Source organism: Apostichopus japonicus, chromosome 17 (genome assembly GCF_037975245.1).
Source record: "Apostichopus japonicus isolate 1M-3 chromosome 17, ASM3797524v1, whole genome shotgun sequence".
NCBI lineage: Eukaryota > Metazoa > Echinodermata > Holothuroidea > Aspidochirotida > Stichopodidae > Apostichopus > Apostichopus japonicus.
This window is the reverse complement of record NC_092577.1, coordinates 18,920,298-19,064,476: the sequence shown is the minus strand read 5'-3', so window position 1 is coordinate 19,064,476 and position 144,179 is coordinate 18,920,298. Positions and strand designations below refer to the sequence as shown.

Genomic DNA, 144,179 nt, shown 5'->3' with positions numbered 1-144,179 from the left:
TAATTCTTAAAAGTTTACAGGAGCTACCCGAAATCATAACAGAAAACGAAACACCCTATAACGCACGCCCCTTGAAAATCTAATGCAGTTGGACAATAAAATACATAGCGACAGCATTGGACGGCCCTTCACCCAGTTACTGACCTATTTAAAAATACGAGACAGTGCTGAACTAAAAGGATAGCATTGTTTCTAAATCAGCCGAATCAAATTAGGACTGGGCGATGGGAAACTTATAAAAAATGTCATAATAGAGAGACTTTGCAGGTGGACGGTCTCAAGTGTACAGTCTCAAGTGTACAGATACCGTTTTATATCGACAAAGAAAATGTAGGCCAAACAAACCCCCTCTGACCCACGAACAGGGTGACTAATAGCGTGTCATAAAGCAGCTGACTGCTGTGATGATTTGTTCAACTATCACCATTTATTAGTGTTCTTCGTCGTTGAAGATGTCAGCAAATTCAACCCTCCATGAAAAATGCCACCAGTGTATAAGGTTGCAAACGTTAACAAATGTTCTGCTTTCCACTTTTTTCGAATCTAATTGTAAAAAATCTGTCCAACAACGTCACTGATCTCCATTGACAACATCAAACGCAGGAATTAAAAAACAAGAGTTGTAACTCACCTAAATCACCCTCTTCTTTATTAACTCTTCATCAAGAAACGTATAAGAACATGTGAAGTCAATTTGCAGACATGAGTTACAGACATAAGTCAGTATTTGGGTTAACTTTTTTAACCAAAACGTACATCGGTACATCAATGTTGAGAGTGAGAAGCTTCAAAGAGAGCTTCTCCAGTATAAATGGATGGTCAGCACCTAAGGAAAGCTGGCATCCTCCTTAAAATTCCTCTTTCAAACTCGGCAAGGTAAATTTTAGACGCCTCTATGTTCCGACGTCTCTATGTTCCGACGTCTCTATGTTCCGACGTCTCTATGTTCCGACGTCTCTATGTATCTATAGAGACGTCGGAACATAGGGATGTCACCATCAAAATATAGGAGGCACAAATTATTTACCAGCTTATGCCGAAACTATTTACAAAATTGACTTTTTATGAATCATACCTGATATAACAATGAGTTTGCAAATATTTGTAGCCAAAAAACCATTTACTATTTGACGCGCGCGCTTAAAACAACAAAGCTCCAAAAGAATTTCAACATTCACGCGATGTTTTGTCTATCGTTTACCATTCGTAAATATTTATGGCAACAAACTGTTTTCAAAGTAACATAGCCTCACACTATCGATATACTTGTGGTTAAGTGTCATTATTTGCAAATTCTTTGGTTATTTAACGTCGTGTTCAGCGCTAACTTTTATCTTTTCATTCTAGTATGGAGAGTACTGTTGGAGCTGTAACACACTGGAGTGGTGCATACTGCCGCTTAAGAAGTCGTAGCCCAAAAAACAAGCTCACCAAAAAACAAGCTCACATCCATCTTGACAAATTATACAGCCCTACATTAAATGAATCATACACTAACCAAAACTGACATTTTAACAACAACAAAGAAACAGCTACACTAAAAAACTAAGATGCTAATTTCAGCACTTTGCAGATGCGCCAAGACGGATAGCTGAATTGCTAGCACGAGGCTGGTGCAATATAAGCACTGTATAGGTGCTGAGTTGTCAAATTTATTGACCTACCCCAGCAGGTGTAATACTAAGACCTTCATAGTAACGAGCACGCAAGCCACAATGTGCATCAGAAAGATGTATATCCAAATAGGTATATGTCTGTCAGTCGCACATAATTAACGTTTATAACTTTACAACTACATATCTGATTTGTAATTACATTAATATTTACAATATATTGAATTACGTAATTACTATGTTAATTGTCGTAAACTTTCTGTTAATATGAACTATCCAACACTAACCAACACTTACAGTGCTGTTTGAGCACTTGTGGTTTTTTAGTGTACACCAAATATCGCACTTTGCATTACCCCCCCCCCCCACCATCAACACTTCAATTGATGGTTGTACTGAATATTGTATTGACCTCATAGATGAACCCCCAAAGGGCCCATGGTTTCAAGGATCATGCGTGTATACAGTGTTATGAAATAGTAATACTGCCTCTTTGACGTTCCAGAAAAACTCCATCGAGAGACCGTACATATTTACATATTTATCTAGGTGAAGGATTCAGTTTTCCCACGAGAAGCTTTAACTATCTTATTGAATCATGTTACAGGGCCTTTTCACAAAATAGATCAGATGTGATGTAGAACATTCGAGAAGGCTCTTCTCACGTGGTATCGAAGTTTCCATAAAAAAAGGGGTGGACTTCCAAACTCCCAGCCAATCAGGGTAGATCAGTGCCAACACACTGAATTTTATATCGTTAAGTTAATGCAGGATGAGCAGGTTATTGGCTGCCTTCTGACTATGCGCAGTGGGATTTTCGGTACAGTAATCTATTAAAGGCGGCATATACCGCAAGTCAATCACTTCTTGGAGTTGCGTAATTGACGGAGTCAGATCATTGTACTTTTATTTAATTAGAGAAGAGAATCGACAGAACAGACATTATAACGAATCACTAATCAAGTGATCTTGTCAACTTGTTTTTCTGAGAAATTGTTTTCTTCCGTTCTTCCGTTCGAGACGTCCCCTGAAGAAGCATAAAATACGGCATGAAGATAACTCCAGTACATTTCTCTCGCGAGTCCCGACATGATATTACATGGTGGAGATCGATTGCTTTCTGCAGGAACAAAACGGTAACGTAACTTTTAACAACTTTCGTTCGTTACGCTCAGTAACGAACAGGAGATCTTTTGGCCCGAAGTCCTAACGAGGAACACATCGTATGTTCACGATATAGCCTAACGGACACACTCTACGAAGGAAGTCAGCCTACACTAGCCTAAGTTTGTACAACCGATGCCGGAACCCATGGAATCAACCCAGCTTGCAGTTCGCGTTGATGATTCGCGCAACTAGTGCGTAGTATATATACTACAGCTCTAAACATCAGAAATGAACATTTTCGCAATCTAAGCTTAGGCTCTACCCGATGTTAACGGCGAACGAATCTGCAGTTATTACGAGATGTAGGCCTACCTGCTACTACTACTAGCCCAGGGACTTCAATCATCGTTTGCAGTACCAGTTCTTAGTTTAAGGGTGAGCCAATTTATATCCCAACACCCCCTATTTTGAGATAAGAGTGTACCGATAAATTATTTTAATCTTGTCCATGTATTGCATATTTTTACTGCGGTCGATAGTGTGTTCAAATAAGCCTGGGCTCATGTTGTAAACTAGCCTAATTGTGTTCGGCATAATGTCCGTCAGTGAACAGGAAACTTCGACCTCTGTTATTGCAGAAACATCCCAGTTGGGGCCCAATTGGGTTTCACTAACCTGAATTGGGCCTGGTTGGGCCAGGGCCAGACCACTCAGGGCCAGACAATACAGTTGAGAAATAGAGAAATTGAATTAGCCCATACTCCATAGTGTTACTGTTAGTGTTACTCGATTGTGTAGGCCTAGCGTTATGAAAACGAAAGTCGCTCGATCATTAACATTGGTAACTCGCCAAAAAATAAATGGGAAGAATCTCGCCTAGTCCCTGACATATATGCTAGGCGGCCAGGGCGTACAGTTTTGTGGTATAGGTAACACTACGAATTAATTGTATTACTATACTAAGGTAGGCGTAGGCCCTACTTAGCGTTAGGCTGCGGAAAAACCTCAAATTAAGTCGATTTTGGCTTCTTTTCTAAAGACTGTCACACTACTGGTAATTCCTTTTAAAGATATACCGTGGAAAAAATATTCAAAACCATAAATCTGTCTAGGCCTAAGCAACAGAGGAAAATCGGGAGACACTTCCTGATGCTTAATCGCAGCATGAAATAGAAAATTTAGAGTTGCACAACTTGCAAATACATTATAGGAAAGCATTGTAAATCATTATTATGTATTGCTTGTACTAGACATAATAACCTGTGAAAGAATGAAGTACCATGTACCAATGGTTTAGGAGCAATTCATCACTCAAAATAGCACATTTTTGAGCGATAAGTGCAAAAATGTAATATTTTTAGACTTTTCACTTGACCTAACTCCACAAGACAATATTTTTGTAGCCTTATTTATTATATTCCTGTTCTATGGGATAGAACTATATATGCATTTGTACAAAGGCTTGCAGTTGGCTTTCGTGGAGTGCGGACGTGTTTTCGCTCTCGCTCTTCATCTGTTACAGCTGTTATTGTACTGTGCTGTGCTATACTTCCCGCCAGGCGGGTGTGATAGCTTGTGTTCGTGTGTTTTCCTCAGTTCGTATATCGTTTGTTGTTTCACTATCCTGTCTTTTGTTTGTTTTGTGTTACTCCCCTGTGGCCTAGCCACCTTCGGTATCATGGCATCGCGCCGTGATTCTCGGATAGTTAAGTTGTCGTTCACCGGTGAACAAGCTGTTCCACCGGTGCAAGTTTTTAGTATTTTGAAGAGCAAGGGTGTTGTTGTGCCTGGAGAGGTTGATGCTTTGCAAGCTCTCCAGGGTCGTAATACGTACGATTTACGTTTTACCAGTGACGTGGCCCGTCAGAAAGGTGTCACGTTGCTGAGTAACGTCGAGGGGATGACAGTTACTCCATACGAGCGATCCGTATGGGTAACTGTCATCCACGTAGGACTAGAGGTGCGGCAGGAACTTGTAACGGTTTTGGGTCGGTTCGGGGCTGTCAAGGCTGCCAAAATGTGCTCCTATGCACAAGCCCCTGGGGTGTTGAACGGGCACCGACAGGTTCGGATCGACCTGAAACAGGACATTCCCTCCTTCCTGTTTATAGCAGGGCATAAAGCCCACGTGCGGTATCCCGGTCAGCCCCGTACCTGCTTCAGGTGTGGGGAGACCGGGCACGAAGCCAAGGGCTGCCCAAACAAGAAATGTGGGCGCTGCCTTCGTCTTGGGCATGATAGCACCGCTTGCCCAAACGAGGTTGTGTGCTCACTATGTGGGAAGGAGGGACATGTCTTTCGAGCTTGTCCCTCCTGTTATGTCTCTAGGACTAAGAGTGGGGGTAAGTCAAGTTCCGACGCACCTACTACTTCACGAGAGGAGGGGGAATCTGGTGGGATTTTACCCTCCCCTGCACCTGGTTCACCCTCCCCCGTCGTTGCAGACCCCAACCCCGTGCCCGCACCGAGAAAGTCTCCACCAGCTTCCCCCATCAACTCGTCCAGTTCCGTCCCCAGTCCGCCGCCGGTATCGCCAGATCCGGAGGCTTTGTCTGACGGAGAATCGGTGGTCATCGATTCTCCGGAGGTTCTGTCTGACAGCGACTCCGGTGAATCGGTGATCAGCGAGCCGAAACGTGCCACTGGGACGAGCTGGTACGACGAAATGGGGGAACCCTCTCTTAAAAGGTCGGCTTCAAGTGACGACTCGGACGACGATATGTCGTCAAGGGCGCGCTTGAAGCTTACGGAATCGTCGTCTTCGTAGTTTTGCCCCACTGCCCTCTCATGGCCCATACACTTTCAATTGCCACTTTGAACGTGAATGGCATGAGGGATCATCGCAAGCGCAGTCGCATTTTCCAATATTGTAAATCAATGGAGGTCGACTGCGTTTGCCTGCAAGAAACACATATTTTGGAAGAAGATGTCCCTCTATGGGCTTATGAGTGGGGTGGTGAGCTGCATGCTTCGTTTGGTTCGTCTTCATCCTGTGGCACTGTCATCCTTCTGTCAGCTCGTCAGGCGGGTTGTGCCACTAGGGTGGAGACGGATCACGAGGGCCGATTGGTTTGCATTCTATTCAAGTATCCACAGGGTAACATCGCCGTTTGCAATGTGTATGCTCCCAATCGGCTTTTGCTAGACGAGATTTTTTTAACACGCTGCCTTCCTTTGTTCCTGGTAGTGCGCCGTGTGTCATGGTCGGAGACTTTAACTGTGTCCCAGACTCGGGTCTTGACAGACTCGGAACTTCTGTGTCTGCAAGTCCCGACGCTGGGATCACAGAATTGGACAGATTCACTTCGGCACACCTTTTAGCCGATGTCTGGAGGCATATGCACCCGTGTAGTACGGTGTATACGTGGGTGAGGCCTAACGGAGAAGATGCCTCCAGGATAGATCGAGTGTATGCGCCCGTAAGTTTGAAATTTTCGGGTTGCGAGACGCTCAGCTGTCCGCTCTCTGACCATGACACAGTAGTAGCACGTTTTGTTTTGCCTTCCATTTTCCCCATCGGGCGGGGCCTATGGAAGCTTAACTGTCGCATTCTTGGCGAGGCAGAGTTCCGCCAGGGTTTCGAGACCAGGTACAAAGGATGGCAAACATTGAAGCCGGCCTTTGCTTCTACATCCCAATGGTGGGATGAGGTCAAGTTGCGCATCAAACGCTACGCAATTCAGTATTGCGTGACCCGCGCACGGCGTCGAAGAGAAAAATTCTCCAAGCTGTGCGCGGAGGTGAAGTTTGGCGACCCTTCGGCAGTCATCGCTTTGCAGACTTATCTCGATGAAAAGTACCACGGTGCCCGCGTCAGGGCCCGTGTCGAAGCGGTGGAAGCCGAGGAGCGCCCTTCACTGAGGTTTTACCAGTCCGTTAGTTCATCGGCAGGTGACAGACGCGTCCCGTCTGTACGCGCTACTGATGGGACCGTGGTTAGTGACCCTCACGGCATTGTCCGCGTATATAAAGAGTACTATTCGAGTTTGTTTACGCGTGGCAATGTCGACTTGTCGGCACAGGCTGATTTATTGAGGGGAATCTCAAAAACCGTTCCCCACGATGTCAATGATATTTTGGGGGGCGAAATAACCACTGTTGAGCTTTGGAAGGCGCTTTCGAAGATGAAGAATGGCAAGTCCCCGGGTTCGGACGGGCTTCCGAGGGAGTTCTACCGAACCTTCTGGGCAATAATAGGACCCGACATCAGAGCCGTCTTCGAGGACGCCTTCCAAAACGGACTGTTAAACCAAAGTCAACGTCTGGGCATGATTACTTTGCTGCCCAAGTCTGGGGACCCCTTGGATCCCCGTAACAAGCGTCCGATCACCTTGTTAAATGTGGACTACAAGTTGCTGGCTAAGGCTTTGTGCAACCGCCTTGCACTGGCTATGCCGCATCTTGTGGGTGATCTCCAGACTTGTGCAGTGAAGGGTCATTGCATCCAGGAGAACTTGTGGTTGATGCGCGACTTGACCGACTTTGTTATTGAGCGTGATCTGCCATGTGCATTGGTGTCTCTGGACCAGCAGAAGGCCTTTGACATGGTGGATCGCGGTTTTTTAATGAATGTATTGGAGACGTTTCAGTTGCACCCAAATTTTCGTAAATGGATTTCTGTTTTGTATCAGGAAAGTTTCAGTTCTGTTATCGTAAATGGGTTTTGTTCGGAGGTTTTTAACGTAGAGAGGGGGGTGCGCCAGGGGTGCCCTCTGTCTCCATTACTTTGTTTTGTTTAGCGAGTCCCTCTCTCGTCTTTTGGAAAGGGACTCCAGACTTGTTCCATTCGTTGTGCCAGGGGGTGCCAAAGTGAAATGCGCTCAATATGCAGATGACGTGACATGTGTTGTTTCGAGTCTGGGCTCCTTTCGCGCACTCTCGCAGGATTTATCTATTTTTGAGAGAGCTACCGGGGCGAAGTTGAATCCAGAAAAGACAAAGGGCCTTCGTCTTGGTAGCTGGAGATACAGAGACTTACCATTCGGTGCGTCGTGGTCGGATCAGAATATCAAAATTAATGGTATATGGTTCGGCTACGATGCACCTGGTGATGTCACCTGGAGCGAGAGGGCTGAGGTATTTGAGAGCAGGCTCGAAACCTTTGGCACCCGCTGGCTTTCGATCCTAGGGAAAGTCACCGTAGTTAATCGTTTTGTTTCGCCCATCTTGTGGTACCCGGGCGCGGTGTATCCAATTCCGCGTCGCGTCCTAGTGCGGTTGGAGAGAGCGATATTTTCATTTATTTGGTCGGGTGGTACAGAGCTTGTCAAAAGGGCGGTAATGTACCAAAAACTGGAGAAGGGTGGGTTAGGGGTGGTTCATCTGGGAAGTAAGTTAACTTGTTTGTTATTTAAGCAGTTGTTTGTAGCGGTAACTGACCCAGGGTTGCCTTGTTCATATTTTGTGCGTTTTTGGGGAGGTTTGCACCTGCGTCGATGGGTCCCGGCGCTGTTTAGCAACAGAGAACCGCATAGTAGTACTCCAAACAGGGTGGTGCGTGTCATTTGCTCCGCTCTGATTGAGTTGCCCCCTGTTGACCTGTCACGGCCGGCCCTCGTTCACAGTTCGTTGCGGGATAGGGCCTTGGGTGCAATTTTTGTACAGGGACGTCATCCTGTCGAAGTATGGCGTTCGGTGCATTCAAGGCTGAATGGTTGCAGGCTCCGTGACCTTGCATGGAGAATTGCACACGGTGCCTTGGTGACCAATCTGAAAAGGTATCACTGGCGATTGGGTGATGGACTGTGCCCGAGGACCGGCTGTGACAGCTTAGAGAGTACTGCCCATGTTTTTTGGCATTGCCCCTTTGTTTTGAACTTGTGGGAGTGGTTTCAGTCCTGGACCGACCGTTTAACGGGAGACCGTTCCTGGTCGGTAGGACAGGGTTTTGTCTTGTATGGATTACATCCTCCAGTTTGTTCCGTTGCTGTGTTGCAGCGTATTATTTATGTTTGTTCTGTTGTAAAAAAAAACTTATTTGGAGGAATAGATGTGATGTTGTTTTTAGGGGGAAATTTGCCAGTTGGCAGGCAGTCCTGGAGGCGGTGAAGTCTGACATTCGCCTTCAGGTTGAAGGCGATTTTCGCCGTTTATCTAGGGCTGCCTTTTTTGGACGGTGGTGTGCTGGGGAAGGGTGTTTTGTTTCGCTGCGTGCTGGTCGTCCTTTTGTAGTTTTTTAATATTTCAGTGGGGGGTTGGGCGTTTTGTCTCTGCAGGTCGGTGAGCGTATGTACTTTTTTTTTTTGGCTCGCTTGACCTGAGGTTCGTTTGTAAGAATGGGATGGTTTGGTAGTGCCGTTTGGCCGTGACGTTTTGTATCCCGTATGACGGGTCACGTAAAAAGCACAAAGCTTACGTCCCTTTTGTGTCGTCATCACGTACTGAGGCTCATTTCGGTTTTTTCGTCGAGGTCACCGAAAACTCGATCTTTTTTAACGATTTCTCGCAAACGGTTGCGTTATATACGTGCAAAGTGATATTTTTGGAAATGAAATATGCCACATAATATATCTTCAAAAGTTTCCACTATAATATGAATTCTCACCTGTGACAGAATTGTGTGTCTGGACACTTTGCACGGTAAGCAGCTTCATACACATAATCTTGGTCATACTGTAGTTGCAGATCCAGTTTGTGTGTGTTCAAAGCTGATGCAGGTGAATGGCCTTTAGAGAACAAGTCTTTGACTTTCTCAACCGTCTCCCTGCTGACATCTCTGTGCTTCTGTGAATCGGCACTATTATTCATGTGGTTATGGGTGTGAGAGATCTTCACAACAGTTTGATAGGCTGGCAAGTGAAGATCCTTACTTTTGGCTCAGAAATTGACAATGAAAGATATAAATTGCATTCTTGAAAAACGGAAGTAACTGATGACTTTAAACCCCTGGCAATTTTATTCAATACAAACTGAACCAAACAATTGCATACTGGAATACAGACAAGCAAGGAGTCAACATGTCATTTTATTTTCTCTGAGGACCACGCCTAGATATACATATATCTTGCTCCATTGGCCACCCTACACAATCATAATTTCAATTTCAAAGATGATAGACAATCAAGCATCAGATCTCAAATATGTTGTACCAACTTTGGAAAATGCTAAATAGTAGAGCCTACTAAGAAAGCCTCTTTCTCTAACTTTTTTAAAGTGGTGGGCACTTCATAAAAATTTGTTTTAATTTTTCAACCACATCTCCGGCCATATGAAATTGCATTTTGACAGTGTATCTCAGGTTTTAAGTATGTAGATGGTTTAAATTTGGGGAATTTAAACTTTTGATTTATTTGCCAAAATGGTTGCCATAATGGTTGCCATAAATGTACATGTATCGATGTTTTATACACATTGAGTAGTGAGATTACAAGTTATGTAGTCCAATGCAGTTGAACAATGGGACTAGATTGGCATACACATGTATGCCTATCATATCAATCAGTAACTTAATTTTGAGTTTTCACATGACTTCCAATGCAAAACATTTTCAATTTCCTATTAATTTTAGAACATAATACACAAAAGTCCATCTTAATTTTTCCATAATACACAAGTCTATGGAAGCGATTAAAATCAGCGATTTCCCAAAAAGTATAGCTGATTTCAATCGCGCTTTAAATCACATCAACCCTGGTAATGATTAGCTAAAGTTAAAACATCTTTTATTGAGGAACGGCATCACCTACTGCACTGGAAATGGTATAATTTTATTCAGTATATTTATCTTTTACTGGCCATATTCCATGTGTGATTGCTAGCATTAAGGATAAAGATAAACTGCTAAAGTCTTCTTATAACGGAGATCTGTCCTTCTATGGGTTAACCCAACAAAATAAAAAAAGCTTTCTTTGTGTAATTTCACATCCCAACCAGGTTTACCAAGGTAAAAAAGGCCCAACTCAATGAAACTGGGCCCTCCAGAACCGAAATCACACATCTGGCTCTATATCTGGTTTAATCTGGCCAGATCAAGTTTTATCTGGCCATATAAAGCCAGATATAACTGGATATAGAGTCAATCCAAATATGCAGATAAAGTTTTAGCTGTCAATTTAAAGTCAGGTATAACTGGATTTACATGTAAGACTGTATGCTCTTACATAGTGTATTTTCATAGAGATTTACATTGCACTATATTGTGGTACTGCACTATGCATATATTTCAATGGTAAATCACTTACAGTGCACACTAAGTCAAAGGGGGGGGGGTAACTATCTCTATCTGGGTTGCTACGCAACCACAGGGTCTTAGCTACAAACAGGATGACTCAGAGGTTTATTAAGTGTGAAGCCCGCTTTTCAACAATGGACATATGTGTATTGATACTCTAGGATCGAGTGAGATAGGAAAGGGAGTGTACACATGGTAGGAGTACAGAGCAGAAGGAAGTTTAATAGAAAGGATCGGTACATTAAGAAAAGGTGATGGAGATTTGGCAAAGGATTCTATAGTGAACTGAACACTCAGAAGTAAGGAAGAATTTTTTGGAACGGATGGCAACAAGGAATATATTTTGGGACTGAACTTCGATACTAAATGGAACATATATTACCCTCCTTGAACTTATTTATAAAAGCAAATATATCATATAAAAGAATAGCACAACGCAATTTAGTATTAACATCTACAGGACCACAGAGTGTACTAGTGGTACCGCGCGATGCCAGTTTATTTTAGTAAGTAATATGATTAACATGGGCCGAAAATTTGAATGTACATGTATTCAATATCAGTTTCCAAAGGTTTGTTAAGGTATAGTAAAAGTGTGTAATGTGCATGCACATTACATAGTTCTGCGTATATATTTTGCGTGTGTCTTACTCTCTGTATGGGTCTCCGTACCAGAACAGAAATAACTGATCACACTGGAAAGTTACTATCAATGCTAGTCCAGTTTTGGACACTTATTTTCTTTTTGATCGACATTTTAGCCAGATTTTCTTTGATCCAGGGCTGCTGTTAGCGAGGATCTCCAGGAAGACTTGTTGTCTGGTATAGACAAGCCCCCCCCCCCCCTCATAGTAAAATCGATAGCTTGGGTTCGAATCTTTCCGTTGGTGAGCTCTGGACAGCGGTAGCAGCGATGAAGAAGGGAAAGTCCCCCGGTCCCGATGGCCTACCTGCTGAGTTCTATAGGACCTTCTGGGAGGCCCTCTCTGGGGACTTGATACGTGTTCACTACCTCTTTCCAGTTGAATAACATAAGGCCAAACACAGCGGGTTGGAAATATTATATATATCCTCCCAAAGTCGTGAGACCCTTTGGACCCGAATAGGCGTCCAATAACGCTGTCAACTGTGGACTACAAAATCCTGGCCAAAGCATTAGGAAATCGCTTAGCGCATGTGATGCCGGACATTGTAGGTCCTCTCCAGACTTCAGCTGTGCGAGGCAAGTGTATTCAACAAAACTTCTGGTCGATGATAGACTTGATCGAGTTTGTTAAAGTTCGTGATTTGCCATGTGCACTGGTCTCCTTGGACCAGGAGAAGGCCTTTGACATGGTAGATCACGACTTTCTGTTCAGAACCTTAGAGTCCTTCGGGTTGAACTCAGTGTTTATTCGTTGGGTCTCGTTACTATATAAGGACGTCTCGAGCATGGTCACTGTTAACGGATTTACTTCTGGTCCCTTCCCGGTTCGAAGGGGAGTCCGTCAGGGTTGTCTCATCTCCCCGTTGTTGTATGTTCTCTTCAGCGAAACGCTCAGTACCTGGCTGGACAGATGCTTGGGTTTTGAACCCCTTCAGTGTACCGGGTGGTGCTAGAGTTACAAGCGTGCAATATGCCGATGACGTCACTTGTATTGTGTAGGACCTCGCCTCCTTCAATTCTTTATCGAAGGTTTTGGCCACCTTCCAAGAAGCTACTGGTGCCAGACTGGAGTCCAAGACCAAAAGGTTGCGTTAAGGAGGTTGGCGCGGCCAATCCCTCCCATTCGATGCTACTTGGTCAGATGTCATTATGAGGGTAAATGGCATCTGGCTAGGTTATGGTGCCCCGGAGGCCACCACATGGGCCGAGAAGGCTGATCAGGTGGAGGCAAAGCTCGACACATTCAGTCGGAGGTGGCTGTGCCTCCCTGGGAAGGTTACAGTTAATAATCGTTTTACTGTTCCTCTCCTTTGGTATCCTGGTACGGTGAAGATGCCTTAATGAGATTGGAGAGAATCTTTTTTTATTTCATTTGGCGAAAGCGAAAACCAAACCTTGTGAAAAGGACCGTTCTGTAAAAGATACCCTTGAGCGGTAGGCTTCGTTTGGTCCACCTTCCATCTAAACTGCGCTTTCTCCTTTGAAAGGTGTTTCCGTTGGGTTTGAGAATCCTTCGTTTCCCTTTGCCTTTTTTGTTACGTTCTGGGTCGGTTTCTTTTTCGCCACCACTGGCCCGGATGCTCTTCCAATAACCGGCAAAAGGTGACACGCCCTTTGGGGGTGTATACTCAGATTGGTGACTCACTTCGTAGAATCAAAGAGGAGGTTGGGCCAGATGTCTTGCTTATCTCTTTATTGATACACATGTTCGTCCAAATAGTGTACATCGACTGTGAACTATCTGGTAAAGAAACATCGTATCGAAGCATTGTAGACAGAATTCCCGAATACTTCCAGTATGTACTTAAAGGTCAGTGGAAGTGTAAACTTACATTTTTGAAGGTCACTTTAAGTGCAGCTTATTGATTTGAAACTCATTTCGTTTTTGTGTTACCTAAATTAAATGTCCGGGTCCGTTGACGTCAAGAGGGGAACGAAATGAATGTCGCTTTTGATTTTACACAGTAATTGCTGATTTTTCTTACTCCATAGGTGAAAAGTTCAAGTTAATGTTTTCTTCAAAGTCAATGAATGCTTGCATAGTACATATTCTTAAAAATTCTGTAACTTTTCATTGAAATCAGATTCGCCGTTATTAAGTGGCAGAGTTTTGAAAATGGATATTTTGCATTATCCTTTGCTTCCCCCCCTCGACGTCGCAAAAGCATTACGTAATAGTAAATTTGTCTAATTTTCACACTGCATCGACTAAAAGTCAGTCTGGTGGTTTGATTTTCAATACTAGTCAGAATCTTTAAAGTCAAGTCTACACTTCCACTGACCTTTAACAGTGACAACAAGTGCATTTTGTGTAATATTGGCCGCCATCTTGGAAATGGGTGACCCAAGCAACGTGTACTGACCATTATCTGTTTCAGTGACTCCGGAAACACATGCATTGACCCCTCATTTGTCCATTTCTGATTGTCACAGCCAGATATGTGGCATTTCCTTTTTTCTAGCGGCCATGTTGGTTTTTCGCCGCCATCTTTCAAAATCGGAGCCGATTAAATGGGTTCGACGGATAAAATCAATAGATAGGTCAAAAAGAAACTCCATACCAAATTTGGTACTTTTGTCCGGCCGGTAACGTTAAAGTTCCTAAGCCACCTGACTACTGAGCTGGCTCCTTCTCCCCAGGACTTGATTGCAATTCATAACAATATAACTATTATAAACCTTGTCTGATATAACCTGTACAAAATGACAGCAAAACTGTCTTCCTTCATTGATCAGGATTCCTTTTTACTACTGACCCGGGAAGCAGCACACAAGCAATCATAAACGTGTGTCATAAACATGGCAGACAAAATGTCTGCTTCAATTATTTAGGATCCACTATTTGATGCTTGCTTTCGTGCTAATTAAATCATCTGAGTCAAATTGTATGGTACTGTTGAAAACAAGTACTAGTTATACTGAAAAAAATGGCACCCGATAATACAGTGTTTTCACAGAAATACTTCGGTTCCCAAAAAAAGATAAATAAGCAACATACTTCAGTTACTTATATGATATAGGCTATGTGTAACACATGTAAGCCTGATATCACCAGTATTGCGACTGATGGTACTTCAGTCCTTTCATTTTGGTGGTATCGTACCTTGCTTGAACTGGTAATTACGAATATGTTTTTTAAATACTGGTATACCGTGCAACATTACATGAAAGGTTAAGTCAGTCCTCTAATTCCATGTTACCTGAATCTGAAACCATTCCCAACTTGGGCTCTATTAAATCAAAGAGATAAATCATTCAGCACTTCCTCACTGAATATTAGTAAATAACCAAATAATGGAATGTACCTTTCTTACTCATCTCGTTGATGATGGGGCAAGTACCTGAAACATTCCAAATGCAGTAAGACACAACCCAACCAATGAATGAAGTACAATTTAGAACGATACTTAAGTGGAATATTTCCAATGCTTTAATTAACACATGCATCTACTATATGAACTTGATTTACTTGAACTCTTTGAAATGACAACTGTATTATCAATTAATATTTCAAGGTATGGTACAGTAACTCATGCAGGATTATATTCCACTCTCCAGGATATGAAATCCAAGCCAAATTAATACAATGCAGCAACATCACTGCTTTGTATGCCATAGAATACAGAAGTGACAAACTTATTTCCTGCACCCAACTTTGAGTCAAAAGTAAGGAAAAAACAATGAGTTTCATAATCTAATAAACAAGGCCCCAATTGACTTTTTGTATCAACTCTACAATGACTGTCCGTGACAAAGGAAAAATGAAACCATGAAGCCTGCAACTGGATCCTAATTGAGCAGGAACATTGCAAATGCTGTTGTTAGCTGAAAAAAGAGGAATAGACATATAGAAAATGTACCGTCTCTGCAGATTAATCCAGTAAGTGAGTGAGTACAAAATAAAGTATCCACTTGGCCCTAAAAAAGTATCAATTATCTTACTGATCTTCCTTTTTCTGTTCTAACATTTATCTACTCATAATGAGTAAATGAATGCCATTAATTATGGTTGATATACTTTTTAAGAAAAAGTCACCCAGGAAAGAACCTGGGCACGAAAACCAAACTACCAAACGACTGATCCGCTCTCAGCCCCAGTCCCCTTGCATCGGGACTGTGACTGTGTGATCATCGTCAGGTGTGTATCACCATTCCCGAAAAGAACAGATACTACACATGATCTTAGCCAAAAGGCCGAGAAGCGATGATATAGTTGATATTGGTTGATATTGTAACACTGGCCGACCGTGTCGTGCGGGAGCGTGTGAGCGTTTGGTAACGATGGGGCTTTGTTTTGAGACACCCGAGCCGGCTGTGCGCACGTGGATCACTATGTTAGGCTTTGTCACAATGGGAAGGAACTTCCGCCAGGTGTAGCCGAGTGTTGCATTCGTGGCGGCGGTTGTTTTCTCTCTTATCCTTATGTATCTGAATTGGAGCCGTGGGATAATCTCTTTTGAATGGTAACGGTTTGACATGTATACCCTATCAATAGGGTTTAGCGGTTTACATGAATGCCTCATGCATTCCAATCTATTGCTCGGGCATAGTTTAAAGGAGGAACGATGTGCACGTCGGACAGTAGAGAGTTGTAGTTTGAGTAGTGAGGTTCTGTTGTTTTAGGGGTAGGTTGTTTCGTTGGTTAGAAGTTAATTTGGAGTTGTGTTGGTTCGAGGTTTTTTTAGGTCGTTTGCGTTTGCTTCCAAAACAGAATTACAGTCGACTAACAAGAGATATCCAGAACGTTACGTGTTGTGTCTTCTGTCGTGTCGCTCGTCTTCTCCATTAACTGTGTTATTCGTCCTGGCCTATCAAAATATAACATCTATGGCCAAGGATCCTGCCGGCCCACGCTACCTTGGAAAGAATAATCGTTACAGTGGTGGTAGCGATGGGATAAATAAACACGAAGAGGGTGAGCGTCATGGCGGAAGCTGGAGCTACGAATTTACCGATTGGTGGAGATGGAATTGCACGACAGATAGAATACTTGGAGTGTCAGAAACTTCGGCCAGGTATTCGAGAGCGCCTTACGGAAACAGGGGTACGTGTCTATGATTCTGAGGAATCAAGTTATTTGAACTTTCCATTACCCCCTGGGATACCGAAGGAAGACAGGAATTTTTTTTTGGGGGGGGGGAGTACACAGCCTCCACGCGGTTTCCACTCCGATGAAGATCAGGGGTTTCGTCGGGATCCCTATATGTTTATCAGGATAGAGTCTCATTCCGGTTCGGAACCCATGCTCGGTAATAACTCAGAGGTGACGGGTCATCACAGAGATAACAAGGGGACAGATACTATGCTAGCGGGGAGTGCTGAAAACGGACGGCAGTTTCTGGAGGACACATATGATGTGGGGTGACAGCCCGTGTTGAATACCCAACGATTACACCAAACAACTCCGCGATATAGACGGTTCTCCAAGGAGAACTCGAATGTTGGTGATACACATCCTATGCCAGGTTCCGGGCATCGTGACCGAGACCGACCGGCTCTCGGTCATATGTTGCCGGAACGGACAACATCTAACGAAGCTCAGCAACCTTGTTCACATATGGGGCATATGTTCGTTCCGAGGATGGCGAGACAGGCAAGAACTTACCGTTTGAGTCTACACCGAAGTTCCACGGGGAGTACCAGTTTGGTGTCGGTTCTGAGCCACCAACCGGATCTGAGCCACCCTGCTCATGCTGGGAGATTTCGCTGTAAAAAACAGAAGACACGAGGAGAAGCGGGACCCAGCCATCACTCGACCGAGGGCAGCGCAGACAAAATAACCCGGGTCCTGAACGTACAAGGTCCGAACGAATTCTTCCAAACTCTGATGGATATCCCCCACACTCCGGGGTAGAGCATCGTACACAGAAACCATTGATGCTCCCGGAGAAATGTAATGGCATCCAGGTAGGGGAGGACTATTTGTCTTATTTCGAGAGTGTAGCTGAAATCAACGATTGGTCACATGCGGCCAAGGCCTCTTTTTATGAGCGAGTCTCAAGGGAGACGCTGTCGAAATTTCGACCGAGATTCCAGCGGAGAGGAAGTCCGATTTTTCCCAAATTGTTTCGACCCTGCAACGCCGGTTTGGACATTCACACCAGAGCCCCCTTTATCGAGCCCAACTGACGATGAGGACCACACAGAAAAACCAATCTTTGCAGCAGCTAGCCCAAGCCATGAGACGATTGGTGCCTGGCCAAAGCAGTTTCTGTGGCTGCGGAAACTGAATCATTCCAGCTTGCTCAAATGCACAACCGAAGGCAGGGCTGTAATCTTCGCCAAGTTCAGGATGCAATCGAGAGTCCCACTGTGAACGAAACACCAAGTGACATGCAACAGCTCAGTCAGGCACTAAAGGACATTCAGGAACACATACAGGAGCTCCAAATATGGACAAGTACGGACTCGAGAGGGAGGAACGCCAGAGTCAGCGGAGGTCGAGACGGGGATAGACAGGGGTGCTGGAATTGTGGGGGGATCGGCCATTTTCGTGACCGATGTCCGTACCCGCAAAGAGGTAATACTGCAAATCAGGGAAACGAAAGCGAGTGAAAAGTTAGGCCCCCACTCGGCTCATGAGGTGCATCCACCTGGGTCTACTAGCTTGGAGCAAACATCCAACAGTTATCAGTCGGGCCTTCAATATGGATCCGTCTGGCATGTATGTACCAATTCAAGCCCGTTCCTGTTCTGCTCAATTTTTTGTGGGCATAGGGGCTACTATTACGGTCCTTTCGAAAACATTTTTCGATACACTTCCACACGAGTAACGCAGCAAGCTGAGGAGAGAAAATAAATACGTCTGGCTTGCCGACAATTGCACGAAAATAGAGGATAGATGAACAATCATTGTCGGGTTGAAAATTGGTGACAAGGTGATTGACCATAAAGTGCATATTGTGGATTGGAGGTGATGCCATCCTTGGAATAGATTTTTTAATAGGATACGGATGTAAATTAGATTGGGAACATGGGATTTTCTCCATTGACCAGACCGAGGTCCAGATGGTTCCAAGGAAGGAAGAGGCGGCTATCTACAGGTTAGTGGTCACGGAAACGACCATTGTGCCATCTGGAAACGAAGCACTGGCCCAAACGAAGCTAGTGCGGAGAGGGAGAGGACTACATATGGATGAAGGAGAGATGCTCCAAACAGGCTTGGTGGAACCTTTGCCAAGGTTTGTCGATTCGCACGACAGTTGTGGCCCATGCATTGATCGATGCCTCGAAAGGTTGTGTACCATTACGCGTATTCAACCCGATGGAGAGCGATGTTACTTTGTATAAAGACTCCCAACGGACCACTGTCGAGTTTCTCATCGAGGGATAATGTAGCGCAACCATTTATTACGGGGGATAATGATTTTGGTTCGATTACAGTGCTACGAGAGAAGAGAGACTCGTCTAAGGGTCCTGTCAACAAAGGAGAACGGGTGTTACCGGAAGCGATCAGAGAACTCTCCAAGGAAATAAGCGGAAGTCTTTCTGATGCCCAACGGAGCCAGGCAGAGGACTAACGTTGTTAGGCACACGATCGACACGGGAAATCATCCTCCTATTAAACAACGCCCAAGGAGAGTAACTATCCATAAGATGTCTGAAACGAATCAGGAAGTTCAAGAGTGGTGTGATTACACCTTCGCAAAGTCCATGGGCCTCACCCATCGTGCTGGTAACTAAGGAGGACGGTAGTACTAGGATGTGTGGACTACCGGAAACTCAACGAAGTCACTGTTAAAGACGCGTACCCCATCCCTCGGATTGAGGACAGTCTCGAATCTCTTGGAGGTTCTTGGAGGGACCTAACTAGCGGATATTGGGAGGTGGAAGTTGAGGAGAAAGATCAAGAAAAGACGGCTTTCGTAACTCGAACTGGGATATATGAATTTTAATGTGATGCCGTTCGGGTTGTGTAGCGCACCCGCTACATTGCAACGGTTTATGGAAAAGCGGTATCAGCGGTTATCGCGTCGTGTGATGTGCTTCATCCCCCAATCGAGATGGACGGGCTAGACATCGATAACATCAGAGATGAAAGATGAAGAATTACGCCATTTTATAGACTTTCTGGAGAAAAGTGATGCTCCTTTATCATGGGATGACATTGCATGTTAAAGTGCTGACCTGTTGGCTCGAATTCAGCAATTACGCGTCCGACGAGGGGCGTTATATCTAAGGTGGGAAGATGTTAAAGGGGAGACCGCGAGCTTCAAATTGTTGATTCCACGGAGTCTGCGGAAACAGGTCATGATGCACCTCCACGATGCAAGGACTACAGGTCACCTGGGATTTGCAAAAACATGGAGTAGAGCCAAACAACGCCCTGTATATTGGCGGGGGATGAAGGAAGACATTCGTAACCACTGCATTACATGCGAGAAGTGTGGCTCACGTAAGAAACCCAACAGAAAAGAGCGTGAACCGATGTAGCGATACCAAATTGGGTTGCCATCAGAGAGAATCGCCATAGACATAGCGGGGCCATTTCCAGTAACACATCGGGGTAACCGATTCATCATGGTTGTGGGAGACTATTTTAGTAAATGGACTGAGGCATACGCTTTACCAAATCATACCGCAGAAGTCGTTTCGGACACCTTGGTGGAGGAGTTTATTTGCCAATTTGGTACCCCCCCCCGAGAGATCATGACTGATCAGGGTCGGGATTTTGAGTCGCGACTTTTCCAGTGTCCCTGTAAGGAGCTGAGTATTCGCAAGACTCGTACGACGCCATTCCATCCTCAGGCAGATGGGATGATAGAACGGTTCAACCGTACCATGAAATGCATGTTGACTTAACTATGTTGCTGATAACCAGAAGGATTGGGATTGCCATCTTCCTTGCTAATGTTGGGCAGAGAACCTACAATGCCTTTGGATATAATCGTTGGTTTACCACCCACTGAGGAATCTGTCGAAATATTCGACGGAAGACAGAACAGGCAACTAGAGTATGCTGCTCAGTTGAGAGAGAAGATGACTCTCTTATGAAGCAGTCCGTGCACACCTTGGTAAAGCGAGCGAGCGGCAAGAGCAACACTACGACAGAGCTAGTAAACATGGAGCTCCTTTGCGGAAGGGGATTCCCTTTGGTTACATGCACCCGTGAGGAAACTTGCACTCAACCCCAAATTGCAGCCTATTTGGGATGGCCCATATGTAGTTACCAAGAAAATGACAGAAGTGACTTACCGCATTCAGAAATCACCAAAGACGACACCCAAAATAGTTCATTCTGATCGACTGAAGCCGTTCTTGGCGACTCACGATAAGTCCTGGTGGGAGTTGAAGGAATCAACAGAACCGCGAGATGTGACGGAAACAGAAATCCGTACTCCAATTATCCCGGAGAACATAACGAGGGATAACAGACGGCTGCAACCCTAACCAGGACCGGGGGAACACCCCGTTCAAGAAGTCCCGGGAGGATTGTGTACAGACTTGCGTTGACAAGGAACGTGTTGGGAAATATAATCTGCGTCCGGGGGATCAACGAGCGGGAACATGTTAACAAGCAGCAAAACGGTTTCACGTCTCCGAGCTGTGTTAATTAGTGGCAATCAACATTCCGAAGGAGATTATGTCAAAGAGTTTTATTGGGGTTTCACGTTGCATTGTGGAAGCAGCGGATTAGAATATTCCGGTCCCGTGTCCCTCCTTCAAGCGGATTATACTGAGACAATGCCCGCTTAAGCTATGGAGTGTATGGCCCGTATGAGTGAGAGGAGACTACGGATGCCGGTTGTTCTGAATTGCGGAAACTTTGAAAGGAAAATTTCAGATTGAATTGGTGTGCAAAATTCGTCAATGACTTGAAAACCGTATAAATATTTGGGAGACCAGCACATCTCACACATAGTTTCAAACTAGCCTGCAAGTAAAGATGTTCAAGTGTAATCCGTGTGGGAAGACCTTCGTGCGGGAGCGGTTTTTGAAGAGGCATCTAGCGACGAGTTGCCCTTCGACGGGCCGAGAGAAGACGGATAAGTGCTCCAATTGCGGCACCGGATTATTCCGGGAAGATGTACGCCGACGTCACGAGGTTGCGTGCAGAGAAGCTGCTAGGGAGAATGTCCAATCGACACATTGCTCCCGAAGGGTACACCGACCGGATCTACCCTGCAGCAGTCGACACCCAACGGTTGTCGACATCTTGGACATCGACGTGGACTTGTAGGACGACCTAGCCTTGGAGTTGACTGTGAGAACGAATCGCGAAGTCCAAACTAAGGGGCAGATCCAAGGCAACCTCCAGCTGGACAGAAGGGAAGTTGTCCCGGTACGAGGACAGCTATATCGACTGCGAAGAGCTGCGACACTGTTCGCGAAGAGGGCCCTACCTCTACCCCCACGCAGACCGAGGAGACCACCGGCTTGGACTTCCGTGAACGGTGGTCACTAAGGAATGTTTCCGTTGGTGTCGACAGTGAGGGAAATGCTCTCTCGCGGACCGAGGTTACTCATACCTACAGCTGCCCGGTGCGGGAGTTGCAGACACACGGGGGTCCTTATCGGTAGTTTTATGTGCCGCCTGTCTATGCCCCTACCCGGCGTATGGTACCTCCTGGAGCGGCACACCCCCAGAGGGAGACGCAGCGACATACTGAAGGCCTGTAGAGGACACAGTGACAGTGACGCCAGTGGCATGCCGAGAGAGAACTATATTGGAATTTGTGTTTTAACTGTGACACGAACATAGTCATTATTTTCGGAAGAAAGCACTGATCCGATTTACGTTTAGTTTTCAGGTGTGTAATCAATGTATGGCTGGTTCGATATGTGCATATAGTTGTTAGGAATGGTGATCCATTTGTGCACAGCTGTTTTTTTTATCATTGCTGGTGTCTGCGACCATATGGGGTCGTATGGTGGAAGCAAGTTGAGGAGAGTTTTGGAGTTGTGTTGGTTGGATTTTTTGTTTATGTCGTTTGTATTTGAGATAGTCGACTGTAATTCTGTTTTGGAAGGCTAACAAGAGATTTCCGGAACGTTACGTGTTGTGTCTTCTGTCGTGTCGCTCGTCTTTTCCATTAACTGTGTTATTCGTCCTGGCCTATCAAAATATAACATCTATGACCAAGGATCCTGCCGGCCCACGCTACCTTGGAAAGAACAATCGTTACAATATGAAAGGTCAATTGGTAATGAGACTAACCCAATGAGAGAAACTTGGATAAAACTATACTTAGTATGTAGGTTACTCATATTGAGTAGATGAACCCTACACGTTTAACCAAAGGTCAGGTACAGATGAAATACTGAAAACCATGTAATCAGACTAATTCAATGGAAAAAATGTGAATGCACCCATACTTGGTACATAAAAAAATGTTCAGTCCACTGACATATTCAAGTTAGAATCGACTTTCATATATATATTCCTAACTCCCTGGCTCTGTGTATTAACTACATCTAGTATCATATTTTGTAGTAAATGTTAATATTACATCGACAAGGAATCACAAAATGTCTTAATTTTGTCGTTCCTATTAGTGGTACTTTTTAAGAAAAAGTCACCCAGGAAAGAACCTGGGCACGAAAACCAAACTACCAAACGACTGATCCGCTCTCAGCCCCAGTCCCCTTGCATCGGGACTGTGACTGTGTGATCATCGTCAGGTGTGTATCACCATTCCCTAAGGGAACAGATACTACACATGATCTTAGCCAAAAGGCCGAGAAGCGATCCTATTAGTGGTATGTTTATTTTTGCACCTTGAATATGTTCCCACCTTTGTTTGAATCTTACTGGCATAGTTGCAGTTAACTGCAACAAACAAATAAGCTTTTCAATCATGTGTTCATACCTTTTATTTGTTTTTGGTTTTATTTTAAACATTGTTTGGGCTATGGCCAAAATGCCATTAATGGCTATATGTAAATACCAGAATACTAAAGTGTTAAAATAAATGTTTATTTCTTCTTCACTCAGGTGCAATCAGGAAAAATCCTATGATGCAAAAGGTAACCACATCTGTTGTCGAAGAAGTGCAGAAGTCCTGGCTGCGGTTTGCTGGAGACTGGCAGCCTGTATGTTCTTCCTTTTACCATCCCTATCAGTGAACCCAACATTGTTATTGTATCCCTAACACTCATCCAGTATGGCCAAAACCTATTTCCTTTCCTTTCTTTTTTAAAGTAGAAATTTAACAGAATTTACACAAAGGATTCGAGTTGGAATCTGTTTAACTGTTTGTACAGGTTTTTGGACAAGTGGCAACAACATCATCATGTAAAATGGTTATGATTTTGGTTAATTCCATTGTGACAGACAGGATAGGATTACACTACTTCTTTGCCTGCCGGAACATTCTGCAAGCTAGATCGAACCTTCTAAGTTGTATAGTCAATGAAACGGTCGGTAAACTAAGGGCATTCACTGAATTGAAATCAGTGTTACAGTGTTGTGATATACAGGACATTTGACAGATTTTTTAAGGACCTAGTCATAATTAATTCAGCTGTGGTCATTTAGTGACATCACACAAAGTTGCTTCAACTCTAAAAGCTTGGAACATTCATTGAGCATAAAAACCAAGCCTACTACATTTCCAATGTGCTTGCAATAGCAGCATTTTGATAAAGTTTTCAGCGATATCAGTACCTCATGTTTTCTTCAATTACTTACCTTGGCTGTATTTTCTCTTTATGAACATCAAATTATTTTGTATTAGGACTGAAATGATACAAGATTATCATTATTAATTCAACTTGCCATTGCTGATTTGAAGGATTTGCTGAACGGTGACCATATATAAACTTTTCTGTTGACCGGTTGATGTGCTATCATGTATTCTATCTTTTGAACATCCCTAATCTTTCAAGAAGAGTGTTGGCAGGAAATTACTGTAACAAGTTCTTCACTTTCATAATCGTTACCTTATTGTTTCTTGCCAGGAAAAATAAAGCAGAATGATAGATTATTAGGCACTAAAGATACCTTGATTTTCCTCCCCTGCTTCATGTTGTCTTTACAAATTAATCGCAAGTATTATATCATCATTTGTGACCAATAAGGAATAATATTTGTGATCCCATTCACATTTTCATTCACATTCCCAGTGGTACCTAGTGTGTCAGGGGAGGTACAGAATAGAAGTTTGAAATGTTAAAAATGACACGAAAGTGTTGGGTGGTAATGTTTGGCAAAAAACACTTGTAATATCTGGATAAAGCCCCATGCTGTGCTACTTGACCTAACAACAACACTTGTATAAAGTAAGAGTTGTAACAAGAGTTGTAACAAAGTAAACGTTCAGTAAATATTCTTGTATGTCCTTTTGTATTTTCAAGTTGTTGTGAATTAAAAGAAGTTTGTTTATGTTAATTCTGCTTGTTTGACTTCATCTTTGTAAATGTAAGAACAGAGCTTTTGTTTGGCGTTAAGCCACAGATCAGAATTGTCTTTAGCTTCACAATATTTTTCACATATTTACGGGTTCAGAAAACCACTAGTCTCATGTTGGGACAAAATAATATGTGCTTTGGTGAAATGTTCACATTGTATCAGCATGTCGGGTAAACGTTGTTGGTCCATTGTTGGATTTACATTAGTGTAAATTAACGAATTACAAAAGCATGTTGGTTTAACATTTGTTGGCCCATTGTTACAACATGTTGAGTAAACGCTGGTGTCATGTTAGTCCAATGTTACAATAATGTGTTGTTGTAACAATGGCCAATGCTACACGTTCGTTTAATGTTGGCCTATTGTTACAACAATGTGTTGGGTTAACATTAGTGCAACGTTGACCCATTGTTACAACAATGTGTTTGGTTATCATTGGCCCATTGTTACAACAATGTCTTATGCCAACCGTAAAACTATGATGAGCCAACCTTGAAATTACATTTTGCCAATGAAGTTCCAATGTAAAATACAACCATTTGCCAAGGTTGCCCCATTGTTATAATAACATGTTGGGTTAATGTTATGAAATAGTAATACTGCCTCTTTGATGTTACCGAAACACTCCATCGAGACACCTTACAGGCCCCTTATATATTTATCTAGGTCGAAGATTTAGTTTTCCCACGAGAAGTTTGAACTATCTAATTGAATCATGTCACAGGGCCTTTTCCCAAAATAGATCCCATTGTGTCTGTACAACATTCGAGAAAGTTCTTCTCACGTGGTATGGAAGTTTCCATAGAAAGGGGTGGACTTCCATACTCCCAACCAATCAGGGCAGATCAGTGCTGTCTAGATTGATATTTAGAACGTTAGCTAATACAGGATTAGCAGGTTATTGGCTGCCTTCTGATTGTGCGCAGTGGGATTTTTATAGAAGTAAGGTACAAAAGGCGGCATGGTCTCGCATGTTCTGCACTCCGTCGTGGCTTCGTCACCATTTCATCACTCCTTCTAATTGCGTAATTGACGGAGTCAAATCATTGTAATTTCATTTGTAAGAGAATCGACAGAGAAGAAATTATACCGAATCAATAATCAAATCTTATCTCGTCAACTTGTTTTTCTGAGAACTCATTCTTTTCTTCTATCTTCCGTTCGAGACGTCTCCTGAAGAAGCATAAAATACGGCATCAAGATAACCCCAGTACCTTTCTATCGCGAGTTCCGATATAGTATTACTATCGGAGGAGCCGGGCTCGTCACAATATTACGTTAATGTTGATGCAATGTTGGCCAGTTATTACAACAGTGTGTTGGTTTAACGTTGACCCATTGTTAATAAGGACGTGTTGGATTAACATTGGCCCATTGTTACAAAAACTTGTTGGGATTATGGTCGGTGTAGCATTGACCGATTGTTACACCAATGTGTTGGGTTAACATTGGCTCGCTTGACTTGAGTTTCGTTTGTCAGAATGGGATGGTTTGGCCGTGACGTTTTGTATTCCGCATGGCGGGTCACGTAAAAACCACATTGGTTCAATGATGGCCCATTGGTACGACAGCACGTTGGCCCAACCGTAAAACTACGAGCAACCAACCTTAAAATTACCTTTAACCTATAAAGTTCCAATATAAAATACAAGCTTTTGCCAATGTTGTCCTAACGTGTTGGCCCATTGTTACAACAACAAATTGGACTAACATTGAATTAACGTTGGCCCATTGTTATGACAACGCGTTGGGCCACCCGTAAGAAGTTCCAACCTAAAATACCAATGTTGGCCCAACATAATTGTGTTATCTGGGAGGTAGGTCTAACTTACGTTAAAGGATAACATAACCCAGGCCTGCATATCCTACACTACAGTACTCTCCATTGCATGCCACGAAAGTTACCATTAGCTATAGGTTGCTTTTCAAAACCCGCCGTTTGCGCCAAAGGACGGGTTTTCCACTTGGTTAAATTGAGGGATGACTCACCTCCCATCGCGCTTCAGATGAGCTGCATGTCCGTTTATTACATAACTATTCACGCAGCTGACCACGTTTGTCTCAGTTTAAGTGTTCAGCCACCTTGCTATGCAAGTATTCTTCCGCATGCGATACGGTTCTAATAAAAAAAGTAATAATAAAGTTGATAACCAAAGTCGACATTCTATAAATTTGTACAGAATCTTTTCTTTCTTTCTTTGAAAAAAGTAGGAAAACGGTGAAAGCTATTTTCGTTGAATTCATGGGCGATTTGAATAAAACTTTGCACTAATTGTTTCGCGTATGAATAAAACTGTTAGTAGTCTCGAATACAAGTCTGTTTACATCACTAGTTGACATTGATACAAAAGCACGGTTCAGTGCCTAGCAGCCCAACTAACGCACTTGTTCAAGTTCAACTACGTACGCCAGAATCTTGACAGGAGCTCGAGCGAATACAGTGTCGTATTACGTTATAGCCAAGTTATGCTACGCCTTGGCCCAAGCTAGGCTGTTGACTTTCTCATCCTGCTGGATTTTACCAGCATAATGTTTTGGTTTACTCAGAATATTACAAATAGCCAACATCATGGAATTTACGACCGGACAGAAAGTGCAGGCTGTGGATGAGTTAGGGAGATGGGAAAACGGAGTGATAAAGAGCGACGACTCGAGCAGTTACTATGTAACTTTCGATGGATGGTCCGCCGAATTCGATCGTTGCGTACCACCGAACTTGGTTCGAATTCCGATCGACCCGGCAAAAGATGAATATGGTAAGCATGCACCTACAGTTTGACGGTTCTCTTCAATTTTATTCGGGTGGATGAAAAAGATGTATTAAGTTGCGCAACGATAGGCTAAGCAGGTTACTTACGCTGTTAGGTTATTTCACTAGTTATACAGTATGTTAGGCCAAAGTACCTTAGAACGTTAGTCTAGCCTTACATCATTATGGGCCTTGGTCGGTTACGATTGTTTCTCTCAGTTGCCAGTTCTTGAATTGCGTCTTTATATTTCACGGTTCGCTGGATAGACTGAATTGTAGTTGAGACGGATTGGGGAATTCATAAATAGTCTTTAATGTACAGGTTCAGTGAATCGTTTCAATTGTAAGTTTGTAAGAGTTGATACACTTTTCAGATACATATAATAGTTGGTTGAATATAAATTGTTTCAATTAGGCTGATTGTTGATTAAAAAGTCTGATTGTCGATTTATATGATTTTTTTTTTACACGGAAGCGAAGCTTTAATTTCTGCAAATACAATGCACCCACAATAATGTGCACCGTCTTGGCAGGAACCTGGTACTTTTTCTATGACGGAAACAGCAGATGTTAACAAGTGCAGATCAATTCAGTACATTTAGCACTAGAAATAGTCAATGGCATTTTATTCTTTGTCTTGTTTAAGTATGAATGGTGTATAAAGTAGCTGTTTACTTACTCCCTGAATTTGTAAAAAAGTGGGATCAAGATCAAAGAATACATGTCCCTGTAGGTTACATCAGATTATTCCCTTCATGTTTGTTATTAAATAATAAGGGCACCTGTTTGGCTGTCACCGACAGCTCATGAATTATATAACAAGAATGTCACACAAACAGTGTGGTTTTGAAAATTTTTCTATTAGATAACAAAAATGCTTAGCTCCAGTTACTGTAAGTTATTAGCTTGATTTCATAAATAAGGCAAGTGGCGGGATGAATCCCATGGAAGTGTTTTTAAAGATCAATCCATGAAGAAGTATAGGTGGATCTCCATCTGGAGAGGAAAGCATTTTTTGGACAAACCCAGAATATCGCTTAAGGTGCCTAAGGGTATGGTGACACCCATTCTTGCTTCAAGTTACTTGCTGACTCCTTCATTATTATTGAAAGAAAGGAATGAAATTGTACAGGGCTGTTCCTACCTCCCCCACAATAATGTACTTATTTTGGTACCTAGGTGACCTAGTCATTATGCACATACTTATCACAACATGAAGGTAGATATATTGTCAGTTAAAATTTAAAAGAAAAGATGTATTGCCAGTGGTGACCACAAAGAGACAGTGTGCTTAAGACTTAGCCAGGAGATGGACAAAGAGGATTAAGTGAAGAGGTTTGGGAAAGAATTAGAGAAGGAAAAAGACAGTAAGGTGTGAAGAAAAAAAATATTGTCTCAACTTCCTGTATATCTTGCTGACTGAACAGAAAGCTTTATTCCTTCAGTAAACAAACTCATTATCTTAACAAACCTGAGAAAACTGTACCTCAGTTTAGAGCAACTCAGTTCAGTTCTATTTGCATATTCTGTTTGAATAAAGAACCCAGCTAGTGTTAAGGTTGGAGGTTCAGGTAGTATTGTCTTCATTAAATCTCTTTGTACCAGCTGTTAATAAACTTGGGGGTTATCTTCTTCACTATCTATCTTATCTTCTGATTGTGGTGAATTGTTTGTAGGTGCAGGAACTTCCTGGTAAGATTAAGATATACCTTTTTCTTTTCAGCTTAAAGCAGCATTTTGCGTCATTTTTATAGGATTTTCTCAACCTCGTTGACCCCACCATACCATAACGACATACATAACAAGCTTATCTATGCAACTCTTACTTCAAATCGTCGAATAAAAGTCGCAAATTTTGGAACTTTTAGCGCTGTTTTTCCCGAAGGTCTTTTCCGTTAGGATCTCAGTACACCCCGCCTTTATATGAATATTTAAACTCTATGAACGTTATTGCATAACGTGGTAAATAATAAACAATGATCAGCTCAATGCAAGGCATCGCGAAGCGACAGATAGTGTAGGCAGGCTACATAACGTTACTTCAGTCTATACATCTACATCGGTACTCTGCCTGTCCATCTCGCAAAGACAGTGTGCTGATATTCGTTACTGCAAAAGAAGAATTTCACAAGAAGATATTCGCTCGCCCTTAGCATGGAAACCAGAAATACCGATGTAAGTTCCTATCATTTACCAACACTGTCGAAACATTCTTCATCTTTGCAGATGTACTCTCCGTTTTCCGCGATCGCTAGATCGCGGGGTATACACTAGACTATGCCTAAACACATGTGTGACCAAACTACTGTACCGATGTTAGGGTAACTTAAGGCCTAACAACAAACCCATATTACGACAAACTTTACATAGTGTAGTGATGTTTGTGAATTGTGGCTTAGTTAAAATGAATGTCGTCTTGTACAGTGAGTAGTTACATTTATTGGTATAGAAGCCTAGCTAACATTATAATGTTAGCTAGGCTTCAGGAATGTTAGTTTGACCCATGAATTATGATTGATCAGAAGCAAATATGCTCCAAAGGTTATCTCTAAAAGGAAAACAAACATTATCTGTTGGAAAGGTCGTAACTGTCTTATTTCCTTCTTTCATAATGTAGATTGCTGGAATGTTTTCATTTATCTTTGTTAGCTATTCTTGCCGGTATTCCATTTTTCTTCACATTTTTCTATTTACTTATATATTGTTTTTATACTTGCCATTAATCAGACTATTTTTTCACTTCTTTGTCGTTCATTTGTTATGCCATCAAAAACTGTCATTCGAAAATGATCTTTATTTTGATATCACATATTTTTGATATACTGAAAAGACTTTTATCCAAAACAGTCATTCACTGCTTCACTCACCCCCCCCCCCCCACTTCTTTCAAACAGTAGTATATTTTTCTAAGATGACCATCTCCCTAGCTTAATTAACAAAAATGATATAAATGTCTAAAAAAAAAATAAGAACTTTTATCAGTGCTTAGTAGCTTACACAGCTGAAGAATTCACCTTGACTCTACGAAGATACATTCCATGGAAACGTCTGCTTCTTTTTAAACATACTTTACCATTTGTTACATTGCTCTTTTGAATTGCTTGTTTCTTTCTCTTTTTATAACAGTTCTTATCAATTTCTTCTTGGAAGTTGCATTGGCCTTGCATTACATGTAGTACTGCAATATAGTATTGTTGGTGTTTCAGAATTTGTTCTCACACATGCATGCCCAGCCTTTCTATGTATGTGAAATATATGAACTGCATTGAGTTTTTGGCTTTGTGTGCTATTTTGTTACAAAATTTACCATTGGAGAGGAAAAGTCTACATCGCTGATAAAGATATCTACTGTTTATGGAATGGGTCAAAGTTCATTTGGGGTTAAAATTGTGAAAGTTGTAAACATATTATCTCAAGGAGAGAAGTCAGGACAGATGACATATGTGGTAGTAAGGTGTAAAAACATAAGGCCAAGACGCTTATTGTTTTTGCTGGAGATCAAAGTTGAGTTCAGGTCATGAAGGTTACACAATGAAAATCCTTTGAAGATTCTTAATTAAGGGGAGCTCTGCTGTCATACAGTTGTAACACACTGCATGCACAGGAAAGTGATTTTTCTTGAGGGAGGTAAAATGGTTCAAATGAGGGCATATGCGCAATATCTGCATAAAGCAGGAGAAGGGGGGTGGGAGCTAAACGATTTAACATGGTGATATATCACTTTAACTTTAGGCCAAGAACTGTCAACGAGAATGCAATGCTGGTCACATCTCATTATTCTCATACTTTTTCCTGTACATATATTACATACTCTTGATACAAATAATGACAGATTCGTAACAAACTATGGTACAATAGAACCACAATGCATTTATTTCCCATAACATTTGAGAATAAGCTTTGGGAACCATATTCATCCATTAAAACAACATGTAACAATTCCCCCGCCAGCCCCCCCCCCAACCTAAAAAAAATTTAAACATTTCAGTGATGGCTAAGATTAAAGAGATCAACTTGCTTCCATCCTGCACTTGTGTTTTTCAAGAAGTTGTTGGACAGATGGTGGTTGGTTTGGGCGTATAGTCCCGGAGATGCGCCTGGGGTCATCTTCTGCCAAAACCGCATGACTTCGTTGGGACTTACTATCAATAAGCCTCCTTCTAAATAGATATTTCATTAGTACTGGAATGTACTTGAAGGTTTTTTTTGGCATGACTGGGACACAGGTCCAAAACATATCAGTTTATATTTCTGTACTTGCAGGCCTTAATAAAGGAAAGTGATGTGATGATAGTACAGTATGTAACTTACACAGGTTCCCCGTCTCTTTCTGCTTGTCGTCTTCCTTTGTGGTGTTGGTAGTCGATACCAGGTAACAAATTTCTAGCCTTATACGAAGGAGGGCTGAAAAAATGTATGATTTCAAACATTACATGATTTCATACTTGATCATTACATGATTTCAATGAGATTTCATTATAAATTAGCAGAAATGAAAATCTTGGACAACATACTTACCCATAGGCAAACCGCTTGGCAGCATAAAGTAGCACATCGCTATGGAAATTATGTAGTGCTGATGTGTGTCTGAAAGTGATATGAAGGAATATTCCATAATTTAAGGATCAATTTCCACTGCAACTAGCCTGAAAGTATTTTCATACTTCTAGCTACTCATCATTGATTACTTCACCACGTGGCAGGGCATGTGCAAGATATATACCAATATCCTAATAAAAGGGTAACATATATTCAAGATTTGTGCACCAAAACCAGTGCCTGAACTTCGTGTAGTATGTTTCTTATAAGATTCATGTCAAGCACAATCTCTCTCAGTGCTGCATGTGCAGGAGGGTCTGGTTCAAGGTCCTTCTGACTAGCTGGTAAAGGTCCATGCTGGCAACATGCTGGACTAACTCACCTAGAGCCCATTCATGACCTCCAACGACGTGGTGAAGAATTCCTCTCCAGTTTGCCTTAAAATGAAAGAAGAGATAATGACATGACAAGCATAAAAGTGAAATAGAAAGTATAGCAGAATTCCATCACAAGAAGAGGAAGTATTTATACTGGCTGCCTAACGTAGTTAAAATGATTATTACACTGAAGTGCATGTTTTGAATGTAATATTATTAAGTCAGAAGAACATATTTAAGTGACAAAAAATTTGTGTGCACTTCCATCTGCATGCTGTGAGCAGTACCAAAAGTGCCTTGTTATGTCACTTATCCATGGCATGAGTGGCCTGTCCCTTGCCGTTTTTGCTGCCTGAAGAGAAAACAGGTAAGAACAGGATGTGTTTAAGGTACATTATTTTTAGAAAGAAAAAATAATCATGTTAAGATATGAAACACAAGGCAATCGGACTTACCTCACTCAATTTCTTGCCAATATTTTTGGCCCCATGCCAAACGAATGAGCGGTTCCTTCAAGACCCTCTGTACAGTAGACAGAAAAGAAAAACTTGAAATATACTATGTGGGTGACAATGGAATCCGTGTCTTGGTAACTCAGTAAGAAAAAGAATTTAAAAATCCGCAAATGAACATTATTCTAAATGAAAGCTTACAAAGGAATATAATTTTTCCTTGAGTTTAGTTCAACCAGTCATAACACAAGTATATGTGAACATACACAGAAATGAAAAATATTGTCCCATAAACAAGCGTACAAAAGTACATCAAATTAGAATTGCTCACTTAGGTAAGATTTAATTTGTGGGTGAGCATCTGTGACTACTTCTTCAACCTTTACATCGCTCTTCTCTAGCGTCTCCAGTGCTCATCAGAAAGCAATTTTTCCATGTTGGTCGACTTTAAGTCAGCTTCCCTCTTGTCAACAACCTCAATGTCCAGTATATCGCAAGTTTCGTAATCCATTACACTGTAGGTGCAATATTGTGCACAGTGCCCAGGACTGTCGTTCCTTCCGTCACCTTTTGAAGAAGTACCACATAATCATGAAGACATATCTAAACAGTGAAATTATGTACATCATGAAAAAATTGCCATTATATATGCCCCTGACATGCAGGGCTGTAAAATAGTAATTACATGACTTACCAGCGATAACTACTGTTTTCCCTAAACATCATTTTGATTTTGGCGTAGTTATTTCCAGACAGAATAACTGCAGCTGAGACTGTTATGTCTCCCGCGTTATTCCCTTTAAGCTTTGGCTGAGAATGCCATATCTTGCTCACGTGTCCATGAGCACAAATCTGGAAAACAGACAAAAGAAGTAGTAATCACAAGCAAATAAGCCTCTAACTACCGTGGGCTACATTAGCATCAAGTTTTTTTGGGAAGGACAAGCAACTTTACCTGCTTAAGATATCATGTTCACAAAGTTTAGGGACTCTGACCTCCGTTGCCCTTTCATCTCCATGAAAACCAAAAGGGATCTACTGACCAGGCACTAAAAGACGTACCAAGTGAAGTTTAAGTTTTATGATACAGTATTTACAGAGTTGTCTAATTTGGACCTTCGACATCCATGAAACTTATTAAGGACCACCTACTCACCAAGGGCTACACATATACCAAGTTCAAGTAATGTTCACTTTTTTTTAGTTATCTTGTCTATAAGCAAGTGTCACCTCCAAGGCAAATATGCTATTTGCCTTTGGTGAGAAATAATTGAAATTAGGGGATAATTTAAATATAGTAGCCAAATCTGGACTGACAAAATGCGAAATAGAAACTGAAACGAACCCATTTCACACCAACAGCAGTTCCGACGAATTTTGTGACCTCTTGCGGAGGAGACTGGCAAGATTCTCTAGCGCAAGACTTATGTGTACAATCCTTTAGTACTTGCAAAAGGGACTCCTTGTAAGTAATGAATACAGTATCTTCTGCACATGCCTCAGAACCTGTTCCATCATCTACATCCTCATCTTCAGACTGATCAGTCTCTGTAAAGGAAAGAATGTTGTCCAAATCTGCTGGTTGTTCTGGATGACTGTAAGAGAAAAATTAAATTTACATGTGCATTTAATAAAGGCATTAATTTAGCTCTGATTCTCTTTTATTCCAACAAAAATGAGCGGATATAACATTTGAGGCTGAAGTCAAGAAGCAGACATACATAACGTTGAGATCAACACTCATGTCAGAGGAGTCGGCATCTTCTTCACCAGAATCCCAGTCAGGGTCAGAGTCCCTGTCAAATGAGCCTTGGGTATCATGTGGAATGATGTAGTCCCCAACATTAGTGTAGTCAAAACTGAAACTGAAAAAAAAAGAATAATTTCAATTCTGACACATATTGGAATCATCTAAGGTAACATTTTTATATCCATATATTTTTTGGGTGTAAAAGTCAGTGTTACTGTGAAAAGCTTGACCCAGGGCTAAGACGTTTGCATATGAAAGCATTTGAAACTGTTTTGTTACACAAGCAAGATATGTAAAACCAATGAATGTTAATGTGAACATCTGTCGTAATAAGTGACACCAATGGAGTTGAAAATACAAAAGCAGGGGCAGCAGGTTATGGAAAAAAGATTACATGGACCCGAAAATGTTAAATGTGTGAGACTGAACCACACTGCCTTCGGGTATAACTTGACAAGGCTTAGGTACTTAATTGTAGCACCACATAAACTGCAAAATGTTGAAGAAAGGTTTCTGTTTTTTTTTCAGAACTATCCAAACGTTCATACTTAAGTTGGTCAGCGGATGATGTTTCTCCAGATAAAAATGGTGTTGTAGCTGGCAGTGCATCTTCACTTCTAGCAGACATACTTCACACAGGTGTTGATGTCATCAGGCCTATGTTTGGTGTTTTGCAAGGAGAGTATGCAGAGTGAACTCTGAAAGTAAAAATACATGTACAGATAAAACTGCGGCGAAAGCAATATGTTGCAGTATATGAATAATACATCAGGGAATTCAAAGAAAACTGGCAAAATCAAGCACCACAATGGAGTGTGTAATTTTGACATTAAATTTGGTCTCCTGGTTATTATTTATTCTTGGATTAATTCAGCTTTTGTGTGACATATTAGAACAATACAAGCAAGTGCACTTGTCTTAAATATATCACAGTATCTAAAACATAATGCAATGAGATGTATCTATGAAGAGATTTCTTCAGCAAGCTATTAATACAGATATAATAAAGATATTTGTGAGTAAGTGGCTTTGTTGTTTTGTCTTGCCGCTCCAATTGCTGATTAGTTTGTAGATATCACTGTTGAAGCCGCTGCAAGGGAGGATGTATTTATAACTGCAACAAAGATATTACGATATGGGATATGTTGAATAACTTGGGATATACAGTCAGCTTAATGGGACACTGCTTCGTTCTTCTATGGTAAATTCAGTCATGCTTTCTCCTAACTGAAAATAATAAATCTTAAACCACTATTACAACTTTCACAAGCTTGAAATTAACCAGGCTTATTAAAGAAATGGGGGAAAGGGTACAAAGCAACAATGAATGGCCACAACATCCTGTTTAGAGCTGACAATGATGACAAGACTGTAAACCTACTGTAGTGTACAATCTCAAACCACATAAAGAGAGACTCAATCTCTTGAATGATGTCCTTGACCACAAGAGTTACTGTGCATTCATTATGCAATGCTGCTTATCAACAGGGTGGTTTCATGAATAAAGACCGTTATTGTTACATTTCCCTTCTCTTTGTTCTTGCTATGATTCCCTATGTTGATACTCACGGTTTGGAGTCAATAAACAAACACTTTTACAAGCAAATACTATGGAGATCCTTCACTAATCTTGGGCACCGAAACACAATTTCTCATAGCATTTGAAATTGAATACCAATATTATAGGCCATTGCATTACATTGTTCTGTGGCTGCATTCAGGTAAAGTTAACTGAAGGTCTTCATGTGAGGATTATGAGTAAAAAATTCGTACTTGCTGGTGAGAGTGATATATCATTTTGGCTATAACATTCTCACCCCTAGCTTAGATCAATAAGATGTTCTTAATTTTGGGTAGAAATTCATTCCGTTAAAAAGTTCGAGCGAGCGTATAAACCTGCAAGCATAAACGGTCGTAACAGCAAATACTAAACCTAAACTGCTGTTGACGTTCTAAAGTCGGGTTAGGCAGGCGTTGCCTAGGCCAAAGGCTTAGGTCTAGTAACGAAGTCGTATGAATACACCGGCAGTTTGATATCCTATTCTTGTTTCAACAATCAAGAATTTGCAGCTATGCCTTAGATACAATGAATTCTAGAACTTTTATGTCGTAGCAAGGAAGAGATTACTCGCCTGTGTAGCAAATATCGAGCGACCTCCGTGTCGTTCTCCAGCCCCAACTTCTCCTTCAGTTCGCTCCATATTTCTACTTGATTCCCTAGGTGAATACGGGTGGCTTGATACCTTCGCTTCTGAGTCTTCCGCCACTTTCTTTTTTCCGGTGGAGTAAGGTTCTTGAAACTCTTGTATTTTCCTTTTGCGCGCTTCTCTAAGTTCGCTTCCATGATAGAATAAGTGTTCACTTTGCCGGAGTCGAAAGCAACCCAGCATATCGATACGTACTGTGCTTTTTACGTGCAAAGAAACGGACACGGACCAAAGGTCAACAAAACCAAAAACAATCCCAGTCTGTTTAACAACCACCAAAAACCCAACTGAGAACCCACAAACAGAAATCTCTCACTAACCCAAAAATTTATAAAATGTAGCGTTTAACGTGACGTGAAAAGGATACGGACCCAAAGGCTAACAGAACCAAACAATAAAGCTCCACAACCAGCCCCAAAAAGCCAATTCCAAACCACAACCCCCCCCCCCATCCATATTATGTAACGACCACACAAATCGATACGTACTACAATGCAATGCTTTAGTTTGTACAGTGTATGTCCAGGGAGTTGGTATGTCTGTGATACCCACGCACACGCAACTTTTTCGAGTTGTTGTGAATGAATCTATTTTAAGCAACGTCTCATGAATAAACATACTATTCATTGATTGGTGGAATTCAAACTAGTGGATTTGGATGAATGAACACTTTGTCGTGTACACTTACTCGTTATCGACATAATTCGTTTATTACTCGCTAATTAACGCTCTTGGCAGGGTGAAACTTGGATGGTATTTTGACTGTTTTATGATTGATACATGTAAAAAAAATCCATGCACATGTTAAAAAGCTGGAAAAAGCGAGCCAACGCAAAATCCTGCCTTAACAAGAATGAAAGCAGAATATGAAAGTAAAAGGAGAAAGAATTCCAAGTGCCCTGAGGGGAATACTATAGCTTTCTCAATCCTGTCTGAAAAATAGACTACTTGGTGTTCTAATTAGAAATTTTGCTGTCAGTTTCAACGATTTACAATTTTTGATTTTTTGCGTTTTGTAAAATGTGAAAACTGCTAGGGATGGTTTGCTGGGGATAAATCTAGCTGTATGCAATACCTTCACAAAATGTAACGATTTTCAGCATAAGGGTCAATTTCCTCTTCAAAGGCCCTTACAACATGTGTGTATAAAGCATGAAGAATGGATTAGCAGTGTGACAGTAAGTTTTCATGCTGAACCCCCCCACCTCTGCAAACCCCCCCTCTGAAGCATGTTAGAAAAACATTCTAGGGCAGTCAAAGCAGTTTCATAAAGTGGAAGGGAAGGGGAGGGGGCATGTGTTTAGAGTGTCAACATCAAATTGAAATCAGGGAGGGATAAATTTTTGGGGATGGGGTGGGGTTGCCTGTTAGCCCAGCAATATGCAAATATGTAGGTTAGTAACTTAGTACCATATTCTAAAGCAAATGTTATCGTGAGAAAACACTGCTCATAGTAACAAACATGTTTGGTTTGTCCCCAATTTGTGAATCTGGTGGTGCATATACCGTTGTTATTCATTTCATGTGAAACTCCTCCCCTGCAGGTACAGTATCATGTATTCATAATTGTTAAGGTTAACAAGCTAATATATTGTGCCATTGCATCCACAGCTCAACTTGGAAGGAAGCACAAAAGGCCAGTTAACAAAAATGTTGTTCTGAACAAGTTCAGTTCTCGTGGAGTGCGGACGTGTTTTCGGCTGCTCTCCACTTTTCGTTGACCACACCTTTTTGTGTTTTTACGTTGGCCTTTCATTAGTTTGCAGTTTGTGTTAGTGTAGTTTGTGTGTTTTGGGTTTGCTTCCTTTTGGTTTTTGTATAGGTGCGTGGCTTTGCCACACCCCTAGCTGTCATGGCGGCTCGCCGTGACAGCAAAATCGTATTGTTGAGTTTTTCGGGGGAGGCTAAGGTCGTCCCCGGACAAGTTTTTTCAGTTTTGCGTTCTGTTGGTTTAAAAGTACCTGGAGAGGTTGACGCGCTTCAGCGTAAACCTCTCCGGGGTATGAATTGTTCTGATGTTCGTTTTACCTCCATGTGTTGGAGGGAGTCGAGGGACTGAAGGTCACACCGTACGACAGTTCGGTGTGGGTCACAGTCCTCCATCTCCCTCTGGACATGTCTGAACAGGAGTCCTCCGATTGGTTTGATGAGACAAAACACGCCACTGATCTCACTGACTCGAGCGGCCCTTCCACCCTGCCCGCAGTCGCTTCCACTATACCGGACACGATGGTCGCTAGTGGACCTCCTGTTCCTTGTGACGAGGAGCTAAGAGGTCTGCTAGGTCGTAGGAAAAGGCGAAACACCGCTAAGGGCCTGAAAAGAGCCGTATTGGGAAAACATCACAGGTTATGACACCAGACACCTTATCCCTCGCCACCCTTAATGTGAATGGGATGAGGGGTACCCCAAAAAGGCGACGGATTTTACAGTTCTGCAAGTTGCTCCAAGTGGATGTGGTCCTTTTGCAAGAGACCCACATATCTTGTGAGAGTGATGTTCATCTTTGGTCCTTGGAGTGGGGAGGAGGCCTTTATGCCTCCTTTGGATCAGGGGCATCTTGCGGGACTGTAATTTTGGTGTCCCCAAAACTGTGTCATTGTGTGGGAAAAGTGGAGAAAGACCATGAAGGTCGGGTGGTGTGCATACACTTAAGGCTCACGCGGGGTGAGTTGGTGGTTTGCAATGTGTATGCCCCCAACCGGCCAGAATGTAGGAAAAATTTCTTCACGGTGTTGCCATCCTTTGTACCGGGTAAGGCAAATTGTATCCTTGGGGGGGGGGACTTTAACTGTGTCCCTCACTCTGCGTTAGATAGACGTTCGAGGAAAGAGTCCCCCAATTGTACCACCGGCATGATTGAGCTAGGCTTGTTTGTCAAGCACCGAGATCTTGTGGATGTTTGGAGGTCCCAAAATCCCCAGGTGGTTGCTTGTACGTGGCATAAACCAGATGGAACAGTTTCATCCAGACTCGACAGGTTTTATGCCCCGCGCAAGTTTCCTCGATCTCGGTGCTCGATTATTTCATGTCCTTTATCTGATCATGACGCTGTTGTTTTGCGCTTGCAGCTGCCGGAGTCCTTTCATGTTGAGAAGGGACTTTGGCGGCTGAACACGGAAATTGTTAAAGAGCAAAACTTCAAGGAGCAATTTGTCGAGAAGTACAGAGGATGGCAGTCCCTCAAGCCTGCTCTTCCCAATGCGTTAGTCTGGTGGGACGAGGTCAAGATCAGGTATTGTGTTGAGAGAGCTCACCAACGGAGATTCAAGTTCCATTCCTTGTGCAATAGAGCAAGGGATGGTTCTTCATCGTCTGATCTGCATGCACTTGGAGTGTTTCTCGATGAGAAACTGCACGGAGCCCGAGTGCGTGCCAGAATCCAGTTTGTTGAGGCGGACGAGAAGACCACTATTCGTTTTTACCGGGACGACACCAAGTCTGTGGTTGACCGCAGAATAAGGGCAGTGTGTCATCCTGGTGGGGTCGTCGTGGAGAGCCCGCAGGCAGTCCTAGGGGTATTTGGGTCGTTCTTTTCGAACCAGTACTCCAGGGCTGTCGTTAGCGAGGATCTCCAGGAGGACTTGTTGTCTGGTATAGACAAGGCCCCCTCTGAGAGTAAAAATGATAGCTTGGGCTCGAATCTCTCCGTTGGTGAGCTCTGGACAGCGGTAGAAGCGATGAAGAAGGAGGGAGGTCCTCGGTGGGGACTTGAGAGATGTCTTCGCTACCGCTTTCCAGTTGAATTACAGGAACCAAACACAGCGGCTTGGAAATATTGTTCTCCTCCCAAAGTCAGGAGACCCTTTGAACCCTACAAATAGGCGTCCAATAACGCTGTTAAATGTGGACTACAAAATCCTGGCCAAAGCATTAGGAAATCGCTTATCGGACGTGATGCCGGATATTGTAGGTCCTCTCCAGACTTGTGCTGTGCGAGGCAAGTGTATTCAACATAACCTCTGGTTGATGAGAGACTTGATCGAGTTGTTAAAGTTCGTGATTTGCCATGTGCACTGGTCTCACTGGACCAGGAAAAGGCCTTTGACATGGTAGATCACGACTTCCTGTTCAGAACCTTAGAGTCCTTCGGATTGAACTCCGTATATATTCGTTGGGTCTCGTTATTATACAAGGACGTCACGAGCATTGTCACTGTTAACGGATTAACTTCTGGTCCCTTCCCGGTTCGAAGAGGAGTCCGTCAGGGTTGTCCCCTCTCCCCGTTGTATGTTCTTTTCAGCGAAACGCTCAGTACCTCGCTGGACAGATGCTTTCGATTTCGACCCTTCAACGTACCGGGTGGGGCTAGAGTTAAATGCGTGCAGTATGCCGATGACGTCACCTGTATTGTGTCGGACCTCGCCTCCTTCAAGCCTTTATCGAAGGTTTTGACCACCTTCCAAGAGGCTACTGGTGCCAGACTGAACAAGTCCAAGACCAAAGGGCTGCGATTGGGAGGTTGGCGCGGCCAATCCCTCCCGTTCGATGCTACTTGGTCAGATGTCATGATCAAGGTAAATGGCATCTGGCTAGGTTATGGTGCCCCGGAGGCCACCACTTGGGCCGAGAAGGCTGATCAGGTGGAGGCAAGGCTCGACACATTCAGTCACAGGTGGCTCTCCCTCCCTGGGAAGGTTACAGTTGTAAATAGGTTTATTGTTCCTCTCCTTTGGTATCCTGGTACGGTGATCGCCGCACCGGATCATGCCTTGGTGCGACTGGAGAGGATCATTTTTGATTTCATTTGGGGAAAGCGCAAACCAAACCTTGTCAAAAGGACCGTTCTGTATAAGACCCCCTTGAGCGGTGATCTTGGTTTGGTCCACCTACCATGTAAACTGCGCTTTCTCCTCTTGAAAGGTGTTTTGTTGCTTTTGAAAATCCTTCGTTTCCCTTTGCTTTTTTTGTACTGGGGTGGGTTTCTTTTGCGACACCACTGGCCCGGATCCTTTTCCAATAACCGGCCAAAGGCGACACGCCCTTCTGGGGTCTATACTCAGATTGGTGACTCTCTTCGTAGAATCAAAGAAGAGGGTGGGCCACATGTTCTGCTGAACGTGGCCCCCTCTGTGTTATACCCACCATTGTTTCGTCCAATGCTCGCACCTGTGTGCCCGTCGGCTTGCCGGACCGCCATCTCTCCAGATGTGTGGCGGTCTGTGTGTTGCAAGTCACTAGATAGCCGTCTCAGGGACTTGGCGTGGAGGATTGCACATGGGGTCCTCATCACTAACCATTTTCGCCTAGTCAGGTGGCGATTAGGTGATGGGATTTGTCCCCGTGTGGGCTGTAAAGCCATCGAGACTATGCAACACCTTTTGCTGGAGTGTCCCTTTGTCCGGTTTGTGTGGGATTGGTTTCACGCCTTCGTTATTGGTGTTATTGGTTGCACACAGTGGGCCATTAGTAGTGATTTTGTTTTGTATGGTTTGTTGCCCCCTGTGTGCCCAACCTGGGTTAGGGATCTGCTGTTGTTGTTTGCCGCTGTCATCAGGAGACACATCTGGAACAGCAGATGCCGCCTAGTCTTCGATGGGGACGTCTGGAGGGCAGAGGATGTTGTCCCCCTCGTGCAAAGTGACATCAGGTTGCGCATGGAGGCGGACCATGCACGGCTTCCCGACACTGCATTCCGTAGACGCTAGCGCAAGCCTGTCGTCTACTATCGGGACGGCGTTCCCCGGATGAAATTTGGAGTGAGTTACTTGGTAGGTGTGGGGGCTGTGTGGTCGTTACATAGTATGGGTTGGTTTCATTTTTCTGTTTGTGGTTTGGGGTTGGCTTTTTGGGGCTTGTTTGTAGTGTTTTATTTCTTTTGCTTCGGTTGGCATTTGGGTCCGTGCCCTTTTCGCGTCACGTTAAACGCTGCGTTAGTGAGAGATTGATGGGTTTCAGTTGTTGCTTTACAGACTGGGTTTGTTTTTGGTTTTGTTGACCTTTGGTCCGTGTCCGTTTTTTCGTAGCACGTAAAAAGCACAACAACAATGTTAAGATCATTGTGTGCTAGAGATGTGGTACAGGTGAAGATAAATGACCATTTGGAGGAGGTGACTGTTTTTGAGGTGCAGATTGAAAGGAATGATGGAGAAACGGCTACTTTCCCAGCCTGTCTTCAGATGGAGCTTGAAGAGGATGGGGAGGAAGGTAAATTATCTCACCATAGAGGCAAATGGGCTGTTCTTTATAGAAACTTGCCTTCGGGTTTTTAAGTTTTGATTTCCTGCTACAAGCAAACAAGATCTAAGTTTGTACAGTCATGACCCCGTGTATGTTTGTATGTATTTGTCTGCTGTTGGTTTTTGATGCCCAAGGTAACAGTTATTCAACTCACAGTTTGTGTGTGTGAGTACCCACATACAGAAGGATACACAGGTTGGCACCATGCTAAGGGATGTTAGCCCTAGTCTTAAAGTTGTGCCCTGCTGTCACCACTAACATGAATAAAACATGTTATGAGAAGTTAACAACTTCTCAAGTGATGTTTATATTTGCTTAATTTCTGCATTTAGAGTGTTAGTAAGTGCAAGTACAGAATGTAATACCTCACCTTTCAAAACGTCTTCTATAGTGCATTCCAAGAGTTATAATTGAGCAAGTAATGTAAGGGAGTCAGTGAGAGTAATTGGGGTGAGGTGCCAGGCCTCCTTTGGAGTTGCAGTCAAACATGTATTGTTAAAGTATATTTCTCACCATGACTCAGACTTCACTGTACAAATAGCAACCTCTGGTGTACTTCAACTGATGTTCAAAGTAGGGCAGTTGCTTGTGATGTGTGGCCATCTTGATAACCATTTTATTCTGTCAATGTCCCGTACTACCCTAGGCATCTGAGTTGAGAAGTTGTTTTATACAGTTTTTTTAATTGTAGGAACAGAGAAGAGGAACAATAAGAGGAAGGTCACAACTCCAAAGGCTGTCAAGGCTACCACATCAGGTACAGTTCTAAGCAAACTGTCAGTTCCTTAATTATAATTAAAGAAATGGAAGTTCGTTTTTAATTAAGCTCATTTTCAGTTTGGATTGAAGGGGTCTTTTTGTCCTTGAGTTCATTTTCACAAGTTTGTTAAGAGCTTTTACTGAGTATTGCAAATTGCGAAAACAAAGCAGTGCCTCTGAAAAGAAATACTTTTTGTAGGATATCGCAGTAGTATTAAAGAGATTCTTCAAAATATGTATGTTACAAAATTGGAAAGGCGTATTAAACAGTAGTATCTGTAAAAGAGTGTGTAAATGTTGTTATACACTACACAGTATCTACACAACATTTATGGGAGCATAAGATTTGTTCACACCTTGCTGTTATAAGATGCATATGTAATAGGTGTATCGGATAGTTCAAATGGTTATAGTTTGCCACCATGTAGGGGAAGAAACTATTTTGGTACTTCAAAGTCATAAGAACGGTGTGCCCATTTTATTTAAAGTACAGGCACGAATTGATATCAAGAATGGGCACAGCTACTTAGTTTTTTAAATGTAGGCTTGCCCTCCACAAATCTCCCACCTGTCAGCCTGAGGCAAGTAAAAGTCAATCAGGCAAGTGCATTGCTCAATATTGTAATGGGGCAAGTAGCTCTGACCTTCGAAATAAATATTCAAAAAAACCAAAATTAACACATTTGCCACCACAACATGTACCATTAATGTGATCCTTGAACAGTTCCATAATCATCACAGCCCATGTATTTTGAAGTTCATGAGCAAAAATACTGTAAGTTTATAATGCTCGGAAATTCTTGCATTAGCATTGGCCCTAGTGTTATGTGTATACTATGTGCTTGTACAGAAGTATTCCATGTGGTAGTGTAGAATATATATAACTAGAGCACCAATGGTGCAGAAGCTCATACCTTTTCGAGCTTAAAAATGTAGGGCCCACAAAACCAATTTTGGGCCCGTGAGGGATACCCCCCCCCCCTCCATTAGCAGAATCCTGGCCACACCACTGGCTATAATTCCTATTTTCCCCTTTAAATCCTATTTTACCCACTCTCTCAAACAATACCACTGACCTACCCTATTAAACTTTCTCCCCTCTACCTTAGCAGACATAACAAGCACTCCCTACAACGCATAACTTCACAAGCTGCCTACATACCTCAGGCTCAAAGACTTCTAAGAATCGGCAAGTGCTGATTGGCTATAGGGCTCTCATGCTTACAGTTCAACAGTTAATAACAACTCCCAGTCCTGCACAAATGTAAACAAACACTGCAGACACTGGGAGACAAATTAAAGGAGCTTTGGCAAAAAGTGAAGGCTCAGATTTTTTTAAACAATGGGATTAATTGTAATTAATTAACTTTTGACCAAAAATTTTTAGGCATCACCTTATTCATACACAATCCAACAATCATCAGTTCAACTTTGAATATGATCCATCAAAATCTTGAGAAGATTGAGATATTTGAAAATATTACAAAGAATGACCCCCGATGACCCCCTAAATGACCTTTGACCTCAATTTTCCGAACACCCCTCGTAACTCTCATCCCGAGGAACATTGTGACCAAGTTTCATTATAATTGGCCATACACTGTACGAACAGGAGCAATTTGAAAATATAGGGCCGCGGCCCGGCCCACAAAAGACCCCTAGTTGATCTTTGATCTGAAATTCATGAACACCCTGAAGGTAAAACTACCATAGTACTATCGTGACAAACCCTCAACATTGTACCATGGAATCTGTAGGAGAAGAAGCATTTTTCGTATTTCCACAAAATGGCCCATTACGGCCCACAGGTGACCTTTGACCCCAAATTTTGGATCATCTCTGATGGCCCTATACCTAATGGTCCTTGTGTCCAAGTTTCATGAAATCCCATCAAACACTGTGCGAGTGGGAGCGGTTTTACCAATTGTTGACGGATAGAGTGATAGAATGATAGAGTGATAGACGCCGCACTGTAACAATAGCTCACACCAGCATGCTGGTATGAGCTAAAAATGACAGTACTTATTTGTATTGTAGTTGTATGCTACAAAGCAATTGTTAGTAACTCAAGATTTATAATGTAAACAAAAAAGGCAGTGTAAGTGATTCAAAAACACTATGTTTGAGCTGATAATGATGTAACTGGTATTGATTTAAAACAGAATTGATAGAACCATATTTTACACTTGGACATTCTTATGCACCAACTACTATAACACTTGCCTAAGCAACTAGGCATATGTGCAATACATACATCATGATGCATGGGCTACAGTGTGAAAGAATAATGTACCTTAAACTGCAATATGACGTTTGTAGACTTTATAATTTTTATGTAGGTTTGGATTCGACAAATCATAAGGGCAAGTATGTTTAGAAAACAGCTAGCACCATGGTCAAGTACTAAAAAGTGACATTGTTGAAGCCTCGTGTTTGGGCCTACTGTATATCATATCAAGGGTCTGCGCAATTACTATACGCGAATAAATTCAAGTAGAGGCATTCATTCATGCCTGGTGTCGGCTCGTTTTAGTGGTAAAAATTATGCTACCATTTCATATGTTAGCCATGACAAATGGTGCCAATTTAATTTTCAAACAAAAAAAATTTTCATGTAATCAAATACATAAACGTGAATAGAAGTTGAATATATGTGTTTCAACAGTTTTATGCATGAATTGGTACAAAGGCCTGTCCAGTTGATGTGAGCTATACTGTATTTAAAGCATGTCACTTTGAACAGGAAGAGATGTAACCTCTTTAACATTCAGCTTCCCCAGTCTGTAAGATATAATTTTCTGTTTACAATTTTGTCTTTGGTAATTTCAATTGTCACTTGTCAGCATTATCAAAATAGGTATATTATGATTATTACATGTCACAAAATTTCCTTTCAGATATCCCTGAAGGTTCCATGGGCGAAAGTTCAACTCCTTTGGAGAATAGTGCAGAATTACAAGATACAGTAATGTATATATTTGAATTGCCAATGAATTGTTATAAATATATGAAAAAATAAGAATTTATTGATTTTTGACATCAAATAGGTACATTTCTAGTAGTTTTCATGCCTAGATGTACTCGTCATGCTCGATATATCTTGCATACATAAATGCCCCCCCCCCCCCCCCGCTTGCTATGGCCCATGTAAGTCTAAGTTGAGATTGCCTGCCTTCATACAGTACACTTGATTGAACTTGAAGCTAATTGCCTTGCTTTCCTAAAGAACTGCAATTAATGACACTGCTGCAAACATACCATATGTGACCAATTGGATATATAGTTCCACACAGTGTTAATATTCCAAGTATTATTGTTATCTAGAGAGTGGTACAGGGACAATTGTTTTGTTAAGTGATATACTTACTGGTGCAGTTGGAGATCATGTATACATTCAACAATTAAAAAAACTTGAAATCTTCTATATTAGTTAAAATTACACATTTTTTAATTGACAAGAAATTACAGAAATAGCTGAAATAAATTTGAAATTAATAATAGTTCAATCTTATTAAACTTTCAATAGCATATGTGGCCTTGGAATATAATATGTTTGATTTGATTTTCTTTGCTTTTTTGGCATCCTTATTTGAACTCGGGATTTTTGAAAGCTCCTAGTTACACTTCACAACTATGAAGATGTTGCACTGTACATTCTTGTCATTTTCAGAAAAGATGCATTTTTCCCGTGCCCCGAAACTTTCCTGCAAGTTGGAGATGTTGTGCAAGCATCTGGGATAGGGGTGTCTGAAGGAGTACAGAACATATGGAAAGATGGTAGTTCTTACACATGTGAGGGATTTGTTATTGATAAGACTGACTTCTGCATCTCAGGACCAACAAAGAAGGTGGACAAAGCATCCGTGCATTTTTCAAGGTATGTGAAACAGACATTAAAGGGAGCCACTAAGAAGGCCTTTCATGCGTCTCAGGAAAAGTCCAAGCATGATTATGTTTACAGGAAAGCAGTGAGGACAGGTCATCTGCGACAGGCTTGCTCTGGAGGAAGTCGAAAGAGCTCTTAAAGCAAGGCTAGAACCAGAGCAGTTTCGTTTGCTTTAGCTTCTCCAGATGTAGACCTGGAACTTTTTGGACTTGATTTTATTGCAAAGAAGAGAAAGACATTCATTCTAAGGGATAAAAACTTAAACATGCTAGACAACATTTTTTGGTTTGGAGTGGGATATTATGAGAGGAGACAGTTGTTTCAATTTTGTAAGACAGTTTGTGGTGACATTGACCAACAGGAAACTATTGAAAGCTGTAGTATTGACGGCTTGTTGTCCTCCTCCAGCGAGCAATGTTGGACATTTGTATGGGATTTCATACAGCAAGTTAAACCTGAGTTTGAGTTAAGGTCAAAAACTCCTAAATTTCATGATGTAGTCTGCTATTTGTAATGTTTATTCTCTTACTGTGATGGAAATTCCTCATTTCATAAATGGTAAAAGTTGTTTGGACCATGATTATCATGGTTACTCTTGTGCAGTGAATGCACTTTTAGATTTTTTTTAATTTGGAATTTGTAAATACATACCAAAGTGTCAGTTTCACTCAATTTTGTATGAAACATGTGTAATCAGGGATAAGGTTGGAATGGCACCATGTGCCATGAAAGAACCTGTTTGGCACTGGCTCTGCAATAATCTAGTTTCTTCATATGCACTAAAGGGAAGGTATGATGCAGAAATTATGTCTAGTCTACAAGAAATGGCGAATAGTTGCACTTCATTTGGTTTTCAGTTTAAGTCATACATGTATTGAAAGAGCTAATGGCGAATTACCATTACCTGTTGAGTTACAAGTAAACTCCTTCTGTGCAATTCCGCCTGTCAGTTTTGCCATAAAAGGGTTCCCCGCAAGAAGGTGAACTTGAAATATCCGATTTTCATATGATAGAGTTAAGCATGGTTGATGCCAAGAATGTTGAGAATCCTGCAGTTAGAATTGAGGAAATTATATATATATCTTCAGGGAAGCATATTGTTACGAGGGCCCATTGCAGCCTAACGCTAGTCACTGCTAGTGAGAAACCTAATGTTATAATGTGGAGAGTAATTGAAATTGCCTACGTGATAAATCAGTATTTGAGAAATTAGGTCGGGTTACCGTGTCACAATGTTGTAATACACGATTGTTCTGGTATATTCCTTATGATGACGCGCTGGTCTCGGGTTAACGTCGGTTTACGTGAAGTCGTTTACGTCGGTTTACGTGAAGGACTTCCAAGAATAGAGAAACTGGGTCAAGTGTATCGAGAAAGATCTAGATGATTCTTGACATGGCGAATCGTATAAAAACCCGCCCAGATCGGAGAGTTTCTCAGTTTCTGAACGAATACAAGCGACGACACATATTATACCATTCTACTATATATCGTCAGTGCTCAACTGCCAGTAGTTTCTGAGGGATTGAGATATCGATAACAAGATTGATTCTACACTTCCATTCAGAAGTTTGAAGAGGACTTTGCTGTGAAAGTACAGTTTTCCAGTCTTTATTTCGGAGGTGAAGAATTTTTGTCTCCGTTGAGGAAGTTCGTTACGCCAGGAGTTAGTGGCTATTGTTACGCCCTGGGTTGTTCGGGATGCGTGTACCCCGTATTTCGAACACGCCCAGGGCTACTAAGAATATGTTTTCCCGTTTTGTTTGAATAATTTACCCTGCGATTTGTTGTCCATTCATTCACCATTCCATTTACTTTTGTTTTATTATGCAGGTCTCTTTCGCTCTCCCCGTCGTCTGCCATCACCAGCATTCCAGGCATTCGCTCTTTTATTACACGAGTTGTTCTGTTTAGCGTGTATCTATTTTACTATCACTTGCTCTCTTAACCTTGTTTAATGAAGACGTTGTTTTTCTTATGTATTTTGTATTGTGGAAACTGAATTTATTTCGTTGAAGTTCGGGCAGAGAACTGGAGACCAGCGGTGAGCAGCACGGCAATTACAGTAAAGTATTATTTTAAAGGCAAGGTTGATTTATTTTAGAGAGCGGGTCCGGGAGTGAAGGCTGACTACGGGCGCCATTCCTTTTGTATAGTATAACTAATAAGTTGCCGTCCTGGTTGGCTTCGTTGCATTTTTAGACTCCGGAGGTAGGGTCAAATTAGGGCTCTCCCCGGAGGTATTGCAGAAGTTAATCGGGGCGGGAGCACATTAGGCAGTATTATTAGTTCAGCCTGCCGTTGGCGCCCCGTGTCGGGTATTCACTCTCGTGATTCTTAAGGGCCGTGCTGCCCACGCCCTGGTATGTAGAGTATTTTTTATTTATTTAAACTGAATCTCTGCCCGTTGTTTGCTTTTATATTTGTATACGGCAGAAAGTCACTGCCTTATTTTTGTTAAGTGTATGTTTAAAGTTAATTAAGCTATTAAATTGTTGATTTCAGACCCAGTTCTCTTTAACTATATTCTTCTCTCTTTTTTTGTGTCTATTGGTTCAAGCCCTGCTAGCATAAGTCTTCGCCTCCCCCCCTTCCCCTGCCCTGACATCAGGTGGCCTCCAGCTGCCTGATTTCCCACGCTACCGCTCGGCCGGGGTACAGGGGTGTTACACTATAAAGCTGATTTTGGACTGACTCTGGTAATATTTAGTCGGCGAGAAGTTCGACTTGTGCTTCACTCTATTGTGGCTGGAAGTCCGTCTTCTATTTTGGAGCATCGCCGGAAAGAAGGTGACTGCTGTTTCTGGGATCGCGAGAAACTTCGTCGAGGACCAGTGAATTTCGCGGTACAACGGACCGAGAATCGTCGTCATCAAGGTCGTGGCCGCTGAGGGATATCGCCGTTGGAAGAGACCAGCGTGTTTTAAAGCGTATCCTATCTTGTTAAGTTTGTGAGTAATTTTCTATATATTTGTAATTATCACTTGTTGTTGTTGGTTCGAAATCCATTGTTCAATATAGTTTACGTTCTCATTTCAAATCTCTAGACTTGTCAATTTGTCTGTGTTCCTTACGGAAACGAACCCAGGCTTGTGTCTCGTTCAAAATTAGTTATCGAGACCTCTCGCATTCCAACGTAACAAAATGAACTAGTTGGAGCTGTAGTAATGCAGTTAAAATCATTTTGCCACTAAGCAAAGTGGGCACAAAGTTTGTGTTGTTTGATGGAATTCTTCAGGATTCAGTGCCTTATCCTTCTTTCGCCTCTGCAGTTGAGGGTAACACTTCTGAACGAGTCTCGGCTCCTTTCGCGCACTCTCGCAGGATCTATCTATTTTGGAGAGAGCTACCGGGGCGAAGTTGAATCCAGAAAAGACAAAGGGCCTTCGTCTTGGTAGCTGGAGATACAGAGACTTACCATTCGGTGCGTCGTGGTCGGATCAGAATATCAAAATTAATGGTATATGGTTCGGCTACGATGCACCTTGTGACGTCACCTGGAACGAGAGGGCTGAGGTATTTCAGAGCAGACTTGAAACCTTTGGCACCCGCTGGCTTTCGATCTTGGGGAAAGTCACCGTTATTAATCGTTTCGTTTCGCCCATCTTGTGGTACCCGGGCGCGGTGTACCCTATTCCGCGTCGCGTCCTGGTACGGTTGGAGAGGGCGATTTTTTCATTCATATGGTCTGGTGGTACAGAGCTTGTCAAGAGGGCGGTATTGTACCAAAAACTGGAGAAGGGTGGGTTACAGGTGGTTCATCTGGGAAGTAAATTTACCTTTTTGTTTTTAAGCAGTTGTTTGTAGCGGTAACTGACCCAGGGTTGCCTTGTTCATATTTTGTACGTTTTGGGGCGGTTTGCACCTGCGTCGATGGGTCCCGGCGCTGTTTAGCAACAGAGAACCGCATAGTAGTACTCCAAACAGGGTGGTGCGTGTCATCTGCTCCGCTCTGATTGAGTTGCCCCCTGTTGACCTGTCACAGACGGCCCTCGTTCACAGTTCGTTGAGGGATAAGGCCTTGAATGCAACTTTTGTCCAGGGACGTCATTCCGCCGAAGTATGGCGTTCGGTGCATTCAAGGCTGAATGGTTGCAGGCTCCGTGATCTTGCATGGAGAGTTGCACACGGTGCCTTGGTGACCAACCTAAAAAGATATCATTGGCGATTGGGTGATGGACTGTGCCCTAGGACCGGCTGTGACAGCTTAGACAGTACTGCTCATGTTTTTTGGCATTGTTACTTTGTAGTAAACTTATGGGAGTGGTTCCAGACCTGGACCGACCGTGTTACGGGAGACCGTTCATGGTCGGTAGGGCAAGGCTTTATTTTATATGGGGTAGACCCTCCAGTTTGTTCGGTAGCTGTGTTGCACCGCATCATTTTTGTTTGCTCTATTGTAAGAAAACATGTTTGGCGGAATAGATGTAATTTGGTTTTTAGGGGGAAGGTTGCCAGTTGGCAGGCAGTCCTAGAGGCGGTGAAGTCGGACATTCGCCTTCAAGTTGAAGGCGATTTTCGCCGTTTATCTGGGGCTGCATTTTTTGGACGTTGGTGTGCTGGGGAAGGGTTTTTCGTTTCGCTGCGTGCGGGTCGTCCTTTTGTAGTTTTTGGAATGTTTCTGCGGGGGGGGGGGGGGGTGTTGGGCGTCTATGTCGCTGGAGGTCGGCGGGCGTATTTTTTGGGCTCGCTTGACCTGAGTTTCGTTTTTCAGAATGGGATTGGCCGTGCCGTTTTGTATTCCACATGGCGGATCACGTAAAAAGCACGTAAGCCTTCTATGTAACGTGATTTCAGCAATGATATCATTGTAACATTCTCAGATATTTTGCTCTTTATCTTGTAATATGTACTTGCTTGGACATTACTACCTCAAGCGTCGTCTGCCCTGTGTTTATAGAACTTATTGTTTATTGAATGCTATCAAGCAGTCTCTCCTCATTATAGGTGTATTTGGTGCCATATATATTCATTGCAGTAAATCTTAGTCATTTATGTTTGTCTGTGATTCATTCTAACACTGCCTTCAGTAACATGAAATAATTAAGGTGCTTTGTAAAGTTATGTGTGACATGCAAGCCATTGATTTAATGTCTTTATAGCAATATCATGGTAACCTTCTCAAGCCTTTTCCAATTTACATTCTATATTATTTTCAACTTGCTTCCTGAATGCAATTATTCGGTCTTGCTATTGTTAAGGTAACCTTATGTTGTGCTTTATTTCTCTCTATCCTTTGAATAAAGTTGTAAATCTGTCATGTGAATAAAGTGTTTGTATTCGAAGAGATTCTCATTTCCTTTTTTTGTATTTGTTAACACAGAACTTGTTAGATAAGTAAGAAGGACAGTTGCCCATGCTTCTCCAAAATATTCAGTGGTAAAATGTACGATGTTTCATTATCTGACATTGTGTAGACATTCTTAATCATGAGCATTAATAGTCACAAAGGACACCTTCAACTTTTTAGGAAATTGAGGGGTATAGTATTTTACACCTGAACATAAGGACCCTGCCTATGTGCTCTCCTCTCCCCAACATGACTTAAAATGAAGTTTGCAACTTTGCACAGGCCTCTTGACTCCCATTTTTTCCCCTTTAATGACTATTAAATACTAACTATAACATGATGGCATATAGTAATGATTGATCAACAGGGCAGTGATATTAAAACATACAGTAACCTGGATCAGAGAGTGTGCATTTATAGACAAGTAATTTTTTTTTTAAATTTAAAGTTTTTTTCTTCATATAATTGCCAGGAAACCTCTTCCCTTATTTTGCCAATACATGTGTTTTCAGGTTATTGTTGTTTACTTGAAAAGATCAAGGCTTGGCTCCCTCTGTTTTAGAGTCTATATTGCATCAATTTGTCATTGGCATTTTAAAACAGAACCATGAAGTCTCAACAAGCATTGATTTTCAAGGAGAACAAAAATATCTACAACCTCTAGTCCATCCTCCAAAACATATGTGAAGCAAATTAAGAGCTGTAATGGAGATTCAATGCAGTGCACCCGTTGTGTGTAATACAGTGTATTGGCATGGGTCTACAATTTACAGCAGCTTTATCAGTATGCATGACGGAATCAACTGCTCCATTGCTAACTGCACTGCAACACAGTCCGAAAAAACAATAGCAATCTGTTACTCTGCAAGTAGTTCTGGCAACAGGATGGGCAGTTGAAGGTGGTCTTGCCAGGGTGTGAACAAATAAACTTTTCCAGCTCACTGAGCCCAGTATGGTTGCAGAAGAGATCAAGTTTCAGAGAGTGGAGGGTCTAAGAGAGCTGAAATTTGCAACGTATGGCTAATGGACAAATAACTGTCTTGGTAATATGTTAATGAATAGTACTAGTAGTATATTAATGATAATGTGCAAAGCACCTGCGGGCCCAACAATCAATCAAATTAGTGATCACTGTGCATTGGCATGCAGTAGTCCATATCTTACATAGCCCTAGCTGGGCCTATCATTTGGACAAATGGTGCAATAGGCAGAAAGAAAAAACTAACACTATCGAAAACGCTGTTATATATGGAAGCGCAGCACGGAAAGTGACAAAGAGAGAGGAGCAAAAGTAGGTTGCTTTTCAGTTGAAGTGCATACGAAGAATACTGAAAATACCTTGGACAGAACTAGTTAGCAATGACAGAATTGCAGCAAACAGTCATAAATAGAAAGAGTGTAGAGATACGGAGACGCAGATGGAATTGGATTGGTCGTATTATGAGGAAGGAGGCAGGAAATCATGCAAGAGTAGCAATAGAGGGCACCACAAGGAAGGAGGAAGGTTGCAGGCTACACGCTACGCAGGCTACAGGCTACGCAGGCTACACAGGATACACGAAACCACTAGGAGAGAGACAAGAATGGCTGGAGAAGCTGGTCCAATGTGACAAGAGCTGCAGAAGATCGACATGGGTGGAAAGACAGCATAATGACTTTATGTAACAGACGTTACGGAGAAGATTAAGAGTAACAGTAAGGTCTATCATTTATCAACCATTTACTTTCAAATTGCACCAAGCTTAAATGATTATAGACACCCTGCAAAAAAGAACTTCAGCCCGCTTGTAAACATATGAGGCTCTACATAACACCATCCTGAGCATGTATATCGGTTTTACTGTTAATGACATCAATAGCCTCCATCACAGAACAAGCCTTTATATTGAAAACTACTTACATGAAATAATAGTCTTAGTGCATTTTTCCTTTGTACATAATATTTAAAGTACTTCAGTTGAAGAGAGTTTGTGTTGAACTGTGTCTATGGCTAAGTTGTAATGCAGAGCAAAAGCTGAGATATATGCTAAGTGTCACGGCTGAAAAGAAACATAGTAGTAAACTATGACACAGAACTCAATGTAACCTTGAACATACCAGTTTGTTCTGTTGCTGTGTTGCAGCGTATTATTTGAGTTTGTTCTGTTGTAAACAAAAAATTGTTTGGAGGAATAGATGTGATGTTGTTTTTAGGGGGAAATTTGCCAGTTGGCAGGCAGTCCTGGAGGCGGTGAAGTCTGACATTCGCCTTCAGATTGAAGGTTGGTGGTTGTTAAACAGACTGGAATTGTTTTTGGTTTTGTTGACCTTTGGTCCGTGTCCGTTTTTTCTTTGCACGTAAAAAGCACAAGGCGATTTTCGCCGTTTATCTAGGGCTGCCTTTTTTGGACGGTGGTGTGCTGGGGAGGGGTGTTTTGTTTCGCTGCGTGCTGGTCGTCCTTTTGTAGTTTTTGGAATGATTCAGTGGGTGGTTGGTCTTTTTGTCCCTGCAAGTCGGTGGGCGTATGTACTTTTTTGCTCGCTTGACATGAGTTTCGTTTGAAAGAATGGGATGGTTCGGTAGTGCCGTTTGTATCCCGCGTCACGTAAAAAGCACAATGTGGCTGCGTGAAGTCGGTGTATGTATAAAGGGTGTTCGGGTGAGGCACAATAATGAAACCACTGTTCCTAAGATGGTGTTTGTCTCTGAATATATTGGTTCATAGCAGCTCTTCTTCTTCATACGTTGCAGAAACTTATAGGGCAAAAGCGCAACGGGGAGATAGACAGCACTAGCGGCACACCAGACGACACCTAAATGTGTCGATGCTCATCATTTAACTTATTCCAACCAGCAATGGCAGAGGGAGAAAAGAATGTTTATACTGGGGGGTCTTACAATGAATGTACTTAAGGACTTTACTATTATTGTTGACTTGGTTCCTAATTATGTTATTCGCAGCACAATATTTAACTGCGTGGGAAAGATCCGTCTCCTAGTGGGAAGGGCAGTGAGGTAATGATCCTGTTGAATAGCTGGGAATTGGTCATCCATAATCTTGTAGAGAGAGTACATAGTTTATCACTTTTTCTACGGTTTTCAAGTGTTGGGAGCTCTAGTTCTTCGAGCAGTCTAGTCATAAACTCTTCCTCCCGGGAACTATAGTTACCGCTAATCAAGCGAGCAGCTCTACGTTGGATTCTTTCCAAGCAATTAATGTTGGTAGGGATCGAAAATTATGGAAGCATATTACAAGCTACTTCTCACCAGAGATGTAAAGCCGAGTTTCTTACATTTCGTTTGAGGTTTCTCTTTAGCAAACCTAACATGGAGCTAGCTTTTGTACTAATATGGGTACTCCATTTGAAGTCATCAGAGATGATAAGTCCCAGGTAAGGATTATTATTGACTTCTTCAAGATTCTATCCTTTATTTCTACTACTCAACAAGTAACATTTCTCAGAGTTGAAACTCATTCCCCAGGCATCAGCCCAAGAGACTAAATTTTCCAAATGTTGTTGTAGCGCAATATGATGACTCTGTTTCCTTATAGGCCTATAGAGAAGGGAATCATCAGCAAACAATCTAGCTTGTGACGAAACACAATCAGGGAGGTTCTTTATATGACAAAGAAAAAGCAATATATTAATATATTCGATTTTGAAATCGCTTTCCTTGTCGCAAGACAGTGTTCTAATTAGGAAAAGGAAGGCCTACGGCACCCATTATTCCCAGGCGGTCACCCATCCAAGTACTGACTGCGCTCTACGTTGCTTGACTAAGGTGATCGGAGGAGAACCGGTATAGTCAACGTGATATGGCCGTAGACATAAGAGGTCAATGTAGGCCATTTCACTTTCTCATCGTCGTGGCAACATAGTGTTATCAATTAGGACAATAAAAGCCAAGTACTGACTGCGCTCTACGTTGCTTGACTTCGGTGATCGGACGAGAACCGGTATAGTCAACGTGATATGCCTGAACAGCCTGACACATTTTCCATACATAGCCCTCTAGCCTATTCAACAGCTTTTTATGTGGAACTGTATCGAAGGCCTTAGAGAAGTCCAATATGATAACATCACTTTGTGTATTTCTGTCATATTGTTTAAGTAAATCATCCATTGTTACAAGAAAATCCTTTACGGAAACCATGGTTCATGGATATCAGGATGTTATTCCGATCTAAGTGACCCAAGACATGTTTACAGAGGATGTGTTCAAGTAACTTGGAGATTACTGATGTCAGAGAGACAGGACGATAGTTTTCAGCCAGGTGGACATTCCCTTTTTGGAATATAGGTGCCAAAATTGCATTCCGTCAACCGACTTGTCAAATATCAGCAAAAGTCCTGGCGCTAGGCTGTTGTGCGCAAGTCTTCAGGTAGATATTTGGAAGGTTATCAGGACCACTAGCTTTTGAAGTATTGATGTTCTCCAACAATTTAGCAACCCCATTACTTTTGTCTGAGCAATCTTCCTAAGTCGCGGTTGAGCCAGGGCAATTAACCTTTTGGCTTACTGGTCTTTGAAGGGACATGTTTTGCAAAATTGGGAGACATTCTTTAAATGTCTCCCAGAGTTCCACAATGTCAGCACCATCATTATTAAGCTTAGTAATGTGAGTACTAATAGAATTAGCATATATTTTGATCTCAGCCCAGTTAGCTTTAGAATAAACAAAGACCTTCCTATGCTTCTGTTTGACTAAGTAGGCTTCAAGACAGAGTCTGTGACCAGGATGTCATGGTCAGATATACCTGGGTAATTCATAGAGGACTAGATCAGCGTAGGATTGTTGGTGAACACAAGATCTAGTCTACTTGCACCTCTAGTTGGCAGGTCGTGAACTTGGACCAGTTCATGATCACTAGCAAGATCTAAAAGAGCTTGCTGGACCTCGCTATCCTGGTCTGAGACAGTAAGGTCTGAGACAGTTGTTATGCCAATCAATATCAGGACAGTTGAAATCTCCCGAGAGAATAATGTTCTTGAAATGCCCATCAGAGAGTTTGGTAAGAGAGGAATTCAAACTTTGGATGTCACGAAGAGACCTACGGGGCATATAAAAAAGCCCCAACATAAAGAATTTTCTTTCCCTGAAGTGTTATCCTTGCCCATTCAACCTCACAGTCCGTGATTAGGTCTAATTGCTCACACGAAGGTATTTTCCCCTCTGCAGAATCAAAGAACACCTCCGCCCTTGGTAGAGCGGTCATTTCTGTATACACTGTAATTCGATGGGAAAATCTTACAAGATTTTATGCAATTTGGTGATGGTGTTGACCCTGGCTTGATCCCTCTGAGCCAAGACTCAGTGCCAACAACGACATCATTGCAGAACAGCTGCGAATTCAGAGGTTTTGTCAACGATGCTTCTGCAATTCAGTCATTATTCTGAGGTTGGAATTTTTTTTTTTTGGGGGGGGGGTAAACATCTCAGAATCGTGCTTTTTACGTGCAAAGAAACGGACACACGGACCAAAGGTCAACAAAACCAAAAACAATCCCAGTCTGTTTAACAAACCAGCAAAAACCCACAAACAGAAATCTCTCACTTACCCACAAATGTATAAAATATAGCGTTTAACGTGACGTGAAAAGGACACGGACCCAAAGGCTAACAGAACCAAAACAATAAAGCTCCACAAACCAGCCCCAAAAAGCCAACACCAAACCACAAACAGAAAACCCCCAACCCACATTATGTAGGGACCACACAAACCCCCCACCCCACACAAGAACTAACTAACTCCAAAATTCATCCGGGGTACGCCGTCCCGATAGCAGACGACAGGCTTGCGCATTACCTGCGAAATTTTCCCAATACGGGTCTTTTCAAGCCCCTAACAGTATTCCCCCTTTTCTTACTCCTCGTCAACCTTGGTCGAGTGGACCTCCCTGTCAGGAACAGGAGGTCCACTAGCGACCATCGTGTCCGGTATAGCGGAAGCGGCTGCGGGTAGGGTGGAAGGGCCACTCGAGTCAATGAGATCAGTGGCCTGTTTTGTCTCATCAAACCAATCGGAGGACTCCTTAGCCACAACTAATAAGGCTGTAGTGCAGTCCTCCATTGGCGAGTCAGAATCTGGGCCACTTAATGTCTCTTGGGCCGGTTGACTCGGGGCCCGACTAGTATCACAGATTGGTATCATCCAGGGGAAAGTGAAGGAGACTATAAGCACGTCTCTTTGGAAACCAACGTAAACACTATCGAAAATTCCTCTGAGAACGATCCAAGTTGGTCAACAATGTCCGTGAAGGAGGTAAGCGGAGATGTGTGCACTGTCATCCTTCTGTCACCTCGTTAGGCGGGTTGTGCCACTAGGGTGGAGACGGATCACGAGGGCCGATTGGTTTGCATTATATTCAAGTATCTTTTTTAACACGCTGCCTTCCTTTGTTCCTGGTAGTGTGTCATGGTCGGAGACTATAACTGTGTCCCAGACGCGGGCCTTGACAGACTCGGGGCTTCTTTGTCTGCTAGTCCTGACGTTGGGATCACAGAACTGGACAGACTCACTTCGGCGCACCTTTTAGCCGATGTCTGGAGGCATATGCACGTGGGTGAGGCCTAACAGGGAAGATGCCTGTAGGGTAGATCGGGTGTATGCGCCTGTTACTTTTAATTTTCGGGTTGCGCGACACTGAGCTGTCCACTCTCCGACCACGAAACCGTTGTAGCACGGTCTGTTTTGCCTTCTATTTTGCATTTTGCCGATCGGGCCTATGGAAGCTTAACTGTCAGATACTTGACGAGGAAGAGCTCCCGCCAAGGTTTCGAAACAAGGTACAAATGATGGCAAACATTGCAGCCGGCCCTTTCCTGTACATCCCAATGGTGGCATAATGTCAAGTTGCGCATCAAACGCTACGCAATTCAGTATTGCGTGACCCGCGCACGGCGTCGAAGAGAAAAATTCTCGAAGCTGTGCGCGGAGGTGAAGTTTGGCGACCCTTCGGCAGTCATCGCTTTGCAGACATATCTCGATGAAAAGTACCACGGTGCCCGCGTCAGGGCCCGTGTCGAAGCGGTGGAAGCCGAGGAGCGCCCTTCACTGAGGTTTTACCAGTCCGTTAGCTCATCGGCGGGTGAGAGACGCGTCCCGTCTGTGCGCGCTACCGATGGGACCGTGGTCAGTGACCCTCACGGCATTGTCCGCGTATATAAAGAGTATTATTCGAGTTTGTTTACGCGTGGCAATGTCGACTTGTCGGCACGGGCTGATTTATTGAGGGGAATCTCTAAAACCGTTCCCCACGATGTCAATGACATTTTAGGGGGCGGAATAACCACTGTTGAGCTTTGGAAGGCGCTTTCGAAGATGAAGAATGGCAAGTCCCCGGGTTCGGACGGGCTTCCGAGGGAGTTCTACCGAACCTTCTGGGCAATAATAGGACCCGACATCAGAGCCGTCTTCGAAGACGCCTTCCAAAACGGACTGTTAAACCAAAGTCAACGTCTGGGCATGATTACTTTGCTGCCAAAGTCTGGGGACCCCTTGGATCCCCAAAACAAGCGTCCGATCACCTTGTTAAATGTGGACTACAAGTTGCTGGCTAAGGCTTTGTGCAACCGCCTTGCACTGGCTATGCCGCATCTTGTTGGTGATCTCCAGGCTTGTGCAGTGAAGGGTCATTGCATCCAGCAGAACTTGTGGTTGATGCGCGACTTGACCGACTTTGTTATTGAGCGTGATCTGCCATGTGCATTGGTGTCTCTGGACCAGCAGAAGGCTTTTGACATGATGGATGGCGGTTTTTTAATGAATGTATTGGAGACGTTTCGGTTGCACCCGGTTTTTCGTAAATGGATTTCTGTTTTGTATCAAGAAAGTTTCAGTTCTGTTATTGTAAATGGGTTTTGTTCGGAGGTTTTTAACGTAGAGAGGGGGGTGCGCCAGGGATGCCCTCTGTCTCCATTACTTTATGTTTTGTTTAGCGAGTCCCTCTCTCGTCTTTTGGAAAGGGATTCCAAACTTGTTCCATTCGTTGTGCCAGGGGGTGCCAAAGTGAAATGCGGTCAATATGCAGATGACGTAACGTGTGTTGTTTCGAGTCTGGGCTCCTTTCGTGCCCTCTCGCAGGATTTATCTATCTTTGAGAGAGCTACCGGGGCGAAGTTGAATCCGGAAAACACAAAGGGCCTTCGCCTTGGTAGCTGGAGATACAGAGACTTACCATTCGGTGCGTCGGATGCACCTTGTGACGTCACCTGGAACGAGAGGGCTGAGGTATTTGAGAGCAGGCTCGAAGCCTTTGGCACCCGCTGGCTTTCGATCCTAGGGAAAGTCACCGTAATTTTGTAGGTTTTTGGGGCGGTTTGCACCTGCGTCGATGGGTCCCGGCGCTGTTTAGCAACAGAGAACCGCTTAGTAGTACTCCAAACAGGGTGGTGCGTGTCATCTGCTCCGCTCTGATTGAGTTGCCCCCTGTTGACCTGTCACAGCCGGCCCTCGTTCACACTTCTGTTATTTTATGCCTCTTATTTACGAAGAAGGACTCTACAAAGATGTATTTAACAAAATACCAGGTATATTTCTACTCCGGTTCTAATAATACATGTTTATAACAACGAGGTGTGATCAACAGATGATCCTAACAGATGGCGCTATTACAATATCGTAACATCTTTCCTTCTTTAGAGTTAGAAAAACAAAATATTAAAGTTACTTCACTTCATTGATGCTGCTTTACATCCTGTCTTTCTAACTGATACATAAAATGATACAGAAGATTTTTTTTTTTTTAAATATAAGAAAAGAAAAGACGTTAGTTTTAGACTTAGTTCAGCTACACACTGAAATTATTCTGTGGTATAAAATCAGGCCTTAGAACCAAACTACACAGCACTAACAACTGTAGTTATGTACAAAAGTTCAAAGGTTCAATTTTTGAGGTGCACGGATGTTTCTTTCGCTTCTCCGTAGATTTATCTCCGGTCCTGGAGTACTTGCTATTATCTGGCTTTGGTTTTCGCTCTGTCTGCTTCTGCTATGTCTGCTTTTGCTGTGATTGCTTTCGCTATGCTTGCTTCCGCTATGCTTGCTTCCGCTATGCTTGCTTTCCTTGTGCTTGCTTTCGCTCTGGTCGTTTTCGCTAAGCTTGCTTTCGCTTTGCTTCCTTTCATTATATTCGTTTTCGCTCTGATGATGATTTCCGCTATGCTTGTTTGCTATTTTGTTATATTGCGGCAGTTTTATCAGATCATGTTCAGAGATACAAGGTTCATTGGAGGGTCTTATGTGCCTGCGATTCCTCCGATATTCACGACCATCCTCTGTTCTAATTTTGTAAGATCTGATATCGACCTGTTCTTGAACTTGCGCTTTCATCAATGTTAATTTTGACACGGACTGTTTCTCCTTTATTCAGTTTGCGCAGCTCTTTTACTCCTCTGTTATAGAATTTTGCTTGTTTTGCTTTCGCTTTGTTTGTTTGATTTGACGTTGTTTGGCACTTTGGGTTTGAGAAGGGAATTTACGGTTGGAATCAACGTTTGTTCTTCGACTGTACAGTCTTTGAGCTGGGGAACTGTTCAAGCCTTCAGTGGGAGTGTTTCGCCAGTTGAGAAGATTAAGATAGAAATCTCCTTTACTTTCACTTGTTTTCTTGATCAGATTCTTTGCTATTTTCACCGCACTTTCTGGATATCTAGGTGAGCTTGTTGTGTGATCAAATTGGTACTTGTCTGAAAATTCACTAAATTCTGTTGAATTGAATGGTGGTCCATTGTCGGAGAACAGCTGATTGGATATGCCATGATTTGAAAAGTGTTTCTTCAACATTTTGATAACTGTTTGCGAGTCCTTTTTGTGTGATAGATGGTAGACTTCAAAAATATCTGAATAATAGTCGACAGTACACAAATAGTCCTTGGAGTCAACTGTGAAAAGATCACATCCGATTTTCTCCCATGGACGCTCAGGGGTATTGTGGGAAATAAGGGGTTCTTTCTGTGGCATTGTCTGGTATTTGTTGCAAACTGTGCAAAGTTTTATCATATCGCTCAGATCTTTGGCCATCCCCGGCCAGTACACACTGTCTCTTGCACGTCGAATTGTACTTTGTATTCCGGTATGAGCGCTGTGTAATTTCTTCCTGATTTCGTTTCTCATGCTTTCTGGGATGACACATTGTTGACCTTTAAACACAATCCCATCTTGTACGGATAGTTCTTCCCTCATTGAATAGTAAGGGTGTAAGTAGTAGGGTATAAAATGCTTGTGTTCTGGCCATCCTTGGACAATGTAGTCTTTGACTGTTTTGAGAGAAGGGTCTTTGTCTGTTGCTTCTTGCATGTTTCTTTGTGTCGCTTTTAAGATTGGGAGAAAGTCAATCATGTTTATGCTTTCTGTCTCCGCTTCTGTCACTGACCGTTCCTGTGTATTCAAAAATGCTCGTGATAGCGTGTCGGCTAAATACATTTCCTTTCCAGGTTTGTAGCGAATTTCTATGTCGTATTGAAACAGACGCAATAGGAGTCTTTGCAAACGTTTTGGTGCTGAGGCGAGTGGTTTGTTTGCGATTGCTACAAGTGGTTTGTGATCTGTCCAAAGAGTAATGCGACGGCCGTATGCATATTGGTGATTTCGCTCTAATCCAAATACTTGCGCTAGTAGTTCTTTCTCGATTTGAGAGTATCGCGTTTCAGCTGGCGTTAAAGCTCTGCTGCAGTATGTGATTGGCTGCCCATTTTGTATAAGGCAGAATCCGAGTCCCTTTTCGGAAGCGTCGCCTTGACCTTCTGTTTGGCTGTCTGGGTTGAAATACTTCAACACTGGAGCTGTTGTAACCAACTGTTTGATTTCTGCTAGGGCGCGATCTTGTTCTATGGACCATGTCCAGTCTACGTCCTTATGAGTAAGACGTCGAAGTGGTTCGCTTTTGTCCGAAAGTGCTGGAAGAAACTTGGAGAGGTATTTAACCATGCCCACAAATCGCTGTATGTCTGCAACATTTTCTGGTTTGGGCATTTTCAGGATTGCCTCAACTTTTCGTGGATCAGGTCTGAGGCCTTCCTTTGACAACACATGTCCGATAAAGGCAACTTCCTCACATTTGTATTCAAATTTGTCCTTGTTTAGTTTGATTGATCGTTCTCTGCACCGCTGTAGAAAGCGTTTGAGGTTTGTGACATGATCGGCATTTGCTTCTTCTACTGTGTTTCCTGTTCCGGTGATCAAAATGTCATCAGCTATTACGAACACCCCAGATAGACCTTCCAGGTTTTGATCTATCTTTTGCTGAAATAGCTCTGGAGCAGGACTGATGCCAAACGGCATTCGTTTGTACCTATACCTGCCCCATGGAGTTTGGAATGTTGTTAGATAAGACGACTCATTATCCAGTTCGCATTGAAGGAATCCTTCCTTGCAGTCTGCTTTACTGAAGACTTTGACTTTCGCTAATTGGGGCAGTATGTCCTCAATAACAGGTAGTGGATAGTGCCCTCTCTTCAGCGCTTTGTTGAGTGGCTGAGGGTCGATGCATACTCTCAGCTTACCACTGCTTTTAGTCACACTAACGAGGCTTGAGACCCAGTCCGTAGGTTTTGTTACTTTCTGGATCACGTTTAATTGCTCCAGGCGTTTTAATTCTGCTTTTAGCATTGGTTTAATAGCCACCGGAACTCTCCGAGGGGGGATGACAACAGGTGTAATTGCAGGATCAGTTTCTAAATGTACCTTACCTGGCATATGGCCAAAACCATCAAAAACATCCTTATAGTCCCCTAAGGATATCGGATTGACCCACCACACCTGAATTGACGGAATCTTGAATGTCAAATACCTCCCTCTTTATGTTACTTTCACAAGATACTTCATTAACAGTGGCAATATTTTCATACATAACTTGAATCAGCTGCATTTGCTGAGAAGCTCGTGAACCTAACAGTGGTACACATGAATCATTTCTAACAACAACAAAAGGTACCTTATAACGTCTTTTGTTCCTAGGGTTTCTAACATGTAGTTTACAATTGCCTACAACTGGCATTGTGTCCTTACTGTACATTGTAAGTTTCTGATTAGTTTGCTTAACAACTACTTCAGGTGGTAAGTGTTTATCCGCAATGACATTACACGTGGCTCCTGAATCAACTTGCATTTTTATGGGGTTTCCATTTACTTCCAATGTTGCAAATATTTTAGTCTCAAATGGACTATCTTTGTTAAAGTTGACACAGTTTACCTCACCTTCCAAGGTCACAGATAATACTGATTCTTCTGATGAGCTATAGAGTGAGTCAGATTCATTTTCATCACTTTCAACTTCTACTTGCCTCACAAACTTTGCTTTTTGTTTGAAGGAATCTTTCTTGGTACATTTGCTTGCAAAATGATTTTGCTTGCCACAGCTGGTACATGTTTTTCCATACGCTGGGCATTTGAGTTTCTGAAGCTCATGTTTCTTACCACAAAATTTACAATTATCTGTGAATCCAGCTTTTGACTTTCTGGAATATTTGGAACGAGTCTTATGTCCACTAGCACCACCCTCTTCACATGCCATGCCATTGAGTTGAGCTTGGGTGACCTCTGCTGCTTTACATTCATTTATGCACTTGGTGAGGTCTAAATTGGGGGTCTGCAGTAATCTCTTCCTAACATTTCTGCTTGTGATCCCACACACAATTCGATCTCTGATTAATTCATCCTTTAGAGCACCAAATTCACATGTTGATGCCAAAATTCGTAGACGTACAACATATTCATCAAAGGTCTCACTAGGTCCCTGATTGCAATTGTTGAATTGATAACGTTCAAAAATGACGTTGGTTTTTCCAATGCAATATTTCCCCCACAGATCCAAAATTTTGTCCATTTTTTGCTTATCAGAATTTTCCTCATAGGGGAGTGCATTGTGCACTTCAAGGGCCTCTAGACCAATACAGGTTATAAAGGTTGCGACTCTAACCTTGTCGTCTTTTGTCACTAAATTTGTGACAATTTCGTAGCTGTCCCATAACTGTTTAAATTGTTCCCAATTTTTCTTTAAATTACCCTGAAGGTTAAGTTTGGGAGGTAACGGTACTTGTACGCCACTCATTTTGAACTGTTTGGCTTACAAAGAGCCGTAAACTTTAAATGGTAGGCCTCTTACTACGTGTTTTCTTAATAGAAACAATACCGCATGACTGTGAATGAATTAGCGATAACAACTAACATTAACGTGCCTAGTATGCATTAGCCTAACGTTATAAAAATACGAAGAACTAGCCTAGGCTAAAATATTGACCTGCTTACCCGTTTTAAAACCCACTTGTTTTAATTTGCCTTACGAGAGATCCTACTTCTGACACCATGTTATTTTATGCCTCTTATTTACGAAGAAGGACTCTACAAAGATGTATTTAACAAAATACCAGGTATATTTCTACTCCGGTTCTAATAATACATGTTTATAACAACGAGGTGTGATCAACAGATGATCCTAACAGATGGCGCTATTACAATATCGTAACAACTTCGTTGCGGGATAAGGCCTATTTTCGCGTTGGGCGTTTTGTCTCTGCAGGTCGGTGAGCGTATGTACTTTTGTTGGCTCGCTTGACCTGAGGTTCGTTTGTAAGAATGGGATGGTTTGGTAGTGCCGTTTGGCCGTGACGTTTTGTATCCCGTATGACGGGTCACGTAAAAAGCGCATTGCGCCTGTGCACCGTAACCACCATAATACATACAACTCCCTGAGACAAGGTTACTATTGGATCGGGGTGAACGATATCGTTGCGAATCAAGGTATCATAGCTTTATTCTGTGGTTAACGTACTGTATTTGCAGTGAGTTTCCATAACATCTTCCTGGTATTTGCATATGTCGAGATTCTGTGTCAACAAAACACTTCAGCTTGGATGGTACGAAGGAGAATTTATGAGGTGCCGTTTACGAAATTTGACTGTCGCCTAAATTTTAACCAATGACCACTCATAATTCCAACAAAACTGGCAGGGCCTAGGCTATGGGCAATTTATGTAGTCTACGACACCCCTATGTTTTTAAGATAGTTTGTACCCAGACATTAATCAGGCGTTGCAGTAGGCCTAAGTTAGACCAACGGCAGTATGCTATAGTTTTTCAGCGACATTTGAAGGAAATACGGTGCAATAGGATAAGGCCTGCGAGTATTCATCTGCAGCTTGATAAAGTAACGAAGTTTATGTAATATGATCCAGATGCTTTTTTTGGGTTATTGGCTAATATTAGCAGCCAGGTGGATAGCAAATCAACTGCTCTTGGATAGAGCCATAATACTTTTGCAGGTCAGGTAAATTCAAGTTCACTTCATTGATTCTAGTCTAGGCCTGCAGATTAGCTATAATATGCCAGTGAGATATGAAGAAAATACCTTTTCATGAGTATGCCTAGGCGTATACATCTTCAAGGTAGGAAATTTATGTATTAGGCCTTTTATTTTGTTATTTGATTGATGTTAGCAGTCAGGTGGATGATAATTCAAATGAGCTTGGAAAATCAATAGTACTTTACTTAGCCTATGTCTTACTCTTCTTACTTTCAAATCAACTGCTCTTGGATAGAGCCATAATACTTTTCCAGGTCAGGTAAAATCAAGTTCACTTCATTGATTCTAGTCTAGGCCTGCAGATTAGCTATAATTTGCCAGTGAGATATGAAGAAAATACCTTTTCATGAGTATGCCTAGGTGTATACATCTTCAAGGTAGGAATTGTATGTATTAAGTGCCTAGGCCTTTTATTTATTTTTATTGATGTTAGCAGTCAGGTGGATGATAATTCAAATGACCTTGGAAAAGCAATAGTACTTTACTAGGTTTGTAAACATCAAGTTCATTTCAGTGACTTTAGGCTTAGCCTGTGTCTAACTCTTGTTAGTTTTAAGGTTTTAGTTGTGTTCCGGCCCTAGTACTTTCCAGCCATCAATTTCCGCACGTACAATCATTTACATGAATAAAAATACCCTGGAAATAGTCCAAGAATAGTGTTGTTTGTTTACAAGCTAAAAAATCGCCATTATCTAAGCTGTATGCGGAAAGTAAAGGTGGGAAAAAAAATAATTATAAGTTACCCCATGATGGTTGGCCCAAAGCCAGACTCAGCCATATTTCTTCTGAGATAATGTCCATTTTCCTTTATTTGTATTTTGCAGGTGAGCTTTATCAGTTCAACACCAACAGACCAACAGATGACAGAAGTTCTAGTATTGGAGTTAACGACATTGATTAAAATCAAGGTATATCTTCCTTCCGTTGTTTAAGGTTTCCTTGGTATTTTGCAATTGTCAAGATACGGTGCCAAACAAAATCTTCAGGTTGAATGGTACGAAGGAGAAATGACCTAGCGTGGTTTACGAAAATTAACTGTCACCTAGTTAGATTTTTATCAAGACCACTCTTAACTCGAACAGAATTGGCTAGGTTTATGGGCAATTTATGTAAACTAGGATAGGCCTAACTTTAATGTTGAATAACCCAGACAATACTCAGGCTGGAGTAGGCCTAACATATAGCAACAGTATATGCTAAAGCCTGGCAATGAGATATAAAGAAATACATTACATTAGGACTACGCCTAATTTTTCTTTCTGTTTGCATGTTTTGATAGCAGAAACCACCATTTTCTATGTTGTGCGAAAAAGTAAACATGAACGTCAAATAAGTGTCAGCTACCCCATGTAGGCTGCTACCAAAGCTGGACTCAGTAATTTTTTCCTGGAGACCATGTTTATTTCTCTGTATTTTTATTTTGCAGGTGAGCTCTACCAGTTCAACATCCCAGGGCTGAAAGTTCTCGTGTCAGTTCGTTGTTATTAAAAGCCATTCCAGGGCTAATAGTAGTGGTTCAAACTTGATTTTCTTTAAGCCATCCCAGGGCTTACAATACTGGTTGCAAAGTTGGTATTTATTAAGCCATCCCAGGGCTTACAGTACTGGTTCAAAATTGATATTTATAACCCATCTCAGGGCTTATAGTACTGGTTAAAAGTTTGATAACTATAAAGCCATCCCAGGGCTTACAGTACTGGTTCAAAGTTGATAATTATTAGCTATCACTTACTGTGATAACTGTACAGATAACTGTACAGTTTACTTGGTCTATCAAACCAGCAGTTTATCAGGCCAAACATTATTCAAACTTCATGTCTGTTACAAGTAGTCTTCAATACTGGAAAAACACAGTTCACTATGCCAAAAACAAAGATAGCTAGTTACAGAAAAAGAAAAAAAACATCATTAAGAGAAGTGTCCAAAACAGTCGCATTCAACATGTCAATACACATCAAACAAACTGCAATTCAGAAGTTGATCTTTGTCCTTCACAGAATGATATTGTACTTATTGCTACCAACACTAATAACATTTGTTATTTCTTCCCTGTCGATGATGTTTGGGCAGTTCTAAGACAGTTAACTGTCCAAGCTATTCAACAGAGCCACCTTCATTCTGCAACGCAGACAGTAGAAGAATACATTCAGCTTACAAGTGGATTCTGTTAATGTGTGGTCAACAGAGGTGGAAGTCTTAGCTGCTGCTTCTCTTCTGCAAACAGACATTTACACATATGCATTGCATGGCCACTGCTGGAAATGGCTTCGTTATCCTGCATGTGGTAATCTGGATACACCAGTAGACATAACTAAGAGAGCAATATATCTTAGTAAATACTAACAGTAACCATTATGATGTTGTTGTTAACATCAGCGATGATCAGCAAATCTGTACATCTAAAACAACACCAGAATCTGTTCAAGCAGAGATGAACAGAGAAAATCTTTGGCAAGAATCTAAATCACAGCATACAAAGGGTACCAAGGGTTGCCTGCGTATGAGAAGGCTTAGAGCAACTAATGATGCTTCAGAATTACTGAAAAGATGAAAACATGTCAACAACTTCGTAAAAAAAGAAAAAGCCAACAATATAGAGACAATGAAAGGAAGCAAAATGCAACACGTATGCAAGCAAATAGAAAACATGAAGCATACAGAAAGAGTGAACAGCAGAAAAATCTTCATCAAATGAAATTAAGGAGACAAAATAACACTTACAAACTTAAAGAACAAGAGCAAAATGTTGGTCGAATGAAAGCAATCAGACAAAATGAAGCTTACAAAAAAGAAATGAACATCAGCAAAATCTAAGACGTTTGAAAACACTGAGACAAGATGCAGTTTACAAAGTTAAGGAACAACAGCAAAATGTAAGACGTCTGAAAACACCGAGACAAAATGCAGTTTACAAAGTTAAGGAACAACAGCAAAATCAGAGCAGAATTACAGCAGCAAGGAGAAATGTGTTATTCAAAATAAAAGAAAGGACACAAAATGCTCACAGAGTACTGTTACTGAGGAAAAATAACAAGTATGTGACATTAGAACAACAATCTAATAAGAAACGTATGCAAAATTTAAGAACATGCAAATCTTACTCCAAGGACGAGACAGAAAAAAAATTCATCCGAATTAAAAATGTACTAAGGCTGTTAGAGCAAGGAAATGGAATCTGCAACATGAAAGAAAGAACCCCAACAAAGTGAGAACGCAGTCCCTGCTTACAGAAGCCATGTACAAAGTAAAAGGAGGTATGCAAAAACTTGGAACAACTGATCAACAACAAATGTCTACTGATAACAGTACATTCATTTCTCCCAAATCTTTTCAAGCAGTACAACAACATTTTTGGCAATCTGTTTCAGTTGGACCAAAATATGTTTGCTGTTCTTGTGAACAATTATGGTATAAAGAAAGCGTGGTCTCCACAAATCGTATAAAATCAAGTATCGAAGGAAGTAAATCATGGCTTCCAGAAAATGAACAGAGGTATATCTGTAGAACATGTAACATTTATGTCAAAACTGGAAGAACACGGCTTCTAGGATTAGACAATAACATGTCTCTGCCTGAAGTCCCAGATGAACTTCAATTACACTCTCTAGAAGAAAGGCTTGTTGCACTTCGTACTCCATTTATGCAAATGAGAGAATTGCCCAGAGGACGTCCAAAAAAGCATCAAAGGAAATGTAGTGAATGTACCTGCTGATGTATCAACAACTGTAAGAACACTGCCTCGTAGATTGGATGACGGCCAAACCATCCCAGTCAAATTTAAGAGAAAGTTATCATACAAACACTCAGTACAAAGTCAAAACATAAGGCCAAAAGAAAGTGGTTGCTGCTGCTAAATGGCTTGTAAAAAATAGCCAGCTATATCAAGATGAAGGTGTAACAGTTGAAGACACATGGACAGATTCATTCCAAGAATTAGAAAATGATTGGGAAGAATTTATAGATAGTGAAGAACCAGATGTAGGCTCTGAAAACCTATTACAACCACAAGAACACACAACAGTAGCATCAGTTCAGCAAACTGAAGTGGAACTGGATTCTCATGAAGAATGGACAAATACAAAGTCAAGACATTCAAGCAACAGGCACACTAGATACCATGCTTACTCCAAACTTTGAAGATGACAATCTTGCCTATTGCTTTGCCCCAAGTGAAGGGAATTGCCCACTAGGTTTGTTCCAGGATAAGTATTCAGAAGAACTAGCCTTTCCAACCCTATTTTCTGGGCACAGCAGGAACAAAACTCAACTAAAAGCTCATTACAGCAATATTTGTAAGTGGGAATGACGTCATAGAGACAGGAGATTTGCAAAATCAGTTCCCAACATATTCTACAAAGCCAAGAAACTACAACTGCAGAACACTTCAAGAATATGGAACAAGTGCAACAACTACTTTCACTTGATGAAGGCTACAGGGTGTTCAGAACACTGAGAGGTTCTCCATACTGGGAAAAAGCCAAAGAGCTTTTTGCAATGATCAGACAGTTAGGAATTCCAACATGGTTTTTGTCCTTTTCAGCTGCAGAGACTCGATGGTTACATCTGCTCCGTATTCTGGGCAGAACAGTCCAGCAAAGAGAACTTTCAGACAACGAATTGTTGAGCATGACATGGCAAGAAAAGTCAGATCTCATTCAGAGTGACCCAGTTACATGTGCAAGACACTTTGATTACATGGTACGTAGATTTATCACCGATGTATTGCAAAGCTCATATCATCAGCAAAGAGGTTCTCCTCACATTCACATGCTAGCATGGATCAAAGATGCCCCAGTGTATGATGATGCAAAAAACTCTGAAGTAGAACAGTTCATTAACAAGTATGTCACATGCAAGAAACCACAACCAACTGTCAATAATTCAGTTAACTTGCAATCACAGTCATGCAAAAACATGTAGAAAGAAAAGACAGGGTGTTTGTAGGTTTGGGTTTCCAATTCCACCAATGCCAAAGACGATGATTCTAACTCCATTAGGAGATGTGACAAATGGATGGCCTGAAGTTGGCAGATGATGTCTCTACCACATTTCAAGAGATGCTTCAAATCCTTGAAACCACAGAAGAACAGTACATTCGTGCCATTAGGTCTAACCTGACATCTGCTAAAGTGTTTCTACAAAGATCCCCAAGTGAGATACGAGTAAATGCCTACGATAAGGCCTTACTAGAAACATGGAAAGCTAACATGGACATTCAATATGTTCTAGATGCATATTCTTGTGCTATGTACATTGTCTCTTACATCAGCAAAGGTCAGAGAGGAATGAGCAATTTAATGCAACGTGCTACAAAAGAAGCAAGAGAGGGTAACCTTCATATCAAACAATGTGTAAGACACATAGGAAACAAGTTCTTAAACCATGTTGAAATCAGTGCTCAAGAGGCTGTTTATTTAGTTCTTCAGATGTCTCTTAGGAGAGCTTCAAGACAGTTCATATTTATCAACACATCACCGCTAGAAGATCGCACAATATTGCTAAAACCATTGTATTACATTCAACAATTACCAGATAGTTCAACATATTTCATATTGAAATAACAGTGTTATTTCATATTGAAATAACACTGACAATTATCAGCAACACTAGTTCAGAAATCCAAGTTATTGCCATATACAGACCCAAACCTGTGAGTATGGAGCAGTTTCTACAAGCCCTGACACATATTTAACTTCATCAATGCATCACTACCCACTGTTGTCGCAGGAGACTTCAATGTTGATATTTTTCAAAACACATTAGATAAACAAAGGCTTCTCACTTTCTTTGTTGACTCACTGAAATTTTCACAGCTAATTGATGTTTCAACAACTGACTACAACTCATGTTTAGACCATATTTATACTAACATCCCCTGAGCTGTTGTAACTTGTGGAATTTTAGAAAGCTTTTACAGTGACCACAAAGCCACATGGATCAGGTTACACAGTAAACAATAGATCACCATTGTAGGCTTAAAACTTTGTTTGCAAAGATAAACCTTGCCAGTTCCTTATCAGCTATGAGAAATTATCACCAATACACATGTATAATCTTGTATCATATGATTTGCTCCAATGTGTTGATAAACCTCTTCTTTAATATTGAAAACATCTTTCCTGTCATCATTGTCCTTGTAACAGCATCTTCATTCTGTTTTCTGCCACATGCTCTTGTACAGTGCTACAGTAAATATGCATTTCTTATTCTTTACTGCAGGATTATCTCCAGAAAGAAACATCTGTTCTAAGCTGGATACTTGTAGCTTGACTCCTCGAATTTTGTCTATCAACACATCAAAGGGCTGCCGATACTGTAGCTAACAAATGAAACCGTTTCCTGCTGTCAGCAGGCCAAATAACGAGTGTTTGGACAAAGCTGAGCTTTACAGCCATATAATGTCTCATAATTTGGAACAGCAAAGAAGCAAGAACTTGACAAGTGCTGCATGGTGAAGCATTTTAGAACTGAAGAATTAAATAATTGTCCATCAAGACCAAAGGGATGAAAGATTGATTCATTATGTAATCAATTATCAACACAACCCAAATTTTTCCCAATGCATTTCCAATATCATTGTTGTATTTCACATCTTTCATTACAGGTTCCCTTCCAAACATATGCATAAGAGGTAGATATCCCAGTCTTACATTTTTAAGTGAGATCAATGATATTGCTAATTCTTCTGGCAATTTACATATGTGTTAGGGTACACTGTATTTAACAAATCACAATGAAAACAAGGTATATTGCGGAGATCTTTGTTAGGTAAAATAAATCCAAATAAAAGTGATAAAGTACATGACATCTTTGGTTTTGATACATACCAAATCAAACTGCATGAATCCATGATTTTTGCATTGATATGTGGATTATAATATATTGAGCGTCTTGGTTTGTTAATGTTTGTGTGGGAAGCTGGAGTGTGTGCAATACTGTTTATGCTTGTGTGTTTGTATGTTGACCTTTCTTTGTTGGAACATGATCTTCATATGCACACTGAAATAAAAAGCATATTTGGCATGCAGCTTCACCATATTTAGAACAAAGCCTCAGCTGTATTTGGTTCATGCTAAAGGTCATACAGGGTCACCAGATGTCCAAAACTTGTAATCATGAAAAATATCATACATTCCGTAAACTCAAAGATAAGAAAAATCATATGTGCATGCAATGTACATTATCCAAAGAATATGTAGTTCAGCTGGAAATGGATGCCATGAAAAGTGCATTTCTTAACTGCAACTAATAATTCCAAAACACATGATCCTTCTTATACTATGCCCCACATCAGCCTACCACACATATTGTGCAAGCAATAATGCCTCTATTGCCATTATCGAAATTTTACATAATTTTAAATTGTGTATCGCAATAGGAATAAGCAAATATCGGCCAACACTAATTGCCTTCATCCACATGAGGCAAAAACGAATATGGTTATGACTGAGCTAGTAAAAAACAACCCTTTTGGTATATATACAACAGTAGGCTGAGGACAGTACAATTTTGGGCAGCAGAATTCACTTTGGGATGGAATTATTTTTTACCCGGTGATTTCCTTTACTTTTGTCAACATGCGGAATATGCAAAACTTGTTTTTAATGGAGGCAACTACATTTTGATGAATATAAGAACAATCTCATGGAATGAACTCAACTTTTACGGAGAATTCCTGACAATGAAGAACACATTGATTGAAGAGAGTGTTTTCGGTGCTGGAATAATGCATAACTGATAGAGGATCTTTCTCATGTAATATTTACATGTATTAGCCAAATAAAACAGGGAAGCAGAACATGCAATTACAGTTTGGTGCATAGAACAAATACTTAGAGACGAAGCCAACTTAAAAGGTGACTTCATAAAGATGAAGTTCCCATTGGTAGAGAGATTTTTTTTGTGATGGAATGAATCGATTTCTGATGGTCCGACTTTCTTTTTATCAAGGCAATTAATTTTTTAATGTTATACATTACAGTAGTAGTATCAAGTGCACTGTTATAAGTAGTCCTAACACGGAGTCTGTTTTTACCTCCATAGTCCTAAGAAACAGCTCTGTTCACCAGCTCGAAACTAATTTTATACTAATCGCTCAAATCATGGAGTTATAAACAGTTATAACAAAAGATAAGTATGCAAGCAGTATGCGCGGGAACCTTTGCAGAACAAAATGTGTGCTACCAAAAAAAAAAGGCCAAAAAAAACCCGCATACTTTCACAATTTCTTTTTGAAGTATCACAATGTGACTGCTGTCTGAGCTTTGTGGTTTCTTTAATTACTTCAGCAACAGTAAATGTATATATTCCTATAAGAAAGTTTATTACAGTGAACTTGAAGCAAGTAAAAATTGCATATCATCAACGAGCAATGTTACAATAGGGAGATTTCTGTGTAAAAACGCTCACCACTTTTACGAGAATTATGTACGAAGATTTTTTAGGCGCGGTGACTTTTACGAAGTGTAGTGATACGAACTGAACTTTCAAGGGAACAAACGTAAATAATAATTTTGCCAAAATAGCATTACATCTCGAAAGGAACAAAAGGAAGTTTATTGGACATTTAGTGCAATAACTCCCAGTGCCAAGGTGTGTCACGGTTGATATTTTGGGACAAGTTGCAAATGGTATAGGGGAACATTTTCAAACTTAACGGTCATGTGATCCGAGGTCACCAAAGGTCAATTAATGATAAAAAAATTGTTTTTTTGGCGATATCTTGAAAATGAATTGTCCGTTAGAGTTGGAAGTTGCTTAAATGTAATACAATTGTCGACCCCATCTGGGTGACCTTTGACCTCAATTTGACCTCTGGTGACCTTTACTTGTTTTGGGGATTTTTAGTTTCGATGCTATTTTCATATGTCAAAGGTACCTTCTGATCCTAAATGTCAATGGGTTGACCCCCGTGTGACCTTTGTGTGCGAATTTTTTTTTTTACAGTTTGAATTTTTACAGTTTTCATGCTCAATTTAGGTCTCAATGATCAAAAATGTCAATTGGTTGACCTCCGGGTGACCTTCGTGTGTTAAGTTATGTATACCATTTAAAAGTCAACTTTTAGACATTTAATGCAATTAAATCCCAATGCCAAAGTGTGACATGGATGGTATTTTGGGACAAGTTGTGAATGGGGTGGTGGAACATTTTCAAATTTAACGGTAATGTTATCTGTGATCACCAATGTTATCATATCTGTTGACCAGCTTGTAGGTGACCGTATATTTCTTACATTTTCGACGCCATGTTAAAATCTCAAAAGTGCATTTTTATCAAAATCCCATCACAATTTGTGATCACAAAAGTGTTGGCTATAGTGTTGGTTACTTTATGGGTACATGTAGGACCACAATTACTTGACTATTTGAGAGCCCAATCTTGCTTGATAATATTATGTGTATTGTCATATAGCCCTACGCAAGGAACCACAGTGCCCTTGGGCTCTTGTTATTTACCCATATATACTTTTAAAAAACCTTGTTCTATGAAAATTCATATAGTTATTCCAATTATCATCATAACAGCACCTAAGTTAAACAAATTCAACTTCTCCTATCAGGCTTCTTACAAGAACAGGGTGGCTTTGAACACCTTGATGAATGACAGTACACATATGTATACTTGACTACACCTTACCAATTACTAAGAAAATTCACTGGAAGTTCACATAAACTAGACGACGTCATGACCAACGATCAGTACTTGATATCACTAATTTTCCTGATGAGTGAAACAAACCGACCCTGCCAAAGAAAATTGTTCTCTTAAGCACAAACAATGTCTTGTGTGGTACCATTTTTCCTCAATTTCAAGACTCCACATATAGTGACACTACTTTATCTTAATCCAGCTGCACTTGTCAGTAATGTGATTTAAAATAACCATTAAGGCAAGCCAAGGTCCTGAAGTTCATCACCTTTTGGAGTCACATCGAGGTACACTTTTCTGGTGAAACCACTTCAGATGGCAGAGATGACAACCTCATCACTTTGCATTTGAATCTCCAGTAGAGAGGAAGAGAAGATTGCATTCCAGAGGACCTCAACACAATATCAAAGGTAAGGTTTATTGAATTTTCCTACTTTCAGTAGTACATGTCTATTTGTAATTCAGACCATAATGATCATATAGCACACAATAAGCTTATATATGTTTTATTAGCTTTCATAATACTGATTCGATTACTTTGAAACTACTGATATTCTTTTACTACGTCGTCCATGTATCTATATGACTTGCATTTGATTATCCTGTTTGAATTGCATTACATTGCATTACTATTGCATTACAATGAAACATGTTTGTTTTCGGGTCGTTGTTATACAGATCTCAGTACCCCATGACTTACCATTTGTGATAAAAATATTAAAAACTTCCTTGTTTAATAAGTAATATACATATCATACATACATTTTTTGTATTTAGCAGAATATGTGCACAAACCAATATAAAATAATAAGCTATCAGCTTTCGGAGTAAGGCTGTTATTAAGTACAATAGGGCACATTAGACGATACCGAATGATATTACCAGTAACAGCTACAACCAACTAAAGAACATATGTTAAGATTACACATTAATTGTTCTATTATTGATATTGTGTCATCGGTAATTGCAAAAACGTGGAGCTATTCGGTTGAAGCGTTTTGTAGACGTTAGGTAGAACATATATGACTGTGGCCCAATAGCAAACTAGAATTGTCTTAACATATGTTTCTGCATGCAACCGTTCCTGCGATAATATTCTGTGTATTACAGAGATGTGTGCGCATACTTTGGTGCCACAACCGCCCCATACTAAACACATCTCAATATTTTTTCACTAGTTTTGTCAGAAATAGCTTGATTACAGACTGATTGACATGTGTTATTTTTTGGCCAAAAGTAACCAGGGTGTGGTTTAGCACTTAAGATACGAACCAATGAGATTACTAGCCATACATTTTTGGCTTCTTCAAATGCATGCGCCTCCATATCAGGTAAACTAAAGCAAATATGGCTTAAAATAGTGATTGAGTAGCATACTTCATGAATGCTGTTATGTAGTGAATATATTACCTGCAAGTTATACAGATTCAAAGATACGCTAACTGGTTCAAAAATTGCTAGATAAAAGATATCATATATCATTAAAATAATTTATGTCCATGATACTTTCAAAACCCGAGCTTGAAATAACAATTATATGGTGCTTTTAATGAAGACAAAATGCTGGAATTTGATAATTGACAAAAGAGGAAAAAGGCCTTGAAGGGTTACAATGTTAAATGCTTTGTTAAACCGATATGCACGGTAGGAGCCAAGGGGAGAGGGGCCCACTGGTCCTTTTTTCCAAAATAGCAAATGTGCCTTACTGGCCCAAAAAAATTGGCCCTTCTGTTTAAAATCTGGTTTTGGATTTCGTAAGCCTTTGTCTATTGAATATTTCATTTTAATATTTATTTATAGTTTGTACATGCTATTTTTAAAATGGCATCTCATATCTTTTTGTAGCACAACCACAAGAAATATAATTGATAGCATACTAACACATCAAATAATCATACATATTTAAGTTATCGGACAATGTACGTGTACCAGCTTATAGCATAACGAGTTGTGATTGTGTATGAAAAAGACTCTCTTTGATGTTTCACACCCCTACCCTCCCGATATATTGCATAATGTCGAAAATAGTACAACATTAATTCCCGTACCAAAATTACTGAAACGTCATTGACCAAAACGAAATATAACATGGTGGTACCCACGAATCAACCTAAATATATATTTGCAACGGCTCATAACGAAACATGTTAGCTATTAACTGATTAGTTGAAGTGTTAAACGAAGTTCCTGATTCAGAGTAACCCCACCCACCCCCACCAGGAAAAAATTAACTCAAATTTCTGCAAATCAATGACGAAATATGAGCGATCATGCCAAATGAAAGAAAAACTACTGATATAGAATACCATTATTTGTTTTGCACATCTAAAAACATGGTTCCACGCATGAAAATTACGCAAGTGATAACTGTTTGTAAGTTGTGCAAAAAATAATAACATAAGAAAGCTGTTGATGAATTACACAATGTAAATATGTGTGCATAACTTCTATGTATTAACATTCATGTTAGCCGTTTAAGTGATCAATATTAGGTTTGGAATTGAAAACATCAGAAGTGAAATATCGAACTTCGGCCAAATCCATATTACAACAACACTATTAAGAAGAGCCAATGAAACATTCAGAGAAAAACATATCAACAATTAATGTTTTAGTTGTTCACGTTCAACTTGATAGAAAAGGGATGGGGTGTGGGGGGGGGGGGGGGTGGGCACATGTGCCATAGTGATCCATACAATGCTTATCTGACATTGCTAATTCTATTCTATTCTATGTCATGTGGAAGCCTAAGACCACCTTGGTAAAGTGGAGAATAATGTGGTTCTCTGAAAGAGTCAACGGTCAGTGGAGGTCAAGAAGGTTTGAAGTTTACATTTTGCCAGCCTGTGAATTGAATGATTTAGATCCAGCATAGCTCAATTGGTTCCCATGGAGAGTTTATGGCCAGGCGTGCTGGAAAAAATGCATACAAACTAGTGATACTACTGGTTATAACTAGCCCTGACATGCTGTCGCGCCATCAAATTGTAATAAAAATTGCAAATGATATATCCACTATTGCGTGTCACCAGGGAGTTGTTATGGAACAACTCCCTGGTGTCACTATATCAAGTTCTGTTTCATGAATGAGGAGGGGTGATTTATGATGTAATTTACTCGCAGGAAATTAGGTAAGCCCACAGAATGTAAATGAACCAAAATTGTAGCCAGTTTTCCATGTGTGGATGACGCTTATTTTTATTCCTTACTAAGTTCTCCTGTAGAAAAAGAATTTATTTCTGACTTCAGCATTCCACATCATTTTTACAAGATGGTGAGATACAAGTCACCATACTTGCAAAATGACTGAATTATATAACTTGAAGGCCATAAAAGGGAGAGATTTTAAGTGTTATCTAATATTGTTGCATGTTAACATGTCAAATGACCAGGAACAAAAGCAGCATATGTTCGTTTTCTTCACTTTACAGCTCCTGCAACAAAACACAGAAAAGATAACCTACATATTCGTCGCTACTTCAAAACAGTAAGTATAAAAATGTGTTACTTGCTCTTTCCTACTTTCATAGTATTTCAAAAGGAACTGTTTGCCACAATTTAACAAAAAGCATTGGATGGTCCTAATCCTCCAGACTGTTAAAAATACTAATTGTTAGTACTGTTATTTTACAAACCATCATTATTATTCTTAGAAAGCACATGCTGTTTTGAAATGAAGCAATGCTTTCCAACAATAACGCAATGAAGTTTTAATAGTGTCTGCAGTGCAAACACACCTTTCTGGAAAAATGCATGTTTGCTGCTATAATGATGACACAATACTGTGAAATAAATCACCGACAAAACCCTTGCCTGCCATTTCTTTTTGTTAAAAACAGCTTGGTGTTTACGCTCGCTCACACATGATTTAATCGTAAAGTCAACAACACAACATGAAAACCCACACTCAAGGACAACCACCTAGCTAGCTAAAAAATCTCGGTTCTCAGCGTGCTCATTTTCGCACAGCTGTGTATTTGTATATTTTTTTTCTCAGCTAAGTGTTGCGTTACACGGTACTGTGGGAAAAGTGACCAAACATTGACCACGGAGTTGTTATGGAAGAACTCCCGGCATTGACAACTCCTGCGGTGTTTTCCTAATATATACCTAAATAGAAAGGCAGGAGGAACAGATTTGCGTTATAGTAACGACCATGCCAATCTATCTTGTTAAAAGATGACGATAAATTTACGACTACTTTTTAATAGCAAAAGTTTGGAACGCAACTGACTTCAAGTAGGACATAGTGCCATGTGGGTTATTTTTGAACAACTATGGTCTGTTTATAGCTCCATGGAACAACTAACAGACTTTAACAGATTTTAGGGAATTAATGAAATGACTAACAAGATAAAAAGATTAGGCATATGAACCAATCGGGGAGGGAGGAGGGGATGGGGGTATATTAGCATGATATTGCGTGGGTTCCATAAACCATTTGTCAAGGCAATATAATAGGATGATGACAACACAAACAATCTTGCTTCACGGTTAGTATTATTGTTATCATGGTAATATATGCAGGAGAAGCTTTTTCACGGAATTCCCTGATTTCTTTTCTAATTTACACCTCTCAATTTCCGTGAATTTCAAACAACAGCGTTACTGTAATACCCAAAAATTTATCTTGATTTTCATAACGTTGCCAACAATATTGCAACGATAATTCATGTTTCCCATGATTTTCAACATTTTAGTAGCATTAGAGTAGTAACAACTCAGGAAGGTTAGTGCTATAGCTACGGAATATTTTTCAAGATTTAAACTGACCATTGGGTACACTTAATGAACAGTACCATATTAATTATGGGTCGCCATGATTGACAGAATGAAGTAGCATAAAAGCAACATACTATAGCAAACATTTTACTATTAAACGTATTATTTGAGTGTGGAAATAAAGAGAGTGGATTGGTGTAACACTTTGAAAATGTATAACTTTTGTTTCTTTTCTTAGCCAATAGTAGGTCTACTTTTTATAGTAATTAATTTGAGTGATAAAATGTTGTAAAAATTAATCAATTTCGTAGCTACAATTTATACACGACAAACAGCCCTCGCAACACCAATAAGAGCCCCGCCCTTCCAAAAAAGAAATATATTTTGAGCCCTTCATGTCACCTTTAAATTGTGATAAATGACAAAAGAAGGAACATAGTTTGGTAGAATGAGGCGATGATGTAACATTTAGGCTGTGGAATTTACTTATATGGTTGCACAACACAAGAAAATCGTTAACAAACTTGCATAATTTCACTGGTTGTGCAAACTGGAATAATTGACATACCTGTGCACATTTGGTAATTTTGTTGAATTTATATACAACATTGCTGAGATATTTGTCTTCATATTCTGAACATTAATATGTTGCACAATGTTCTTCGCATTTGGAATAACAATTTACATCCTACATGTATACACAATTTAATTATCATGAATTGTTCTTCTTTGGAATTAAATTTCAATAAAAGCTGCCAGGAGATATGATATACATTTCTTTAGAGTGTAACAAATACAGCAACAATTTTTAGCAAAGGCAGCCATCATTGAAAACCTACAATATTTAAGGACAACAAAGCGTAACTTTGACAAAGAAATAAATACTATCATGTTGCCACAAGTATATTACCAAAAAAGAACATCACAGGTTACTATCACAAATAAAGCACACCTTAGGAATGTTTTACGCGATACAGATTCAAAAACACACAGGGCGTTCGAACAAAAAATACAACTAAGATGATTGCATTAATTGACAATGGAAATAATGATTAGATGGTGATGGAGATATGCTACCACATTTTAAAAATCTTCCTATATTTTTCATTTGCATTTCAGAAATGGCATCAAAACCTTACACATTGTATGTCCTGACGGAACCTACCAGCAGAGGATGCAACGCGGCATTCTTTGCCCTCTCTGCAAGCCAAGATATCCTTGAGGGATATATACAGAACCCTGGCACGCACAGCTCTAACTTGGCAACTAAAATATAAAAAAACAAATTCTTCGTCATCCACAAATACAGTATCAATACCAACCAGGAGGATAACACATTCCGACTGACACTGTATGAAGACTCTTCAAAGGTAACTTCTGATGCAGTTGATTGATAAGATATGGCGGTTATTAATACCTTGTGTTGCTTTGATCAAATCAATATTCTTAAAACAGTGTATTTGGCGATGAAATGTAAGATATAAGTAACACGTATATCACGTCAAAAAAAACCCACAAGAACAAGAATCACCTCATACAACTGCATCTACAGCAGACATGTCAAATGTTCAAACCCTGAACCACATTTCACTAAAACGGCAAATGAGGAATCAATCTTTGCCAAATGCAGGAATCACTATCTTTTATACAACCAAAACCCTTACGGCTATGGGATCTACCAAAAAAAAAAATTGGTGCCTGATTAGAACATTTATGAATTTCAAAAATTTTAAAAAAACATTCTACATAGCAAACCATCTTCTAAAACAGTTTCATATTCAATGAGATGAAAGATAAATGCAGTACCTACATCATTCCCAAAGAACATTGATTTGATGTATACTTAACTTAACACATACATCTAAAAAAAATTACTTCACTTAATACTAACAAGTGCGGTTAAATATATTAAAGGGCATGGCAGCACTGTTTTATCATTACACAACAACAGTCCACACGTACAACTATTTCAAGCACTGGTACATGAACACTTAATAATAAATACCATAGGGGATGCACTGTAATGATCTCATGACGCGTGATATACAGGTCCAAATCATTGACATATTCCACCACACTTGAAGAGTATTAAATAGTACATTCGCAAAAAAATGACTCAAGATCAAGCTAACGCTGCAAACAATATGCTTCAGAAATATTGCCGAACCATTAAAAACAAGCCTCAATGCACCAATCTGCGTTATTCTCGAAATTTCTCCAATGGTAGGATACTATAACAATAACAACAAGCTTAACTGTACAGTTTCAAAGTAGAAAAATTAAAATTGAAATAAATTACGACATTTTCTAATTGGCGTATTTTGAATCTCTGATATCAATACATGATAGGAACCTTGTGTTTATAAATAAAAGACAAGATCATTTGAATACAAGATAACAAAATCAGCCGAAGTGTTGGACCGCGCGACGGTACAGTACGCAATTTATTAACCTACGATATCCATACGTAAAAACCCAAGAAATGTTGGCGTTCCCCGATGCCTGTGAATCATATCCACATAGACTACAGATTTAATGATTGGGGTAAAATCAGAACTTTCATCGTGCGACTTTCACAATGGATAGGTCTGAATAACGTTATAAACACACGGATGATTGATGCAGTGCCTTAGACTTATAAGACAATGCATCTATATGCGTGTACAACCAGGGAGTTGTTATGGTACATAACAACTCCCTGGTACAACAATGGGGATGTTATTTTCCACACTTGAAAACATATAGGATGCACCGGATCCATAGCACATGAAATATAGCCGTATAAAACCGGCCGGAAATCATTTATCATTACACACAAAAGAATCAGTAATAAGATGTACAAGTATGAAACAAGAAGCAAATCTTAGGTGAGGTATACGCATATTATAAAGAGGGTGAAATTAAGCACCCATTTTGAGAAAATGAAATTAACATGTTAAGCCTAATTTTTCCTTACTTTCAATGTCTTCATTAATTTTTGGAAATAGTTTACATTGATTTAAGTTAATACCAACACCTTTTTAAGGAATAATTCAGGCCAGATTTAAAAAAAGAAGCGGCCAGATTTTAAAAAGATCTGGCCCTATTTTAAAAATATCTCGCCGGAACCGGGACCGGATAATTGCTCACTATTTGCCCGGATAGTCCGGCCGGACCGGATATCCAATGCATCCCTAAAACGTATTACAACTCCCATTCGAGCGCTTCTTCATTATTTTATTCTTTGTTTACGTCAAACCTGTAACAACCACACACGCAATGTTTCGCTACCATATACGGTAAGCCTACGTGTGTGTATTTTTTTACTGCAATATATCACAATTAACGGATCTATTTTTAGCGCCAATTGAAAGATAAACATGACTTCGTTGATTCATTGATTCTGAATAGGAGGTCTGTAGAGCAAAATGTGATAAGTAGTAAATGGTTCAATGTGTCTATAGAAGACACACATATCGAACGTATATAAGCCTTAATTAGGCCTACATAGTAACTGACGATCCAAATTCGAAACAAATAATACAAAATAGGCTCATTTTTGTCGTTTGTGATTGCATAATGATACAAAAATAGATAGACACGGGAAAACTTCGTAAAAAGACAGCTCAACGCAATATGCTTCTTTCAGCAGCTTGCCACTAAATATCGCAAAATATAACAGAATCTCACACAACTACACTAGCAACGAGCTACACTAAAAACAAGACCTGTTTCAAATTCGTAGGAATTCTTGACAAAAAACCCTCTGCAATACAACATTCAGCACAAGCAATGTTTATTTACGGTGCATAAGCAAATTCGAAACTTGCTAAATATTCTCGGCCAAACGATTTGACATTTACCAACGATTTACCACTACTTCATCAATGTACTGGTTCACATTTATCGTTGTCTGATATTATGTGTCAATGACCCAATACCGACATAGAATACCATTTTGCAAGACACATCTGCCACTAATGTAAAACATAGCCAAGAACGCTCAACACCATTTTACTGAAACACGGTAAAGTAATCATCACAACAATACATGCTGTTACATCACTCATTGTTCGCTTTTATGCGTGCTACAAGATATAGTAGCCTCGTAGATGCATTTGAAAATTTTGATTTACAATACGATTTCAGAAACGATGTAAATACATGATGTTTTTATAATTATGATATATCCAAGTCTGAAACTAGTACCGACTCCCCCACCCCCCCCCACCCCACCAAATATGACACCAAATGATCTTTGCACATTTTCATTACCACGCAACTAACTTTTCACAAACTGGCAAATTTTCTTACCAGGTATTCCCATTAAGAACGGGGAAAACATGGAAAAGACAGGACTTTCTCCTGGAGGATCCCACCACCAAAACCAAAATAGGCTGCAAGCTGTGGGGACAACATGCAGATAGGGTAACCACAGCAGATGCGGGGGCATCTGTAAGTCTGACAAACGTTGAAGTGGACATATACAATAACAAGACCAGTATAAAATCCACGGATTTAACAATGGTCAAGGTACAGTTATTTTCGTTCACCGTTTTAAAAAAAAAAACATTACTGCACTAACATGTAGTTTCATGACTAACAAAACCACAAATTATGCTGCATGACATAGTTGATTATTATATTTCCTTCCACACTAAACAAAATTGTTCTGAGCAAAAGTTATTTTACACGGCATAAAAAACATATATTGACATTAACAAGAAATTCATATGAGGTGGTTTTTCCATGTGTTAAGGAATTACATAACAATAAGATATGAATGTTACCAAAACAAAACCCAATAAAGTAGTACACTACACACTGTTCATACAATTTGTTAACAAAATAGTAGCAATGGCCTGATAATTATTGGGGTGAATTCAAACCACAACAAATGATGGCAGCACAAATTACAACATGACATTTAAAAAACACATCCAACAGCTCTCCAACAATATGATAAGACACCACACTCACAATGACTGTATCTGACACCAAAAGCTGTGTTCTGCTATCACCCAAAATGTGGAAGACTTGCTCCTACACTTTAGCACACTACATGGCAGAAACTTCTTAAACGTACACGTTATGATTGAAATAAGAAAGATTAACATGCACCTATTAAGACAGGAATTTCAATTAAAACGGCACCAAAACCAATTACTAACAGTTATGTACCAACATCAATCCATCCTTTGAAAAAGACATTATTTGACGTTGATAGCAGGTTTGTCTCCTTGTCCTTTACCATACCACACTAAGAAATTTTACTTATTTTATTACCTCTTCTAGATACACGAATCCATGGCAGCTTCGGGAGGAAGACACATGGTACTTGGGGTGGATGAAGATGAGTAAGTATACAGATCTCGTTTAAAACATTTCCTAACATGTAGCTACAAAATCCACATGAGAAAAAATTCATTGTTTGGGATATTTATGATGTGTCGGATTCTTCAGATATAAGAAGAAACTAATTGACAAAGATATGATTCGCATTGCACTAAATAACCGAAATATACTATTTTATACACCAGATTAGTTTTTTTTGGGGGGGGGTAGGTATATCAAGCTTCAAAATTTCTATAACCAAACAGTTTTATTTTATTTTAATTTCAAAATTACGATAGAAAATAGAACAACGGATGGCACTCTTTGCTTCATGAATATAACGGTTTCTGCAAAAGTTAGCAACCACTACAAGATTTTCAACAATTTCTTCCTAAACAGAGACCACATCACCCTCATCACAGAGACTGGAGAGGAGTTAGTAGTGCAAGCAGACCTCATCGCCGAAATGAATATGAGCGTGGAGGAATTCACAAACAAGACGCCAATTCAAGACACTGCGACAACCGACAAGGGCAAAATGACAACCGACAAGGGCAAAATGATTAAAGTAGAATTAGATTCAGATACTGAATAAACCTACAGCCCATCAACATATTAACTCTTGTTTTGTTTTATCATTGTGTTATATTAAACGAAAGGGCAATAAACAAAAAAGAACTCGAAAGCCAACCGATTTGCTTCACCTTCATAATACAAATCCAGGGACATCTTCCCTACAAGATGATCATCGTACACTATAATCACAAGAATTTAGAAATAATAAAACTACCTTCCGTTTGCATTGACGTCACAATTGAAACATGATGGTCCACCATAATTCTAACAAAAATAATGATAACTAAATAGCATTGAATGCTTCCTTCTCCGCCACCCAAACAATTGGAAAACACCGCAAAGACAAATGATTCGTTTTCTAGCAATTCAAAACCTAACATTCTAACCATTTCTCCAACAGGATATAACATATTGGAAAAACTTTGAAAATCAACCGATCACAAATAGCTCACATGTTAATATATACATCATCGCTAAAAACAAGTTATAGAGAAGCGTTAGTACCAGTCAATATTTTACAAATTATCCAAATTACATGGTGTTATAGGCGTATTGAACATATTGTTAAGAGATTACACATATGTGAAAAAAACATAATACGTTACCACAGAAAACACCCCTTCGTTGAAAGAGCATGCAAAGAATAACGAAAAGGGTTACATCCAAATGGCTGCGACGTTTCCTATACCTGCTCCAAATCAAACTAAATACGCAAACACTGCAATCCCATAAAACCCCTACACTCTAAGAAAATATGGTTCCACATAGAACCAAAACTGGTTCTTGGACTTGTCCCGTATGCAGAACCTTCAATGGTTCTTAACGAGAACCCTTTTCATGGTGGTTCTCATAAGAACCCTACGAAATGGTTCTCGAAAGAACCATAAAAGGTTCTTTCACCTTGTCCCGTATGCAGAACCCCTAAGGTTCTATCAAGAACTTTTATGACTAAGGTTCTTTTGAGAACCCCTTTGAATGGTTCTCGAAAGAACCATAAAAGGTTCTTTCACCTTGTCCCGTATGCAGAACCCCTAAGGTTCTATCAAGAACTTTTATGACTAAGGTTCTTTTGAGAACCCCTTTGAATGGTTCTCGAAAGAACCATAAAAGGTTCTTTCATTTTGTCCCGTATGCAGAACCCCTAAGGTTCTATCAAGAACTTTTATGACTAAGGTTCTTTTGAGAACCCCTTTGAATGGTTCTCGAAAGAACCATAAAAGGTTCTTTCATTTTGTCCCGTATGCAGAACCCCTAAGGTTCTATCAAGAACTTTGATGACTAAGGTTCTTTTTGAGAACCCCTTTGAAATGGTTCTCACCAGAACCATAAAAGGTTCTTTCAATTTGTAGCTGTGTGCAGAACCCTTAAGGTTCTACCGAGAACCTTTTCAAATATGGTTCCCAGGGGAACCCCTTTGAAATGGTTCTCAAAAGTTCTTTGGAAGGTTCTTACTTTTTACTGTTCACAGAAGCCATGAAGACCAGAAAATAGTATTAAGTTGCAGCTATTGTGAGATGTGTACAATTTTTGCTTAAAAATAATGTCAGAAGTCTGATGATGTTCTGTCAACTTGCAAATAACTTTATTCACTTTAAAATTCAGCAAACCACGAAACAAACAAATCTTGTCAATTATCTATTGCATGAAATATCAATTAGATTCAAAATGCTGAAATTCAATAAAAAGACATTACCTTTTGTCATATCACAACAGCTTTGTGATTTACATCCAAAAATTGTAGAATGAGCTGATATACAATGTGGAATTGTTCAATCACTTAACAGTTCTCTGAGGAATGCAATGTTGGGATTAGGCCAAATGCTGTATGCTTTGTACATGCACAATCATGAAATACAAACTAAAGAATAACTCAATAACAACTGCACCACACCACAAAATATTCAAACATGCAAGTGCATGTAAGTGAAATTAATCAGGTGAAACAATGTGTTCCCAAAGACTTCTCCTACATTTACTATAAGCTGTGTAGTGGTCATTTACTCATCCCTGCTAATTCGACTAGTATACTGCGATTCAGTGTGATATTACAATCCCACCTACAATTTTTGTGAACCAACACTGAAAGCTTTGATGTATGTTGTTCTGGCTTATCTTGTAGCAGTTACCTTATACCTCAATGGAATGTACATATTTCCAGCACTCCTATATGGTATCCAGAGCACCTGGTGAAAAGGTTAACCACTCAGTGGTTCTTCTGACTTTATAGGCAATGTAATGTTCTACAAATGCTTCTGCCATCATTATGCAGCTGCAAATAAGCCACATATTACAAGAATATAAGATATACTTGACTTCAACAAATAAATGGGATTTCTTCTTCATGAAGCAACTCAACCACAAAGCAATCATTATGCTCCTCAGCTTCAGGTTCTTGTGAATGCCGAGCATTGTGGCAACGACGGATATGTTTTCTGTAAGATCCCATTTTGCGATATTGGGTTGATGTGCATGAGCTATTTCGAGGTGTCGACAAAGCTTCTGCAGTGAGAAAAAATGCCTTTGACGAGTACCCCTGCAAAAGTCACAGTCATATGGAATATGCATTGTGCTGTGGAAATTTGATTCATATCAATGCAGAAAGCAGTCGCAGTATTGGAGTTGGTATTTTTGGCCCCTCATCTTCTTTCTTGATACTCATCATGTAACGTTGTAGGAATCCCAGAGTGTTGGCCGCCTCTGGGGCGTAGTCGATCCCATGCGCATAGCACACGGCCATCAAGAGTACCACTCCATACCAGATGCTGGAAATCCCTTGACAGACTTGTCATCCTACGGCCCATACAGAGATGGCATCAGGTTTGATGGTACTACACTGTAGCACTAAAACTGGTGTTGGTGACACTATCTCCTGAAAAAGGAAATGATAGATAACAATTAGAGTACATTGACATATGGTTGACCACAAAAATTTCATCTAAAGGCAGGACTGTTTGGGATTTTCAACGCAACTGCACGGTTAAAGTGAATATTGACACTGTCAATCCGTGTCAATGTGTATTTTCTAATGGTAGTGATTAAATTTCCCCATATACTGTGTTTTTTCCCTTTTCTGTTCAAATTCCAGTGTCTACACTGTATGTATTACAAGGGTAGAGCACATTGTTAGTAACGGCGGCCTCCGTGTGAGAAGTCAGACCAAAGATCGGGGTCCAGACCTCTGAAGGGGGGGGGGGGTTTCACTTCGCATACCCGATCACAGGATACTCCCTGACTGCCGGGCTGTTGGGTGCTCAGTGATTGCTCCTTCTGCTATCTCTAGAACACAAGGAGTCTGACCATGGGTGTTCCAGGAATACATTCGCTATCTGCTCCTGGACAAATGGTCATTTTCACAGTAAATGGTGTAACTTTGCGTTTTAAGACCTTTTGTCAGTAGTGGCCTCATGAAGCGACACAATTCAAGGACACTTTGCCACATGATAGCTTGTCAGGACATTCACAACTATTTTCATACTTTATGATGTAGTTTAAGCTTCATAAGTAGTTTTCCCCGATAATTAAGATATTTATGTACATGATTCTGGTGGAAATGTTCATGACAAATCATGTTGAAACTTTGGTGTCAGAGTGCGTCAATTTACACCCTTTACTGTGAAAATGACCATATACAAGAGGAACTTACCTTCTTGTCCGAAACATGCAAGAACCCAGGCTTCTCGTCGAAGATGTACGGTAGAGCCATCAGAGCGACAGAATACTCCAGGTCTGCCAATAAAACCTAAGATTGGAAAATACAGTTCTGTATCACTACATTTTCAAGTGTTACAAGGCAGCAGTCATAATCAGACAATGAGCAATGTTGTGAGAGGTTACTACCACCATGGTACAATGCATGTGTCTTTGCATTGCGGTAACTGATGGAGAAATACAGAGAAGGCCAAAGACAGCTGCAGCGTATCTTCATAGATCTGGAGAGAGTGCCCCAAAGCGAAGTATTGAAATGCCCAAAAGAGAAAGAAGTACATCCGGCTGATAAAGGATCTGTACGAGGGCAACCTGACCCAGGAGAATGTACCGCGAGAACCATAGATGCATCTGCCGTTACTGTCGGAGTCCACCAAAGCTCAACGTTAAAGACCGCATAACATGGCCATTCCATTATGTGTGCAAACAGAGTAGTTTTTCACTTTCCAACGGTACCATTTTTAAGCAAATGGGAGGTAACGTTGAGAAAATTGATTTCAAACTGTGAATATCCCAGAGATGTCATTCCCAAAATAGAGCCAAATATTCATAATTATGAGGCTTTGACGTCACCGAATGAACCAAATGAACACCAAATCTATACCCCCTGTGCTATTCCAACGGGGAAATGAATCAGTATCATTCGTCACTGAAATCATGAGATAGGGGGCATGAAGTCAAGATTCTCTATGAACCCTGTCCCCAATAACCATATTCTGTTGTCGGTAGTTCCAACTGCTGTGAAACTCACGATGAAGAGAAACAACATTATACTTGTGGTTTTATCGGCTACACTTTTTATTTCTGGCTAGTAACTGGGATTTCCATGTTAAAGATCCCTTGCTGACTTTGCTCTGGACCGGCAAAAAACGAAGTTGCTTGTATGTGAATTTCACCCACCCTATTTCGAATCCTCATGAGACAAGGATTCTAAACGACCCAATCATCACCACTCTCTGTCCCATATGCCTTATCATAACTCGGACTGGAAGTTTCTTTGTCGGCCCGACAAATAGCCTTTGAACACTGATTTATGGAATTACATGAGCAGTTAGCACAAATATCCCCACGTTGGAGTAACATTGTAATTGACATTGTAATTAACATTGTAATTGACGGGTTAATTGGGGTCAACTCATAGCATGCAAAATCGATCAGTTCAACATACAGAGAGCAGGCAGCAGTTCCTCTTAACTTTTTCCTCAACAACGACAGGGTTGTCGTTCGTGATTTACACACACACACTGTACATATGGAGTACTATGCCTATGTAGTATGTACTGTACAGTCAGTGTACAGTACGACAGTATGATATACGTAGGCATACTGTCAGTGTGAAATGCTGGTCGACTGCAGCTTAGCCTCTTTCTAATTACTTGTTGAATAGCAGATATCCAGTGTCTCAGAACCAACAAGTGCAGACACCTTTTCATCCCTTATGCAATAACAGACCACAAGTACCGCCAAAAAGTAACTAGACAAATTTGAATGCAAAGAGGGCAATGATTGCACTGTGAATACACTCTCCATGCAATCCTAATTTCCTAACAATATTCCCCTTTCGATCAAAATTGTTCAGCTGCTCCTACACCCCAGTAAAGTTGCTCTGCTCACACCTTATGCTCATTTGTTCACCTAATTTCCCGCTCTCTGTCTACAGAAGAACAGAGTACATGGGAGTTTGATTGCAATTGTCTAGTTACTTTCAGGCAGTACGGTTTTTTGGACCAGTTTCTACCTAAATATCTTTATGGGTTCTCGCTTACCCTCCTGTAACTCCCGCCCATCATTTTCCACTCTGATCGACTTACTAGTAATTGTAAGGTCAAATTATGTGATAACATACACTTCTTGTCCTCTTCAAGAAGGACTTCCTCCTCCTACCGGTAGGCACGCATCAGCTCTTTTGCTTTGGTCTGGATTATCTTTGGTGCATATTTTTCTAAAGCAGTCTTCATTTCAACAACAACGTTCCTCCCTGTCAGCATTTCCAACTCATTGCAAAGCTGTATATGAAGATAAAAGTGAAATATACACCAAAATTAGACATGATTTGTTGAAAAGCCACACTGAAAAGGAATATCCACCTGACTGATTAATTAGAGATCAGTTTTCTACTCTGCTAAGGGGTCGCAGGGTTGCGTCAGAAGTCCAACTTGAAGCTCCCTCAGCAGGTCATTTGCAGAGCTGGGATGCACAGTGAAAGTCCTATTTATACTTCACTTCCTTAAATGGCGACGCAACGGCAAAATACGCCTATATCATAAACCTACTATAATATTTGTATATGAAGTACGCATATACTAACTGCTATGATAAAGATTCGCTAAACTGATACCATGCACGGTAAAGCTCGTCTACGGTGGCACGCGCGTGAGTGGTATAAAATTGGCAAGCGAAGAAATAGATAAAACTTGGGGCTAAAACGCACTGGTGATATAGCCGGCAAATGTACGCTTAAACGCCTTTGACATACTTCTAATGAAGCCTAATTTTAATACTATAGCAAATGCTAGGGAGTTCGTATCTTAGTGACAACATTTTACATGAATAGACTTGCCCACGGCCCTGGTTGGAGAGAATGCTATGAGCGTGTGTTTGTTTATATACCGTGAAGTTAGTTCAAATGTAGAGGACCATTCCATTATTGCGAACCGCTCCATTGACCTGGGCGCCCCCAAATCAATGTAGGTAAATGAAATGTGATTCACTATAGCCTAAGTATAATTAAAACTATAATCAGCCTTTTTTTCATGTCTTTGTTTCCAATTACTGTGCAGTTATCAATTCTCATTATGGACAGGTTATTTCCAGACCTGATCGATCATTATTGGTGGAATAATTAGTGGAATAAGTTGGTGGAATAATAATAATTAATAACAATCATAATAAATAATGATAATAATAATTAGTAGAATAAATAGTGAGGAATGTTTGTTTTTCGGCACTCTCAGTATTTTTTATGAAATTAAAAATGTTGTTTTATTTCCATGGAGGGAATAACCAAAATATACTACTGTAGGTTGGGGTTATTTACAGCTTTATTAAGCAGCTTCAGAATGAGGTGGGCAAAAAATTATGTCGATGGTCTCTGTTCTGCGCAATGAGCATACAAAGGTCTGATTAGCCCAAGGGGTTAGTTGTAACATTTACTGCCGGGAATAGTTGGAACATGCACACAAATTTGGTCATATTTGCCTATAATCATAAAAACATGCCAAAAACTTAGACTGCAAGGTTACAGTAGCAGATGTTAAAATATTCTGATTCACCAATGTTGCCTAATTTCAATGGGCTGGGATGAAAAATGTCTCCAGAATTTTGGTAGCAAAGTTATATTCTCATTTACTTCCATATAGTGAGTCTGGCTTTAATATCATTTGATATATTATAATAGGCATATATATACCAAGGTATCAATGTGTATAGTTGTGATAAGTTCTCATTTATTTCTTTTGAGCAAGAATCCATCTTTCAACTAACCCACCACCCGTTCCAACTAACCCCATAGGTGGGGTTAGTTGGAACGCCTATCACCGACACCTCACTGGATTATCTCCTGAACTATCAACAAGAGTAGTGGTTTTATGGGCTTCATTTGTGACACACGGCACACACCCTCTCACTGGATTATCTCCTGAACTATCAACAATTGTAGCAGTTTTATGGACTGCCTATCCTAACAGGATAGGGCAGTGTTTGCTGAATTGATGTTTCTGAAAATAGAGATTTTTGTGAAAAATGTTCCAACTAACGCCGCTCTCCCCACATACCCTATTCCAATACGAAGCAAACTTGCTAAATTGGGGAAGAAGAATAACACATCAGTGGTGATCCCTGGAATGTTTTATCCATTTTTGATAGCCTACTGTAGGCCTACATCTTCCTTTATTTTTTAGCTTGATTGTTTGTTAGCCTAGGTGGTCAACACATGGTCACGTACACCAATAAGCCTTATTCCAGATGACGTATATTGACGCGATCGCAATGCATTGTGGTATAAATTATGCCAAATTGTGGCCAGAAACATTTTGATTGAATTTTTCCTCAATTTTCTGCGTGTTAGTGATGCATTCATTCTTCATGAGCTCATCATAATGTATTCTTTTTATTATTCTATGGTTTCAATCTGTTGGTTGGTCAAAAACATATTTTATGGATATTTTAAAGTTGACTAAAGTTGGAATGTTGTCTACAAACTGACGTTTGCCCGTGTTTGAAGCACCCTCAGTAGCCTATATCTGGAATAAGGCTTAGGCTAGGACTATATAACAAGGTATCCGAATACTGCGGGTGCCCGAATACTGGGGACCTAACAATACGTTCCAATATTACCATAGCAACGTGTTGTAAAAGCGCTATGAACGAATAACAACTTAGCTACTTATTTTCAACCATAATATATGCAAAACAGGCTGGTTTTTCATCATCTTGACCAAATAAATCAAATTTTTGTATGATACTTCGAAATTTTCATTTCCAAGAAATTTTCGAATGGAATTGTTGTAAATTTACTCCAATTTCTGCCTCATTCTTAGTCTTTTTTGCCTAGTACACTGCATCTGCTTAATCAGGTGTAAGCTAAGTTTGTTATTTAGGCCCCCCCTCCCCCGTAACCCTCAAATTCTGGAAAAATCCTTAGTTTTTTTTAAAGGATTATTACCGTATCAATACTGTAGTGTAGGTATAGCCTAGGTACTGTGTGCCTGTTCACAACCGCTTGTTCCATTAAGAACAGTAAACGGGTCTTTTTAGCAAACGTTAACTTGGAAGTTGGACAGAACTGTCATATCAGGATTGTGGGTTTGTGTATCAGATGCTAAAGGTTCGGTACAGACATCATCTGAATTTTTTTAAGGGATTTTGAAGAAATTTGTGCTGAAAAAGCTTAGGGGGGCCTAGGCCTAGGTGCGCACTATACAGGCATCCCAATTCCCATGCTATAGTATAGGCTAGCCTAGGCCTACTCCATCGTATGTGGCTGAAACCCAGTTGAGCTGTGGCAGAGGCAGTAAGGTTGTAGCGCTCTTTGAGACTATTATAATGTTATCGTGATTAATTAATTAAATGTCCGGTCTTCCTACAAATATGGCCTAGGCTAGGCCTATAGCCCTACAGAATTCTGTTGACTATAGAATGGGCCTAACGTTAGGCTATGCCCATACAATTATAAAGTAGGCCTAGTATACGTTAGGCTAGCCTAATCCGAATATTGTTTGCTCAATGGACATTTATGTCGATGAAGGAATCGTTTGGTATTCACCAAGGGTCGACCCGATAACTTATTAGCAGGTCTGCGCTGGAGTTGAATTTAAATTTCGGTCTACATGTTTCTAAATTAAAACTGAAACTCACCGCACCGGGGCTTCAACTTCTACTCGAACATGATCGACGGTACGTGACACAAGAACTGCACGCAATATACATATAATGATGTACGTAGGTAGCACGTAGGTAACATACACAGTGCATATTATGTACGTAAAGGCGGCGAACTTCGGTGCACTCACTATACAATTACATGTAATATGTACGTTTGGTCAGACGGAACTTTGGAGCCCGCGAAAAGTGGTTAAAATTATTACGCAAATTCCACTCAATGCGTTGTATTCAAATAAACGATTTTGTTCACAAGTCAAAAAAAATTCCATGGTAAAGTGAGAAAATGAGATTATTAACACTTCTATACACTTTATTATTCCCTTACAATTACATTTCCCGATGAAAATTGCCGAACTTGTTTATTCATAGATCATGTACACACTTGTGATAAGTACGATTAGAACCCCTATTCGTGCAGTTAGGGGTTCTTTGTGGAACCATCTTGTACCCAGAACCTTTTCTGTGTGGGTATGGAACCAAGTAGAAACGAATCAAGAACCTTTATGGGTTCTTCAAGGGCACATGGTTCTGACGAGAACCATTCTTCATTTCGAGAACCCCCTCTAGAACCCTTTTTTCTTAGAGTGTAGGATGTTAATAAAAAATAAAACATCATCCCTCCCAACCCCTCCCCCCCCCAAAAAAAAAGCAAAAGTATCAAAGACCAAAGAAACTGCCGGATATATGCCCAAAAAAAGCAATATAGAACATGACTGGGATTTCTTTTGCTCCGAAACACGCAGAAGTAGAGAATAAAAACACATAAAGCCAATAAACTACGAGATGACGTTACAAAACCTGCTGGAGGCCGACTTCGCAAAGCAGAACTATGTGAACCAGCTATAAAAAAAAAAAAAAAACCAAAAAACAAATGAACCCTGAAGCCAACAATCACCACACCACAGATAAATGGACACCATGCATAATTGGACCACACCACAAGCGTTAATTGATATCACATGCCTGACCCGCATTGGCGTCCACCAACTCACTGTAATCAGACTATAAAACCGTCGTCGTGGCAAAGGCTACAAATTATAAGCCAACGACCTCAGGACGCGAGCACACGTAACTTAGACAAACATTTACAGCACAAGAGAAAAACGATTTTAAACAATATCTTTCTTACTAGATATCATGGACACTTTCCATCGGTGTCTATGAAAGTGTGGACTAGTGGTGAATGGGGTAAAGGATCGTTTCCAAACTAAGAGCCATGTCATCCAAGATCAACAAAGGTCGATTAGGGGTCAAAAAGTAGTATTTTGGCAATAACATGAAAACCAAATGTCCATCAAGGTTCGGATTTTAGGACAGAGTGCACATTATCAAAAGAAACAATTTTTGATAAAAACCGTTAGGCCATCCAAGAACATTCAACGTTGCTTATGTGTAAAAACAAGCCAAATTAGACTACGTTTTGCAGCAACATCTACTCACAAAGACTGACATGGCTGATATATTGGGAAAAGTTGTGAATAAGGTTGTGCGCGTTTTCTAAAATAACCGTTATGTGATTTAAGGTCACCACAGGTCAATTAGATGGCATAATGTGTTGTTTTGACAATAAAATGTGAAACTACCATTGACAGGGCCTGACATGGTTGATATTTTGGGACTAGTTGTGAATGGGGTAAGGGATCGTTTCAAAACATGAAAGTCATGTGATCCAAGGTCAACTAAGATCAATCAACGGTCAAAAACTAGTATTTTTGCAATAACTTGAAAACCAAATGTACATCAAAGTTGGAAGATACGCTATCGTAATACCATAGTCGACCTGCATTAAGGCGACCTTTGACCTCAGGTTAACCACCAGTGACTTGTAATAGCTTCGTTCAAGTTGATTTTTTTAAGTTTCGTGGGCAAATTCGAATGTAAATTGTACATAAGTGGACTCCTCTGCAACCTTAATGTGCGAAATTATTACAGATTTGGTTTGGTTTTGTAATACTTTGTATGTGGATTCATAACATTAAATACAAGAACCCTACTGTTTATGATGAAGGTGTGTATAACCACGTACAGTACAGAAGACTGACCTGTGTTAGCATGCCATAGTGTTATTGTAACAGCTACATCTAGTTATACTGACAAGCAGAGGTCTACTGCATTGACGTCATCGAAACCTCAATGCATTTTGCATTCTGGTTCTCAGTTGTATGTACAACCATAAACATTAATGAGGAAGAATACCAATTTGCTATTCGAGTTACTGGTTCCTGTGAACAAAATTTTCTATTTAGAAAGGTAGTATAGAGCGCAACGAAACCACAAAATTAAAAGGAGCCATAGCACACATTATTCAACAGCAAATATATAATAACTATGGACATACAGGGCATCCATACATCCTTCCCTTTTTATCCAGTTTATTTCACTTGGCCCGTAACTGGGCTGGGCGAACAAACCAAATGCAACGACAACCTTTCATTTGACCGATACATCCATATCAATTGAATCTTTGTATCAGTCAATAAAGCTGCCCTTAACAAGCTAATCCGTTTTCTGATTTTAGTGAATAGCTACGGCCGGGTGGAACTTTTTTGGACCATAAAGTTATAAAACTACAATTGTCATAGGTTCATTAGGTTGAAAAGAAATTTAAGCATCTCTCTTCTCTCTGAGGTTATGTTGGTTGACAATACAACATCCGGATAAACTCCCACAACACAATGTTGTTTGGGACATAAAGCATTGTAGGCAACGCTGTATATTTATGATGACAAATAGGTTGTTAAATGCACAGGGGCTCGGGTGGAGAGGGGTCAACATAGTAATGAAAAGATGATCATTATGTACGCTTTTTGCTTTCATTTTGAAAATCTGAAAAAATATGACTAGACTATATACTGTATGGCTATACACAACCCTTTTAGCCGCTTATAGTTTACGCTATATTCTCGAAGTTGAGAGCTACTCTGTAGCTTTCTCTGTTCTTTCCTTGTGGATGAAGAGATTCGTCATTAAAGAAACGATTCTTTCTTTCAAAATAAGACATCTTTTGCTGGATTAAAGGTGAACTGCATCGAGACAATTCCTTGTTATCACACATATGAAGTTTTACAATTATTATTGCAGACTAAATCATCGCAAAGCAAATGTTTTTAGTTAGGTTAAAGTTTGTAATATCATTTAATGTATATATAACAACAAGGTAATAAAAAAATCCTAAAATTATCATAAACAACCAAGAGCTGGGGTGGTGGGTCAATCCCTACATAGGTTTTGGGACGATCAATATACATACGTCACCGGTATAAATTTAACAAATGAATTACTTCGATCATGCCATTGTTAAAAGATGTCACAGCTCAAATTTGTTTTCATGGGAAACCAAGCGAATGAATTTCGTTCCCTTGGAACGTTTTTTTGTCAACAACTTTGACGGTGAGACTTGGAATAGATACAATTTTTTCCCAATTCAAGATTGATAAAGTTATTGAACTGAATGTGGAAGAGCAAATGCAAAACTTACATATTTTAATACGTATTAGTAGATATACAGATTGCTAACAATCTTTGTTGTACTTTTTTCAGATAAAAACTTGATCTCATCAATAATAATTCGATATCTCCACTAACAGCATTAAGTTAGTCCAATGTAAACACATAAAAATAATGAAACGTGCTTTTAAAACTAAAGATATGGTAAAACTGGAATCGCACAAACTTAAACCCCCAACAATTGTTTAAAGAGTATATTGCAAACAAAGCACCTTTCACAATAATTTCAACCGCAAAAGTATTACCAAAACTAATCGGCTAACTGAAGTTGTACATTAAACGTTGGGATAAACAAGCAATGATAAAATGAAGAAATATACAATGAAAATCTTAACAAACAAAAGGTACATCTACTTGCTGTGCGGCTCTCTGTAATTGAAATGCAGAATGATATGAGAAAGGTTTTCCCGCGGGGGTGGGAACTTTGTCAATCTCTCAGTGATTACGGACTTGCTAAGTCAACGGGTGTAAAATTGGCAAAGTTGACAGGCTTGACGAGCCCATTGCCCCCATTAAACAAGGGAATTAGCCCGATGAAGGGGGTTGTGATAAATTTCGTATGCACCCTCTTCATGTTGTATGAATTTGGGGGCGAAAAGACGTTGCGTTTTTCCCTGGGGGGCGAAAACTTTGTCAACCTCTCAGTGTTGACACGGACTTAGTCGTTTTCCCAGAGATTTAGCCCTGGAAAGCGCTATAGCCCCCTCTCTAATAGAGAGGGGGCTATTTTGTCATAAACAAGTATGACAAATGGACCGGTACGGTAACCAAGCTAAAAATATATCATTGGCGATTGGGTGATGGACGTGCCCAAGGACCGGCCGTGACAGCTTACAGAGAACCGCTCATGTGTTTTGCCATTGTTGCTTTGTAGTAAACTTATGGGAGTGGTTCCAGACCTGGACCGACCGTGTTACGGGGGACCGTTCATGGTCGGTAGGACAGGGCTTTATTTTATATGGGGTAGACCCTCCAGTTTCTTCGGTTGCTGTGTTGCACCGCATTATTTTTGTTTGCTCTATTGTGAAAAAACCTGTTTGGCGGAATAGATGTGATGTGGGTTTTAGGGGGAAATTTGCCAGTTGGCAGGCAGTCCTGGAGGCGGTTAAGTCTGACATTCGCCGTTTTTCGCCGTTTATCTGGGGCTGCCTTTTTCGGACGGTGGTGTGCTGGGGAGGGGTTCTTCGTTTCGCTGCGTGCTGCTGGTGTTTTGAATGTTGGGCGTTGGGCGTTTTGTCTCTGCAGGTCGGCGGGCGTATGTTTTATTGCCTCGCTTGACCTGAATTTCGTTTGTCAGAATCGGATGGTTCGGTAGTGGCGTTTGGCCGTGACGTTTTGTATCCCGCATGGCGGGTCACGTAAAAAGCACGGTCAATTGGTGTATATTCAATTTCCTTCAGTGTATTTATTTAAATTTTGTTGGCTAAACAAGTGTTGAAACATATTTGAATTGTAATGAAGGGCCCTCATTTTTGGATGCCCCAAAATTTCTGTCATGCTTAAATTTTGGGCCTTGTGTGCCCAAAATGTTGTGGGCTCTGAAAACAATTTTTTTCTCAATTTTGTGCGCCTAAAATCGTGTGGGCTTGGAATTTTTGTTGGGGCCCTAACGTTGTTTGGGCCCTACAAAAATGATGTGTGCCTTGCAACAACTTCTGCACCATTGGTGCTCTAGTTTGGTAGTATTATTGTAACCTAAGTAGTACTAGAGCACAGGCCCGTCGGAAGGTATTTGAAAGTGGTACGGTATTTTTGTTCACCGGTTCGATTTACTATCTAAGCGGAGCGCCACCATCGGTTGGCGCGGAGCGTACAAGAAAATTTTTGAATCTTCTAACCGCCCAGATGGCTGGAAATGGCACTTGCGGGGCAAAATTTGGCCACGATGTTGTACACTTTCCTCCTGCGAACTCAGTATTTTTTCATTTATAACTACATGAACTGAAGAATCCCATCTTTAGTCATGGATGTTCTACCTTCTCGCGCCCATGTCCTTCACAGCTGCACCGGAAGAGCATATAGCACTTTCAACTTACAAAGTGTATGCAGGGCGGTATAGCTACTAGCTAGGGTCTTATAGTAGGGGTATGAATGTTAGAAATTCCGACGGGCTGGAGGTCTTTTCCAACTTAGTGGCGGGACGGCCGCACCGTCGTTACGCCAGTAAAAATAAATGAAAGGTTCACAACTGCCTGTACTGTAATAGTTACAGTTTATCCGAATTTGATAATCTTGCTAGTTCTTATGAGTGTTACGATTATCTAAAATGATTCCTCAATTAGTCTACCTTCCTTTGAGGTTAGGGCTTCAAAAATGTTTTGTGGGTGAGCAAAGATTTCGCCGAGTGCGGTTAGTCTCTGTGAGGCTTTTGAAATTATGCAATAAACGTTAACAATGATTATTTCGTTACGGCGTTGGTGACAACCAACACCTGGGTGGAATCCTCTCCATACTGCAGTACTTTTTCCAATTTCCAAATTCCAAGCATTGTTCTTTCTGCAGTTGGGGCGCAGAATATAGGATATTACCCGATTGCCTGTAGCAATTCAGTTGTATAGGATGATCTACTGTATCCTTTGTTAGGGTTGAGGATTAGAGTTGTAGGGTCAGCAAATGTGAGCATTTTTCGTATAATTTAGCCCTCTTTCTTCCTGGAATTAATGCTCCTATAAGCTCCCGGTATCACAACGACTACTATACTGAAGAGCATGGGCATGGGCGCTGTTAAAAGGAGCACCGGCTATCGGTTAGTGTGCAGCGTTCTACTGCGAACTCAAATCAATGGAAAGTACCAAACACCGAGCGTCGATGGTCTTTGGCACTGGTAAATTCGTTGGCTGCATCAACTAGATTCAATCGATCCGCATAATCTTTGTGTACATGTAAGATCATAAGGTGGTTGAGTCGCTGCTGGGTCTTTGTAGACCTTAAGTAACTCTTTACACGCTTCATAGCACTAAATGAGCGTTCACTTACTGTATTTGTCGCAGGCATCACTAAAATTAGTTTGACAAGCGTGCACACTTGTGAGAGGAGCTCACGATTACCGAAACTCAACCCTCGCATGTGGTCAACAACCTCTGGCAAAGTCCACACTGATTGTTTGGCCGTAGCTTCCATGGTTTCCCCAAGGGTTTCTAGTTGGACTCTGAGCTCGCCCTTACGGAGATCCTCGCCGTAAAAGTCACATACGAATTTTAACAGTTCTTCGTCAACATGTTGTTGGTTACACGTTTTGAGAAGCAGCTGCTGTAGTTTTGAGTAGATTTTGTAACCCTCCTGATCAAATCTATCGCGGATGCAGTTGACAAATGGTGTCAACTGCCTCCAGGTATATTCGCCTGAAGTAGTCCTCCACTGATTCTGGAGGCATGATATCCGCGGCCGAACCAGAAACTAATCTGGCTGGCACTTTCCTCTGCCGTTTTTGTTCAGGCTCATCTACGGCTAATTTTAAGGCTTCCGACGTGACATTGGTCCAAAACGACTGGAATTGGTCACGCTTTTTGGCAAGGACAGTTTTACTGGCACATTCTTGACCCTCCGCCGCAGATATATCTTTTTTCTGGAGAGTTCTGCTGAGATTGTCACTGTGACTCAGAAGGAGGTGACCCAACTTGGCTCCGAAGAAGTAATCGAAACTCTTCATGTATGACAGGATCCCTCTTAAGCGCCCCTTTGTGTTTGCATCTTTTTCAATAGCTAAACACTCCTCGAAAACCTTTTGGAGCGTATCGTAGTTGTCTATGATACTTTCCAAAGCATCCGCCTTAACTGTCCATCTCGTTGGGCACATGGTACGTATGCCGATTGGTGCAGCTTCCGCAAGATTTGATTTGACTTCTTCAAATTTGCTGCCACGTCTCGGCGAATTCTTTATAAGTTTGGTAATTTCTTTTGTATTATCCAGCGCATCTCTCATTAGTGCGATATTCTTTATAGTGTCTGAGCACGCGAGATTGAGGGCGTGGCCGTAGCAGTGAGTTCCTCTATCATCAATTTAGTCGCAACCCCTGAATGTACACCTGACATTGCAGCCGCACCATCGTAACATTGGCCACGCACTTTTGACAATGACAGGTTCATCCTGAGCAGAGCGTCTTTTATTATGAGAAGAAGCTGATCAGCTGTTGTCGTCGCAGTGGTATATAGGCCTATGAATTCCTCGTGAACCTCAAATGCGCCGTCAACCCAGCGCAAACAGATAACAACTTGCTCCAAGTTTGACACGTCAGGTGTTTCGTCCACCATTAGAGTGTAGAAATCAGAAGACTGCACTTTGGATACAACTTCTCGCAGGACCTATGAAAGAACACAAGAAAGCACATAGTATTTTGTGATTTCAATTGGTTATCATAGGCGTAGGAGGCGGGGGAAGTGGGCTGGAGCACCCAAACCGAAATTTTCGTAACAATTCGTGCACTTTCATACAAAAATTCGCGCAGTGTGTTGTGCAAAACCGGGCAGTATGCTATGAAATTTCGTGTGGCTGCTCAAATAAATCGGGCAGACCACCATGACATAGTTCGGAAGGAAAGGGGGCGCTGAAATTAATTGCGAAGTAGCTGGAATATACACATTTTATCTACCGTTACACAGTAATTCTTCCCCCTCGAGGTAATTCGATGACAAGATGAAACGCAAGAAAAGGGTCCTCAGAACTTCCGGGCAGCTACAAGCTCATGCCAACAGGCCGGGCCCAAATGAATGGCCCCTAAGCCTATGTTGGTTATTAATTGTGAGGTATATCGTTGTAAGGAGGGATGACACCGGTTAACTGGTTTTTGTTTGCCTATCGCTATTATTTCAGTAGGCCTCTAATTCGCATCTTTTTGTGGATACTTGTGACTCGGTCAGCATTTTCGAATAAGCAGCTAGCCGATTCATTACCACCTTGTGACAGTTCATGACACTTCAATGGTGACATAGGGTATTTGTGTTTTCATAGAATGCAGTCGCCGTTTATACTAATATGACTTATTTCAAAAAGACACGATGGAATTCGATAAATCATTTCACGTGGAGTCAGTGGCGTAACAAGACCTCACGGTCCGGGGGAGGGCAACATCCCCAAAACTTCCCGAAAATCTTCCGTCGATGGGGTGGCCTGTCCTATCGAAGACCGTATTTACCCTCTCCAGAAAACTGAGGACCTTTTCAAGCACACATTGTGCGTCTATTTCCCGATTATCTCCCAGTTCCCTCTTCGCCCGCCCGCTTTTCTGCACCTTCAGTGTTCTTTCTTCTGCGTTCCCGTTTCCGCTTTCTTCCTTCCCTCCCCGATTTTTTGCCTTCCCCTTCCCGTTGTAGCTCTTCGGGAGGGGCAGTCTTCCCCCCGGCCCCCACTGGTTACGCCACTGTGTGGAGTCATTATGGGTCACAGCCAATCAACGTCGAGTATATCGATGACGTCAAGAATATTTAATGAGAATGGGTGTAACCAATGACCGTAGTTAATTAGGATGAGGTCACATGGGTCATGACGTCATCGAAATACTCGACGCTGATTGGCTGTGGCCCATAATGACTCAGCCACCTCATTACACATTCATGAGTTATGACGTCATAAAAATACGTGACGCTGATTGGTTCAAGCCTATGGATGCTCCACTTACTACTAATGTAATCTTACCCTCAATGCCAGAAGTTGCAAAACTTCATTCTGTATCTCGGCGGAGACATACTTGTCTGTTTTTCTCTCAAGCCATTGCTCCATTCGTGAGTCGTCTTCTCCTCGTAACTTGAAGAGTCTTATAAAATTTGAGTCAGACTCATCGCCGTCACCTGTGAGAGCTAGGCCTTGCCGGGCAAGAAATCGAATGTTGGAAATTATCTTCAAAAATATCTCCCGACGCTCCTTTTTTTCTTTGACCAGTTGACTAGAGAGGGACTCTCCAACATCTGTAGTCGTTTTGGGCAGTGTCACTGACATCATTACTGCATCTTTGTGAGTCGTCTCTTGGTGAGCTCTGAATCGCCTGGTTGCGTCTTTCCAGTTCCTGAAGCCGGTAGAGATGAATGCCAAATCCACATTTCCTCCAGATATCAAGCGTATCTTCCTATTATGGGCTTGGATGCAGGTGTGACAGAAGGCCATATCTCGACTTTCGTCATAGTGAAGCCATTTATAAGTTCGGAACCATGATGGTTGAAATGAGTATTGAGGTGCGTTGCTCTTCTTTCCGAAACTACGTTTTGGAAAAACGAAGTCAGGTGGTTGGTGCGGAATATCTCCTACTTCAGGAGTAGCGGTCGGAGATGTCGCAGAGCTCATGGACGTCGTAGACGAAGACGTCGTAGCTGATGATCTCGTAGATGACGATCTCGATGGTGTGGGTGCAGATGATGCAGTAAATGATTGTGCTGGTGGCGATGACATCACCGTGGATGCTACTGGTTGTGCTGATGGCGACGACATCCCCGTGGATGCTACTGGTTGTGCTGATGGCGACGACATCCCCGTGGATGCTACTGGTGGTGCTGATGGCGACGACATCCCTGTGGATGCTACTGGTGGTGCTGGTGGCGATGACATCCCCGTGGATGCTACTGATGCTTTCGGTGGCGATGACATCACAGAAGAGGGTGTTGTCTGTGGTGTTCGTGCTGCGAAGGTAAAAAGAGGCAAACTATGAGACAGATTAATTATTTTGCATTGAAATCGTGCTGCCGTAGGCTAAAGATGAATAGATGTTCCTATCATAGTCCCTATACATTAACTTTCATCATCATCGTTTCAAAGGGAGCGTTAGTTATGTTGTAATTGCATATAGACCGAGGCGGTCATCCAGGAACTTTTCAGGTTAAGCGCATCCCACTGAGTTCGCCGGTGAAAGCAACTGGGCTGTCGTACAGTGCACGGTACATTCGTATTACTCGCGTTTGTTTACATTCTCCACCCACACATTTCACAAGGAAAAACACTGCGTTGACTTGGGTTTGGGGATTTGAATTCCCTGAATCATAAGGAGAATTCCCTCTGGAACACTCACATGCTGTTTAGCCTTCCCAAAAGGTTTTCTACTTCGTGTTTCAAACAAATTATGCCCTACCCGTGTCACGAAACTGTTCCATGTATTGTGCCAATCTCAATGCAAAGCTGCGTACGTTAGCGATTGTATTTCTTGGCGGGAAACGTGGTTCTCATTCGCCTGATCAAAATACACGTCCACGCTCAAATGATCAAATCCCACAGTGAAATATTTTAGGGAAGTATCCAGTATATTTGCAAACATTCGGAATCACTTGATGTAAACATGTTTGGCTTCCCTCAACTAAATCGTGATTGGTATCGCTGCAGACTGGGGAACCCACAGGTTCACCGGTGAATGTTTACATGTTCGGAGAACCGTTTCACGCAGGTTGGAGGTAATTTATTTCTTGATGTAACTAGAATATACAGATAAACAAGTTCCCTACATGATATTCGAACACAATCCATGAATGAAGTACCAATTGAAAGAAAACAGGTGGGCAAATATGATTGCTTATCGCGGGGGTACTATGGCAGACGGCATCTACAAGGCAGTGTTTTCACTGCAGCAGGGGCGTGTCGTTGCTGTGTGACGTGATGTGTGACGCGTCGGCGCGTTGCTCTATAGGTCTAATTTGTAACCAATTCAAATGTTTGGGGTTTGAAGACATACCAGCTTGTCGCCGATTGCTGCTACCTGTCACAAGGCCGAAACTGAAGAGTGTTTTCTGCTTAGACCATTTCCGTTTCGGGGAAGACTGGGTGGGTTGTGCGTCATGTAGAGAAAAATGACACAAGTGTTGAATATATTGTCGTTATGCTAAAAATCGCACGAATATCATACTGTCCTGCAAAGAGCGCCCCCACACACGTGAACCCCCCCCCCCCCAATATCCTACCTGTTCTCGCTTTCTTGCCCTTGCAACCTCACTGGTGACGGTTGTAGTGGTTGTTGAACTTGGAGCAACAGCCGCTGCATAAGTTATACGGCCACCTGGACTACTTTGGGATGCACCTTCAGCGTCATTGCCATCTATTTTCTCTGTTTGATAAAAAAAAAATACGCTGTCTCAGGGCTTAGCAACACTGTTGGGCTATACGTACTTTATATACTCATATCGTGACCTGGAGTGAGCTGGGAAAAACTGGGAAAACCTCAATTTCTATATGAATTCCTAAATAATTGTATGGAACATGTTGGAAAGCACGAAAACTGCAAGAAAATGACTTTTTGGGATGGGAAGAGGGGTGGTAACCGGAACTGGGACTAAGATTTATGATAAAGCAAAATCTGGGAACTCAAGATCACCTACCTATTTTTCATTCCCAAAAGATCATTCCAGAAGATCATTCATTCTATATTTGAGAGTGTTGACAGCAACAGAGGTGTAAACAGTTGGGAGCGGGGGGAGGGGGAGGTGGTAAAGCAGTAGGCCTCCACAAAGAAAATGTACAGTTTTCTGAATGGCCGATAGTTTTGGAAGAGACCATTTTGAATGGGGGTAGATATGTTGAGTCTTTCTCGAATAACTGGTAATAGTTCTCGTCTAATGGATAAATTGAGCATATCAAAAATTAATATGAAAATCTGTTTCATGAATGATTGTTCCTGACCTTCAGTTTACCCTTCAATTGATATGGAGCAGTTTTGAAAATAAATGCAACCCCTCAATTCATGTTGAGCGATATGCGTTTGGCAAACTCCACTGGGCATTTACAGTTCACTGACGGTATCCACGATATATCGATTTAGCTATTGACGCATGCGCGTTGATACAGAAGTACGCCTCCCCTCATAAAATACTGACCAATCAGAAAACAGCAACTGTAATAACTGTCACCCTGCTTCCTGTCTACCGGTTATCATATACTGTCATTCATAAAATTATACTCCCTTTGATTCAATACGCACGAGGCATTCGTTGAAAATCGCCAAGTGGTCTGTAGCCTAGGCATAATGTTCGACAATTAAGATTTACAGGCATCTTGTTAAAACATGCATTTCAATTAAAGTTGAATCACCATGTCCATGCACTGTATATATGCTAGCTACGGGTGTAGTTTGTCAGTAATTTCATTTTCCAGTGGTGCTCATGGAAAAAACGACTGGATTGCAGGGTGATTGAATGGTAATTACAAATCATCAACAGTCTATATGGGCTACACTGTGCCACTGCTGCACAATACCAATTATATCATCACTTGGTGTTTGTGAGAGGAAACACCTAGGCATCATGAAGGCCAGCAAAATTCAAGAGGGGTGGGGATAGAGCCATAAAAATGGGCAGCAGGGTCCGGGGGGGGTTACTCTCCATTGACGTGTGTACATCACCCGCGACCAAGAAAACACGTAAAAAGGGTTGTTTTCCAAGATTGGTCACTGTACGTACGCAACGTGAAAAGGGTAGCAAAAAGCCTAAATTTGTAAGGGCAGTTTGAAATTGAAAAGCAACCACCATTTGAACTGTCCAGCTAGCCGAGCCTCCGATGCCTCTCCGGCAGCAGTCGGGTCCACAGTGAAGACGCCTGCAATTGCATGTGTATCATAGATATACGCGGCCGTTTCGCGGTGTTGGGTATACGTGTTTGGGGGTACATTTTAGAACTGGGAGCTTACTTGTTTAGGGGACTTTTTCTGACCCTCTGGTCGCGCGTGATGTCCTGTGCCCAATGGAGAGTGACCCCCCCCCCCCGCCCGTGCGCACTGCATGGAAAGATATCTAGGCAAGCTACTGTCGAAAAACTTCTTGCCACAGAAGTTTTCATATTCAATTAGGCATATAGCCTGTGATTGTCCAATATGTGGACCCTGCATAACAGACATATGTCCATATCATATGCGAAATTTCTAAAACGGAAGTGGTATTCATCGGTATTTACGAGTTTTTCCTGTTTTTTTTCCTGGTTTTCACCACTTTGCGGGAAAACAGGTTTTTCCCTGGGAAAATGCCAACCCTGCCATTATACGCACCTAACGATATGAAATGGCATCCCTCTACAAGTTGTCCTATCAGAAGTGGCTCATCTTCACCTGGGGTTTGGCACTATCATCGTCCGATAATCTGAGACGCTACTAGTGACTATGAGTATGTCACGCCCGATCAAATGGGCAGTAGCACGCACTACCCACTCGTCGACATACTCCTTATATGCCTTCATTCTCTCCTCTGTATTTTCACGAAACAAGCCTGGTGTGCGAACGCCTCTCACCAGTGGGTCATTGGGATCCTGTGAGGACAAAATAATATAGCTGCAGAGTTAGATACTGGGATGACGATGTTGTGAGTCTGCTCAGTCATTCCTAGATAGATTGTAAGAAGTCCTGATGTCTCCTTTCTGATAGTCTATCAGACTAGGCCTATAATGGTAGTAGATCAGTTTTCAACATGTGATATGCAAATGTTTTATATCCATTTCTAACAATTGTAGGCCTATCATCATATAATAAAATTAGGCATGAAAAACGCTCACCAGCGTTCCAAAAAAAATCCAGAACGGCGTTCCTAAGCTGCATGGCTCTCATTCGCTGCCTTTGCCTGGGAAGTGTGAAGTGGTGTCCCGGTTCAACGTCAGGGATGTGAAGGCCAAGTTCATCACATTGATCCAAAACGGAGTGAAACCAACACGATCCATCTCCCGGGACATCCCATCGTATCTGGAGACCTTGCTCGCGCGCGTTGTCTGTCAGCACACACCTCTCACGTCGTATTACGACTCTTTTACCACTAGATCGGGAGACACTGGACATAATGGTTATCTGCAAGAATGAGCATGAAGACTATCAAAGTAAATTATGTGTGTATGGGAACGTTTGACCCGATTTGAACATTAATCCTTCACATTCTGAGGGATTGAGGCCCTATGATTATTGCAGGTAATTTTGTAATTGAATAATTTTGTAAAATAGTAAATTCATGGTCTCGATCTCGAATCGACCGCCATTTTGTCTCACACAGGCCTGGATCATGCCCCCAGTAGCCTACTTGAGAAGCTCACCCAAAATTTCTCGAATTGTTCAAAATTTCTCCAAAACACCTGTTATCAATCCGGATTCTATTCATTCCATTGTCATGATTGCCTATATTTTTTCCATGTGAGATGAAGATGACATTTAGGTCACAAAATCATTCGGAATTTGAGGCCACCCATACTGTCGTGTGCATGTCAATGCAACAGGAAGCCAAGGCCTACCCTAGGCCTACTCTATGGTATTTCCCATGGAAACCTGATTTCAACCACGGCGACGGCATGCTTTCGGGACGCCGGGTCTAAATTCGAGACTGTATGAGTTTTGACCCTCCCCTGGACCGTACATATGATCGAATGAAAAATTATTTATTTACCGTTTCCGTCACAGGATCAGAAGTCAGTGATGTAACGCAGAATCTTGTTCGAAGTATCACGAAAGTGCAGGTAGCCATTCCGCGATGTCTCTGAACTGAACTTTCTACAATTAGAGGGGGCTATACATAAATCGGATGATGATTTGATGGCGTTTTATTTTACGATCCTGGAGAGGTATTACTCTAACACTTTGCGTTGAGTTGCCGGTGTAGCGCAGCGCGGGGACACGCCCTATACATTGTACGTTGCCCTAATTATCCGGACGGTATTTACTGTTACACTGCTCAACTAAGTAAAACATCTCCGGGTTTGACACCTTCTTAGGGAAATGGGGGGAATTCGGGGGTTTGGGGAAATTCGGTGCGACTCGAATCGTAGGCCCCTATCGCCCCAGTTACAACTTGAGATTCGTTGAATAATTCGTGCCGGCCCATCCGGGGCTCATCGCATCATAGGACACAATGATGGTACAGAGGGTCGGCTTTGGTCATGAAGACTCGTGCATTTTATTGATTCGAACTGTATTTTCTAACTCCCTCACCTATTTTCTTCTCCCCCTCCCTCTTTTTTTTTTAGCTGAAAAGTGGTACGGTAAATACCGTACCTACCGTAGCGGGTGCGACGGGCCTGCTAGAGCAACTACCTTGGAAGTTGAGATCTTGGTGACGTTCCTGTTTGATGCTCAGCATTCAATATCGAAAGTTCAGTTGAATGTGACCATTTGGAGCACATGTAGGCATTTGTGTCATTGACGTGCTGGAGCAGTCCAACAAACACTGGGAGGAAATTTATTCCCAAAATTTAAGCATTTGCATTTTGGTTCTGTAGTATATAACATGGTAACTGGATATTCCCTGCCGGAGGCAAAAAGGAATCAATCATGATGGCGTATGTATGTGTGACACTTCCTTGTAAACATATCTCAAGAAAGTCACCTTCAATGAAGCTCATACTGGTACGTAGGTTCAGCACAGTGAGTAGATAATTAATACCTATTGTTTTTGGTGTTTATGGCATGAATAATAAGAAGTAAGCAGGGCCTAATGTTATTTCCTTGGACATCAATATGATTGCAACCGTAAGTCAGAAGTTCTTCAAATTTGGCGCTATTGTAACAGTTGGGATTCGGACACATACAAAATTTGATCTGAATAATATTCATGAGTAGGCAGAGCTAGCATGTAAACATTCTCAAGGTCAACTTTGATGAAGGTACTTTTTAAGAAAAAGTCATCCAGGAAAGAACCTTGCCACGAAAACCAAACTACCAAACGACTGATCCGCTCTCAGCCCCAGTCACCTTGCATCGGGACTGTGACTGTGTGATCATCGTCAGGTGTGTATCACCATTCCCGAAAAGAACAGATACTACACATGATCTTAGCCAAAAGGCCGAGAACTTTGATGAAGGTATGTAGGTTCAGCATAGTGTGTACATAAGGTAATAGGTATGAGCCACAATTTTTAGTGTGATGAACATACATATTCATCATGAGTAGATCTAGACCCACTACTGAACTGGAAAAAATGTTTCCAAATCTAATATACAACTTGCCTGAGTCAGACTGAAGGGAAAAGAAACACGTATATTTCTCAATTATAGTTGCTTAATTAATTCAATATGTTAAAATGTACTTGCTTTGAATTTGTAAGTCAAAATTCTGGTAACTACTGGCAGTTTCGAGTTGCGCGTGGCCCGGGGAAGAGGTGGGACACACACGACCCAGGCTGGGGCTTAAGGTCCCCTAGTGGCCATTTCATGAAAACATAATAAATGCTTGTCTCTTTTTTATGGCACGGTCTTTAGTGTTTGTCATAATGATTATGCATTATTGGGAGTCTTTGCCAAAGTGCTCCAAAAAGTTAGGGTCGTTCAAATTATTACATAGAATAAGTACTGTAGCCTACTTGTGTATTTTTTTCAGCTGTGGCCTAAATAGACCATTTCTTCAGTGTTGTTATGATACTTTTTCCCTTGCATTTTTTCGGAAGATTTCGGAGCACACAAGACTTGAGGGTGCTGGTGAAAAATGGGGTGGAATCTTGGCTAAGATCCTCCCCGATGAGAAGCGAAAGGGAACAACAGCACACTGGAGTCAGACTCAGACACCTGCTGAATTGTTCATCATGTTTGATTGTTTCTGAATAAATGATTGAATTGAAACCTTGCATTTTCTTCACTTTTTTAGTATTCTGTTATATTGAAATTATGTTACCAGGGTAAAAAATATTCATCAAAATCATCAAAATTTAGTTACTTATTTAGATATAAAACCCTTTTGTTACAATACCAGATTACACTAGGTTTATCAGGATACCAAACATTTTGTGTAAAAATACTGACTGTACAGTTACATAGAATGTTTGTAACAGTAACAATGCAGTTTGGTTATCAACATACTAAAGTAAGAAAAACGTAACAAAACTGTTAAAGTTACATTATAAATTGAATATAATGTTTTGTAACAAAACATTGCAGTTCTGGTTATCACAATACAAACCTTTTTTGTGTCAAAAATATTGTCACAGTTATGTTATCTGGTTATGTAAAATGTTTTTTAACAAAAACGTTAGTTTGGTTATTAAGATAGAAAACTCTCTGTGTAACAATTCTCTTAGTTACATTATAAGTTACATACAATATTTTGTAACAAGAAAACTACAATTTGGTTATCAATTTACCAACCCTGTTGTGTAACAATACTATTACATAATATTTTGTGGAACATATCATTACAATTTTAATATCGAGATGCCAAACATTTTTTTTTAACAATTCTGTTATGGTTACATTATTAAGTGACGTAAAATATTACAAAACGGGTACAAGCTGGTGCATGAGGTTACATGTATGTTACTAAATTATACAACCAAATTTTACAAAACATGTTACATGGATCATTACTATTATGCAAACATTTTGTATAACAATTCTGTTACAGTTCCGTTATTAGGTGACATAAAATATTACCAAACGGTTACAGGCCTCTGCGTCCACAAGGTTACATGTATGTTACAAAATTATATAACCAAATGTTTACAAAACTGGGTCAGGTAACTGGGTCATTACTATTATGCAAACATTTTGTGTAACAATTAAGTTAACGATTACATTATTTGGTGACGTAACATATTACGAAACTGTTACAAGCATGTGCGTCCACAAAGTTGCATGTCTGTTTCCGATGTATGTAATGTAACGTTACATAAAATGTATATGTAACTTTCACAGTACCGTTGCATAAAAAGTTTGTAGGGATTGAACCTCCTTCCGCTAACGATGCCACCATGAAAGTAAATGGAAGGGGTGTGGTTAGGTACAGAGGGAGGGTGTGAAATAATGAGCAACTCTCATGTTTTATATTCAATGATATGAAGTTAACAATTGTGAGTTTCAATATATGAGCTGTAATAAGTCTTTATTTCTTATAAATCCTACTCGTTTAGTCATTTCAGATACTGATGACGAGGACCCCAGCAGTGCTGAAAATGAGATCTTAACAGAACCCGACATTTCACGTAAAAGAAGACACTCATGAAAGAATCATTGGCTGATAATAATATTTCTAGTGGATTTCATTTGCAGTTTTTGTTATTGAATGAATTTATGAGTGATGTAAAGTTTCAGAGAAGTCATCACTATTTGTTTCATACCACTTTGTGTTAAAGGTCAAGCGACACGTAGACTTGACTTTACATAATATTAAACTTAACAATTCTTACATTAACAAAAACCCAACACCGCGATTTTTTTCCGTCTCCAAAGGGGTAGAAATCGGTAGAAAGTACTATTACGTAATAGAGTCAATGACGTCACGGGGGGAGCGCAGAAGAGTGCAAACTGTATATGTTCTGCGCAGTGCATTGGGTATGTAGAAATCTGAAACTTCTCGAAAATATTACCTTTTTTCGCAGTCTCTTACAAGAAAGTTAAGATTTGGATTAAGATGAAAAATCACAAATTTATACATAAGACATCGAACAAAACATCCATTGACTTCTTTTTTCATAAATTCCTTGCATTTTCTTCCTATCAAGCAACATAAACTGCGCAAAAATCTGCTACATTGACTCGTACAGGGAAAGCCGAAAACAAATGACGTCATTTGTTTACCAAGTCCAAAGTGAATGATATCGTCGCATACGAAATTGCTACCACATACAGTTTCTATACACGCACTGTAGTACGCATATATACACAGCATAGCATAGCTTATACATATCGCGAAATGGCTGCCGGTGGCATTGACACACAGTATTTAGATAGTAACGGCGAAGAAGTAAGGGAAATGGAGGACATGGTGGACGATCGTGGGGAAGTTTTTCCCTACATGTTCGAACCGGAGACCAGCGAAGAGGAAGCGGGATCGGACAGCGATGTCGAAATTTATCGTCTTGACGGAATACAACGGTAACGTTACGCCTAGCGTACTATACTGTATATAGGATAGTTGTGTCAGTAGTTAGGCCTAGAACCGATAAATGTTTCCTAACTTTGCTCATACTCTTAGCTAGCCAATTTGTTGATGGGGCAGCAAAATTAACATGAAAGTGCTGTCGAGTTAAGTTAAGGAAGTTACTATTTTCCTTAAAGTGGCCATGACACGAAAATTTCAAAGTCCTATATTTTTGGGATCCATCAAAGAATGTTCTCTAGAACATGTATCAACCAATCTGCCAGTTTAAAACTTGATTTTTCAAGTGGAAAATTGAGAATGAATTTACCCTTTTCGGCGTTTGAAACTTTGTTTACTCGAAAATTTTCCGATTCGCATGACGTCATGTGACGTCACGTTTTGAACACATTTGTTGTCGTTGCTTACGATCCTCCGAACATACCATTCACGTACACAGTAGACAAGTACACATACCACTAGTAGTTACTAAACAAAACACCGATCACAAGTGCGATATCAAATCAAAATTTCCTGTGAAATGGCGGATCCAGAACCAATTGCGGCAACCGAAGTTCAAAGTGATAATGGTTCTTCACTAGGCAGTGAAATTGGGCTATAATTAGAGTGCCCTTTCTCATATTCGAAGCAGAGAGTGAAGGCGATGATCATTCTAATATTGAACCGAACGTTGAGGGTGGAGCGGAGGTGTTAGAACCGTATCAGTTCGAGCCTGTTAAACGAGCCGAAATTGAAGCTCCACAACATATCGAAGAAGAAATCCGTTCGAAACCATTGTAAGGAACATACAACGTGGTAAGAATTTATTAACGAAGCATTTAAAAACAAAATCCAGTCCATTTTGTGCATGTGTTGTTGGAATTCGCGGAACACCCTAAACCGTATTGTGCGTTGTGTTACGGTAACTTACAACCCATATGTAGAGTGTGTAGTACTAGTACTAGTACTAGGGTTGGTTGCATACTGAAAGTTTGGCTCGGGGATGTAAGTTGCATTATGCAGCCATGCTAGGTAGGCATATGTGTTATTTCATACTCATTATTACTTGGCTAGTACTTTGGCCTGGAGTTTTGCAAATCAATTTTCTGAAACAAAAGAATGTTTCATGATACATGGAAGGTGTAAAATCACAACATATGTAACCATAACTGTACATTGTATGCCTGCTTGTTATTGTGGACATGGCCAACATTAATACATTTTGAACTTTCATAAATTTATTCCCAGGCAGTACAGATACATAGCCTACGGTCAACAGGTTCAATGCAGTGTTGGAAAACCTTGTTCAATTTCCCGCGAACACACTTCCGATTTCCCGCCGGTGTTCGCGTAGCGAACACGCCCCTAGGGGCCTGGTAGGGTCAAGGGGTGGAACCCCTTGTGGGGTTGAGGGGGAAAAGTATTTTGCGTGTCTGGCGATAAAAAACTCGCAGTTGAGGATGCAAAATACTGACAACTTTTTGAATTTAAATTGTCAGGAAGCTGATGAAAATTTGAAAATGACAAGTTAGAGTAGCTATATTATGTTATAAAATGAAAAAAGATTTAATCTGCCTTACAATCTTTAAAAAGTTTAACTTACAGAACTTCCGATATTATGAAACAAACAACGTTCGGCAAAGCCCCGCGCACACTATACGTACATCAGTTTACAACTGCAGTACGGTCCCTACTTATATACTACGGTAGGCTACTTACTGTACATGTGCTGCGAATTTTCCCAGGTACTGTACCTTACCAAACAACTGCGCGCCCATCCCTGTCTTACACCTGTTTGTTAACATTTTTGGCACGTTTCCAAGAAACGTTTCATGGAGTATTCCCCATGATACACGCAGCACATCGAGGCCCCACTAGCTATGGCCATCTTTATGAAAGTAAAACCTTGTAATAAAATATGTTTTAGGCCACTTGGCATGATTAACTAAATGCTTAATATTATTTCCATGTTCTTGTAGAAAATGTCAAGTTAGCAAAATACAATTAGTTGTGTTTTTGTAGTTACGTGAGATCCATAACCGACGAGGTGGTTAGGCTATTTGCTATGCACTTAACTATGGTAGGATATTATTTTTTCCGTATTTTTTGAAATTCTAGAAAATACTTTCTTTTCCCCCCGCTTAACACCAGATGTGGTCTTACGGTTTATTCATAAATGGGTGTACTAGAGCCTTGTTTACATGACGTTAGTTGCATTTAGCACGATATGCCAGTTTCGCGTGAATTTTTCGAAAGTGTTTTGCTGGATCTTTCGTAAAATTTGAAAGGTGTACCAACTTACTTCTCGTACACAATTGGTAATTTCTCTACTGATTTTCGGAGTTTTTTTACAGTCAAGTGAATACGATGTGCATTGAGTATAAACTTATCGCGAATGCAAGAAAACGATGCGGGGATTTCCAGCAGACGAATGTTTTCTTTGCGGGATTACTGAGTCAGTTGAAGGGAATCCTGCACCTTAGAGGGAACACTGAATTGAAGTCAAATTCATACGAAAGAAAACGTTGACTAACTAACATACAATATAAGTATAACAAATGTGGAATGGCAATATTGTTCAAAACATTTCCCGCGAGGCTGATTTATTACAGCAACCTTCCCGCGCTGGGTCGTGTGTGTCCGTGTGACATTTCCCTTTGTGAGTGGGTTGGGGACACACCATTACTCGTTCTAGGCTATTGTGACTAAAATTGCGAGCACGCTCTCTGGACATTTTTCTTTTGTTTCTGAAACTTTTCTTCTGAAATTTTCCATATTGTTTTTACAGATGTACTTTTTTGCTCCTTCGTGTTTTTTTTTTTAAGGTTCGTCCCGTTTTTTTTTTTTCTTATTTTTCCCCGATTTTTTTTTTCTCCAGCCAGGCTGGATTTCCCGCGAGCATCGCGGATTTCCCGCGAACCTGGTTCGGCAGGTTCGCAAGGTTTTCCAGCCCTGGTTCAATGATACTTGGGGTTCCTAGCAAGACACGTCAGGGTTGTGCTACCATCATGTGCAGTCCAAAGGATCAGAAGTGATTTTCCAGCCAATGGTCATTACACTGGATTCAAGTTGCCAGGAGAAAACTCATTGTATAGGAAGCCTTGGTTGAGAAATTCCTCCAGAAACACCTTTTCTAAACTACGATTGTGTTGGATTATCAATCCGTCAGGGTTCCCTCAGTGTTGATATATTGAAATTCAAGACTTTTAATTCAGGATGAAAAGGTTATTTTCCAGACCCAACATCAACAATGAAAGAAAAGGCATGTTTTGAAGCATTTGGACACAAGTATTGGCGTGACTGTGATGTCATATAATATGTGCATAAGGGAACGGGCATTGACCTTTTTAGGGGCATTTATCTCCCAGACGTTTGATTCGTACCTTTAATCTGGAAGCCAAAATATCCATATCACCAATGATATTTGACAGAAAAGTCATAATAAAGACCAATGGAGGCAGCAGAACTCTTGAATGTTTAGACTTTGTTTCTTCAGCAGCAGTTGGTTTGTTTTGTAGTCTTTCTTCAAAAACTCAGCAGTACACCCTGTTAATGGTCTTCGATTGTTTTAATGCGTGTGATTCACATTGCCCATCAGTGTTGTACGTGTCGTCGTGCTTGTGTAACATTTTTGCATGTGAGTTACTTCGTGCAGTGTTTCTTGGTTTAAATAACCCTTTATTGTATTTGCTTCTGGATTATTCTAATTAATTTGTCACAACAACGATTGATAGCGATGGACATGCAACTGCTTTGTAGGCTTAAAGCCAAAAAATTCATGTAAGTTGTTTTCTTTTAACCTCCTTTGATGTCACAAATTACATTAGTGTAATTTAAGAATGATAATGTTTATGGAAAGTACAGTTTTACTTTTATATCATATAATACAATGATTGTTGTTAATGTTAGTTCAGATTGTCCAGAATGACTGTCTAGAACTGATATTGAATAAATTTTGTTCAATGATTTAACACTTGAACTATGTTGTGTGAATTTTTGGCTCTGTGACTTTAAAATAAATCGCTTTGAGATTTAATTAAACACCCTTTGGAATAAAATCTTTTTACCTACCTAGTATTTTGACCCATCCCCATTACCCCCACTCCCTCCACAACATAAAAAATGGTTTTCCTGGAATAGGAATAAGAAATCATTGCTATAACTAACTGATCAAGCATATTCCAGAAATAAATTGGGGCACTGAGATTTGTTCACAAGAAGATGTAACCCATCGCTTCTGAAGCTAACCTCATAGCTTATTAGTATACAATAGAGCAATGAAGGGGGTGTTAATTTAGATGATACAGTAAAATCTCTTCGTCTATTGCGACTTCAGTGTAGTAACGCTAATACTATAGTACTACTAGTGTTCGGCGCGCTACCTCTTAAGGATCGCCACTTGCCCCATTGGAGGTTTCCTGTTCCCGATCTGGTCTTCAGAGTAGTTTTTGTGGATTACTTGACAGAAGAATGACTCTTTTATGTCGAACCGTTAGAGTCCATTTGTTTTATTTCATAACAAAAAGGAGGGATCGTAGTATGCTTCCGTGAAGTGTTCGCTTCATTCGGAGCTGCATACTGGCTAGGCCCAGTGAAATCGGCGCTGGTGTTGTGCACTAACTTGGTCATAATCGCCGTGTTTTTTCGTCCTTCAGCCATGGATGAAGGCTAATTGCATGGGTAATGATATTTATGCAGCCCCCAACAACACAACGGACCGGCATTTCTCTCGGATAGTTTACAACAGTTGTAAAAAAAACTTGAAATTTCTAACGATATAGCGTAATACAGTGGTTGTTCTCTCAGTGTAAATGTGCGTGTACTGTATATGGAACGGTATGATCGTCGCGCATCCGATACATGCCTGGGCTTTGCACGTGTGTTCCTAACATGACGTCATCATTGTCTTGTTGTGAAATCGCATTCTCAGATATCTATTTTCGGATGCGAATATTAAAACGTTAATTACTAATTAGTCCTTGAGGTTTTCAAGGTGTTGAGGATAGTTTTGAACATAGATTTTCTCATAGATTCAGAGGAAGTTACTCTCGATGAGTTGGATTTTTCGTGTCATGGCCTCTTTAAAAGTTGTGGCAGCACATGCCCCGGGAACATGTCACAGAGACATATTTCATTTGGTTAGTAGATTGAAGGAGCCAATTGGAAGAGTGCAAAACAAATTCAGAGGTGGCCTATTATTAACTTCCTAGCAGTTGTAGTGGCAAATCAGTGAAGTTACCACAAATCAGGGAAAGGGTGGGGGATGGAGAAGGTGGCACCAGATTTTCTCAATCTAGGGAATGGATTCAGAAGTGGGAAAGAGTGGGAAACGAGGCAACATCGGCCTGTTTTATTTTCCTTTACAGCATTCTCCCAACAGAGGCAAGACTTCTAAGAAGAGGCTACCCCCTCCTTACTAGTGATGTTACTTGTAAGGAGCTTCAATGGTAGATTGCCCTTCAGAGGTGCCCCTTTTCTATTTTAAAATGTTAGTACAGTATGCCCCAATAATTGAGGTCGGTATGAAGTCATCGAATTGGCTCTTTATTATTTGAACTGGTTTGTATTGTTTACAGGTGTCATTGTGGCCAATGTGCCGTGATGCCTACAGCAAGATGCCTACAGTAAAACAGGATCCAAGAGTAAATATAGACTACAGAATTTTTGTTGTATACCTTTATTCATTGCTCTGACCTGCTGTTGAAAGATGTAACAATACAGTGTATTCATAGTTTTGTTGTATTGTGAAAGGAATAACATTAAGATACAGATTTCATGAAGAAAATTTGTGCACCATGTTCAAAACCTGCTTCTGATTAGGTCATTTTGTCCAAAAACTGGTGCAATGCCCTTGAGGTTAACCCTTATCATGCTGACTGACATAGTAGACATGAACACTGAGCCATGGAACCAAATGCCCCACAAAAATGTCCACCTTGCTTGTGCACGATCTATTTAGAAATTTTAGTCCCCGAGATACAATGATCAGTTTGTATAAATGGCATAGCTAGGCAGATTTAGGGGCCAAGCAAATTCTGGAAATCATATAGAAATTTATTTTGAAATTCACGTCCCCAGATGGCTATCAAGCTTTTGTGTGTCTTCATCTTTTATAGCTGGTTTTCATTTGATTATTTTACAGGAAATACAAACACACAGCATACAGACAACTTGCACGGATGAGCTAGCAGTTTTTAGGGAAGGAGATACTTTTTAAGAAAAAGTCACCCAGGAAAGAACCTGGGCACGAAAACCAAACTACCAAACGACTGATCCGCTCTCAGCCCCAGTCCCCTTGCATCGGGACTGTGATTGTGTGATCATCGTCAGGTGTGCTAGCAGTTTGTAGGGAAGGAGATTTGTGTTGTTCTCCCATCCTATGCAGTAAGGAGGATTAGAGAAGCTTTACTATCTGAACAGTATGAAGGATTTAAATTATCAAGTCATAGTATAATTTCTGCAAAGTTTTGTAGAAACAGGGTTCAGCCCTGTCTGTTTTGTGGCTGAATGGTGAACATTTTGGAATTCCAGCTTACATTTTTCTGGCTCATGGTATTAACTACAGTCTTGGACGAAATTTTACATTTTCAAGTTTGGGAAGTACATAACAGTAATAAATAATGAAAAACTCAATTTAATTTTTTTTTATGTATTCCCTCTTGTAAGCAAAGCTGTCACTTCTAGTAGCCTGCCAACAAAATCTGGATGATTAAAATCTGAAATATACTAGGTTAAAATAGAAGAATAGTTTGAATAAAGTACCCTAAACCACTATGTCAATGGGATCTGGAGAGCTTAGGCTTTCATTTTAATAAAAGTGTAATGAGAATCAATCAATCATTAATCCATGGAATATCAAGATTACTTGATCATAAATGGGATAAAAAAAGTCACATTTTATTCCCATGCGAGGAACAAACAGCAAATTTCTGTCAACTCTTTTCGAGAAAAACAAAAAAATTGGCAACATGTTTGAAACACCAAAGTTGCATACAAATAGGAAGTCAGCATGAAATTTATATTTATGAAGTCTAAGCTCTCTAGAGACGAATACTTGTCATTGGAACTTTGTTATACTATGTTATCATTTAGTTAGTTACAATGGAAAGCAGATGTAAGTGAAACTTTAATGTAAAACTTTACCAACTTCCCTAAAGGCTGGTAGCGACCTGTTAATTAACACTGCTCTGCAGCTGTGCCAAAACATCATGTGAACAGACGATTCACAGAGTCGATTGATCCCCACTACAATGAAGCAAAATTAGAAATTGGGAGGCCAGCAACTACAGTACTTCAGCAAAGCTTTTGAAATCTGCTTCGGTGTTGTTTTATGGCATCCTCATTGTTCGGATGAACATAGGAGCTTGCAAGTGGTGGGGGTGGGGGGCTCTTTTCTGACAGGAACAGGACACTCCTCTCCCAGAGTTGCAGAAGTTGGTGCAAGCAGTCAAGAAGTTCCCATACATAATCTGTAGAATAGTAAAGATATGAAGAATAATATAATAATAGTTCATAAAAACATACCATTTAGATAGAGGCATTCCAATCAAACCATTTCGGTCAATAGGCATGGCACAGTTGTTAGTCAATTCTTTGCATGCCCAACTAAGGCGACAGCTGAGTACATCTCAATTGGTGTGGATACATGGGTCAGGTTTTACCTGACAACTTGTGCCTGAACAATTCCAATATATTTTTTACAACAAAAACCCTACACCTGTTTGTGCACCTAATATTATGGATTATGTAATCTTCAGCAGGATGTGTGGTCATCCTGTCTCATCCCCTTGTAATCCATGGTAAAAGAGTGTATAAGATGCAACTTTCACATTTGTATTCCGTAGCAGATATCCAGCCAAGTGAAGATATAATATACTCTGTTAAATCCAACTACTTGTTTGTGCCTTTATTTCTTGTTCACATACAGCTGTGACAACTCTACCAGATACAGTATGTATATGCTAATTGAAGTAAAGACTGATGGCCTCACCACACATTCCAGACTATCCCACAGTGTGCTTTTTACGTGACCCGCCATGCGGGATACAAAACGTCACGGCCAAACGGCACTGCCGAACCATCCCATTCTGACAAACGAAACTCAGGTCTAGCGAGCCAAAAAAACATACGCCCGCCGACCTGCAGAGACAAAACGCCCACCCCCCCCACACGTTCAAAAACCTACAAAAGGACGACCGGCACGCAGCGAAACGAAAAACCCCTCCCCAGCACACCAGCGTCCAAAAAAGGTAGCCCCAGATAAACGGCGAAAATCGCCTCCAGAACTGCCTGCCAACTGGCAAATTTCCCCCTAAAAACCAAATTACATCTATTCCGCCAAACATGTTTTTTTACAATAGAGCAAGCAAAAATGAGGCGGTGCAACACAGCTACCGAACAAACTGGAGGGTCTACCCCATATAAAATAAAGCCCTGCCCCACCGACCATGAACGGTCTCCCGTAACACGGTCGGTCCAGGTCTGGAACCACTCCCATAAGTTTACTACAAAGCAACAATGCCAAAAAACATGAGCAGTACTCTCTAAGCTGTCACAGCCGGTCCTAGGGCACAGTCCATCACCCAATCCCCAATGATATCTTTTAAGGTTGGTCACCAAGGCACCGTGTGCAACTCTGCATGCGAGATCACGGAGCCTGCAACCATTCAGCCTTGAATGCACCGAACGCCATACTTCGGCATTCAAGGCCTTATCCCGCAACGAACTGTGAACGAGGGCCGGCTGTGACAGGTCAACAGGGGGAAACTCAATCAGAGCGGAGTAGATGACACGCACCACCCTGTTTGGAGTACTACTATGCGGTTCTGTGTTGCTAAACAGCGCCGGGACCCATCGACGCAGGTGCAAACCGCCCCAAAAACGTACAAAAAATGAACAATTAGGCAACCCTGGGTCAGTTACCGCTACAAACAACTGCTTAAATAACAAAAAGGTCAATTTACTTCCCAGATGAACCACCCCTAACCCACCCTTCTTCAGTTTTTGCTACATTACCGCCCTTTTGACAAGCTCTGTACCACCCGACCAAATAAATGAAAATATCGCTCTCTCCAACCGCACCAGGACGCGACGCGGAATTGGATACACCGCGCCCGGGTACCACAAGATGGGCGAAACAAAACGATTAATTACGGTGACTTTCCCTAGGATCGAAAGCCAGCGGGTGCCAAAGGCTTCGAGCCTGCTCTCAAATACCTCAGCCCTCTCGTTCCAGGTGACGTCACAAGGTGCATCGTTGCCGAACCATATACCATTAATGTTGATATTTTGATCCGACCGTGACGCACCGAATGGTAAGTGCTGGTGTCAAATTAATAATGATCCTCTTTCCAGAAAGTGATGGCACCAATTGAATTTCCAGACTAATCTACTATCAATCTTGAAAATTACCTTGAAGCGTCACCTTTGTCATGTTCAGATGAGTTAACTGATGTTAGTCCGGACTACCTGGCGGTTTTTCGGTGTATCCCGATGTGGATGCCACAGCAGCAGACGGACCATCATCGCCACTGTGAGATGGCCGGGGTTGCTTTGATGGTGTTCTTGTCTCTGTTGGTGCAGTCAACAACTTCAATGGTGACTGAAGTTGAAACACTGGACTTCTACATACAATTAGAATAAACGCTTATTATACCACACACATACAGTAGGCTGCTCTTGGACAGGGGTCAGCTGCCTAGGTGGTTAATGGTTCACTTATTTTTTCTGAAGGAGAGCATATCCTCCTGCTTTATGTGGCTGCAAAAATATGGGCCACTCACACCATGAGCATTGCAAATGACTTCAGCTTGGTTTCATATAGTATAACTACAATGTAATCTCCCTTCTCTCAGTAACTATAGATGTAGCCTTTATATTTTCCTGTGAAGCCATCAGGTATAGCCTCCTCAACCACTCTCGTCAGGCAGGCGGATATGATGGATAAAATACAATGTATATTATCCCCTAGTCAGCCTGCCCGATGTGCAGTTTTAATTGCTATTTTGCTTTCAACGAGTACTGTTTTTAAAATTTTGGCCCCTGTACTCACTTCTGCTATAGAATACTCTATAGATTTATGGAAGTTTTCCATTCTTCCTTGTATTACCCTAGCTTACACTTCTGTACCACATTTTCTCCCCCACCCCCCTCCCCATCCTTCACTCTATTAAAGCCTATTTATGGGGACCTTTCGGCCGTAATACTGCTGCCTCCTTTTTGTCTGGTAGCTTGCCCCCCATATACATGCCACGATGTTTTACTGCTGCAGATTCCTTGTATCCCGTTCAAAACTGACTACTTAAATCTTTAATGCCTGTCACCACCCTCCCCTCCCCCATTTCCCAACTGTTTTTCGGTAATATCAAGCACATGTCTATAAGATCATGCTACCTTTAGATGGAGATGCACATTCTGCAGAATCCTGCCTTTATATTCACTGCAGTTGGTTGGGGAACAGCTTCTACATTAATCTAAGTATTGAAAATTGGGAAAGAAAATAACAAGGAAGTTATGAAAGTTCATTTAAGAAAGCAGTTTGATATGTTTGAAAGTACCTGTCACAAGCGTTTTCCCTTGTAACAAAAATTGCAAAATATAAGGATGTCATTTACTGTGAAACATGAGCTATGACTCTGAATATAGATAGGTGGGAGCACATTATAACATTGGGCAAAATGACATGTAAACATGTTATGCTTGTTATTCTGGATTTTTCATGATGTACCACAGATAAAAGTTAATATAGCCCCAGCCTACGCCTAACTTTATCGTCGCCGTACCTAATTTATGGCCTAACTAACTGAACGAAATTATAAGAATTAGCCTACTGTAAGTTAGTAATAATACCAAGTTAGTCCTTGTTGTAGTAGGCCTAGGCCAGAAAATACACTTACTCTTTTCCGATCCAGCTTCGCAACTACTGGTCTACTTGTTTCTATATCTCCTCGAGATTTGAAGATACTTTCTCAAAATAAAGAAGGAACGGCATTGTCTTGTAGACGGCGAGCTGTTGGTGTTCCAAGTCCAAATTGCGCGGATAGGCGATAGGAATCGAAACTTTAACTGGTGAAGGGCGCACTGCACACATAAGATTCGCTCGAAGGTCCAAGCCAATCTGTACTTAGGCAGCTAGGCTGGCTGAGTGCACTGGTACTAAGCTATCGCTGTATACAGTGTTTGACGAACACGGAACTTTCTTGTACTGTTGTGCACCCATTCTCATCTGATATTTTGTTTACGGCTTTGATCTTGGTTAGCATATTAGGCATATCTAGCTTTGGTAACATTGGCGGGTCCCCCCGTGACGTCATTATCTTACGGAATTAGCTTGGTTATTAACTTAATTAAAACAGCAAAGAAACAATTGTGGAACTCCAAATTTGGAATATAAGGTTTTCATATGTAGCTTTTCGACTTGTGTAAGTTTGAAGGAAATCTGTTACGTGTCACTTGACCTTTAAATATCATCCAATTGCTCTTGTTACATGCTATATGATAATGTTAATTGAATATTTTGGGTAAATTCTTGGTTATTTGTACATCGCTGGGTAAACTATTCGAGCTTCAAGTTAATAAAAAGCCAAAAAAGCAAATCAATTTACAATCACATGTGACTTCCCTAAACAGGGGGCTCAGACCAGTAAAAGATGCAAAAAGCCTGGTAAGAAATGTTAGGGTTTTCAACCTGTAAGATTATAGGCAGCGTGTAGAGTTTAAGAAATGAGTTGGATTGTTTCTCAACATAATAGTTACTGACCCACCTTGTCACCGTTAGTAGGCTATGCAGGGTAATGCTGTTTGTTCAAGGGGCATGATAGGAAGACTTAACTTTTCAGCTCTGCCAAATGCATATTTGACGGACATATTGCCCTCCAAATTTGCCTGTCAGTATGTTGACAGATATTTACAAGCAAGCACTGTAGGACCATAACAGATATTCTCAATTGTTTTGCTCACATCTTAAAAGCAACATAACACATTGATATCAAGTACGTAAATGATATGGTAATCTCCCTTATGTTTGTAATTTTAAGAATACATATTTTTTTACTGCAGGATGAAGACAATGTTTATTCTTTACAGACAGACCTCTGCTTAACCAGTACAATTACCAGTTCAATGCAGTGTTCATATACAGTATGACTATGCAGATGCTTTAAAGTTCTCTATCACTTTCCTTCCGTCTTATGAAGTGAAAACATTCTCCTAGAGAATTTGCCTCTACCTGATAACCCCTTCCCTGTCATTGGTTTGGAGAGAAGTAGTGATTTGTTCCTTTACATTTAACTTCCAGCCAGAAAATACTCCCAATAGACCACAGAGGAAGCAAACATGGTGATGTCTGAGTTTAAACACTACATTCAGGGTACAGCAGACAGGAAGTTACCAAGTAAGAGCAGCTGCCAGTCATCTGTACCTTTCACATATAATGTAATTATTTCGGGAGTTTTCATAGATATCAATTCGTAATACTGATTGCACCGATTTACCAGCCAAAAATGACTGAAGTCAGCATCCCATATAAGATGTAAGCTTATAGGCCAAATTGTGAAAGGTACATTTAGCACTTCCAATGCCAGCTTTAGTGGCTATTTTTGCTTTGTATATTTCCCATTAGGAAAATGTCCTTCAATAAAGGCATTTTAAAGTTCAACAAAGGAGAAACAGCTATTCAATGAAATAACCATAATGTAATAGTGTAGAGTATATGTACATGTTTCATTGGCTATTGCATCTCATAAACATTAATGATATGTTTTTTCTTCTTGTAGGTATTATCTTAGATATGGAACCTTTTTGTTGCTATTGTTGAAATCTGTTATTATTCTGGTTCTGGGTAGGGATCAAAAAGGCCTGGCTTGCTTTGAGTAGTTGGAATCTCTTCCCGTGGAATATGGTATTATTTACAATATTTAAAAATATATATTCTTGCTGCAATTGCATTCCCCATTTCCATTGCAGCCTGCCGAGAACTTGAAGACTTCCATGAAAAGAACAACATCAGCCATGATTGGTTAACAAATAAAACGAAAGTATTTTAACAAACGTAACAAGCTCAGAAGGCTATGCAAAGCTCACTCAGCTGAGATGAAAATGTAAAAATGAAAACCAGTAACGGAGGGACAATTGTTTACTGCAAGATTTCATTTATTTATTTTTCCACGTGCAAATATACAATGTGAAAGAAAGTCTTCTATAAAGCATACAATAGCTTAACAATGTAGAAGACTCCCTGAAGAGAAGAAAAGAAAAAAGAAGAAAAAATATGTTCCAAATTCAACGTTTCGACAATAAATCAATTCTATGACATTTTAATTAATATGATGCAATTATTTCTTTAATATTACATTTTGTAAATGTTCTACAGGATCATTTATTTCTTAGTAATGTCAGTAATAGCATTCCAGGTTTTTTTATTCCTTGATTTCTGAGGCTTAACATTGCTGTTGAGGTATACGTGTTGTGAGTGCGCATGATTTGCGTGTCTTGTGTTGTGATGATGTATATCCGAATTACTGAGTAAATTATTATGAAATGCATTAGGTAGGAGTCCATTGCACACCTTATAGGTGAAGGTGGCAAGATTTACACGTATTATGTCATCATTTTCAATACATTAAGATCCTTGAATAGAGGGCTGGTGTGATCACATGCTGTAGCATGTGATATGTGACGGACAGCTTTCTTTTGTAATATAGTAAGAAGCTTAAAATTAGTATCACGTGTGCCAGACCAAATTATCGAGCAGTAAGAAAAATGTGGGACCACTGAAGTTTGATAAAGGGTCTTTAATAGACTTTAATTCCAGAAAGTCTGGTCCCCAAGCTGGAATTTTGAAGAAAAGCATGCCTAATTTCCATAAATTAAAAATCGTCAACATTTTTATGATTTTTGTGCATAACTCAAGATTTAAGGTTCCGTAGAGACTTTCTTCTTGTGTCTATACCCTTGTTTGTAGGGTCAAAGAATGCAATTATAATAAGTTGTATCATTAGGTCATAAGTTGACACTTAATTGCATAAATTTAAAATGGCCGCCATTTTGATGGTATTTGTGCATAACTGAAGAATTAAAAATCTTTGAATCCCAATGTTGGATGATCCAAAAAAAGAGGCGATCAATTTTAAAAGCTAATTTGCAGCAAAGAGGGACAGTTACTTCCAACTGGACATTTTTCAACGAAAAACTTTCCTCTCTGTCTCAACCAATGACTTCAGTCGGCCATATGCCTATAATCCAGGCTCCAGCTCATGAGTATGACACTTTCAATACAGTTGTTCGTAGGTGCTTACAAGTCTCCGCACATGCACGGTAGGAGTTTACAGTTGTAACTGTTGACCAAGCTTTATACTGCAAGCTAATGGAGCTCAAAGAGTATAAGAACGTCATACCACGACTAGGAGGGCTTCATATATCAATGAACTTTCTCAACGTCATTGGAAAACATATGAGGTCTCAGGGATTAGCAGAGGTATGGATAGAGGCAGGTATGTTTGGACAACATACTGACCAACAGGCAATGAATGGTAAGAGGGACAAGGCAACTGACAGTTCAGGCTTTGTGGCGTTTTCAAGGACCAAATATTCTACACCATGTTGACGCTACTGACAAGCAAATATATGGTTATATTTCACAGGCTGATACACAAGACCTGATATGAATTCTCAACAGTCAGTAATCAGAAGAATAATGGAAAGTTTTGAAGAAAAGAGACGAGAGAAAACAACTTTGACTTCTGTGGAAATACATACAAATGGTTGAGACTCTCCTTATGTTCACACGTGCCCAGCGTGATGGTGCATGGGATCTGCACCCGTTTGCCTTCCGTGAGATGTTCCCCTACTTTCTTAGGTATGAACACTATAACTATAGGCGTTGGGGTTCCGCGTTTATCTTGCAGAGATGCCACAGTTGCCAGAAGATGTATTAATCGAGTTCAGCGGGAAAACGTGGTTGTGAAGGGATCACGTCACCGATTCAATCAAGTTGATCCTGACCAAGCGCAAGAATGGTTGAACGGAACGGGAAAGCGTGGTGGTGGAATAGCTGGAATTACCATGACTGTTCTGCACTCTCTCGCTTGGCTCTTTCTTACAATCTGCGTTCACATATTGCATTGGAAACCCGAAGGATGTATCACATGAGTCACACGGACCGGCATTCTCGAAATGAAGAAATGCCTAGCCGCCAGGAGAACAAGAGCCCAAGGGCACTGAGGTTCCTTGCTTATCAGAATATTGCCAAAGTACTAGTTTTGGATCGTTAATTGACCTTTCATCACAATATATTTCCCATGTCCGGATTCACAACTTATTAAAAAACATCAACTGTTTGTGATCACTGGGAGTAATTGTTTGGAAATGAACATTTGGTAATGGTTTGTTGCCTCTTTCCCCTTAAAATAAGCATATTTTTCTTATTTTAACTGTTGACTTGAGGGGCAGTTGCAGTTTGACATGCTGATTTAGAAACAACGCAGCAAGTCTATGCGACCTTGTCCTTTTTATTTTAAATTTACTTAATATTGGATGGTTTGACCTGTGGTGACTGGTGACCTAATATTTGATGGTTTGTATGATATCTAGTTCTATATGTGACCTAATGTTACCTTATCTTTGATTTGATCTCTAGTGACCTAATACTAGATGGTTTATATGTCCTCTCACAAACTTATATATGACTTATATGTATATTCATATTGGTCACAATAATAATACACAGTTCTTATAAAGCGCAAATACACACTTAAGTCTCTATGCGCTGAAGGACAGAAAACTACAAACAAGAGAACAGGTGAGTCTTTAAGAGAGATTTGAAACTGGTTACTGACTGAGCTTCTTTAACTTCGATCGATAAGTCATCCCAGAGGACAGCGGAAGAGAACTGAAACGAGCGAGAGCCGTATGACTTAGTGCATACAGGAGGAGTGACCGGTAAAGATTTCGAACTGAATCGGAGGCAACAACGCGGCGTATAGTCCTGGATGAGGTTTTGTAGGTACACTGGAGCAAGCCCATGGATACATTTAAAAGTTACAAGCAAGATTTTGAAGTTGATGCGTTGTTTCACAGAAAGCCAGTGGAAGATTACGAAGGATTGGTGTGATATCTTCAGACCGTTTGGTGCGGGTTATCAACCTTGCCGCCGAATTTTGCCGCCGAAATCCGTTGAAGCTTATTCACCTGCTAATCGGGCAAACCGTATAGCAAACTGTTACAGTTGTCAACACGGGATGAAACAAAGGCGTGGACTAGTGTTTCGGCTGTTTGCTGATCCAAGCAGCGGCGAATCTTTCCAATTTTATGAAGAGCAGAAGAAGCAGATCGGCATATGTTATTAACATGTTGATTCATATCCAGAGTTTTGTCGAAAGTAACTCCTACATTCCTGGCATTGTCGACTGGCTCGACGTGTGTGGTTCCAATCTTCAGTTTAGGAATTGGAGCAGCAGTTCGGAATTTAGAAGATATATCAATTACTTCAGTTTTCTCGTCATTCAATTTCATGTCATTTGCAGCAGACCACGACCTTATATCGGAAACACACGCTCCAAGTTTTGCGACTGTTGCTGATTTAATCACATAGACTTCTGCGTCGTCCGCATATAACATACCGCTCATACCATGGGCCTAAATAATATCCTATACAGGTGAGGTATACATTGTGAACGATATAGGGCCCATGACAGGTCCTTGAGGAACTCCTCCTATTGGTGCTTTTTACGTGACCCGTCATACGGGATACAAAACGTCACGGCCAAACGGCACTACCAAACCATCCCATTCTTACAAACGAACCTCAGGTCAAGCGAGCCAAAAAAAGTACATACGCTCACCGACCTGCAGAGACAAAACGCCCAACCCCCCACTGAAATATTAAAAAACTACAAAAGGACGACCAGCACGCAGCGAAACAAAACACCCTTCCCCAGCACACCACCGTCCAAAAAAGGCAGCCCTAGATAAACGGCGAAAATCGCCTTCAACCTGAAGGCGAATGTCAGACTTCACCGCCTCCAGGACTGCCTGCCAACTGGCAAATTTCCCCCTAAAAACAACATCACATCTATTCCTCCAAATAAGTTTTTTTACAACAGAACAAACATAAATAATACGCTGCAACACAGCAACGGAACAAACTGGAGGATCTAATCCATACAAAACAAAACCCTGTCCTACCGACCAGGAACGGTCTCCCGTTAAACGGTCGGTCCAGGACTGAAACCACTCCCACAAGTTCAAAACAAAGGGGCAATGCCAAAAAACATGGGCAGTACTCTCTAAACTGTCACAGCCGGTCCTCGGGCACAGTCCATCACCCAATCGCCAGTGATACCTTTTCAGATTGGTCACCAAGGCACCGTGTGCAATTCTCCATGCAAGGTCACGGAGCCTGCAACCATTCAGCCTTGAATGCACCGAACGCCATACTTCGACAGGATGACGTCCCTGTACAAAAATTGCATTCAAGGCCCTATCCCGCAACGAACTGTGAACGAGGGCCGGCTGTGACAGGTCAACAGGGGGCAACTCAATCAGAGCGGAGCAAATGACACGCACCACCCTGTTTGGAGTACTACTATGCGGTTCTCTGTTGCTAAACAGCGCCGGGACCCATCGACGCAGGTGCAAACCGCCCCAAAAACGTACAAAATATGAACAAGGCAACCCTGGGTCAGTTACCGCTACAAACAACTGCTTAAATAACAAACAAGTTAACTTACTTCCCAGATGAACCACCCCTAACCCACCCTTCTCCAGTTTTTGGTACATTACCGCCCTTTTGACAAGCTCTGTACCACCCGACCAAATAAATGAAAATATCGCTCTCTCCAACCGCACCAGGACGCGACGCGGAATTGGATACACCGCGCCCGGGTACCACAAGATGGGCGAAACAAAACGATTAACTACGGTGACTTTCCCTAGGATCGAAAGCCAGCGGGTGCCAAAGGTTTCGAGCCTGCTCTCAAATACCTCAGCCCTCTCGCTCCAGGTGACATCACCAGGTGCATCGTAGCCGAACCATATACCATTAATTTTGATATTCTGATCCGACCACGACGCACCGAATGGTAAGTCTCTGTATCTCCAGCCACCAAGACGAAGGCCCTTTGTCTTTTCTGGATTCAACTTCGCCCCGGTAGCTCTCTCAAAAATAGATAAATCCTGCGAGAGTGCGCGAAAGGAGCCCAGACTCGAAACAACACATGTCACGTCATCTGCATATTGAGCGCATTTCACTTTGGCACCCCCTGGCACAACGAATGGAACAAGTCTGGAGTCCCTTTCCAAAAGACGAGAGAGGGACTCGCTAAACAAAACATAAAGTAATGGAGACAGAGGGCACCCCTGGCGCACCCCCCTCTCTACGTTAAAAACCTCCGAACAAAACCCATTTACGATAACAGAACTGAAACTTTCTTCATACAAAACAGAAATCCAATTACGAAAATTTGGGTGCAACTGAAACGTCTCCAATACATTCATTAAAAAACCGCGATCCACCATGTCAAAGGCCTTCTGCTGGTCCAGAGACACCAATGCACATGGCAGATCACGCTCAATAACCAAGTCGGTCAAGTCGCGCATCAACCACAAGTTCTGCTGGATGCAATGACCCTTCACTGCACAAGTCTGGAGATCACCCACAAGATGCGGCATAGCCAGTGCAAGGCGGTTGCACAAAGCCTTAGCCAGCAACTTGTAGTCCACATTTAACAAGGTGATCGGACGCTTGTTACGGGGATCCAAGGGGTCCCCAGACTTGGGCAGCAAAGTAATCATGCCCAGACGTTGACTTTGGTTTAACAGTCCGTTTTGGAAGGCGTCCTCGAAGACGGCTCTGATGTCGGGTCCTATTATTGCCCAGAAGGTTCGGTAGAACTCCCTCGGAAGCCCGTCCGAACTCGGGGACTTGCCATTCTTCATCTTCGAAAGCGCCTTCCAAAGCTCAACAGTGGTTATTTCGCCCCCCAAAATATCATTGACATCGTGGGGAACGTTTTTTGAGATTCCCCTCAATAAATCAGCCTGTGCCGACAAGTCGACATTGCCACGCGTAAACAAACTCGAATAGTACTCTTTATATACGCGGACAATGCCGTGAGGGTCACTAACCACGGTCCCATCAGTAGCGCGTACAGACGGGACGCGTCTGTCACCTGCCGATGAACTAACGGACTGGTAAAACCTCAGTGAAGGGCGCTCCTCGGCTTCCACCGCTTCGACACGGGCCCTGACGCGGGCACCGTGGTACTTTTCATCGAGATAAGTCTGCAAAGCGATGACTGCCGAAGGGTCGCCAAACTTCACCTCCGCGCACAGCTTGGAGAATTTTTCTCTTCGACGCCGTGCGCGGGTCACGCAATACTGAATTGCGTAGCGTTTGATGCGCAACTTGACCTCATCCCACCATTGGGATGTAGAAGCAAAGGCCGGCTTCAATGTTTGCCATCCTTTGTACCTGGTCTCGAAACCCTGGCGGAACTCTGCCTCGCCAAGAATCCGACAGTTAAGCTTCCATAGGCCCCGCCCGATGGGGAAAATGGAAGGCAAAACAAAACGTGCTACTACAGTGTCATGGTCAGAGAGCGGACAGCTGAGCGTCTCGCAACCCGAAAATTTCAAACTTACGGGCGCATACACTCGATCTATCCTGGAGGCATCTTCTCCGTTAGGCCTCACCCACGTATACACCGTACTACACGGGTGCATATGCCTCCAGACATCGGCTAAAAGGTGTGCCGAAGTGAATCTGTCCAATTCTGTGATCCCAGCGTCGGGACTTGCAGACACAGAAGTTCCGAGTCTGTCAAGACCCGAGTCTGGGACACAGTTAAAGTCTCCGACCATGACACACGGCGCACTACCAGGAACAAAGGAAGGCAGCGTGTTAAAAAAATCTCGTCTAGCAGAAGGCCGATTGGGAGCATACACATTGCAAATGGCGATGTTACCCTGTGGATACTTGAATAGAATGCAAACCAATCGGCCCTCGTGATCCGTCTCCACCCTAGTGGCACAACCCGCCTGACGAGCTGACAGAAGGATGACAGTGCCACAGGATGAAGACGAACCAAACGAAGCATGCAGCTCACCACCCCACTCATAAGCCCATAGAGGGACATCTTCTTCCAAAATATGTGTTTCTTGCAGGCAAACGCAGTCGACCTCCATTGATTTACAATATTGGAAAATGCGACTGCGCTTGCGATGATCCCTCATGCCATTCACGTTCAAAGTGGCAACTGAAAGTGCATGGGCCATGAGAGGGCAGTGGGGCAAAACTACGAAGACGACGATTCCGTAAGCTTCAAGCGCGCCCTTGACGACATATCGTCGTCCGAGTCGTCACTTGAAGCCGACCTTTTAAGAGAGGGTTCCCCCATTTCGTCGTACCAGCTCGTCCCAGTGGCACGTTTCGGCTCGCTGATCACCGATTCACCGGAGTCGCTGTCAGACAGAGCCTCCGGAGAATCGATGACCACCGATTCTCCGTCAGACAAAGCCTCCGGATCTGGCGATACCGGCGGCGGACTGGGGACGGAACTGGACGAGTTGATGGGGGAAGCTGGTGGAGACTTTCTCGGTGCGGGCACGAGGTTGGGGTCTGCAACGACGGGGGGGGGGTGAACCAGGTGCAGGGGAGGGTAAAATCCCACCAGATTCCCCCTCCTCTCGTGAAGTAGTAGGTGCGTCGGAACTTGACTTGCCCCCACTCTTAGTCCTAGAGACATAAGAGGAGGGACAAGCTCGAAAGACATGTCCCTCCTTCCCACATAGTGAGCACACAACCTCGTTTGGGCAAGCGGTGCTATCATGCCCAAGACGAAGGCAGCGCCCACATTTCTTGTTTGGGCAGCCCTTGGCTTCGTGCCCGGTCTCCCCACACCTGAAGCAGGTACGGGGCTGACCGGGATACCGCACGTGGGCTTTATGCCCTGCTATAAACAGGAAGGAGGGAATGTCCTGTTTCAGGTCGATCCGAACCTGTCGGTGCCCGTTCAACACCCCAGGGGCTTGTGCATAGGAGCACATTTTGGCAGCCTTGACAGCCCCGAACCGACCCAAAACCGTTACGACAAGTTCCTGCCGCACCTCTAGTCCTACGTGGATGATAGTTACCCATACGGATCGCTCATATGGAGTAACTGTCATCCCCTCGACGTTACTCAGCAACGTGACACCTTTCTGACGGGCCACGTCACTGGTAAAACGTAAATCGTACGTATTACGACCCTGGAGAGCTTGCAAAGCATCAACCTCTCCAGGCACAACAACACCCTTGCTCTTCAAAATACTAAAAACTTGCACCGGTGGAACAGCTTGTTCACCGGTGAACGACAACTTAACTATCCGAGAATCACGGCGCGATGCCATGATACCGAAGGTGGCTAGGCCACAGGGGAGTAACACAAAACAAAGGACAGGATAGTGAAACAACAAACGATAAACGAACTGAGGAAAACACACGAACACAAGCTATCACACCCGCCTGGCGGGAAGTATAGCACAGCACAGTACAATAACAGCTGTAACAGATGAAGAGCGAAAACACGTCCGCACTCCACGTGGTCCGCACTCCTATTGGTTTATGAACATTAGATATACAGTCATTTACAACTACAGCTTGGGATCTGTTGGTGAAATATGATTTAAACCAAGACAGAGCGTTGCCGGACACACCGTATCTATTCTGCAGACGCTGAAAGAAGATGTCATGGTTAATGGTATCGAATGCTGCCGAATAATCCAACAACACTAGGATGGCTTCCTCGCCCTTGTCAGCATTGAGAAGCAAGTCGTTGTAGACGCGCAGCAGCGCCGTCTCAGTGCTATGGTGGGCACGATAAGCGCTCTGCTTCTCACCAAGCAGTTTATTGTTCCGGAGATAGTTCTGGATCTGCTCTGAGCAAACACGTTCAATTGTTCAGGCCAGGAACTTCAAGTTTGCGATTGGGCGGTAGCTCTTCAGGTCATTTTTGCATACCTTCCCTTTTTTGAAGAGAGGTGTTATATCAGCACATTTTAAAGAGTCCGGAAAGTGCCCATTTCACAAGGAAAGGTTCACAATGTTAGTGATGGTCGGCAAAAGAACATCAATACAGTTTTTGAGCAGGCTTGTTGGAATCGGATCCAGTCTACATGTTGAGGTCATGTCATATTAGGAAGTTTATAAGAGTTACAGGGATCTGATTGCTTTGTATGCTCTCAGTAACCTTGTATTTGCCGTTAAATGTGACATAATATTGGACGGTTTATATGACCTGCTGATTTTATATTGGATGGTCTATATGGTCAATGCTGAATGATGAGCTAATGGTGATAAGTTTAACTGTTGACGTCACTGCCCTTATGGTACTTGGTACTGTGAGAAGGCAACATGTGCATTTAAAGTCTTGTAATATATATATATGCTTTTTACGTGCAAAGAAACGGACACGGACCAAAGGTCAACAAAACCAAAAACAATCTCAGTCTGTTTAACAAACAGCAAAAACCAAACTGAAAACCCACAAACAGAAATCTCTCACTAACCCACAAATGTATAAAATATAGCGTTTAACGTGACGTGAAAAGGACACGGACCCAAAGGCTAACAGAACCAAAACAATAAAGCTCCACAAACCAGCCCCAAAAAGCCAACACCAAACCACAAACAGAAAACCCCCAACCCATATTATGTAAGGACCACACAAACCCCCCACCCCACACATAACAACTAACTAACTCCAAAATTCATCTGGGGTACGCCGTCCCGATAGCAGACGACAGGCTTGCGCATTACCTGCGAAATTTTCCCAATACGGGTCTTTTCAAGCCCCTAACAGTATTTCCCCTTTTCTTACGAGGGAGCAGAGTTCTTAAGTCCTCGTCAACCTTGATCGAGTGGACCTCCCTGTCAGGAACAGGTCCACTAGCGACCATCGTGTCCGGTATAGCGGAAGCGGCTGCGGGTAGGGTGGAAGGGCCACTCGAGTCAATGAGATCAGTGGCCTGTTTTGTCTCATCAAACCAATCGGAGGACTCCTTAGCCACAACTAATAAGGCTGTAGTGCAGTCCTCCATTGGCGAGTCAGAATCTGGGCCACTTAATGTCTCTTGGGCCGGTTGACTCGGGGCCCGACTAGTATCACCGATAGCGGGCGTAGCTACCGATGAACCAGTACAAGCGGCATCCTGCGCCGCGTGCCACTCCGCTAGTACCATCTCCGCCGTTTTGTCCTGCTCTGCCTCAGTGGGCAGGCTGGCAGTCTCGGCAAGTTCGATCAGGGGAGAGGTCGGACACGAAAGGGGGAAGAAAGTCTCCATCGGGGCGCTAGTGTCGGACACTGGGGCGATGACAGGAGCATCATGTGGTACGGTGTCAGAGGCCGGGACAGGGACCGCTTCAACCACGCCCGTAGCCACTCTCGCGGCGTATGAGCGGTCTGGGCATAAACGGGCGAGATGGCCCGTTTTCCCACACGAGTTGCAAACGATATCCCCTTTACACTCGGCCAGGGTATGCCCAACCTGTAAACAGCGGCTACACCGCTTGTTCGGGCACAACCTGGCCTCATGCCCTTCCAGCCCACACCTCCAACAAGTGCGAGGCTGGCCCGGGTATGCAATGTGGGCCCTGTGCCCATTAGCCCACAAGGTAGAGGGGATATCGGACTTGAGTTCGATTCTAACTCGTCTAGTCCCGGTCTTGACACCTTTACATTCAAGGAATTCCGGCTCCTCGTAGCCGGTAACTTTCCCAAAACGCCCCAGTGTCCGCACAACAACCTGTTCAGACATGTCCAGAGGGAGATGGAGGACTGTCACCCACACCGAACTGTCATACGGTGTGACCTTCAGTCCCTCAACTCTCTCCAACACATGGACGCCTCGGACGCGGGCAGCCTCCGAGGTAAACCGTACATCAAAACAATTCATACCCCGGAGAGGTTTACGCTGAAGCGCGTCAACCTCTCCAGGGACCTTTAAACCAACAGAACGCAAAACTGAAAAAACTTGTACGGGGACGACCTTAGCCTCCCCCGAAAAACTCAACAATACGATTTTGCTGTCACGGCGAGCCGCCATGACAGCTAGGGGTGTGGCAAAGCCACGCACCTATACACAAACCAAAACGAAACAAACCCAAAACACACAAACTACACTAAAACAAACTGTAAACTAATGAAGAACCAACGTAAAAACACAATAAAGGTGTGGTCAACGAAAGGTGGAGAGCAGCCGAAAACACGTCCGCACTCCACGAGAACTGAACTGTCTTGTAATATTGAACTGAACTGTCTGAGAACTGAACTGAACTCTCGAACTCTTGAAAACTGAACTCTCGAGAACTGAACTGTCTTGAAAAGTCTTGTAATATATATATATAGTTATGAATGCGGGCATATGTTTACATTCGTGGGTGGTAGCTGGGGCCTATGTGTACCTTGCGCATCTGTTTACCAACTTCTTGGTAAACATAAGTCTGAGACATTACCAATTCAAATATCGTGCGTTGTGTAAACAAATTTCACTTCGAATGTAGACAACATGATGGTATTTATCAGAAATTAACTTAGAATTAATTGTATGTTCTTGCGATAAAGAGCATTTTTAGTGCAAATCTGAGCCTCACTCAACAGTGTATATAACGTTATTTTCGCATACGGTGTATGTAGGATATATGTTAACCTCAACTTTGCGCTCAATATACGGGAAAACTAGGATATATATATCAGCGACATCCAGAATTTGTATTAAAGACACATGATTGCTATTGTTGGTGAAATTTGGAATATTCTGGATCTAAAATAACGAAAATTGGCAATTTTAGACCAACGCAGTACGAGACTTGTAACGACATGGCGCCATCAACTGTAGACACAGCACAGAGGTGTACACTGTTCGTACGTACGCGAAGTAGGCTACGACTGTTGTACACATCCTGTATATCATCCAGCAACGTAAGTATCTAATTTTAGCTGTAATGTTATCGGTGAAAGACTACCGATAAGGTGCTCACTTGAAACCAAGGCTTACGCATTGCCTGAATATCCAATATACTTTATGTGAAACTTGTCGCCACTAACAGCAGTATTATTGGATGGAAATTGTGCATATTAGCCGGTTGTATGGCATACTGTACCTTAGGCAAGCCTAAGCTAGGTACTATAGGGTAGCCTAGGAGGTATCGAGTGTGCCGAGCCGAACAAGTACCTATTTCATTCATTAGGCTACTTGTTTATATTTGAAGGTCATGAGTAGGGGGCTTTGGGGCTTCCTTGCTGTTCTAAAGAATTGTAGCCTCAATTTACGTGTTACTACTACTAGTATCATGGTGGGATAATTGACGCACTTAAGCCTATAGGATTTGATCAACGATGTACTGTATATGAAGGAAAAATCCAAATCACTCAACTGTATGTGTTTTTCATATGTGTAGTTCCTCAGAAATGTAATGATCTCTAAATATTTAGGGTTCTGTGCTTATGCACTGTACAATTGAGCAGAATTTGACATCAAAATGTCTGCCGTGTCAAGTTCTTTCATACCCCTAAATTTACACATTCGTTGATAAGCTAACTGTAGTGTAGTGTAGTGAGGCCTTAGTATACATCAATTGACTTTGTATGCAGTTTGCTATGCTCTGAGCCTCTAAGCTCAGACAGGTCAGGTCACAGAGATAAGTGGTGTAATGTTGGTTATTTTTAGGGTGTAAGATTCCAAATGACCAAGAAACGTGCAAAACTGGGTGGAGGGTGTTAACAGCTTAAGAAAAACCACAATTTGATCAGCAAATAGCTGAAATGGATTCAAGCTGATGAAATGTGTAATTCTGCTACACTGCAAAATGTTTAGGTGGCCTGCTGTATCGTTGCTAGTAATATTTGAAGGTGTGTCAATTACGAGGGTGCGTCAATCATGAAGCCTTTACTATACTACAGTTAGTTACTACTGCACGTGTAATGTATTGAATGGTGATACCTAGTACTAGGTACTGCAGTACTGGTAGTCCTACAACTTACAAACGACGTGTAGTTCGACGTGTATCCCGCAGTTCGTTGCGGGATAGGGCCTTGAATGCAATTTTTGTACAGGGACGTCATCCTGTCGAAGTATGGCGTTCGGTGCATTCAAGGCTGAATAGTTGCAGGCTCCGTGACCTTGCATGGAGAATTGCACACGGTGCCTTGGTGACCAATCTGAAAAGGTATCACTGGCGATTGGGTGATGGACTGTGCCCGAGGACCGGCTGTGACAGCTTAGAGAGTACTGCCCATGTTTTTTGGCATTGCCCCTTTGTTTTGAACTTGTGGGAGTGGTTTCAGTCCTGGACCGACCGTTTAACGGGAGACCGTTCCTGGTCGGTAGGACAGGGTTTTGTTTTGTATGGATTAGATCCCCCAGTTTGTTCCGTTGCTGTGTTGCAGCGTATTATTTATGTTTGTTCTGTTGTAAAAAACTTATTTGGAGGAATAGATGTGATGTTTTTAGGGGGAAATTTGCCAGTTGGCAGGCAGTCCTGGAGGCGGTGAAGTCTGACATTCGCTTTCAGGTTGAAGGCGATTTTCGCCGTTTATCTAGGGCTGCCTTTTTTGGACGGTGGTGTGCTGGGGAAGGGTGTTTTGTTTCGCTGCGTGCTGGTCGTCCTTTTGTAGTTTTTTAATGTTTCAGTGGGGGGTTGGGCGTTTTGTCTCTGCAGGTCGGTGAGCGTATGTACTTTTTTTGGCTCGCTTGACCTGAGGTTCGTTTGTAAGAGTGGGATGGTTTGGTGGTGCCGTTTGGCCGTGACGTTTTGTGTCCCGTGTGACGGGTCACGTAAAAAGCACAAACGACGTGTAGGCTAATCAATCGCAAATTCAACTAATTCAATGCATCCTCACTAAGAAAGTAAGTATCACATTTATCATGCTGGCAAATCAAAGCAGCTGTCACCACTGCCATTACCACTCAACAGTTTGAACAATAAAGTACTACCGTGGTATTGGGCCATTTTCTTTGAATAAAGGACCCAAGGAGTTCTCAATAATCATATTTTTCTGATGAAATGCAATTGGTTTTTGATTTGTTAGGGCAATGTGAATTGTGTAATTTCAATTGAACAATGCTTTGATAGGGAAATATTGGAAGGTTTGGCTGTCAATAAATTTGAGCTTAGGCTGGACAATTGTTTAATCAAAATCTTCATGACTTATGGAAGTGGATTGACTTCATTTTAGTCCACATAAGATTGTATATTCAATCAACAGGGAACATAATGAGAATGCTCACGTTTCAACCTACCTTTTGGAGATAAAGCCTACCAGCCTGCTATGCTTGACTAGTCTAGAATTTTTTACTCATTTATGGCCAGACACAATTGTTCAAATAGTGCAGATTAGACAAGGATGTCTTTGAACTCAGTCACATCTATGTATAATACTCATAGAGTAACATAACATATCCTATGCCTATACTGTTACTTTAGTCTTAGAAGAGTTGTGACCATCCATCTTACACCTATTTTGTATTTCAGACCTGTAGATGAAGTTATGTCCAAGATTAAGAAAAACTAGCCATTTACAGGCAGCTATTAACTACTGCAAAGAGAAAACAGATCACACTTCATTGACATCTTGTTGGATAGATGACAAAATAGGTACAGTACAGTACATTCGCCTTCAGGTTGAAGGCGATTTTCGCCGTTTATCTAGGGCTGCCTTTTTTGGACGGTGGTGTGCTGGGGAAGGGTGTTTTGTTTCGCAGCGTGCTGGTCGTCCTTTTGTAGTTTTTTAATTTTTCAGTGGGGGGTTGGGCGTTTTGTCTCTGCAGGTCGGTGAGCGTATGTACTTTTTTTGGCTCGCTTGACCTGAGGTTCGTTTGTAAGAATGGGATGGTTTGGTAGTGCCGTTTGGCCGTGACGTTTTGTATCCCGTATGACGGGTCACGTAAAAAGCACAGTACATTGTTAAATTTTGTATCTTTTCCAGTTAAACTTAGTACAAAGCATTTTGTCAGAGTTTATATGTAACTTAAAGTGTGCTTGCTGTATTCCAACATTCAACATGCCAACTCTACAAGAGCTCAAGCCAAGCTAGACATGATCAGAATCAATCAGTTTAACAACATTTATTTTTTCATCGTCTTTGCAAACTGAACTGTACCAGAAGAACACATACTAGTGAAAAACATAACAAGAATGATGTATATATTTCCATGCTAATTTGAAGTCCGAGCTTTTTTTTTAACTTCTACAGTCTACAGCTAGAATGTAATCTCATAA

At 41.3% G+C, this 144,179-nt stretch overlaps 2 protein-coding genes, 3 long non-coding RNA genes and 4 pseudogenes across 6 annotated transcripts; 3 read left to right on the top strand and 6 right to left on the bottom strand.

Moving 5' to 3' along the window:
- Positions 1 to 15,647: 15,647 nt before the first annotated feature.
- Positions 15,648 to 15,742, bottom strand: LOC139957800 (U2 spliceosomal RNA; annotated as a pseudogene).
- A 7,411-nt stretch (positions 15,743 to 23,153) lies between these two features.
- On the bottom strand, positions 23,154 to 23,226 carry LOC139957822 (U2 spliceosomal RNA; annotated as a pseudogene).
- A 19,806-nt stretch (positions 23,227 to 43,032) lies between these two features.
- LOC139984719 (uncharacterized) lies at positions 43,033 to 49,092 on the top strand. Of its 2 annotated transcripts, none has more exons than XM_071998746.1 (4): positions 43,033 to 43,108; positions 43,833 to 43,898; positions 46,798 to 46,865; positions 47,571 to 49,092. In XM_071998746.1, the coding sequence occupies exons 1-4, from the start codon at positions 43,043 to 43,045 to the stop codon at positions 47,923 to 47,925; spliced, it is 555 nt and encodes a 184-aa protein (XP_071854847.1). In that variant the 5' UTR covers positions 43,033 to 43,042; the 3' UTR covers positions 47,926 to 49,092. The 2 variants fall into 2 exon arrangements, with proteins under 2 accessions (XP_071854847.1, XP_071854848.1); XM_071998747.1 differs by having other exon boundaries at positions 46,798 to 46,870.
- Positions 49,093 to 56,766: 7,674 nt separating this feature from the next.
- Positions 56,767 to 56,885, bottom strand: LOC139957117 (5S ribosomal RNA; annotated as a pseudogene).
- A 9,746-nt stretch (positions 56,886 to 66,631) lies between these two features.
- On the top strand, positions 66,632 to 75,329 carry LOC139984731 (uncharacterized). Its single transcript, XR_011799162.1, has 3 exons — positions 66,632 to 68,268; positions 68,787 to 72,058; positions 73,580 to 75,329. It is a non-coding gene; the product is annotated as an uncharacterized lncRNA (long non-coding RNA).
- A 1,039-nt stretch (positions 75,330 to 76,368) lies between these two features.
- LOC139985071 (uncharacterized) lies at positions 76,369 to 87,580 on the top strand. The gene is made up of 6 exons (XR_011799272.1): positions 76,369 to 77,421; positions 80,443 to 80,498; positions 82,853 to 83,103; positions 86,030 to 86,245; positions 87,008 to 87,069; positions 87,446 to 87,580. It is a non-coding gene; the product is annotated as an uncharacterized lncRNA (long non-coding RNA).
- Positions 87,581 to 89,344: 1,764 nt separating this feature from the next.
- On the bottom strand, positions 89,345 to 93,245 carry LOC139985070 (uncharacterized). Its single transcript, XR_011799271.1, has 3 exons — positions 93,174 to 93,245; positions 91,266 to 91,361; positions 89,345 to 90,491 (listed from the first exon to the last, which is right to left on the bottom strand). It is a non-coding gene; the product is annotated as an uncharacterized lncRNA (long non-coding RNA).
- Positions 93,246 to 104,152: 10,907 nt separating this feature from the next.
- Positions 104,153 to 106,490, bottom strand: LOC139954697 (zinc finger MYM-type protein 1-like). Its single transcript, XM_071954617.1, has 2 exons — positions 105,849 to 106,490; positions 104,153 to 104,518 (listed from the first exon to the last, which is right to left on the bottom strand). Exons 1-2 carry the CDS (start codon positions 106,488 to 106,490, stop codon positions 104,153 to 104,155), a joined length of 1,008 nt encoding a protein of 335 aa, XP_071810718.1.
- A 6,352-nt stretch (positions 106,491 to 112,842) lies between these two features.
- On the bottom strand, positions 112,843 to 112,937 carry LOC139957845 (U2 spliceosomal RNA; annotated as a pseudogene).
- Between the last annotated feature and the right edge of the window lie 31,242 nt (positions 112,938 to 144,179).

Excerpts from the sequence above, each read along its gene's own strand:
- LOC139984719 (XM_071998746.1), top strand. The coding sequence starts at position 43,043 with ATGATGGAGAAACGGCTACTTTCCCAGCCTGTCTTCAGATGGAGCTTG. Across the intron at positions 43,109-43,832 it reads TGAAGAGGATGGGGAGGAAG|GAACAGAGAAGAGGAACAAT; the intron begins GTAAATTATCTC and ends TTTTAATTGTAG. Across the intron at positions 46,866-47,570 it reads GTGCAGAATTACAAGATACA|AAAAGATGCATTTTTCCCGT; the intron begins GTAATGTATATA and ends TGTCATTTTCAG.
- LOC139954697 (XM_071954617.1), bottom strand. The coding sequence starts at position 106,490 with ATGAGCTCTGCGACATCTCCGACCGCTACTCCTGAAGTAGGAGATATT. Across the intron at positions 104,519-105,848 it reads TGCAACTTCTGGCATTGAGG|GTCCTGCGAGAAGTTGTATC; the intron begins GTAAGATTACAT and ends GTTCTTTCATAG.